Below are 138,748 nucleotides of genomic sequence, written 5' to 3'. Positions count from 1 at the left end.
CTAGAACCCATCACTGCTGGCTCATTGTTGGGATCTATAGAATACATTACAGTGGTGCTATGCAGGAATAGGACAAAAAAGGAGAGGATACCACTGCAGTATTATTGTTTACCCACTTTAAGAGTAAATTACTGGAAATCCAAACTTACTAGACTCCTACAAGTGTAATAGTACCAGTGCACCATATTAGCTTTACCAAGCATATTTACACCTGCAGCTTTAGAAGGTTATAAAGAAGGTTGTGGCCAGAAAGCCTGAGAATTATAAATTCGAAAGTAAGACTGAAACTTTGAGATGAGACAAGATGAGAGAGTGAAAAACACACACAGCTCTTAATATTTTAGATAAAAAATAAAATTGAAGGTAAAGAGGGCATTTTCATTTGCAGACACATGATTTTTTTGCCTATTACAGGAGAACTAAACCCTTAAAGGGGATTTATCGCGAAAATCAAATTCTCCTAATGGGTAGTTGGGGTAGAAATAATAAAATCTTCAAATATATTTCTTTAGCAGAAATGCTTACTTATGAAGCTTTAAAATGTAAATGGGCTGCTCACCTAAAAAATGCAAATTAGTTATCTCTAGGTTCATCTGTGAATGCCGAAACATGTACATGTGCACATTGGCAGTAATCCTGCATTTTGTACTCCATGTTGATACTTATTGGAATAGATGGTGTGAGGATGGAGCACCAGTGGGACAAACATGGGACATAATATACTGACTTTGAGTGTATAACCAGAGTGTGAAGGATACTATATAAAAAAAAACTATAAGAATAACATATAATAATACCTGTCTAAAAAATATATTACCATTCCACTGTAGTTAAGAGCATGTTTTATAATAGAGACAGTTCCCCTTTAAGAGCTTGAGAGACTTAATAATGCTATGTTGTACACCTTGAGATCATCTTGTTTGGAAAGTCACCAAATGTGCAGATCTCTACCTGATTTGGTGCCCAGTGCATATACAGTTCTAGAGAACAGCATCAGATTGGGAACCACCTGCAGAAAAGTGAGTAACCTGTTTGTTGTGGGTGGGGATTGCGCTTATGGGTACAGGTGGGTGGGTCAGAGTCCAGGTCTCAATATAAGCAGGTTTTACTACTTTAAAGCTTTTTTTGTTTTTCAACTCTGACCACTTCTGATGATGTCACTTCTGGTCTGTAGCAACAGTCATACTTGCTTAATGGTGTTCTGCTGGTTGTATTTTTTGTAATTTTTCAGGATTCATTGAGATCTGGCATAGTGCCGAGAGACTGGCGAATTGCTAATATGGTGCCTCTATTCAAAAAAGGATCCCGTTCTCAGCCTCAAAACTATAGACCAGTTAGTCTGACGTCTGAGTGGTAGGAAAGCTTTTCGAAGGGTTAATAAAGGATAAGATACTGGACTTCATAGCAAATCATAATACTATGAGTTTGTGCCAGCATTGTTTTATGCGTAATAGATCTTGCCAGACTAACTTAATTTCTTTTCATGAGAAGGTAAGTAGAGACCTCGATTGTGGGATGGCAGTGGATGTGATTTACTTAGACTTTGCTAAAGCATTTGATACAGTGCCACACAAAAGGTTACTGCTTAAATTAAGGAATGTTGACCTGGAACATAGTATTTGTACCTGGATTGAGAACTGGCTAAAAGATAGACTACAAAGAGTGGTGGTAAATGGAACATTTTCTAATTGGACCAGTGTTGTTAGTGGAGTACCACAGGGCTCTGTACTAGGTCCCTTGCTTTTCAACTTGTTTATTAATGACCTGGAGGTGGGCATTGAAAGTACTGTTTCTATTTTTGCAGATGATACTAAATTGTGCAGAACTATAGGTTCCATGCAGGATGCTGCCACTTTGCAGAGTGATTTGTCTAAATTGGAAAACTGGGCAGTAAACTGGAAAATGAGGTTCAATGTTGATAAATGCAAGGTTATGCACTAAATGGCAGTGTTTTGGGAGTTTCCTTAAATGAGAAGGATCTAGGGGTCTTTGTAGATAACACGTTGTCTAATTCTGGGCAAAGTCATTCTGTGGCTACTAAAGCATATAAAGTTCTGTCTTGCATAAAAAAGGGCATTAACTCAAGGGATGAAAACATAACTATGCCTCTTTATAGGTCCCTGGTAAGGCCTCATCTGGAGTATGCAGTGCAATTTTGGACTCCAGTCCTTAAGAATGATATAAATGAGCTGGAGAGAGTGCAGAGACGTGCAACTAAATTGGTTAGAGGGATGGAAGACTTAAATTATGAGGGTAGACTGTGAAGGTTGGGTTTGTTTTCTCTGGAAAAAAGTTGCTTGCGAGGGGACATGATTACACTTTACAAGTACATTAGAGGACATTATAGACAAATAGCAGGGGACCTTTTTACCTTTTTAGAAAAGAACTTATATTTGAAGCAACGTAGGAGGTTCTTTACAGTCAGGACAGTGAGGTTGTGGAATGCACTGCCGGGTGATGTTTTGATGGCTGATTCAGTAAATGTCTTTAAGAATGGCTTGGATGATTTTTTGGACAGACATAATATCAAAGGCTATTGTGATACTAAGCTCTATAGTTAGTATAGGTATGGGTATATAGAATTTAATTAAAAGTAGGGAAGGGTGTGTGTATGGATGCTGGGTTTTCATTTGGAGGGGTTGAACTTGATGGACTTTGTCTTTTTTCAACCCAATTTAATTTAATGTAACTATTGCTGGTAAGGCTGTTGTAGGTAGGGTCGGGTTCAAAAGGATAAAAATGGTGGGTCAGGGTGCAGGTCATGGGCCTGGGCATGGGCAGGATTTTAAAAGCTTCCCAATAGATACCTAAATTATACATAGGCCAGCCAATAAGCTGCCAGCTCTGTCATGAAGGACCAAGTAGGCAGCTTATTTTTACTGTGTTGTTGAACTGGAGCCAAGGAGCACACACATTCCAGCTAGAATCCCCACTATAGGATTCTTCTTCCTTGGCAGGGTATTTTCCTTTCTAGGAAGCTGAGCTTGAGATCCCTTCCTAAAGCTAAATGAATGCAAGAAGGATCAAATGCAATGTGGCTTCCACATAGGTACAAGGAGGTACAGAGGTATATGCCTTTCTGCCTTGCAGTGCTGGGGTCACAATCCAATAACAGAAAAAGAAAACATTATTTGTATATTGTAGTTCACAATTATAATTGCTATGTTTGTACTATTTAAACAATAATAATTATTAATGAATATATCAAAAGCTTATCCGTTACCATATTCTACATTACATTTCTGAAACTTTCTAACCTTTAAGAAACTTTTTATGTCTTCTCAGTGTTTTCATATAAAGGTCATTTCTATTTTTAGAGCATCATATGACTCCCTTTAAAGATATTATCACGTAACTGCATGGTAAGTGGGTGTAGGAAAAATTAAAAATAATTACTCTAAGTTACCAATTTTACTTACAGTAAATGTTCACAAGCACATTCTCTTTAAAGGTCTCAATAACAGTAACCGGTGAATAGGGTCATTTGTGTATAACTGTTACAGACAGGACAAGACTACATGTATGTTATTCGAATCGATGTTCTTTTGATGAGGAAAAACATTAGAAACCTCAGATAACTTGTATCACATCTCTCCTAACCAGAAGAACATCACAACAGCCCTTTTCCTTACTCCTGACAACTTTCTTGACTATTTCATTGTGGGAAACTGACCAGAAGGTGGTGGATGCAAAATTCATTAATATTAATGTTACAAATATCCCTTAATATCTTGTACTTAAAAATAAATAAATGTAATTTGCAAAAGTGCTTAGAATAGTAATCTCATCAATTTTACATTCTCTTATTTTAAAGGTTTACTTATCTTTTTAAAGCAAAGCCATTTAGCTTTTTCCATGCGATTCAAACTCAGTCCAACAACAATCAACAGGTCACATTAATACCAACCTGGAAACTGTTTTATGATAAGGAATGGTGTTATTTTTATATAGTAATTATTATACAGTAACATAGTAATTTAGGTTGAAAAAAGACACATGTCCATCAAGGTCAACCTTTAAAGTCTATATAAAAGCTGCCTAACTGCTAGTTGATCCAAAGGAAGGCAAAAAACAATTTGAAGCCTCTCCAATTTGCCTCAGAGGGGGAAAAATGACTTCCTGACTCCAAGATGGCAATCGGACCAGCTCCTGAATCAACTTGTACTATGAGCTATCTTTCATAACCCTATATTTCCTCATTTGCTAAAAAGCCATCCAACCTCTTCTAAAAGCTAGCTAATCTATCAGCCTGTATCACTGATTCAGGGAGAGAATTCCAAATCTTCACAACTCTCACTGTAAAAAAACATTTCTGAATATTTAGCAGGAAATGGGTGCCCGTGTGTCAGCTGGAAGGATCTACTGGTAAATGAAGCATTACAGAGATTATTATATGATTATATATTTATACAAATACAAAGTTATCATGTCACCCCTCAAGCACCTCTTCTCCAACGTAAACAAATCCAACTTGGCCAGTCTTTCCTCATAGCTAAGATTTTCAATACCTTTTACCAGCTTAGTTGCCCTTCTCTGTACCCTCTCTAATTTAATAATATCCTGTTTGAGCGCTGGAAACTAAAACTGTATGGCATATTCTAGATGGGGTCTTTACAGTGATCTGTACAGTGAAAGAATATCCCCCCCCTCTGAATCTATTCCCTTTTTAATATAGTTCAAGACCTTTGCCCTTGCGGTTGCTGACTGCCATTGCTTGCTACAGGCAAGTTTATTATCTACATGAACTCCAAGGTCTTTTAAAATTTTGGATTTGCCTAGTGCCGTCCCATTAAGGTTATAAGTGGCTTGCATATTTTTACATCCCAGGTGCATGACTTTACATTTATCAGCATTGAATCCCATCTGCCACTTGCCAGATTGCAAGTTTGCCAAGACCTTTCTGCAAGGATGCCGCATCCTGGATGGAATTAATTGGGCTTCATAGTTTTGTGTCATCTGCAAACACTGATACATTACTTACAAGACCATCCCCTAAATCAGTGCTGTCCAACTTCTATGGTACCGAGGGCCAGAATTTTTCTAATCTACATGGTGGAGGGCCAATAATGGAAGCCAGTGTTAGCCACTCCCTGTTTTTAGACAAAACCCACTTTAAGACACTCCCATGTTACCACAAGACCATGTCCACATTAATAGCACACCAAAAAACCAAATGGTTGGTGCTCACTGCAGGGATCAGGGCCGGAACTAGGGGTAGTCAGAGTAGGCGGCTCTCTAGGGAGCCATCATTGAGGGGTGCACTTTTAAGGGAATTTTTTTTCGTTTTTTAATTTTTTAGTTTTTTTCAAGCGTTTATTTAATAATTTGTTTCAGTTATCATGGTCACCCAGTTGGGTGGAATCTATCTCCTTCACCTTATCCCTCTTGCCGGCAAGTAATAGCTCCTTTGTGCGGTGCAGCGCGATGTGCGTATATGTGTCAATTATGTCCCTGATGCTGTTGGGTGACAGAGAGAGGCAGAGAGCTGGCGGCCTGCTTGGTGTGGCTCGCTCTCACTGCTCTCAGCCTTGCACAGTTGCACTGAACTGAAGACTTTCTTTCTGTTACTGTAAAGTGTGAAGCTTCCTGCTGGCACAGCCAGGTACAGATTTGGGGGCCATATGTTTGTTGTTGCTGCTGGGCTGGGTGCTGGCACAGGTACATAAGTACTTGGGGGCAATATGATGTGATCAGATTTATTTTTGGCTGCTGCTTACACAGGTAAAGATTGGGAGCAATATGGTGGCTGCAGGAGGGCTGTATGATGAATGGCTGCTGAGCTTGCTTGCACAGGTATGGGCAGGGTGTATTGTTGATGGCTGCTGGGCTTGCTGGTACAGGGGACAGTAATGTAAATGAAAAAATGTTGTACACTTTCTTGCTCTCATTATTTAAAAACCATCATGGTAAGGTGGGAAATGGTAAAGCAGGACAGGGAGGCACTGATTGAAGCTCTTGTCTAGGGAGCCGAACTACCTTGTGCCTGCCCTGGCAAACATGTCACTCATATGTGAAAAAAGCTAAGTCATATAAGACATACCCAAAAATCCATATGCCTCTTCTTCCCCTGTGTATAATACAGTACCCCAGCATATGATTAAACACCTTAGGGGCCACTAACAATAATTTTCAAATGCTAACAAACCCCCAGAACAAATACCAAAGTATGACACACACAGGGAGCATAGGGAAGGCAGAACAGGGCAGGAGACAGGAATCAGGACCAGTCTAATATGTACTACATACAGTGACACAGTGCTGGTGCTATATTAGCATTTTGAATAAGGTGTGAACAGGTGAACAATGTGGGCAATTTCAGTCTGGGTCTCAGGAGTGAACAGTACAGGGCTGTAGAAAATAAACAATATCACAGGTGTGAACAATACAGGGGGATCACAGGTGTGACCAATACAGAGGATTACTTTGTGAATTTGAGGTTCAAACAATGCAGGGGCCAGTCAATATCTGTAGTGATACCTTTTAAATCTTACATATGGTAAACATAGTTACATAGTTAGTTACATAGTTAAATTGGGTTGAAAAAAGACAAAGTCCATCAAGTTCAACCCCTCCAAATGAAAACCCAGCATCCATACACACACCCCTCCCTACTTTTAATTAAAATTCTGTATACCCATACCTATACTAACTATAGAGTTTAGTATCACAATAGCCTTTGATATTATGTCTGTCCAAAAAATCATCCAAGCCATTCTTAAAGGCATTAACTGAATCAGCCATCACAACATCACCCAGCAGTGCATTCCACAACCTCACTGTCCTGACTGTGAATAACCCTCTACGTTGCTTCAAATGAAAGTTCTTTTCTTCTAGTCTAAAGGGGTGGCCTCTGGTACGGTGATCCACTTTATGGGTAAAAAGGTCCCCTGCCATTTGTCTATAATGTCCTCTAATGTACTTGTAAAGTGTAATCATGTCCCCTCGCAAGCGCCTTTTTTCCAGAGAAAACAACCCCAACCTTGACAGTCTACCCTCATAATTTAAGTCTTCCGTCCCTCTAACCAAACAGACACAACAGGCAGACTTTGATGTGGAGGGCCATATGTGGAGGGCCATATAAGGGGGGGTCGCAGGCCGCCAGTTGGACAGCCCTGCCCTAAATCATTAATGAACAAGTTAAATAAAAGTGGACCCAATACAGAGCCCCGAGGGACCCCCACTAAAAACCTTACTTCAAGTATAGAATGTACCATTAACAACCACCCTCTGTACCCAAACCTGTAGCCAGTTTCCTATGCATGTGCAAACATCAGTCGTTATTGGGGCACTGTATCAAACGCTTTGTCAAAATCCAAATAGATAACATCTACTGCTCTTCCTCTGTCCAGCATCTTACTTACCTCATCATAAAAAGCAATCAAATTGTCTGATATGTCCTTCATAAAGCCATGCTGATTACTGCTCATAATGCCATTCACCAGGACAAAATTTTGAATGTTATCCCTTAACAAGTCTTCAAATAATTTGCCTACTATGGATTGCCAGGCTGAGATCGTAATCCCTTTTAAATATAGGAATGACAACAGCTTTCCTCCAATCCATAGGTACCATATTGTGATGAAAGATAAGGAAATTAGAAATAGAGGCCAGTGTATTCTATCTGGCCCTGACACCTTGTTCATAGACTAGTTTGAGGTGAGCTAACAGTGCAGCTATGAGGTGGGAATTCTGATTCCTCTATTGTATACACTGAAGAAAAGAACTAATTTAGCACAGTTAGTCTTAGTCTCTGCCACTTTGTGCTCCTCATTTTCTATATTTGCCTTCCAGATTGCTATTTTACAACACTTATTATAGTGTTTACTGTATATTCACTAAATGCAGATTCTGCCCTCACAGACTTAGTTTTTAAATGCCTTTCTTTTCATTGCTATTAACTTCTTTACTTTTACTATTAAGCCACTTATGGTGGTTCTTAGTGCTTCTACATTTACTTCTTAAGGAACTAAATTAATTAATTAATATCACTCTAAATGACAACCATTGCTGTTCTATGTTTTTAGCAGAAAACACAATGTCCCAATCTATACTCTGAAGTGCAGCCCTTAAAGGAACAGTTCAGTGTGACAAAACAAACTGGGCAAATAGATAGGCTGCGCAAAATAAAAAATGTTTCTAATATAGTTAGTTAGCCAAAAATGTAATGTATAAAGTCTGGAGTGACTGGATATGTAACATAATAGCCAGAACACTACTTCCTGCTTTTCAGCTCTATAACTCTGAGCTAGTCAGCGACTTGAAGGGGAGCCACATGGGACATATCTGTTCAGTGAGTTTGCAATTGATCCTTAGCATGTAGCTTAGGTTCAAAAGCAACAGATATGACCCATTCCCCCCCCCCACCCCTCAAGTCTCTGATTGGTTACTACCTGGTAACCAGGTTAACCAGTCAGTGTAAACTAAGAGAGCTGAAAAGCAGGAAGTTGGGTCCTGTTCTATTATGTGAGACATCCAGTCACTCCAGTCTTTATACATTACATATTTGGCTAACTAACTATATTAGAAACATTTTTTATTTTGCACAGCCTATCTATTTACCCAGTTTTTATTTTTACACTGAACAATTCCTTTAACGGATAAGTAAAACTTTAAATTAAGTGGATGTAAGTTGATGAGATTGCTATTCGAAGCTTGTAATGTACATTCATTATGTTTTTTTTATTCCAAGATATTAAAGGATATATGTACTGTTAATATGAATATATTTTGTTGAAAGAGTGCGCCTGCTGGTCATTTTCCCACCATTCTGACCACCAAAACAGAAAGAGACAGAAAGAGGGCTGCTCTGATGTTCTTCTGGATAGGTTTCAATTTTTTTCCAAACCAGAATAACATCAGAGAAAATCAGATCACTATTACCCAGAGGTTCAACTACTAGCACATTTGCTATACATTCTGGTTCATTAGAGATCACTAGATCCAGTAGAGCATGGTTTCCAGTTGGCTCCTCAACAACCTGTGCCATAAAATTGTTGTGCAAAAAATTTATATAAACTTTTTCCCATAAACTGTCCGAGCAGTACTGTTGCTCCAGTCAATAGGTGGGTAATAAAATGTACCATTATCATTACTTTCCCCAAACTAGCAGCCTTTTCTGTTTACATCAGGAGCATAACCTCCTCCTTTTCACTTACATTAAGGGGTCTATGGCATACTGCTACAATTATTTCCTGGATTTGTAACAATCAGTGAAAAGCTCCACCCACAAGGCTTCAGTCCCCTCATTTTCTAACATCACCTTCTCCTTTATATTAGCTTTTAAATCCTGCCTAACAAACAAACAGGATTTAAAAGCTAATATAAAGGAGAAGGTGATATTAGAAAATGAGGGGGCAGAAGCCTTATGGGTGGAGCGCTTGACTGATACATAGGTAGGGACCCATAGTGTTAATGCGTCCCTATGACTTTTCTCCCTAGTTGCTGAACAGATGCCCATGTAGCTAGTTGTAATTTGCATATCCCATTTGTTGGTCAAGAGGTGTTGTGAGCACATCCTGTCACATAGTATAGTGAGTGAAGGGATATAGCTTCCTCTTTGGCTTCTGGTTGCTGATACAGCTGGGTGTTTCAAGGGAGCCTGAGTACACCAAGGCCCAGTAAAGCCAAGTTTGCCCTGGAGGGACCAGTACCTCTTGAGAGAGATAAGTCGGGGTGAAGGGACCTGTGAATGAGGCCAGCTAGGGTTAGGACACTGCCTGTAATAGTACTCTCTAGGAGAGTAAGATAGGTAGGTGAAGTGGCAAGAGCAGCTTGGCTCCAACTAGGAGGGATAGCAAGGAGGTAGCTCCCCTCAGGCAAGACTGTAATATTGGGACACAGCCTAATAGGGAATTAGGGCTAGTGAGTTCCCTGATCCAACGTGTGAGGATCCAGGTCATGGTGCTGAGAGGGTGTATCTATCCAGGTGTATCGCCTCAGGGAGCTCCACTGTGCTGTCTCTGAGGGACATGTTGTAGCCATGTCATGATTGTATGCTGAGGCTTCTGTTGCATGTAAGTACAAAACCTGTGAATTATTTGTCTCTGACAAATAAAAGTTTGTTCTGTTTGACTGCAATAACCTTCTGGCACCCATTTCTTTATTGATTAAAGCACAGTAGCTAATGGGAGTTGTAGTTGCACTACACCGCACCTTCATTTCTTCCATTTTGCGAAGGCCCTGCCTTAAGTGTTAGAGTCCAGTGTAACCCATGCTCTAGGTCTAGAATACTAGCTGGTTGTTAACCCCGTTGGCCTGGATAGTCCAAAAAGTTTTACACATACATCCCTGTTTGGTATAAATGTGACATATTGGTTGCTGGTGGACTGTGTTTGATTTGCTAATTCAGCAACACCACTGCTATTTGTACCTCAAATACTGGTTTATTATGCTAGTAGTCCCTGTAGAAAATTAACAATCAGTGTTAACCCCAGAAATGCTAGTAACCACAGTGGAAAATGGATGTCAATGAACCCAGAAATGCCAATAATCACTTTAGAAAATGGATAATCAGCATTAATCCCAGACATGCCTGAAATCACTCCATTAAATGGATATAGTCATTAACCCCAGACATGAAAACAGTCACAAAACAGTAAGAGGCAGTAGATAACCCGAAATATACAACCAAATAATCACAGCATAACATGGCATAGCAGCCACCCCACCCCCAAGGAGCAACATACATAATCTCAACATACCTTCTGAGCACAGCAGCCCACCCCCAGTCACAGCACCCATGACCTTACCACAGCAGCCTCCCACTTCCCTGTCGCAGCACAGCCACACACATCACTGATTGCCTGATAAATATCTGCAAAACAAATAACTGACACGTGTTAGTCACAGTGCCACTATGTCTGTGTATAGTAGAATATCTTTTTAAATTCAGCCTCAGATCAGGTGCACTGCCAGACTTTCTGTACCTTGATAGAAAAAAGTCTGGCTGCCCCATTCCTGATTGATTTATGTACTTTTGCAGGCTTTAAAGGGGTTGTTCATCTTTAAATGATGTAGTATGAGTGATATTCTGAGACAATTTGCAGTAACGTAACTAGAGGGGGGCAGGCCCTGGTGCGGAACGTGCAGCCGCCCCCGTACGCAAGTATCTACCAGGAAATCGCCAGGGCGCGAGCTGCCAGGGGGCCCTGAGGGGGTGTGGGCCCTGGCCCAATTGCACCCCCTGCCCCCCGGTAGTTCCGCCACTGACAATTTGCAATTGGTTTTTAATTTGTATTATTTGTGGGTTTCAAGTCATTTGCTTTTTATTCAGCAGCTCTCCAGATTGCAATTTCAGCTGGTTGCAACCATGCATTGATTTGAATAAGACACTGGAACATGAATAGGAGAGGCCTGAATAGAAAAAGTAATAAAAAGTAGCAATAAAAATACATTTGTAGCTTTACAGAGCATTTGTTTTTTAGATGGGGTCAGTGACTCCCATTTGAAAGCTGGAAAGAGCTAGAAGAAGAAGGCAAATAATTAAAAAACTATAAAAAGAAAAAATGAAGGCCAATTAAAAAGTTGCTTAGAATTAGCCATTTTATAACATACTAAAAGTTAACTTAAAGGTGGACCATGCGCAACTAGATATGGGCACTATTCCGGAGGACAATGTCGGGACACAGTCTTTGTATATAAAAAAATAAGTGGCTTTATTGAAGCACATACAATGTGGATTCTATGCGATCGGTATGCTGTGCATTTCTTGCCGTTAACCCGGCACTTCCTCAGAGTCCAACACAGCACAGCATACCCACCGCATAGAATCCACATTGTATGTGCTTCAATAAAGCCGCTTATTTTTTTCAAAACTGTGTCCCGACATTGTCCTCTGGAATAGCGCCCAGGATGCGAGAGATCTAGTTGCGCATGGATTAAACCGGCATGGAGTAGCCGGCGTCTCGCAAGGGCAGCAGCGGGGAAGACACAGCCTGTCGGGTGAGCTCTGATGCAATCCGCATCATCCTTTCCTTATTTGTTAAAGGTGGACCACCCTTTTAATACCTGTTTTGCTGTGCCAGTAGGCAACCACAGAAAATTAGCCTGAAAACGTTGTTTTCGATGTGAGCCACACCATCACACCCACTCTCTGCTGCTTCTCCTGCCGCCAGCCATTTGAATAATGTCAGAACGCAGGGCACTCCCTGGCAGCTCATACTCTTGCCAGGCAGTGTCTGAACCAATGTATAGACCAGAAGTGGCCGTGAGAAGCAGCGGACAAACAAAACTAAGATATTGATCAGACGCTCCAAATGAGGTTGCAGAATGTGGATGGTAGCCCTCCCTTAACAAACTTTGTTTGTTATTAAAAAACAAGTGAACTCAATGATGCAACTTTGTGAAAAAATACCATCCTGCCACACCCTGCCCCAATTCCAGCACTGGCATTGGGACAGGGTTGACTTGCCAAAGTGCTTTTTAAATGAGCAGTGACTTTTGCACCCTTTGCTGCTCTAGCTCTTGTGTTCTGGGTCATAGTAAATGACCCATCCCGTCCTAAATATATAAACCACATTCTTTTTTTGTTCTTTCAAACAAGATGGATGAATTTGAGATTTGTTCGCTGCAAGAAATGTGCAGCTGTCATCTAAAATGTACAATATATAATATATTTGATCTATTATCTGGAAACCCATTATTCAGAAAGATCTAAACTACAGCAATGCCATTTCCCATAGGGTCCAATTTAAACAAGTAGAGTGTAACCCTGATTTTTGATAATAGTAAATGCAACATCCAGTTACACCAGCAGATGGCAGCAACCCCTAAATTTGGCCCTTCTAGAGAAAAATATTTCTAGAGTGGGGGGGGGGAGGGTAAGGGGCCAGATCCTGTATAAGGGTTGCACTGCAGGGGTCCCCAACCTTTTGAACCCATGAGCAACATTCAGAAGTAAAACGAGTTGGGGAGCAACACTAGCATGAAAAATGTTCTTGGGGTGCCAAATAAGTGCTGTGATTGGCAATTTGGTAGCCCCTATGTGGATCGTCAACCTACACTGAAGCTCTGTATTGCAGTGTGGCTGGTTTTTATACAACCAAAACTTGGATTTCAAAAAATAAACTCCTGCTTTGAGGCCACTGGGAGCAACATCCAAGGGGTTGGAGAGCAACATGTTGCTCACGAGCTACTGGTTGGGGATCACTGCCACTATAGTAAAATCTGGTGATGTACAGACCTGTAGTAAGAGGTTATTTTGGCAGAGGGAAGCCATTCTTGGTTAGGGTTATATAAGAGCAGATGAGATCCTTTAATAGCTCACATGAGAAATGAAGAGAGAAAGGACAGCTTTGGCTCCAATACAGTAGGGACCCTAAGGTAATTCTGCTCCATTTAGGGATATTAGCAACTAGGGTAGTTTAGTGGGGACCTAAAGGGCCGACAGAGAGGGCAGATAGTTATGTACTGTGGTGCTGAGTAAAAACAGGATTGATACTTGTCATGTAGCCCTCTAAAAAGCCCAAACAGGTCTGCCATGTAGTATTCAGACCACAGCAGAGTTCTGTTGGCCCCTGCCCTAGTCGTGAGGTCCTCCACACATCAACGCCGCAATCCCACTCCTTTCCCCTCGCCCATACTTTGTACTTCTACCTTGTGGCTGCAATTTGGAGAAGGTCAGGATGGGGCACCTATAGAGCAAGTCAGAGGGTGGATCTGGGTCTGGATTTTAAGTCCACACATACTTGGTTCTGACAGCCTCAAGGGACGATTGGGAACTGGGATGGTGGCAATGTAACACCTGGGGTCAAAGGTTAGCAATCATAATCATTGGGGGGTGCCTAATAGATTGCTACCACTCATTCTAGTGATTTAACCTTGACTTTTTCCAGTGTAATTTAGGTCTGTAATGGAAAATAATAAAGTTGCAAGGATTTAGACAGTCGATGGAGCTCAGCATCACTTCTGCAACCCCACAAATTAGAATAGTGTTTGACTGACTGCTTTAAAACACATTCTGACAACTGACATGAAATAATGCAGCTCTATCTGGCTAGCATGTACATGTGCTCTTGGTTTGTGTGTGAGCACGGTGTCTTAAGGTGGCCATACACGGGCCGATAAAAGCTGCCGACAGACCGTGTCGGCAGCTTATTGGCCCGTGTATGGGGGCCCCCGACGGGCTTCCCCGATCGAGATCTGGCCGAAAGTCGGCCAGATCTCGATCGGATGGGATTAAAAATCCCGTCGGATCGCGGCCGCATCTGTTCGTTGATGCGGTCCCGCGATCCGACCGCCCGTTTGGCGAACGCTAGGATCCGATCGTTGGGCCCTAGGGCCCACGATCGGATCAGCCCGATATTGCCCACCTCAAGGTGGGCATATCGGAGGGAGATCCGCTCGTTTGGCGACATCGCCAAACGAGCGGATCTATCCGTGTATGGCCACCTTTATATCAACCAGAGGGTGGACTTTAGCATTTTTACCATTTATTCAGCTGAGGTGAAATTCTAGACTTATCAATAGGTATGCCTCTATTGAACTGGATATCAACCAGTGGAAGCCTGGGTCATTTTTCACCTGGATCTTAACACTAAAGGTGGCCATACACGGGCAGATAAAGCTACCGATATCGGTCGTTTAGACCAATTTGACAGCTTATCTGCCCGTGTATCAGGGGCCTCAGACGGGTCTTCCTGATCGATATCTGGCCACGATATAGATCGAGAAGGTTTTATTTTTACCCAACCCATCGGAGCCCCTTGGCGTATCGTAATCCGATCATTCGACCATGTGGCCGAACGTTGGGATTACCCCCGATATAGCCATACCATTAGTGGCGATGTCGCCAAACCAGCGCATCTTTGAGTCTATGGCCATCTTAAGATGTTCCTGATGGTTGCATTAAACACTGCACATTTTAACTGAAAAAATAACCTTATTAATATTAGCTTGATCTTGACTTTTAATTTTTCTGTTTTTTATTTTCACAAAATCAAAGCTAATTTTCCATTAAAAACGTTAAACACCTAAAGGAGTTATTGAAAACGTTTGCATTTTTGTAATCCTGTTTTTTCACTAATGTCTTTTTTTATTTTGCCTTTTGTCTGTTATCACTTCAGGTCAAGGCCATTCTATTTCTTGTCTTTCTGAATGCAGACTGTTTCATTATAATGTACCACCTCTGCTCCTGAGTAGTGATGTGAGGGCATGCCCAATACCGGGCAAGTTCGGTCAGACCTCAGCAGTCATTTTGTTCCTGCTTTTGTTTTTATAGGCATGCTTGCCCCACCCCTTTTGTGATGTGATTAGTGGCGCAGGCCTATAAATAGAGGGAGGAGGCAGGTGTGTGTGGGCGGGCTTGGGATGGATCGGGTGTTGGTCAAAAAAAAATAAAATAAAATAAAAAAAAGATCGTGACCCACACATCACTACTCCTGGAGTAGTACCTAACAAAAAAAGCTGCCCACACTGCCTTTGTCTTAAGCTATTGAAAGTGAAATGCTGCTAACTTATATACCTAAAGGGATTATTCAACTTTGAGTTAATTTTTAGTATGATGTAGAGAGTGATATTCTGATGCAATTAGCAATTTTACAACATATTAAAAGTTATTTTAAATGAGAACTACCCCCGAGGCCATACCCTGTTTGCACTACTATGGAGCATAGCTATAGTGATTATTCTGTTTTTAACTGTATACAGTGTACACTTCTGGAACTTGAGAGAATTAAGAATCACATTAGCAATATCAGACACTGCAAATATTAATTAATTAATAAAGACCAGCTTGACGTTTGAGTAGGGGGCAGGGTTTTCACAATCATGACTAATGTGATGTACTTCCTCTCTTATTAGGGTAATGTCACACAGTAGGGCTCATATATAAACACTATTCAAATCTGCACCTGGGTAGTATCCCAAGCAACCAGTGATTAACTTTCTTAGCCAACTGCAGGTAGAACAATGAAAACATGCATCTGATTGGTTGCCATGGGTTACTGCCCAGTTGCCCAGTGTTCATGAATAACCCCCCAGTGTGTTTTCATAACAATAACCGCATTACAGTGGAGAAAAGAACAATAGATACTGCATTTGCCCTCTATGCAGAGAAATAGGAATAGGGCATAATTTAAGCATAATCTGCATATGTATGGTTTTTCAGCCCAAAATTCGCAAATCCCATTCATTCCTGTCACTTCATATACAGAACAGATGCTGGATGGATCAGCCGGTTTCATCAGACAGAATGCACTGTGCAGCACTGCCTTTATAGTTTATATACCCTTATTTTGAATACAAATGCATGAACGATATCTTCAGCTTTGAGAACCTTATTGGTGCTTATAAATATATTAATTAGGTCATCATTTTAGCTCACTGGTTGATATCTAAAAGGGTAATGTAAATTAGAATGGGGTTGTTCACAGTTTCCACCACTTGAGGACAGTGAAGCACTTACAAATGCACAAGTGTGCAACGTCACCTGGTAACCATATTACAGCTGTAAAGCAAAAGGCAAAGTCAGCCATTAGAAAATCCTGTGAGCTGTAACACAAGGGTTTCTGTAAGCCTCAGTGAAACTGTCACGCATAGTTTGGTGCTAAAAAAATTGAGCCTAGGCAGTGACTTAGTAGTTGCCACTTTCACACACAGTGCCTAAATTAACAGTGCACTTCTGATAAAAAGAAATAGCATATGTAAAAGCCCGTGGGAAGTTCAGCAACAAAATGAATACTTTTACTTGCCCCATTTTACTAGTCTAGGTGCTATTGAACAGGATCTTGTTAAAGTGTGCTTTGTCACTGTTCTTAAACATGCTTCCCCCCCCCCAACAAGTTATTTAATGTTGGCGCATATACATTATGATTTCCAAATATTTGGCTCTGTTCCTAGCAATTCCCTCTTAACCCTGTAATGGCAAAGTTACATATTGCATTGCTCTATAGAAAGGGTTAAACTGTATGCCAGGACAGCTGCTGCTTTAACAGAGGTACCACTGGGGGTGTAGCCACCTTAAGCCACACCTACCTTGTTAGCATCAGTCATGCCCACTGCCCCTGTGGCAACTTAACCCCTTTGCTGCCAGAGGCAAGATGAATGCAATGTAAAGCAATTTGTTGCAGGCCCATCTGGAAACATATAGGTTACTATCTCCCTCCTCCTCTGTTTCTTTTTTTTTTAAATGACACGTAAAAAAAAATAAAACAAGAGCATACAGGCTACTGTAGGGGAGTGCCCCTTTATAAACAGCCCCCTTTAATTATGTGAGGTCAACTTTTTTTTTTTTTTTTTACTTTTACCAAGAAGCAGCCAAAAAAAGAATATGAACCCATACAGATTCCCTTTTTCTAAATAATCCTTCCAGAGAACAGATCCTCTAAAACTTCAGGATCAGCAGGCTACCAACGGAAAGACATCTTTTTAATTCATCCACAAAAAAACACCCTTCCCAGGTGTCAGGTGCATTGAAATGCCAGAGGACTAGCAAAAGAGCAGGTACGTCAGAAGCCAAATAAGCACTATTTATTTTAAAGAACATGTGAGAACTGTGCCCAATTTTGAATGTTTTGTTCTGAATCACTTTTATTTTATTAATATGAATTCTGCTTCCCTGTTGCCCAGTTCATCTTTCTATGAACTCATGCAAATGCTCTTTTCCTATTAATTTAAGTGCAGGCTCTTCTTATAAATCTGTCTGCAATCTCTCCCTAGAAAACCTCCCCAATGCTTTATATTTCCTTCTGCTATTCCTCACTCCCAATCATTCCAAATACTTGTTACAATACATTTTCACTCTCTGTTTCTTCATTAAAGCTTATACATCGTATTACTATTCACTATTTATATAGAGCTGGCATAGTCCATAGCACTTTACGGAGATTATAAATCATTCACATCAGTCCCTGCCCCAGCAGAGTTTACAATTACATTTAATTTATGAATGTATCATTGTCCAGTCATTAATATGTATACTTGTATAACATGCTATTAGAAACATCTTTCAGCTCTTTTAATCCTTTATAATGCTTTTGGCGCAATGAACATATTCAGAAAGTCATCTGCTAACACTATATAGCTGTACCTTTTGCTGCAAAACATTTGTTAAATATAACACCTCCCATCCCCCAGCTTGCATCTCTCACTTCTCAAGTCTAATTTTACAGATCCTGCTGTTTCTTTGAAGTTTGACCTCTGTTCTTAATTAGACCTGAAAGGACCTTGCCGGATATAGACAGGAAAGTGGTAACTGAAGGGCTGTGTGGCTCTTTGGGATAATAATTATGCAGGGTAGTAGCAGACTTTACAGTTCTGTCTCCTCCATGCAGAAGAGAGCAGGGACTGATCAGCACAGACTGGGGATTGTAAAATCTTGAGATCTAGAATTTGCCAAGCATGTAAGCCCCCACATATGCATTAGATACAATCATAATACAATAATGAGAAAAATATATTTAAATTAGCATTTCAACAACAGTAACATGCAATCAGCAGTTAGCTTTGATTGATCTGCTACAAATATTAACATTCAGGGCAATAGCACATGGGGAGATTTTGTTGATCCTCGGTAAAACAGCACTATCACAGGCGACAAATCTCCTGAAAATGGTGTCCCACTGACAATAATGTATACCACCAATGGGAACTTTGTTTCTCTAAAGCTGGCCATAGACGCAAAGATCTGATCGTATGAATCAAGGATTCGTACGGTTTTCGAACCGTGTGTGGAGAGTCCCGACATTATACGTCCGGCGGAGATCGGCCGTTTGGTCGATCGGACAGGTTAGAAAATTTCTGTCTGCTGCCGATAATATCTCTGCGTTTATTGCCGATCGTACGATTTTCAGTGGGAGACTGTCACTAGCTTTGGTTGGACATAGATATCGTACGATTGCTGTCAGGGGCAGAACATTGCTGATGTGTTCTTTAACTTATCTGACTGGTAAGACTTTGATCTGAATGGTTAGTGGCGGGTCGGGAGATGGTAAAGTCCGATCGTACAATGATTCGTACGATCGGATCTTTGCATCTATGGCCAGCTTATGTCTAAGGAGACTTCAGAAAACCAGTGAATTGTCACTCGCGGTAGTGAATGAGACAAACCTCTTTGTGAACTGTGGGGAGACAGGTGCGACTCATGTATATAATACATCTTATATGAAAGAACTGGTATACAGTAACTATAAAGAAGACACTGAGACAGAATTTTCTTTTGAATGAGTGGAGGTCATCCACCGCTTTATTGATATATATTTATTAATGAACAAAGAAAGCCTTTCAACCAGCTTTGTAGTATGCTATATATGAGACCTTCCTGTCTCAGATCACTGGGTTAATTTTTAGGAATACCATTTTAGTCTGTGTTCTATTTTCTCCTTCTCAGTCATGGACGCCATTTTACTGAAAGTGACATCACTAAGATGGGCACTTTCATGAATTTGTGCATGCAGATTTTAGGCGGGTCTTCAGGGGGTCACTGTGCACGTGCGCTTGGAGTGAAGCTCCTTCACAATTCCTTTTACTGTTCGTGGGCAGCTTCTAGGTAGGGTTGCCACCTTTTCAGTTTGGAGAAAACAGGCAGGGGGGGCGGGGCGAATGACAGGCAGGCACTTTTCACCCAGACAGCCCTTTCAAAAACTGGACAGATGGCAACCCTACTTCTAGGTCAATGCTACTGCACATGAGCACAGTCTTGGTCTGTGTGAAGGAGCAATGGATTGTGGGAAAACGCTGCCACAGCTAAACGTGATTTTCTGAGCACTGATCTCATTGCAGGTATGCTTATCTCCTGAATCCTAATGTTAAGCAAACTTCCCCTGTCTTTTAAACCAGATAACTTCTCCTTGACATGCCACAACAAACTTTTACATATTTCAATGCCAGCTACCGCAGTCACTGTGGGCATGTAGAATGCAACCATGGTAACCTGTAACTGGCAAGGACATAATTAAATAACTACCAACTGCTGTGACAATATGTTAACAAATTGCAAAATTACAAATAATCAAAGCTGAAATCAGAAAAGTGATTTAAAGCAAGAAGTAACTCAACAGCTGTGGTAAGTGCAATAAACAGTACCCACAACCAAAGGGGTGGGTAGGCCAGAAGTTCCAGTTCTCTGATGGTGGAAAAATGCATTTAGGTAAGCTCTCCCTACTCTTAAATATTAACCCCATCCCTGTTCTAGGTTGCCAATCCCCAGCTAGGATCCTGACTACCCTATGGGTAGGACTACACGGCCGATTTTGGAGCGATCCAACACGCTGCGAAAAACCGCAGGCGTCAAATTGGATGTGACGGACATAAGGTAAGTGAATGCATTGTCGGATGAAGTCGTAGCATTGATCGACACGACTGTCGGATGAAGATGCTGCATGACGAATCAACGCTGCGACTTCATCCGACAATGCATTCGCTTACCTTATTTCCGTCGCATACGATTTGACGCCTGCGTTTTTGTGCAGTGCGTCGGATCGCTCCAAAATCGTCCATGTAGTCCTACCCTTGGTCACATTTCCCACAAGAATACCCCTCCCCACAGTCCCAGACACCTTTGGTGCTGGGCAGTCCATTTCCCTAAATGCAGTTTTGCTAATATAATTTCCTATTGTTATAGCATCTTGTTATTCTCAGTCAGGTGTTTTCTACATGTGCACAATCACATCCAAAGGCCCTCTTGCTTCTTGTGAATTTCCTTCGAAATAGATTTCAGATTCCACCTTTAGTCAACAATATTTTATTCAGCTGTATGAGAACGAAATTCCTGTCTATACTGAAGAATTTGTCTGAACATTAAGGATATGAAAATTGATCCAAAGACATTCCTTCTTCATAGCTGTTGTGGAACTATACATTCCAATATAATACTGGAGCCAGGAGTTGGTATAAAGACATAGGTACAGGAAAATGATTAGTATGTGTCCCAGCTAACATATTGTATATTTTACTTTACTGTAAAACTGGTCACCCTAGGACTTAGAATGGTGGATGTGCCTATTAGGGTGGTTTGAAAAGAATGCTTGCCCAGCATGAAGGTTAAGTAGTGTGAAATCTGGAGTGAACACCTATTTATTGAATATATATGTATTGAATATATATATTCTTAGACATAGACATGTATGTGTGTAACCTTGTTATAAGTGAAAATAAGGTGCGTGAACAAAAAATCACATCTCAGTAAAACATTAAGCATACAATTTGTATTTTTCTGCTGAAATTCAATGTAGTAAATTCCCACTCAGACTATACACTGTACACATACTGTTCCAATGCATAATCACCTATGCTTATACAGACTGATAATGCAGCTCCATAAATTAGGAGGAGCAGGGTAACTGCAGAACGTTACATAGTGTTGAACATCAGAAGGAAAACAGGAATTAGTTCTGCATGCCAACAGTTATACAACTCTCTAATTAAACTCCTCCTTTCATTACAAAACAAGATACACATGCACATTATAAAAACAGAAGTTTCAAATCTGTGTAGTTGTACCATAATAGGGGGAATGCACAGATTAGGGGATTGGGGCCTCATGAAAATAATTTTTCAGGTGACTTTTGGGATAAATTCTTCCTTTCTGCCCCAGACAGAGCTTGAACTATATCAGGATAGCAGTTGCTGTGGGTTTTTGTCTAACTCTCTTTAACTTTTAATTAGCTTAAGAGTGTCAAAACAAATTAAATTATGTCATACTTTTTCCACAATGGAACCAAATGTAGTAAATATTGTGGTCTTCCAGTTCCTTCATAGAGCAGCCTGTGTCCTAATGAGCTCATATCTTACTTCAACTTTCCATGAATCTAAAAGAAACTAAAAGATGACTGACAATTAAGAGATTGTCCTCCAGCTGCGATAATGCATTTGCTCTTCTGCTTCAGAAACTTGTCAATCCACTGAACATTTGTCAAGTATGAGTACCTAAAGGGGTTGTTTGCCTTTAAATAATCTTTTAGTATGATGTACAGAGTGATATTCTGAGATATGTTGCAACTGGTTTTCATTTTTTAATTGTGGTTATTTAGCTTATTATTCAGCAGCTCTCCTTTAAGGGGTGGTCCACCTTTAAGTTAACTTTTAGTATGTTATAGAATGGACAATTCTAAGAAACTTTTCAAATGGTCTTCATTTTTTTTTTTTATAGTTTTTGAATTATTTGCCTTCTTCTGACTCTTTCCAGCTCTTGGGTCACTAACCACAGCTAAAAACACATGCTCTGTAAGGCTACACATGTATTGTTACTTTTTATTATTCATCTTTCTATTCAGGCCCTCTCCTATTCATATCCCAGTGTCTTATTTGAACCCTAGCAACCAGATTTCTGAAATATCAAACTGGAGAGATGCTGAATAAGAAGTAAATAGCACAGAAAACACAGATAATAAAATTAAAACCTATTGCAAATTGTCTCAGAATATCATACTCTACATCATACTAACATACTAACTCAAAGGTGAACAACCCCTTTAACAACTCTAAAGCTATTCTGTGTAGCTCTAGCTGTATTTATTATACACATTTACCATTTTATTAACCATTAATACATTACTACTCAACCCCTAAAGTTGAACAACTGTGTAGGTGTGTACTGTTACATGATTATCAATACAATATATAATCCAGTGGAATGAAGAAGACCCTTGAGTGAAGAATTGTACAAGGGAGTATAAGCATATGTTCTTTGAGCCAGCAATTTACACCTTTCAACCTTGTTGGTTTTTCTTTTATTTTGAAATACTGGTTCCATGTTTTGGTGCATGTCATCAGGGTTGCCATTGTATGCTCTCATGGTGCTAATATGAAACAGGAACTATGGCAAAATAAAGCTGGGATTTAACAATGTGTTTGAAATTACTATCCCCCATATGTAATAATTATTAAAGGTGTTAACGGTCTAGTCTAGCAACCAATCAGATGTTTTGTTTTAAACAGCTGACACTTAAATTCTTTGTTATCTATTGTTTTCAGACATGGTATATCTACAGGGAATAAAATAACGAGAAAAGTTAAAGAGTTGAACAAACCTCATCAGTTGTTTGCTCTCTAACAAGAATTGTTGTGGGTCCACTGAACCAGCAACACAAAGCTACTGTTTCATTTTTGAAAGACAGTTTGCTTACCCTGATTGATTTGCTATGACTTCCAGTTATGTCCTCTTTATACCTGTTTCCCCCTTTAGCTTCAAAACAAAATTGCCTCCATGTTCAAGGTATAGCACTACAGTCCCTGCATTAATAGGTAAGATGTTAAGCAAATGAAGAATAAAACCACAATGATGGTTTCAAATCTAAAGATTTATTGGTTGGCCAAAATGGAGGCAGCATTTATTTTGAAATCTTTTCCTAAAATCTGTATCCCCGGCACATATTACAGATACCCTTTGGTTTACAGCTTCAAATGTTTCTTACCACCAAAGCTTAAATCCTAAGACAGGCAAAACTTTTAATGCCACTTGTATTTAAGAAGATCTAAACACAAACCACAAGGAGTTTGTATGACCCCATGTCTGTGGGTTTCCTTCAGCATTCAAAACAGAGAAGTAGGTTAATTGACTCCCACTACATGAATGAAAAACTGGAAAGCCCCTCTCTAGATAACACCACTAGATAGCAAATAAATCTACCAGATCACTCATCCTGGAAGTGGTAAGAAGTTAAATTGATACCATTTATTGCCATTTTGCAAGAGGCAAAGGAGGAGGGCAGGTAGGAAATAAGAAAGGGGAACAGATAGTTTCTCAGGCAAGTTTTAGTTCTAAAATCTAAATTGCATAAACTGATCTAAAATTAAGATTGTTGTCTCCATTTTTTATGATTCAACTTTAGGGCCTTTTTTAAAAGAACAGCGGTTATCAATAGTGACGAGCAAACCTGGTGCTTTTCACTTTGCCAAGAAATTTGGGCAAAGGGCCAAACTGCATTGGAGTCAATGGAGATGGTGCTCAGACAGTTTTTTAGATATACCAGTTAAGAGCATGGGGAATGTTCCAATCACATAGGTTCATGTTGAATGCAAGGGACTGGTAATAATGACATCTGATTGACTGACCATTTTTTTGTTTGGGGTATAACTGATCACATGGTGAAAGTATTTGATGCTAGCGAAACCACAAAACAGCACCGGCTGAAAATTTCTCCTATCAATGGTTAACACAGTACAACAGTTATGCAATATGCAATTGTACATCTATTGTCCCAACAGGTTAGAGAAGCTGCTTTCCACTATGCTACAACTTTACTTAAAGGAACAGTAACACCAAAAAATTAAAGTGTTTTAATGGAATGACAATATAATGTACTGTTGTCCTGCACTGGTAAAACAGATGTGTTTGTTCAGAAAGACTTCTATAGTTTATATAAACAAGCTGTTGTGTAGCCATGGGGGCAGCCATTCAAGCACAGGATACACAGTAGATAACCGATACAGTCAATACAGATTCTCATTACTTCAAAACACTTTCATTTGTCGGTATTACTGTTCCTTTAATAGAAAAAGGATCCCATGTTGCTAATTTCTTCTAAACACGGTACTCCGACAGCTTCTTAGATAGACATGTTGCATTCTGGGGAGGGCTCAATCCCATTGGTTCATGTGGAAGGCAAGAGACTGGTAATGATATCTGCAGTGTTTTTCCTGGTGCAATGGGCAGGGCTGGATTTGATAAAGCAGCGCCCCAAGGCCGCATGGTCCCAGCTGGCCGCTTCGGCTCGCACTGCCCCCGTGGCCGCAGGGTCCTAGCGCTGGCTACAGCGCTCTCAGGCACAGAAGCACTGGGGAGCTTCTAGTCACGGTTGGGAATCAGCTGGGCGTAGGGTTGCCACCTTTTCTGGAAAAAAATACCGGCCTTCCTATATATTTATCCTTTTTCACTATTAATAACTTTGGGATCAACTATCATTTTTACCGGCCAGGTGGCAACAATAGCTGAGCGGCATGCCACCCAGAAATGCATGTTTGCCAATGTCCTAGCACTAATTGTCCAAGCACAAATTTGTGACATTTTTCTTGCTGGCAAAGCCGCACGTTTCGGCACAAAACTGTACCTGCCGAAAAATGTTTGCTTATGCCTAGGTACCGCGTTCATACAGTTTCGTACTGCTTCTGTCCATGTTAAACAAGGTGTACAACATTTTCTACAGGATCCTTGACATACACCAACACATGATGAACAGAGGTACAGTATAGGGTTAAATATATTTATTGATATGCACATCAATGACTGACATTCTAATATAATGATAAAATACCATACCTTGTTAAATTAAAATATGTGATACAGATACTCGGGCAAACAAATATTTAAGCGCAGATTATAGTCACACAGCCATACTAATAACTGCAAAAGAACCCCCAGGAAAAAGCAGTCTTAAACACACCTACACACTGATACACGTACACACAGTGTTGACTCAGGAACCCCTAATAAGACGGTTTGGTGCCGTGTTCAGGAAGTCACTGCCCAAACAGACAGACAGCCTTTCAGAGGGAAGTGTGGTAAGAGAACAGCAAGAGTTTTGTATTAAATTAACAGACCCTTCTATGTGCAGCCCCCAAAAAAATAACAGAGACCCACTTTGTAACACAATGGCACATTCACTGCTTACACACACAACCCCAGTCACTGCAGTAACTCTGTAAAGTCAGTGACAGTAATGAGACGAGACAGAACCATGAATTAGGAAGAATAAAGTCTGAGCAGTCATCTCATTTACTGAGGTTAAAAATGTAGTTGCAGTAGCAGAAGGGAACAGTCATCCAGGAAATGGACAATAGAGGAAATCATACACAAACACATGAACATCAATGTTTTTGCAATATTTTGTTAGTTTTTGCTGTTAATAAATTGTTATTATAAACTCCTTTCCTTAATGTAAAAACGTTTATATACATTTATACATACATTAACGTTTATATACACAAATTGGGACTTATGTACCACAGAAAGCACTCATGGCTAATGCCTGACGATCCCCTGGTGGATCGAAACGCATTGATGTAAACATGGTCAATAAAGACTGGTACATTTTATATATTAGTCGTTGGACCTTTCTACGGTGCGAATATACACACACACACATATATATATATATATATATATATATATATATATATATATATATATATATATATATATATATATATATATATATATATATGTGTCAACTACAAGAGGTCCTCTGCACTCAACCCATTATCAATATATTTAAGACAGAGACATTTTGTGCATACTGCTACTAAAAAATGCCTTACCCTTTAAGCAACACAGGGATTGTTTGTCCATATATTGCAATATATTTAAGCTGGCCAACTACGTCAAAGTCATCCCATATCTGGCCAGTCCTACGCTTAATTTTCATCTGATTCATTAAGAATTCAATTGCTTAATTATACATTTTACAAAGGGACTAAGTTTTACCTGCAATTTACTTGCTGCTTTCAAATTAAAACTCCCAAACTTGGCTGCCCTTTTATTAGACACCAGTGGGATCACCTGACTATAGCTGGGAAGGTATATATATAATTCATCAGAGGGACCCTCACTCCATACTTAGTGAATAAATAGTTTTATTCTTAATGCATATCCAACATTTCGGCCCAGATTAGGACCTTTCTCACATATATGGTAGTATGACACCCCTTGAAATGTATTTAGAAAACAAAAATTACAGCATGTTCGCTTAACTTGTGGCACATGTATGAATGTGGATGAAAGCTACTGCTACATTGAGCTTTTTAGGTGTGTTCATTTTAGTCAGGTATGCTCTTTAAACCATAACCCATTATGGCCCTCCAACCTATCGGTCCATGGGTCAAACAGACAGATACCGTATAAATGCACATTACTTGTATGGCCACATTTATTCAGTCCCATAAGGCTAAAAATCATATCTTGTGGGAAATCAACATTATTTTTTTTTAGTGTGGACAGATAATCTGTGATCCAACAGGATTGCAGAATAACCACTCAAAAACAAAAAAATTACATTAGATGACATCCTTTATTAAATGGCATGTTTAGGTACTGCAAACTACACCCCTTAAAAAAAATTTGAGTGTGTTGATAAAGTTGTTCACATGCTTGGAAAGGTGGTAACTAACTGTTCCAAAAGTTTCCTGCGGCAGATCCAAGCTGGCCTTGTACACAAGGCGTGAGGCCAAAACAAAACTCGAAGCACCTAACAAAAGCAAATGGTTATCAAGGGGTGTTGAAAGTTATAGTTTAAAAACAGAATGGCCATACTTAAGACAGTCTTTTTGCGCTGTCCCATGACAGCTTAGCAGTAAGGAGCAGAACTTAAACAAAGGTAACTACGAGAAGAGAAAGACAGAAGAGAGGGCAGCGTCAGTAGAAGGGTGGAACTATGTAAGACTGAATCAAAAAACAAGAAAATATGTGGTGCTGGTGCCAACATGAACTTCTAAAAGTCTGGCTGTACTGATGGCATTCCAATCCAATGTGATGTAGTTGCACAACTGCCTGCTGTTGTTAGATGTGGTGAGACTAATGCAGAGAAAATCTGCTGTGTTTTAAAATGTTTTTGAACGCAGCACTGTAATTAAAGAAACTGCTTTTTGTTTGGAAATGTCAGTTCTGCTCCAGGTAACATGCAATTCACATGTACAAATTAAGTATTTGGGGTTGTAAACTGACATTAGGGAATTGATTTAGAAAACTAGTAGTAACTATCTCTATGTGGGTTGCATTTAACTTGTGATATCCCCTAGACAGCTGCTATCTTTGTGTGTGTGTAAAGGCAGGCAGAATAATTAAGCCACTTTTGCATGTCTATTTCCTGTCAAAGACCTTGTACTTCCAAGTGGTAATGAAATCACTGTGGCCCTGTGTATTAATTCACTTGGACTGTAATACCTCTCCCTGGGAACTTCCCTAATCCGCAATCACACAGGGGAAAGGTTGATGGGTTTATTCGCGGGACACTATGGGGGGAAGTAATAAAAGTCGGTAACGGAAAAAATATTCGCAATGCGAAAAGTTATGCCTCTTAGCGAACAAATTTGCCTTTGTGCAAATTTAATATAGCTTTCGCGAACCCGGAAACTGTTTAGCGTCCACTTCCGACAGTGGACGAAGGTTTGCGAATTCTATAGTTAGCACTAAATAAAACTTCTTACTGAAAAAGTTGTTACGTTTGCTCCGAAAGATTACGACATCTTGAAGAACTTCTTAAAAGTGGGCAATGCACAATTAAAATTTGCAATGTAATAACAGTTTATGGAAGAGTTTAGAGATATCTGGGATTTAAGCGGAGTGAAGTAATTAGTGAAATAACCAGGGGTTAGAAGAGTTGGGGTTACCTCAATCAAATATGTAAAGGAAGAGTATTACATTGCAAAATGGGCCTTTTTGTCTTATTTGTGCTAATTGTTTTGTTCTTTGTGACTTTTATTACATTCCCCCATTTACCTTTAAATAACCATTATACATACAGCCAGCCAGAAGCAAATTTTCATAATATTTCAGATTATTTTATCTCTGAACTGTTGAGGGGGGTCCCCACTTATGTGGCAGAGGCTCCTTTTGGCTTTCCACAAGGATCGCCTTTCCTTCCGCACCCTAATAGGGTGTGCTTTTTTGTGCCACTGGGTTTCCCTACTGACTTTGCAGACCCAGTTCTTTCTGGGATCTTGCAGCATCTCTCTTTCACTCTGCTGCTTCTCTCTCCCAGCACTTCCTCTGCAGGCCTTCCTTCCTGTCAGCTCACAGGGATGGGACTATTCCCCCCTCCTTGCATAAAAACAACACAGAAGAGAGTATGCATAGTTCCCCTACATAAATAAAAAAGATCAAGATCTATTTTATCCTGTATACAGCTTTGGTTGGACTGTTGACTGACACACCAACATGAGGCTGCACTACCAGAGAAATATCAAATGGCCTGTAGGGTTAGTGCATTTTGGCCACAAAAAAGTATTTCTGAATTATTTCAGAAACAGAAAGTGGGTTTGAGAGGAAACTTTAGAATAATGTGCAACACACATTTGAGGGACTGACAGGTAACAGACAAATACAGAGTAAGAGACTGTAGGGAACAATGTGCAATAAAGCAGAATGGATTCAGGGTAATGTGAAGAGTGAGCAAGTTAAGTGTAAGGGGACTGTTAACAAAAATGTGCAGCCGACAAGAACAGTAGGATACAATAGGCAACAGACATAGAACAGTGGAAGGGATCTCTGGGGGATGTGAGCAAACAATGTATGAAACTATGTATAACAGACAATATTGTGTGGGTGCTGTGTGCAACAGACAGTGTTAAAATTCTACAATGGCAGTGTAGGTAACAGGCAGAAAGTACAGTATAGGAATTAGAAGCTAGTGTAAAAGTGAAGCATGTATTCTTTTTGCCATAAGTCTTCATTTGAGTACACAAATCATTGTAATTTTCCCTCTTTGTTCTTTCTGCTTTAAATCTAGTTCTTTCCCACGCCTAGCTATTCCTCTGTACCATTCACATCTGTTACTAATCTGCTTTCCCATGTTCTCCTCTCCCTGTCCCTTTGCTCTCTCCTCCATGCTATTTTCATCCTACATAGCAGTGCAAAACTGACTGTGCATTTACAGCAGAAGCTTTAATAACCCCTGCTCTGCCAAACTAACCTCATTCTCATCCCTAGTTTTATTAGTTCAGGGCAGAGCAAATCTTACTCTACGCAAAGAAGTATACTAAACACAAAGTCAGGTTGTACAATTTAATATATTAAATACCACATGCACATCAGTTCCCTTTCCCCTTCCATCATGTGTGCTCTTCATAACTGGTGCAGTATCAGCAAAGTACTAAACATCCATGCCATTTCATCAGCTATTGCACTGATCATTATCGTTTGTCTTTCATATTTTCTCTTCTGTGTCATTGCCTTTTATTCTCCAACGCCCCCTGTCTTCGTAAAGGGCCAGCAGCACTAAACCGTGAAAAATACCTTGTCCAACAGTATCATTCAAATATGTGTTCACTGCACAATAAGAAACAGCACAACATGTATAAGGTATATGTAATACTTTGTATGTCTCTAGGTGTTTCTAACTCTTTTTCAGCTGCCTCTTTATATTCTCTCTAATGTTTTTTTCTCCAACTATAAGTTTGCCAAAATATGCAAATGTATTGTTAGTGCGTCACTTTGTAATCATTTTGCCAAAAGCGCTTTGAAACATTTTCACAATAAAATTATTGAAATACTTACAGCCAGTTTATATCAACTAAATTATATTTATGTAATGGAAGGGTCTCTGTGGGCCTAATGAAAGCCCAGAACTCTCTGATACATGCCTGACCTCAAAAGCACTTAAAATAGCAGTATCATCAAAAACATTTATATTTGTCACTGCAAAAAAAATTTGATAATACTTAATAAGGTACAGTAGATTTTTGGAAAATTATTTGCTTAAGCTGGAAAAAGTCAAAGCTACATTTGTGTTGTTGAACTTGTTAGGAAGTGTAAGCCTTCTTCGTTTTTCCATGTAGCAGCAGGTCTGTTGTGCTTTATGGCTTACATTCTAGCTATCAGATTATTCAGAACACAATGGAGAAAGATCATAATGGCAACCCGCTGTCACTGCAGAATTTCAATACCTTTATTAATCAGAGTTATATAAAAAGCTTAGCAACTCCACGATGTAATGTTTACGCACTGATTTGAAGTGCATACAAATAAAATAGTAATGTTTAAAAGGGAAAATTTGGGAATCTAGTATCACTGTAACGGGTTTTTGTATTATTGTTTATATACATTTCCATATCCCATCTCTGGCAAGCAAAGGATTAAAAGCAGAGCATGTCCCAGGCTGAGCCGCCTCCGGACAGATATAATGATCATTTAGACATCTGGAGAGCAGACCTGCCAATTTTCTAAGAAGAGAGATAAGAGAGTGTAACTTAGAAACATAAGAAGGATTTCCTATGGTGCACTGGAGTATAGAATATAACAGGGAGTAATGGCTAGAAGGTAAAATTACTGTATATGGTCAAAATAGCATAGTGAACCATTTTATGGAAGATTAAGAACAAATTTTGTGATCTAGGAGTCATTATGTAAGACTAATACCTGTTTGTTTTTTGCAGGTAGTTGTTTTCTGTCGTGTTTGTGACTATACAGATAAAGGGTCATAAAGATTTCACTCATCACTGACTCCTACAATAGGAACTGAGCTGAAAAAAATAAGGAATCAAAGAGAAGCTCACAAGAGTCAAGGACATGCCTTCACAGGCTTTGGGTTAGAAATCCCACGAGGAAGGCCACTGGGACAGCGTCATGGTGACACTAGGAGCTGAGACAAAGAGGACTGAAAACCATGGCAATAATATGGAGCCTTCTGGCTTGGGCCTTCACCCTTACTGCAGCTAGGACTGTGAAAGTCAGGGTTCCCAAGCAGCCTTCTAAAGGTGAGTGCAATATTTAATGCTTCTTAATTTACTTGGGCTTCAAGATCTTCAAGTGTTTCACATTTTCAAGAGGAAATGTGTCCGTTCATTAACAGGTTTACTAGGGTAAGAAAGAGAAAATATCAACGTTAAATTTTCATTACCTGCAATAGGGATGTTTAACCTGTAATGAAAGCTGTTACTGAACTACAAATTGTAGCATCCTACTAAAAGTCTTCTTGTAGTACCTTAAGAAGCCTATTGTATATATCATAGCAACAAGCATAATATTTCTGGCTCGTGTGAACAAAAGAATGCAGATAAATATGACTCCAGGGGCAGAATAATTTTCGCCCAGAAGGAAAAAAAACGATTTTAAGAAATTTAGAAATATTTCCTGGAAATCCAGGCAATATATTTGGGAGGTAGGGTAATTAAGCCTTCTGTCTCCTCATGCACAATGCTGTGCTTTTTGCGAATAAGATGCTAAAATAATGAGATGCACAAGGAACATACTAGGAAGCAGAAACATTATGCATAGGCAGTGCCAGAACCTCTAGTGCTACCCTTTGCTTCAGTACAGGTGGAATATACAGGGACCTCTGCTAAAAAGGCAAATTAATAAACTTTATTAATTTGCCCACAAACAAGCCAATAAACACAGGCATGCAATGACTTCTCATGCTTCTGTCCCTTTCCCAGCCCCTTCCAACTACACACAATAACTGATTTTATCTTTGTCATTTAATGGTGTCTGTGTGCATATCTTTGTTTATACAGAGATACTTGTATTCATTTTTACAACACATTTCCAATAATGACAGGATAGCAGACAATATAATCCGTAAATATAAATTAACACAATTATAAAAATTAGGATCCATGTGTTAAAAGACACAGGAGGTAGGAGACCTCTTCTCAACAGAGCAGAATAGTACAAATTCCAATACCTCTCTACTAACAAAGCAGTATTAACATTGGTCCCTTGTAAAACCAAAACCAAATAATGAAGTTGCTTTGCATGTGAACAACAAGTCATTAGCATGGCTACAGCATTATGTCAGTGCAGGGCTTATAGCACATTCTACACTGGGTAATTACATTCTTTGTGCTGTGTGCTCTTGTGTCTATTTCACTACCTTGCACAGTTCTCACTGAGCTTTCACAACAGTTTACAATACCTTATTGATGTTGCGTGGCAACTGTACAGACGAAGGAAGTGATAAAATGAGACGTAATAAACTTAAATACAAGGGGACCACGGGTAAGATTATATACAATGAAAAAGGTTTCCAGACATGATAAAATAATCCCATAAATTTCTCTGTAGAGTTCTCATGCTCAGAAGTTTCAGAGCACAAAGAATGTAACTCAGTTTCATAAAATCTTAAATATATTATTTCATACTGAACAAACTATTCAGAACTATGGCCAAAATACTATATAAAACACACACACACACCTATATATGGAAACCTGTTATCCAGAAAGCTCTGAATTATGGGAAGGCCATCTCTATTATCATCATGAAATTTTTAAAAATGATTTTCATTTGTAATAATACAACAGCACTTGTACTTCCCAACTAAGATACACATCATCCTTATTGGAGGCAAAACACTGGATTTATTTAAAATGTAAAATATTTTTAAATAGACTTATATGGAGAGCCAAATAACGGAAAGATCCCCTGGATGTGAAGTTGTTTTATGTAATTTGGATACCATTACTTAAAGGGATACTGTCATGGGGAAAAAAATTTTTCAAAATGAATCAGTTAATAGTGCTGCTCCAGCAGAATTCTGCACTGAAATTAATTTCTCAAAAGAGCAAACAGATTTTTTTATATTCAATTTTGAAATCTGACATGGGGCTAGACATTTTGTCAATTTCCCAGCTGCCCCATGTCATGTGACTTGTGCCTGCACTTTAGGAGAGAAATGCTTTCTGGCAGGCTGCTGTTTTTCCTTCTCAATGTAACTGAATGTGTCTCAGTGGGACATGGGTTTTTACTATTGAGTGCTGTTCTTAGATCTACCAGGCAGCTGTTATCTTGTGTTAGGGAGCTGTTATCTGGTTACCTTCCCATTGTTCTTTTGTTTGGCTGCTGGGGGGAAAAAGGGAGGGGGTGATATCACTCCAACTTGCAGTACAGCAGTAAAGAGTGATTGAAGTTTATCAGAGCACAAGTCACATGACTTGGGGCAGCTGGGAAATTGACAATATGTCTAGCCCCATGTCAGATTTCAAAATTGAATATAAAAAAACCTGCTTGCTCTTTTGAGAAATGGATTTCAGTGCAGAATTCTGCTGGATCAACACTATTAACTGATTCATTTTGAATAAAAAAATTTTCCCATGACAGTATCCCTTTAAGTCTGCTAAACATAATTTAAACACCCAATAGTATTGTTTTGCCACCAATGTGGATTTATATGTGTGTATGGAACCTGTTATCCAGAATGCTTGAGACCTGGGGTTTTCCACATCAGGAGTATTTCTATAAATGTCCATACTTTTTATACCAAAAAAATCGTTTCAACATTTATTAAATCAAATAGGATTGTTTTGCCCCCAATAAGGATTAATTATATCTTAACTGGGATCAAATACAGGGCACAATACTCTTTTATTAATACAGAGAGAAAAAGAAATAAAGGAAAAACAACTTTTCAAGATAACCGGTATCTGGATAACAGATCCCATACCTGTACACTATGGGGCTGATTCACTAAGCTCGAGTGAAGGATTCGAATGAAAAATACTTCGAATTTCGAAGTATTTTTTGGGTACTTCGACCATCGAATTGGTTAAATTCGTTCGAATTCGAACGAAATTGAACGAATCGAACGAAAAATCGTTCGACTATTCGACCATTCGATAGTCTAAGTACTTCCCCTTTAAAAAAAACTTTGACCCCCTACTTCGGCAGCTAAAAGCTACCGAAGTCAATGTTAGCCTATGGGGAAGGTCCCCATAGGCTTGCCTGTGATTTTTTGATCGAAGGATTTTCCTTCGATCGTTGGATTAAAATCCTTCGAATCGTTCGATTCGAAGGATTTAATCGATCGATCGAACAGAAAATCCTTCGATCGATCGCAGGATTAGCGCTAAATCCTTCGACTTCGATATTCGAAGTCGAAGGATTTCAATCCGAGGGTCGAATTTCGAAGTATTTTTAACTTCGAAATTCGACCCTTAGTGAATCGGCCCCTATGTGTGTGTGTGTGTGTATATATATAGATATAGATATAGATATATATACACACTGTATATATCTGTATGTAACATAAAGTTATGAACTCTTAGCCAAGTTCCACTTGGTCAAGTATAGGATATCTGATATCAATACTAAGAAATATTGCCCTAGATAATGCTGAATACATTAGAAATGTCTTAACTCGTTTATAGATTTATGTGATTGACTGTGCACGTACACTTTTCTGTTTTATCGTCAATTGGCTAGTGTCCTGGTGGTACAGCTAGTATGAGTGGCAAGTATAAAGTTAAATGAGAACACTGACCACAAAGTTGTCATACATTTATCAGATATGACCCTCTCTGCTTTAGCTTGTTCTAGTACACATCAAGCTGTATTCAGAAGAGAACAGGCAGCTGTGATGAGCCAGTAGAAGACATTCTGGATTTTGGATATATGCTAATATAGTCACATTCAGTCATTCACTTGCCTGGTAAATTTGACACAATGCGGATTCGAGAGACAGATGTAATAAGAACCGACACAAGTATCTCAGTATCCCTGCACCCCTTGCTAGTTGTCCTCTTCATTGACTGTGACTTAACTTGTCCAGAAGGGTTAATTCTCCACTAGGTCCGGATTTGTGGAAATTCACTGGCCTAGGGCGGCAGGATTTTAGGGGGCGGCATGCTGTCCAACCACACCCACATTGGTTCAAAAACACTGGAGATGCGCAGGAGATACGATCGTTTTTTAAATTTCCAGTGCACCAAACCCCATTTCTCCAGTCCCTATGAATTTTGTGCGAATAAAAGGGAAGGGATGGGGGCGGCAAACAGCAGTGGGCCTAGGCAGGGGTGCTTCGCCAATGAGGCGAGTTGAGGCTGTCGCCTCAGGCGGCAGCGCCCCACTAGGTACCAGGGGCAGCAAAAATGATGCTCCTGGTATTTTAAGAGCGAATTTCCGAGGGAGGGGGGCAGCAGCAACTGCTGCTGCCTCAGGCGGCAGAGGGGCCAGGATCGCCCCTGGGCCTAGGGGCTCCCGCTATGTAAATCCAGCCTTGGTCTCCACACTTAAGGGTGGTGGCACATGTGAAGATTTGGGGGAGATTAGTCGCCCAGCAACAAATCTCCTCTTCTTCAGTTGACTAATCTTCCCAAAATGACTTCCTGCCGGCAAAAATGTGAATTGCCGGTGGGATGGCATTCGGATTGCGAGGAAACTTCAGGTGATTTCGGAAAACCGAAGCAATCCGTATGCCATCATGCCAGCAATTCACATTCTTGCTGGCAGGAAGGCATTTTGGGGAGAAGAAGAGATTTGTCGCTGGGAGACTAATCACCCTGAATCTGCATGTGGTTTCTCCATTCTGAAGTGATGCAAAGAGCAGGGTCTTGTTTTGAATTGTACACCTGATAAAGTTAATGATGTTTTTTTTGTACCAAGAAATAGGTTTCCCAATTCATACATTAAAAAAAAAAAAAAGGACAAAAAAAGTCCTAAAACTAAATAGGGTCTGAGGCATGTAGCCATAGTGGGGTCTGAATATAAGCAAACATTTGATTGAGTTACTGCCCAGGAAATGTGCCCAGTGTTTATAAATGAGCCCCACTATGTCAGTGTAAAGGTTCAGTATCTTTGTACAAGTAATGATTTAGGCCTTCAAAGATTTCACAAACCTTACAACCGTGGATTTTGTCAGGAGTGTCAGTGACTGCACATGCTCAGTATGCCCCATGCAGCTGTCCAGAAGCTAAGCTTAGGAGTTTTCTTAAAGGATTACTTGTGGTAGGTGACGATCTTGATGGCAGCAAACCGTGAGCAGGAAGATTTCACTTCTGCTGTATTATACTTGCGTCACTGGCACAGAGCATGTGCACTGGGGGCCTCTTCAGAGGAACAGATCTTTACTGCTAAACGGCTATGTTTACCTTGAGCACGTACAAAAGCCTAGAATCTTATTCTTCATCCATTAGACTATTTTCCATAAAATAACACCCTATTTGGCAGACTTGCAAGAATTTTCCAAATTACATTAAACTGTTGTGGGGAAGTTGATGGCAGCTATAATTAAAAGAAACAGAGGCCACACACACAGTTGCTTATGTATGAATGTGTAAATAAGGAAGAGAATAATTTAGGATGCACAATTACTACTGCACAACCATCATGTCTAATTAATGTGACATTAGCTAGTAGCTACCTTTATACACAACATTTATGTGTGGCCTCATTTAAGTATTTCTGAGCCCAAAAAAAAGAGGAATGGCAACCTGAAAGAAGCAAGGTCACATGGCTAGTTATTTTTAAATGTGTTATTTAATATATATATAAAACCCCACAGTCACTTGCATGAAAAATCTTTGTTTTTGCATGACCATGCACTCCTTGCACAGCTGCCTCCTGTTTCGTATGAAGTGCTTACCTTGAGGCAAGGATACCAGTGCCAGGCCAAGAAGAGAAAGCGCCCCAGGCCAATTCCATCCTTTACTACCACCACACGCAACCCCACCACCCATCACTTCTCTCCCTTTTCCCAGTTTGTCAACTTAACCCCACTTGCATATCACCTCCTTTATGACGAAAACCTCTTCAGCCGAGTTGCAGAAGGGCTCCAAACCAAGGGTAGATAGACAATAGAAGAGTTATGTACCTGGCACCTCTCCCCAGCACCACCATTGAGTTCTAGACATATGTGCCTCTTCTGCTTCCCTTAGTTCTATCCCTGAAGGGTACCCTGGAGCACCATCAAACTAGGTGGTAGCTCCAAGGTTCCAACAGCAACCTGTCTCAATAAGCTCAGTGTTTATGCACCAAAAGAACTGGACGCACATGTTACTCACATGTTGTACTCTGGAAATGAAGTCTACCAAACTTCTATTAAATTTGTGTTAAAGTGAAAGTGCAAAGGCACAGCCACAATGCTCGTAAGTACCCATGTGTTTTATCGCACAAAATCTGTTTTTGCCTTTCTATCCGATACATATATACTTTATAACCCAAACACATTCCAAACAGCACTTTGTATACTACTTTGGCTAGTGGGATGCAGGCAGTGATTTTGTAAATAAAGTGGTCATTTATTATTCTCTGTGTTGCAAGTGCTAAAGAGCTATTAGACACAAGAGCACCCCTTAGTGCTAACTTACCTTGCAGTTGTGACCTATGGATGCTGTTGTCTGCTCCCATATGTGAAGAACAGGGCATTGATGCAGGCTGTGTCTCCTGACGCTCCCAAATTATGCGTTAAAGGAACATCAAAAAATTAAATTGTTTTAAACTAATAAAAATATAATACAGTGTTGCCCTGCACTGGTGAAACTGCTGTGTAACACTACTTTTGTTTATATAAATAAGCTGCTGTGTAGAAATGGGGGCACCATTCAAAGGAGAAAAGGCTGTGGTTACACAGCAGATAGCAGATAAGCTCTGTAGAACATAATGATCTGTTATCCACACAATTTAACCTATGCCATATAGCATTTTCTCAATTTCTGCCATTGCTACACAGCAGCTTGTTTATATGAACAATAGTAGTGTTTCTGAAGCAAACAGATCAGTTTTACCAGTGCAGGGTAACAATACATGATATTTTCATTACTTTAAAGCGCTTTAATTTTTTGGTGTTACTGTGCCTTTAAGAGACAGGCAGTGGGCCATCCCTCTTGGCTAGAGCACTGCCTAACACAGGCAATGCTATATTTAAGAGGCAAGCACAGGTCTTTGAATTTTGAAAAGAATAAAAGGGGAGACCTGCAAAAATACAGAAAATGAGCAAGTGGGCAAAGTGCAACAAAAAAACAATTGTGGCCTTTTATTTGTACTTTGCACACTGTGTTGTTCATAGTAAATTGCCTCATATCTACATTGGACTAGGTGGAGGATTGTTATACAGTACAAGGAAATGGATTCTTTGATGAAAATATAATTTTCAGAAAAAAATAGACCAGTTTTTGATAATACTACAGTATCTTTTCCACAAAATTGCTAATTATTTTTAGGCAAAAGTAAACCCTTTTTATTTTGACAACAGTGTCCTTTAATCAGTATAATAACCAAAGTTGAATATGTCATATAAATACAATACTATAAATACATACTTGAATTGTCCACTAAGTTCTTCTACCAAGGTGAACCCAGGGCAAGGTTTCTTCTTACCCCACTCTTGCATACAAAATAACAAAAATCATCATTGATGATGTCCTGATGAAGATATCCTGCACAACATTTAACAATTTAAGCAATGATATTAATCAAAAATATTGTTCTCTGTTTAAAATTTCAAGAATTTTAACTTTTTGCACTTCCATGTGTTAGAAATTAAACTGCACTAAGCAAAACTAAATCTGAAAACTATAAGTAAGTAATACGGATTTTCTTGCTGAGAAAAAACATTGCCATTTTTGATAAATGCTGCTGTCAGAAGGTATGGTTCTGTAATTAATTGCAAACATCCTATCATTAATAATGTGGTCGCTTTCACTCTTCTCTGTGGTCTCCAGAGTGTCAGGGAATGGATCCTATATTTTAAATGTGAGCACAGTATACAGGTGGTGTACAAATGTAAGTACCACAAACTACAACCCTAGAGGGATATATACAGTATATGTTGAGCAATTTGTTATTGCACAAATTAGTGTTAGTTTGTAAGAAATGTAACACAATTCTTGGCTTAGAGAGGCAGTCCCAACTGGTATTACACTACAATTTCATACAATAGAGTATGTGTGTTAATAAGCAACACATGCACTATTAAGCACCAGATGTCTTATCAGGCTATGTCACCACTAAATTCCTTATCTTTTAGTCTCGGGAGTGGTTGCATACAAATGAAATTATAGTGCTATAAGCAATCTGCGGCCATATATATCAATAACACGTAACACATTTTGTCGATACAGATTGGTCCTATTAGATTTAGCCCCGTACACATTTTACTACATTTTGGTCCTATATTTTCCAAGTTCAGTTTAATAGTGTGCTTGACATGGTGCCTTGTAATTCAGCCCAAGTCACTGCATCGTTGGGATGACAGCAGCCAGTGAAGTCCTCTCCTCTGACCCAGCAGATTTCCTCTCCAGTCTGAGCCATTATGAGATCGCATTCCCGGCACAGGTGGACCAGAATGGGAACTTCCTGACCTACGACCTCCGTCAAGCCCCACCAAGTTTTCGACGCCCCAGGAGGAGTCTTTCCGAAGAGACAGAGCGCCAACTCTTCTATCGGCTACAAGCACAGAGTTCTACATTTCTTCTTAATCTAACCCTGCAGACAGAGCTTCTGGGCCAGCACTTTACTGTAGAGTATTGGAAGAGTGGAGGTGTGGACTGGAAGCATGAACTCTATGAGGATTGTCACTATGTGGGTCACATTCAAGACCAGCAGCTAAGCTCCAGGGTGGCCATCAGCAACTGCAATGGCCTGGTGAGAAAGGGGTTAAATTGAGATTATACAATAATGCCAATGCTGGGACACTCTAGTACGGTATAGTTTTAAAGTATAAATGTGCTTCCAATATTTGTATATAATTTTAACTGGGACTTATATACTTGTTTTCCACTTCAGCTTGGAGTTATAGTATCAGGGGATGATGAATATCTCATTGAACCACTTCCCGTGGGGAGCAACTTCACCCACAATGGCGAGGGGACGCCACATGTGGTATACAAAAGGTCATCTTTGCAACGCCAACACTTGGAGGCTGCCTGTGGGGTAATAGGTAATGCAATTACTAAAAACACCAAGTATTTCCAAGTACTTAACCCTGTACTCGTTTATTTCTAGCTTATATTTAAATATTTGTAGGGTGGGCAGGTGTACCTGTTTATACAGTATGTTGGAGCAGCTCATAAGTCATGAACATTAAATGATACATTACAATTTATACCGGTTTGATATAAACCTTAGCATCCACTATACAAAACCATAAAACCACATAATATAAAATCATTATATTATAGTATAAAAACCATTATAATTTGATGGATTGTGGGGTAGCTAATTAACTATCTTAAAATTATGGATTTACAGTTATTCATTTTGACTATGCCAAGAATGTTTGTGTTCCATCTAGATGACAAGCCTTGGAAAGATCGCCATTGGTGGATGCGGAACCCAAGGCCCCCGCCTCTTCGGCCAGGATCCAACCAGACACAGCAAGGACCATTTCCCCTTAAGCGGTCTGTTAGTGCAGAAAGATATGTAGAGACCTTGGTTGTAGCAGATAAAATGATGATTGGCTACCATGGGAGGAGAGACATTGAACAGTATATTCTTGCTATTATGAACATTGTAAGTATTTCAACTTACTCATTGCTTGCCTGTGCTTAAAGAACAATAACACCAAAAAATTAAAGTGGTTTAAAGAAATGACAATAAAATATATTTCTGCCTTGCTCTGGTACAACTGGTGTGTTTGCTTCAGAAAGACTACTATAGTTTATATAAACAAGCTGCTGTGTAGCCATGGGGGCAACCATTCAAAGCTGAAAAGGAGAAAAGGCATGGGATACACAGCAGATAACAGATAAGTTCTGTAGTATACAATGGGATTCTTTAGAACTTATCTGGTATCTACTGTGTATGCTGTGCATGAATGGCTGCCCCGTGGCTACACAGCAGTTTGTTTATGTAAACTGTAGTTGTGTTTTTAAAGCAAACTCGCTAGTTTTACCAGTGCAGTGTAACAGTACATTACATTGTCTTTCCTTTAAAATACTTAGATTTTTTTTGGTGTTACTGTTCCTTTAAATTATTTAGTTGAAAAAGGGCAATTTGGTAACTTAAATCTGTGGTCCTTTCAATGTACAGAGTTTATTTAGACATTTTTGCAGTGTTTTAAGACTGGTCTTTTCTTGTTTCATGGAGGTCAGGTTGCCAAACTTTTCCAGGACTCAAGTCTGGGGAACATTGTGAACATCATGGTCACACGTTTAATTCTCTTGACAGAGGACCAGGTAGGGACCTTCACTCACAGTAATACTATCCACATTCAATACCTTAGATATGTTAAAGCTTTACCAGTTTCAGAATACTTTCTATTGAATACTTTCTATTTACATACCATGAACTGGTTCCAATCAGTCTAAGATTCACCACATTTTCATGATTAAATAGTTTCTCCATACATGCAATGCAGCATACTGCTTATCAAAGGCAATGTAATCTTCTGTTTCTGTATGTTTACCAATATCATAAACTACACGAATTGTAACTTATATTGTGATTTCACAGCCAACACTAGAGCTTAATCATCATGCTGGAAAGTCCCTTGACAGCTTCTGCCGGTGGCAAAAATCCATTGTAAGCCGTAATGGTAATGCAATTTCAGAGAGTGGCATTGCTGATCATGACACAGCAGTACTTATAACCAGGTATATTGTGACTTTATTACATATAATAGGAAAAGCACACAGATTTTTCTAAGCAAAATGAAGGATTTTTCCTATGAATGCTATAGATCCCATGACAGTGCTGTCCAACTTCTGTGGTACCAAGGGCCGAAATTTTTCGGGCCTACATGGTGGAGGGCTGATAATGTAAGTCATTGTTGACCACTCCCCCCTTTTAAACCACACCTAATGTAAACCACACCCATGTTACCACAAGAACTTTTAGGATCATATCTACATTAACGGTGGCAGCACAAATGGTTGGTGCTCACTGCAGGGATATCACTCATCACTCATATGTAAAAAATGTCATGTTAAAACATACCCTTAAATCTATATGCCTCCACCTCCGATGTTGTTAATACAGCACCCCCAACATATGATTAAACACCTTAGGGGCCCCTAACAACCATTTCCAAATGTTAACAACCCCCAGAACAAACCCCTACCAGGCTTACATCCCACAGGTAGTGTAGCAAAAACAGAGAATGGCACACAGAAGTAGCACTGGGCAAGCAGAGTATGGCACACACCAGCAGCACTGGGCAAGGAGTATGGCACACAGAAGCAGCCCTGGGCAAGCAGAGTATGGCACACACAAGCAGCACTGGGCAAGAAGGGTATGGCACACACAAGCAGAACTGGGCAAGCAAAGTATGGCACACACAAGCAGCACTGGACAAGCAGAGTAGGGCACACACGGGGAGCATAGGGCAGGCAGAGTATGGCGCACTCAGTGGCGTGTAAGATGAGCATAGTATGACACACACAAGCAGCACTGGACAAGCAGAGAATGGCACACACAAGCAGCACTGGGAAAGCAGAGAATGGAACACACAAGCAGAACTGGGCAAGCTGAGTATGGCATATACAAGCAGCACTGGGCAAGCAGAGTATGGCACACACAGGAAGCATAGGGAAGGCAGAACAGAGCAGGAGACAGGGAAACCTATCAGGACCACTCTAAGATGTACTACATACAGTGACACAGTGCTGGTGTCCTTTCAGCAGTTTGTATGAGTGTGAATAATGTGGGCAGTTTCAGTCTGGGTCCTAGGTGTGAACAGTGCAGGGCTCTAGGGGTGTGAACAATAGAGGTGTAAGTGTGAACAATACAGGGGATTAGTGTCTGAATTTGAGGTTTAAACAATGCAGGGGGCAGTTAATTTCTGTAGTGATACCTTTTTAATCTTACAAATGTTGAGCAGACACAGCAGGCAGATATTCATATGGGGGGCCATACAAGGGGAGTCGTGGGCCACCAGTTGGACAGCCCTGATTTAATACATTAAACATTTTCAAGTGGGATATGTGTAATCATTTTTCATTTGTCTGGTATATATCACTACTTCATAAATCATACAAATTAAACTCACTATCAATATAATCTTTCTTTTATAATGTTCCTCGTCTCTATTCTGACATCTTGCCATTGGAATGTTTAGTGTTCATGGAATCCTTGTTCTAGATAAAGTATCCAATAACTCTCCCACCAATGTGATATATGCGGAGAAAAGAAAATAATGACTACTTCTCACTAATAGTATCTATCGCTTTCAGATACGACATTTGCATTTACAAAAACAAGCCATGTGGAACACTAGGTGAGAGGTTATAGCATGTCTCTGTCTCATGGTAATATGTATATTAACAGTTTGCTTTGTTTATTTATTTTCTTGTAAGTTATCCTTCATTTTATGTTAACATTTGTTAAGCAAACATAATCACTATCATTTTGTCTAAAATGCTATCTTTTTCTATTTCATTTTACTATGAACAACAATTGGCTTTTTCTGTTGCTACGAATTTCCAGGCCTGGATTTGGGGAAAGGCCACCTAGGCCCAGGTCTAGGGTGGCAGGATTTCGGGGGGGGGGGCGGCACGCTGCCCAACCACACCCACATTGGTTCAAAAACACTGGGGATGCGCTGGAGATAATTTTTTAATTTCCCATGTGTCAATCCCCATTGCTCCGGTCCAGATGATGAAAATTTGCACGAATAAAGGGGAGGGGACAGGGGCAACGGACGGCAGTGGGCCTAGGGGCACCCACTATGTAAATCAGACCCTGTGAATTTACCCTAAACGGTTTTTGATTTTTTTGTTCCCCTCCCTTACATTTAGGTTTGGCACCTGTGGGTGGGATGTGTGAGCGAGAGAGAAGCTGCAGTATAAACGAAGACATTGGCCTAGCTACCGCTTTCACTATTGCACACGAGGTGGGACACACGTGAGTGGGTTTCAGTTGTTGTATGCTCTAGCAGAATAATCTGTGTTTCCTATCCCAGAATAGACCACTTAGATCATAAGAATTAAGTGAGATAAACCTTAAAACTTTCTGGTGCCAAAAATCTTTTCTTTTCCTAGATTTGGTATGAATCATGATGGAATTGGTAATGGATGTGGTTCCCGAGGCCAGGAGACAGCCAAGCTCATGGCAGCCCATATAACTATGAAGACCAACCCATTTGTGTGGTCTGCTTGCAGCCGGGATTACATAACTAGCTTCTTAGAGTAAGACACAGACATGTATACTATTTGTGTATTACTGTGAATTTACATGTAGTGGTATTGTTTTTTGTTGCTGCAAGAATTATTTAAGGTTATCATTTTTAAATTTTTACCTAACAACCAGATTTCATAATAATTAATGCTGCCAAGCACCTATATGCTAAAAGTTACTGGGTTAATTTGCTAACACTGTGCAAATTTGCTTCTAGGATGTAAACTGTACCAGTCAATCAGTTATTGGCTTTATTAAGACAGTTGCATGAAGAACAATTAAAGCAAAAAAACTGACTGGTTAAAGTGGGTTCATTAGGCCAAATGTGCCCAGTATCTAACACACTAGATGATTAACAATTAATGGGGCTTATAGGCTAACACAAGGCAAGAGCACACCAGAAGAAAACAATATACGTAGCGCTTGTGCGTGGAATTGGTGCAGAGAATTCCACAGACGCAAGGGATTCATGTGATTTGTTTTTGGTATAGAGACTACATACAGAACCAGGCCAAATCTTTGTGCTCCATTTCATGAGCACAAATAGCAGATATGCAAGCGGTTGCTCGCGGCTTTGACGTAGAGAGTGCTATTCTGAGCCAATCTGCAGTTGGTCTCCATTTTTTATAATTTGTGTTTTATTAATTATTTAACAATTTGGAATTCTAGCAGAATTCTGTTTGCAGAAACCGATGGGTCTGCTTCCTCTACAACGGCACACCATTGTTACGCTGCTGTCTCAGAGCAATAGTTTTTTGACTCCCAGGTCAGTGACTCCTCTCTGACTGCTGGCAAAAGACAGAAAAAAAACAGTTAATTCAAAAAAAGAAGACCAGATGACAGCTAAGAATAGGCCATTTTATAACATACTAAAAGTCAACTTAATTATATTGGGGTTTTTTTTTTGTTTTAATGCTTTTATATGCAACATTTAAACTACTATTAAAATGGTTTAATAACAACAACAATTCTTGCTTTAATATTTGGTTGTTTACATACAATTAACTCACTACAGATAAATAAAAGAGAGTGTTTTAATATGTAGCACAACAGCACAAACTAGATAACATAATTGGATACTTGTAAATGTTTCCCCCGTTTCTACAAGATAGCTACAACAGATAAAATCCTGCCTTTCCTATTTTCTCCACAGTTCAGGCCTGGGTGTGTGTTTAAACAATGCTCCACCACGTCAGGACTTTGTATATCCCACCCAAGCTCCAGGACAAGCGTATGATGCAGATGATCAATGCCGCTTCCAACATGGAGTTAAATCTCGCCAGTGTAAATATGGGGTAGAGTCCCTTCCTACTTTGTCTTGGTACAGTCTTTATGAAAAGATGACATATTAGAAAGTTATGGTGAAAGCAGATTTAATGTTGCAGTATTAGTGCTTGCACTATGGGGTTTGTCCCAAGTGCATTCTGTATTACAAACTCCATTCTGTACATTTTAACAAGCAATCTGTCTCACAAATGTATACTATTCATGTAACAGACTCAGTTATGTGTAATGTTACTTACAGAATGAATTCTGTAAAAAAAATCCTGGACAGAATATATAATGGTGTAACTAACTGGTGCATGCAAAGCTAGATTTTAATGCCAAAATAGATGCTTGTGACAAAAAGCAAGATTTAGGGCAATACGCTTTGTTCTTATTGGTTTAGTAATGTGACATAATATTGCTTCACAGAATGGCTGTTTTATCTGTTTTGTGAAACTGAGTTTTCATTTTGTTGATAGAATGAATCCTATATTTTTAAATCTTTCTTTCTGTCACAAGCATCTATATTGTCATAAAGTAGCATGCACTAGTTAGTTACATTATATACATTATATTCTGGCCAAATTATTTTTATACAATTCATTCTGTAAGTAACTTTACACATAACTGTGTCTGTTACATGGCGGTTATACATTTGTGAGACAGATTGCTTGTTAAAATGTACAGTAGTTTTGCTTAAACTACCATAAGGGGGGAGTTAATGTTTGGGAGATGTACAGAAGAAGAATCCAAAACAAATGAAAGTTACTTTTCTGCATGTGTTTTTGAAAAGTATTTTCTGCATGTGTTTTTGAAAAGCAGAATAGATTTATAATTGATTTGAATGTATTCTGCAAAAGCAGTGGACACTTGTGCCACTTACAGTAGGTGTGCCATACTTGTCTTTTTTACTCCACTGGCTATGATCCTAATACTTTTTTATACCACTGCAAGATGTTGAACTAAGATGGACAGAATCCACTAGTTTAAATTAGTAAAGCACACAGTGGAACTCCTATATACACCAATGCATGACGACTGCCTGACAAATCATTCTGAGAACTTGAACAATGTTATACAGCAGCTCTTCTGCTTAGGTAAAATCCACCCACAAGTGGTATAGTTTTTTGGTGTCTGGAAAAAATTACATTTGTGGCACATTTATTTATTTGTATGTGGCCCTAGCCTCAAACATGTTTTCTTCACTTGATCAACAGCAACAGAAGAGTTTATTTTGAGATTTAAGGGCTCACGCAGATCTCTACAGCATAAATGACTATTTAGGATGTCCAAGTCCCTTTTGTTTGTCTCATGTCCCTTTTTATGTTCCACTTTGTCTATATTATGTTTATTCATATTTGCACTCCTGACATGTGCTTTCACTAGTCTGCAATCCATGTCGGCAGTTTATGGAAAGACATAAATAGTCAGTGTAAATCATGAAGCCAGAACATTTGCACAGATCTGTTTCCCATTTGGCAAAGGAAATAGACATTTTCCTTTGCATACGATGGTAAATTGCAGCATTCAGTCAGTATATAAATATCATAAAATAAATTTTCCATTACAGCTTAAACTTTGTCTGTTTGTGTGAGCATGTTTGTCATGCCTTCATGTTGTTTTCTCAAGGATTTACACAGACGTATGGAGTATACAATTTACTGATCAATGCTACATGGACTTTTTTCCGCATTCACTTAAAATTCATAATTCAGGAATGCACAAATTATTTCCAATAGTTCATAAATGTTAAAGTCATGATCATTTCTAGAGTTGCATGCCATATACTGATAATGGTAATAACTTTCGAGTCCGTCGGCTCAATCATCTTCAATTTAATTTGCAGACCAACTTACTGTGTGTAGGGTTTTTGTGAAAACGTATCTTTTTGAGAGATTTTAATTATTTTATATTATAGAGTAGATGAATCAAAACAGAAAATCCTTGCATTAGCCAGCCTGCATCCCTCTAAACTGTTGTGATACCTGTACTTATTACACATGCCCAGTGATCTGATTTTATGACCATGCCCTATTTTATTTTAATTTCTCTTGAGATCTGATGCACAAGCCATGTTTAATGCTCATTTTTGTTATCCAATAAATGCTTCTGTTTGGTATATTGTCTTGAATGTTTAGAAATAACCTATCCAGCTCTACTGGTCATTTTATGGCTTGAAGGTTTTTGAGGTTTTTTTACGCCATTTCCACCCTAGTAAATCCCCATTCCCTATTCATTATACCACTACCAAAATAATTAAGTTAGGTAAAAAATGTTATATATATATGCAACAAAAATCAATCATGGATTGTGGAATCTTATGTATGAAAATACACTAAAACCTAATAAATATTAAATTCATCATGTTAGCAAAGAAGTAGGAAAATGCTTTTTTCAGTATTGAAATATTATATATTTATTAGAACAGATTTCCATAGCTGATGAAATACTTTTATGTGCATCTTATTCAACTTACATACACTGATATACCGTAATGAATTGTTATTTAGGATTAGGGACCGTTTCTCCAGTACACAAAGCAAATGAATCTCTCATTTTTATTTTGTAGGAAGTTTGTAGTGAGTTGTGGTGTCTTAGCAAATCTGGCCGTTGCATCACTAACAGCATCCCTGCAGCTGAGGGGACCATTTGCCAGACAAACACAATTGAAAAGGGGGTAAGACAAAAAGCTCATGTTGTTTTTCTGGGTCAGCCAGTGACCAGACTACCATAATATATTATAGACATCACCGTCTTGGACGTGTTATAATCATTTTTCCAAATAGTTTTTCATGACATATGGAAGGGGTTAGATTTAAACAATAATATAAAGATTGTATCATAATAAAATCAAGTTAATATATGTCAATTCATTTTTAGTGGTGTTATAAGAGGGAATGTGTTCCCTTTGGAACACGTCCAGAGGGAGTGGATGGAGCATGGGGATCCTGGTCTTTGTGGGGAGAGTGCAGCAGGACCTGTGGAGGAGGTGTATCTTCATCTGTCCGTCACTGTGACAGCCCAAGGTTAGCTTGAACTCCTTGTTACAATGAAGTCAAATTAAATTCAGTGTGGCTGATGTTTGCTGCTTCTTTAGACTCTTCATTCTATCTTGCCTCAGTCTTTCTCTTATCTACACTTCCCTTTCAATAACATCCTATTCCAATCAATTTTTATTGCTGCCTTCACTGCTCTCACTATCTTTTACATCTTGGTGCTACCTTGGCTTCCCATTTTTTCTAGAATTCAGTCTTGAAAATCATTTAGTTATCTAGAAATTCTTCTACACTTTATCTTTATTTATTGAAATATTACCTAAATCATGTCTAATCCACATACAATCTAGTGCCTTTCCCTCTTACATAAAATCAATTTACTGCTATCTTCCTCCCTACATATACAAATCTATAAACAAATTTACATCTATAACCCCGTTTCCAGATAAAGGTGCTCACTTTCTTTGCCTAGTCACCAAATCGTTGTTCGTTCCAATTTATGAGGTCTAATGAATAGAGCCCTTCTTGCCACTTTACTATTAGTGATGGGCGAATTTATTCGCCGGCGAATAAATTCTTGAAAATTCAGAGTTTCACAAATTTTTCGCCATTTCGCAAATTTTTCTGGAAATTCGCTAATTTTTCAGCGAAACCCCTCATTCGCCCATCACTATTTACTATGTCACTGATTTGCCTACTGATTTGATTGCAGTGGAATAACTTAAGATAATCTTCTATTTCTGTATTTCAGGCCTACTATTGGAGGAAAGTATTGTCTGGGCGAGAGAAAGAGATATCGATCATGCAATATTGATGTGAGTAAGAAATACATATAAAGTAGATTTTCAAAAGACAACTGACCCATAGATATTTGACTCTAGTATAATAGAAAAGTAATATTTTATATAATTGTACCCATCACGGATTAACCATTTTTTTTTTTTCCAATTTGTGCTCTGTTGTAGTCCTATGATGCAGTTACACTGTGAATTATTTCTGTCCTACTTATTTTCAAACAAGATCAATGCAACAGCTGTTACGTTTACTATTTAATATTTATATTTCAATATTCATAAAAGAATTGAAAGACTTTTTAAAACAATACATTTACTTGCCTTATCTCTCACTTCAGAAGTTATGGGCAAAGACATGCAAATAATTTTTTCTGTTGCCAACAATGCTATTTTCAAGATCCCACTCATGATTTAAACAATTTTGCTTATACATATACAAACCAATGGGCCAAAATCTATATTCTCTGCAAACATTTGGGCATTTTGGTGTACTTTTCATCCATTCAACCTAAGTATTGTTGAACATGTACATTTGGCAGTAGATGGGCTGATAATATTTTCCTAGATTTTGCAGGGTATAATTTGCATATTTTCCTTAAAGCCTGTCAGCAGAACATAGCAAAACAAGGACAAATATCTGCCCATGACAAACACAGGTAGTATCGAGCAGAAACAGCCAGCGATGCTGGCACAAGTTAAAGCATTTCCCAGTATTAATATAAGATTTATGCAAAATGAAACCGTTGTATATATAAAAATCTGAAAATTTGGAATCATAGTATCTTTTTAATATTTTGAGGATGGGGTGGGTAAAATTGGTTAAGCTTTATTTAAAGAAAAAATGTTTACAATAAAGAGTACTGGAAATCTAGTTCGGTCAAGTCACAGCATCACAACTGGCCATAGCTATGGGATGTGCTGTTAAACAACATACAGTTCTTCTGCCTTGACATCCAGGCGTAAAACATATACTAACTAGTATCTATTTAAACCAGAATTGAACACATTTTAATTCACGTTTTAAGTATTGTTTTAACTTTTTTTTTTTTTAAATGGTAGATGTTGCAGGTTTAAGAGATTTCTTAACTTTGCAGGACTGCCCCTCTGGCTCGCAGGATTTCCGGGAAATGCAGTGTGCAGAGTTTGATAATGTGCCTTTTCGGGGAAAATATTACTCATGGAAGAGCTACAGAGGAGGTAAATAGCGATGAACGAAAAATTCACAAAACTCATTGAAATCAATGGGCATCAAAAAATTTTTTTAATTCTCGCTCCAAATGCATTACAGTAAGTGGGAGTTTTTTCTTGTGGCAACTTTTTTTTCTGCGACATTTTTGTCTCTGCAACTTTTTTTGTCGTGGCAAATATTTCCACTGGGATTTTTTGCGGCAGTTTCGTGAAAAAATTAGCAGATGGCGAAATGCGGAATTTCACAGCAAATCGATGGCTCATCACTAGAGGTAAATGTCTTCATCATTCACTCATTGGCACTATGTGCATATACAGTATATTTTATAGTTTCTAGGTACAAACAGACAACGACTAGTTATAGTTTTAAACATTTTAACGGATGGTTGGTAAGTTTGATTACATATATGGGAACCTCTAAAATACACACATATCGTTGAAATGGACACGCCACACAACTGCAGAGCATGTTATAGGCATGGGAATTAACAAACTAATGTACACTTGGGCCAATAGCTATGGGAAGTCCTTAAAGGCCCGGATGTAAGACAGCACATAATTAGGGGCGGCTCTTTGATTGCCTGTGCATGCAAGTCCACAGTGGCAGGTAGCACAAACATTCGCACTCACACTAGCAGGCAGGGATCATAATGTGACCATTTCAGGCTGCTTGAGGTGCAAACGGCCCTATTTATTCTGCTATAGGATTTTCAAGACACGGGGGGCATTTACGATGTGCTATGTGCAAACTGCAATTTTTAAAACATTTTACCCACAATGCAACATTTTCTCTCAGGATTTCACATTTCATAGTTGCATCCAAGCAAGAATTTGCCGCGTTTGTGCCCAAACCGAATGCAATAGCAAATACATTATTTGTGAGTTGCAGTTAGTGTTTGCAGTAGGGATTATGTCATCTCTGGTGCGCAATGTTAAAACACCATTAAAATGTTATTCTTTTCGTCCAAGTCTGGCTTGCCTATGGATGCAGCCCACTGTGAAAATTCACTGTGGAACCCCCGAAAGACTGGCCCATCAGGATACTAGGATACTCCTAATGGGCTCAGGTGACAATGGGCAGTTCTGCTTCTAATCATTTGGCCTATTTCTCAGTCATTCCCTATTGCTGTAGAAGAACAAAGAAGAGACATAGATCGAAGGATAGATTATAGTATGTTAAAAAAAGAGACTAGAAGAGTGACTAAAGGAATAAAAATCGTTTAGGGAGTGAACATCTGGTCTGAGGCTTCTGGTGGGATCTTGGCATCCCAGTTCAACACAGCTAATGCCAGGATTCCCCAGCATCAACCGGTGCTCTCACTCATCTATAACACTAAATTTTTTTTTCACTACTATCTCACTACATTTTGTTAATCATCCACATATACCATGGGTTGCTGCCTGCATTGCATCCCAGTATCAGTTCTAACTCTGGTTTTACCTAGTTTGGTGAATGTACAGTCTTCCTTCTGGTAGTTCATCCTCAGGGATCAGGAACCTTGGCTCTCCAGCTGTTAAAGAACTACAAGTCCCACAATGCATTTGCCTTTAGACTCCTTCAAAAGGCTCCTTCATTGCATTGTGGGACTTGTAGTTCCTTAACAGCTGGAGAGCCAAGGTTCCTGATCCCTGAATTCTAACTTATTTGCCTTACATTTTCCCAGCAATCTATTTTGTATTTTTAAATACAAAGAATACCAATATATTTTTGTACCATACAGCTTACCATTATCCCTTAACACAAATACTGCAGATGCAATGCTCTGTTTTCTAATTCATATCAATGTGTTTTCTAACGTACATCACCCATCCAGGGATCCAAATTCTGTCCAGTTCTGATCCTTCGACCCATAGCCTAACATTCCCTTTATCTCTCCCTCAGTGCCTTGCCAGGCAATTTCTCTCATGGGAGTATATTGCTCAGCAATCCTAAGTGGAAGATTTAAGTGTAGCGCTCAGCACATTCCTGAATTGAAAAGGGCAGAGGTGCAGAGGGGAAATGAGGCCGGGAACAAGGCTAATACACTCCAGATGCAACTGAATTCCTGAAATGATCATAGCAAAGGATCTGGGTAAAAAGGGTCCAGTAAAAGCACATAAAACTGCAAGGTCTTAACTCTAACGGATGCTTGAAGTTCTAAATATGCACATAAAATGAATGTGTACATTTACATCTTTACTGGGATCAAAAGCATCATCACATTAGTGAAAGATAAAACATTTTTCAGACCTTAGTCTTATGAGGTTTGCACCCCAAGGGCTTTATCATGAAAAGAAAAAATCTGGACCTTTTATGAAATCATCAGGTTACCCTTATCAATCCCACAAATTTCTTTCTACATTATTCTAAAATAGCAGAACCATTTACATTTATCAAAAACCAAGAGTAAGGGTAAGTAATACCACCACAACTGAACCCTGTGGCCCCAAGACAAAAAATAAGTAATACTACAGTGGCATATCCAATAACGTATCATGCAATCCTATTTAAAAAAAAAAATCACAGTTTAGAAACCTGTCTCAAATATGCTAAAGAGACAGTGTAATAAACAATTCAAAGTTTGTCCAGATCCAGCAAGCAAATATATGCACTCAAATGGCTGCCTTATATATCCTACCTGCTGATTTATTGCTATGGGTTACTAGACCCGATGCAAACGTTGCAAATTGTCTATTAAAACAATGTTACGAGAAAACAGAAACATGTAACACAAAGATAGTATTTGTTGTTCAAAGTCATTCCTTTAATATGTTCTTTGTTTTGTGTATTTTGTTTTCATATTATTAGAAAAATATTTTGAAAAGTTTTAGAGTTTATCTTCACCCTGCACTCTGTCCTTACTATAATCTCTTACCAGGTGGTGTAAAGTCTTGCTCACTTAACTGCCTGGCCGAGGGATTCAACTTCTATACTGAGCGGGCAGCTGCCGTGATTGATGGGACCCTCTGTAGACAGGACTCCTATGATATCTGTGTCAATGGGGAGTGCAAGGTATAAAACAATTATTTGTTATACATTAGTGTATTACCACAATATGTTATAAAAAAATTTAATTTTTTAATCCAAATATGAGCAAGAATATATCAGTGGGTGTATTAAGCTTTATTCACAAACTACAAAGAAAACAGTCAGTTATTATGTGTTAGAGGAATGAAGCAGTTTTACATTTGAAGATTCTGTACATCTATTTGTATATATGTACAGTATGTGCACACAAAGAAAACACAACAGTTTATCTGTACCAATGCCAATTTTAAGAGGAGTGCCACATATTTCAACTGTTCACATCGCTGGCTTATAAGGAAGTAGTTCAGCATTTAAGAAAACATACTATCACAAACTTTCAACAATTATAGATGGCCTTCTCATGTATTTTGGTGAACACAGTGCCAAGACTTTACAGGGGTGAAATATTTCTCTGAGGTTAAATATTTACAGTAGCCACTCTTGAATATCCCAGTCAAATAAATGTATCCTGTACCAGGAAAATTGTACATTTATATAAACTGGAGAGCTCTCTCATGTATCCTGAGTTGCAGTACAGGTAAATAAACACTCACTTTTTTTTGCTTAGTCTGATTTTTGCTGCCTCTCTACATCTTTCTTATATACTCTCCCAGGTCACTTTCCTGTTAGACCCTCTTGGTTGCCTCTTCCTCCTTCTCTCACTTTCCTATCTTTATTTATTCATTATTCTCCTCTTCTTCGCTAACATCCTTTCTTTGCTCTATTTTATCTTTTATCTAGTCTTGCTCTGTTTGCTCTTTTAACCTTTTTTGTTTATTGTTACTACTTTTTTCCTTACTTCTACTATTTTTCCTGGCCCCTTCACCAGCTCATTCAAGCTTCCTTTTCTCAGGAGCCAATGTGATGATCTTTCTTTCCTGTGCAAGCTCCAGCACATCTCTACCATGTTCAGGCCTATCTCTGCTCTGGGTGCTGCAATCCGATTTTGGCCTGAGCTATAGCAAACAAATTCATTATTTTATAGTTCTATGTCAGATAAGTGCAAAAAACAGCATAATCCTAACATAATACATTTTAATATATGCCTGAAAACAAACTAGTGTTAAATTATTAATAGTTACTGATATAGATGAGTTTAAGAACACTAGCACTAGACTTCTTCAGTATAATGCTATACCAGACAAATGTATATCATAGTATTATGGGGACTTGCAATCAGTTCAATTGTAAAAGATGGAGTTAATTTGCTGCAGTGTTGTAACCCATAACGACCAACCCAACATTTGATTTCATTAGTGTGACTTCAATAGTAATATTTCTTGGTAGGCAGCTGAGTTATAATGGTGAAGAATTGCACCTATGGTTTTTAGTGACTCTTGAATCAAACTATGCCTGTAAATAACATGCAGGCAATACTATATAAGACATTATAATGTTTCCATTTTTAATTAACTTTTAGCATGTAGGCTGTGATCGGATCTTGGGTTCTGATACCAAAGAAGACAAATGTCGTGTTTGTGGAGGAGATGGCAGCACTTGCGAGACTATTGAGGGTATCTTTAACCAGTCCCTGTCAGAGGGAGGTGAGACAGAATGCTTACAGAAATATTACATGTAAATTGTTGTACTGTATTATGCAAATTACAAAAAATGTCATATACAACTGCCCCTGCTGTAAGTCCAGTGCTAGATAAAAAAAAAAAGCATGCCCTTACGCTGCAGTTTAGCACAAGTTGCAATAAAACTTTATGACAGTAGCAGGTTTTTATTGATTTACAAATATGACCCAGTAGCAGGAAAGCGTTCTCTTTTCAGAGTAAAGAAGAAGAGGGTGCACCGTGCACTTGTTAGGCCTTTAAAGAGCAAAGAGTGCTCTTTTCAGGGCATGGAAACCCAAGGGGAGTTAATATTAGGGATGCCACCTTTCTGAGTAGGGAAGTCCAGACAGGGGGCAGGATGGATGACTTGGGGATAGTGTGGGGCCATTTAGTGGGTGGAATTGTGATGTTGGGGGCAGGGCTATAAAATTGTGATTGCCTGATTGTGACGTCATTCCCATCTGGAAATCCAGACAATCAGTTTTGAACGAGACAGCCTGTACAATAACCGGGCTGTCCGGGTCAAAAGAGGACAGGTGGCAACCAAAGGCGCAGGGTAGAACAAACAGATAGGGCAATATTGTTTGATAACTGTAACCCCTTGTGATTAGGAGTTTTTTATTATGTATTCACCACACAGCCCCCCTTTTTTTTCCCACCACATTCGGTCATTGTAACAAAGATACTAAGGAACTCCCCTCATATTATGCTTTCGGATGGGTACTCCAAACAAATTCTGTTCAAATGCATGGAAAAATCTCTCTTTGGTGTCGGAACGCACGTCCCCACCAGTACAAAGTCCGCACAGAGTATTTTACACCAGAGGGCTCACTTGGCTTTTAGAACTCCTGGCAGCGTTTTCTCTCCTCGTGTTTACCGATGGGGCGCCTTCCAGTGACGTCACCAGCCTTACGCGTTTCGTCTGCGACTTCGGCAGTTATAGGTAAAGCGATTTGGACTTGAGGGGATACAAGTAAAGGCCGGCAAGGGGACCGTGGACTAAATTTGAACCTTGGGACACTGTGTATATATATATTTATATATATTTTATATATTTTTTATATATATTTTTTATACACTTTTGGATTTACATAGGTGGCAACCAAAGCTAATATCAGGACTCTGAAGAAATTGCTACTTTAATAGGAAACCCCTGGCAGCACAGACATCAAACACTTTCACTTTCCTGTATTAAAGTCACTCTGGCAGGCAGAAAAAATGGGGTTGCTCACTTTTAAACTAACTCTACTAACTGTTTGGGGAATCTGAAGGTGCAGTAACAGTCAAGATTCTTATCAATCAGTATAATGCTGTAAGCATGATTGATACTTTATCAGAAAAAGGATATAGCATCACATGTTGGAGATTCTTCCCAAAATGCACAGGTTTCATGAAAACTTTATGAGCACATAACATTTATGAGCACATAACAACATTCATGCTGATACCTATTTGTATGGTCTCAAATTTTAAACCCCTCTGTGCCACTTACCATCATGCGCAAGTGACAGAGATAAGCGTGCTGCCTGGCACCAAATGGTTATAGGGAAAGACTAAAATGAAGATGACTGGAGCAAAGGACAGACTTACAGAAAGAGAAAGATCACCATACAGGTCTCTGCTACATCTGAAACTAACTTCCAAAACATACAAACATTCAATCAGAATCCTGCAAGACTTCTGTTTTCCATTGAAGTTTCAAAAGAGACTAAGGTTAGCAAATGTTTTATTAAAATCAACTACTACTGCTGCGAGGCTCCGGGCAACAATCAATTGCTAGTGGATGATTTGGGATGTCAACAATATATATTTTCACTACTGCTACTAGTGAACTGAAGTTCCTAACTAGAAACATCATTTTAGGAACCTGGCCCACTAGCAATAAAAAGTTGGCCAAATGAGCCCTTATCTCTGAATTACATCAACCATATTTATTTTCTAGACCTAAATATTTCTAATATTTACTTTGAATGTTGCTATAGCACCAGGCATTCCTTGGCTGCTAAAACAATACTTGGATCATAGTGTGTCCAAAGGTATTGTTATGCTGTTTTACGTTCTTTTAAAATAACTGATATGAGTAATAATACTGCAATTATGTTGTATCATAAGGGTGATGGAAGACCGGGGGATCTCTCAGCCACAGTTAAATCTGCACTACCGTAGGCAGCAAGTCTCTGGATAATGCTTCCCGCTGGCGACAAAATAAATCACTGGTGGGAAAACCTACAAGTCACTTTGTTTGCCAAGCCAACTGAAGTTCCTTCACGAGGTGTGATGACAAATCTCAATTTCTGTCATCACCCTAAAGATTAAAGTTCAGTCTGTCCTGTTGTTGGAATATGGGGCAATAACCTCTGGATGTGGGGTTTCTACACAGAATCGTAGAAGTAAAATCTGTAAATGTTATTCTCTTCTTAATCTCCTAAGGATATGAGGAAGTCATTTGGATCCCTAAAGGCTCAGTACATATTGATATTCGCCAGCTTAACATATCACTCAGTTACCTAGGTGAGTAATGTTGCAAAAAACTATAAATTCATTGAAAATAAGAACTGCTACAATTTATAAAGTAGCATAACATGAAATGATTGATTCTTTCAAATAATGCTATATTACAATAGGGTCATCTATTATTATTATGTAGGGCCTATATTGTGCTTAGCAAGATCTGTTCCTAAACATCTTTATGTCACATAAATCCATACCTAAAGCTATAGCTTTTAATTGCACTCAGAAAAATGGCATTTCCCGCGTTATGTTTTTGATGGTTTTCAGACTTGCCGTTAAAACAATTTGAAGGGGACTATGGTTGTTATCTAAAATAATCCACTATCAGGGGCAGATTTATCAAGGGTCAACTTTCAAATTTGAAAAACTTCAAAATTTCAATTCAAAAAGACCAACCGAAATTAAATCAAAGGTTTTTTTTTTTGGCCGAATAGGTCAGTATTTAATCGAATTTGAATCGTAATTTTTTTTATTAGAATTTTCACTTCGACCTTTGATAAATCTGCCCCTAAGTGTCAAGTCTGCTACTGTACCAGTAGTGGATGGGTCACATGTACAAGATTTAGGGGGTTATTTATATTTTCATTAGAAAACTTGAATTTTTAGAGAGGAAAAAAACTTGACTTTTTCGAGATCTATTGTACTTCTATGCTGCAAAAGCCCAATCTGAAAATCTGCCATCTCAGACCTGTCTGTTGAGGTCCTGTATAAGTCAATGGGAGAGGCACCTATATCAGTTTGAAGTTTTTGTGGTCTCCACTGGTTTTAGCCTGAAAATCTGAGTTTTTAGGGGTTTACGGGCAAAAACAGAATGTTTCCCTGATGCCTTCAGAGTGCTCCTTTGGTTGCAAACAGATTTTTTTGATTCCATTTTCTCATTTTCCCTATGCAACATCAATTACACGGACACATAAAACATATGCTTATAAACTATATCATATATGACATGGAGCAATGCACACAGAAATAAATTATTCAATGTAGCTGTTTAAAATGCTTCATCTGATGATTATTTAGAAGTTGTTTTACTCATACAAATGCACTTTAATTTATCTGTGTCTGGACTATCCATTTTTAACCTATCCAGGTATGCAGTTGTTGGGGCACATTGAATGTTTTCATATTATGCTGTATAGACTCTCAGTCTGAAAAAAAACACATTGCTTGCCAGTTTAAGGGCCCCTTTAAAGGTAGATAATGCAACCTGTGTGTATATATATATATATATATATATATATATATATATATATATATATATATATATATATATATATATCTATATCTATATATTTGTTTAACATTATATTATTTTTTTTAAATTATATTTTTAAAATGATGCAAGAATGCTATGATCCAACAGCTTTCCTGCCATCTAGTTTGCTCTGCATATATACAGTTGTGCTCATAAGTTTACATACCCTGGCAGAATGGTACGGTATTTCTTAACCATTTTTCAGAGAATATGAATGATAACACAAAAATGTTTCTTTCACTCATGGTTAGTGGTTGGCTGAAGCCATTTATTGCCAAACAACTGTGTTTACTCTTTTTAAATCATAATCACTATACAAACTACCCAAATGAACCTGATCAAAAGTTTACATACCCTGGTGATTTGTCCTGATAACATGCACACAGCTTGACACAAAAGGGCTAGAATGGCTATTAAAGGTAACCATCTTCACCTGGGATCTGTTTGCTTGTAATTAGTGGGTGTGTATGAAAGGTCGATGACTTTCTGACAGACCCTTGCATCTTTCATCCAGTGCTGCACTGATGTTTTTTGATTCTTATGTTCTTATGTTCTTATGTTATGGGGAAAGCACAAGAATTGTCAAAGGATCTGCGGGAAAAGGTAGTTGAACTCTATAAAACAGGAAAGGGATATAAGAAAATATCAAAGGAAATGAGAATGCCAATCAGCAATGTTCAAACTCTAATTAAGAAGTGGGAAATTAGGGGTTCTGTTGAAACCAAACCACGGTCAGGTAGACCAACTAAGATTTCAGCCACAACTGCCAAAAAAAATTGTTCGGGATGAAAGAAAAAAGCCACAAATAACTTCAGATGAAATACAAAAAATACTGGAGGAAAATTTGCACTCATCAGCCCGGAAGCTGCGCATGGGATGTACTTGGACATTCCAACATGACAATGATCCAAAACACCAGGCCAAGTCGACCTGTCATTGGCTACAGCAAAATAAAGTGAAGGTTCTGGAGTGGCCGTCTCAGTCTCCTTACCTCAATATCATTGAGCCACTCTGAGGAGACCTCAAACGTGCAGTTAATGTAAGACAGCCCAAGAATTTACAGAAACTGGAGGCTATTTGCCAGGAAGAATAGGCAGCTTTACCGTCTGAGAAGATAAAGAGCCTCATCCACAACTACCACAAAAAACTTCAAGCTGTCATTGATGTTAAAGGGGGCAATACACGGCATTAAGAACTGGGGTATGTAAACTTTTGATCAGGGTCATTTGGGTAGTTTGTGTAGTGATTATGATTTAAAAAGAGTAAACACAGTTGTTTGACAATATACGGCTTCAGCCAACCACTAATCATGAGTGAAAGAAAAGTTTTTGTGTTATTGTTCATATTCTCTGAAAAATGGTTAAGAAATCATAAATTCTGCCAGGGTATGTAAAATGTATCTATAGCTATATTTATTGTCTACCGGCACTCACTCATGTGCTGTCTTTTGCACAAGTACCAATGGCAGATTTTGTCAGGCCTGGGATTTTCCAGTTAAGGAGGCTTTCCATTATTTGGATATCCATATCATATAAACATGAATTAAACCTGTTAGGATTGTTTTACCGTCAATAAGGATTAATTATATCTTAGTTGGGATCAGGTACAAGGTACTGTTTAATTAATTCAGAGACAATGAAAATTATTTTTAAAAGTAAAAATTATTTGATTCAAATTGAGTCTATGGGTCATGGCCTTCCCATAATTTAGAGCTTTCTGGATAACGGGTTTTCGACCAACAACTCCCATACCTTTACTACCTAATAAAGTATATGATCCTGTGGTAATTTTAAGTACTAATGTGCTCTCTTTGAGCCTTCTTTGCCTTTGTGATATCACTGATACTGTGCTGTTGGCAACTGGTTAGCACCTATAGTATGTTTGTAAATCAGCCCATGACCTTTGGTTTTCTCTTGTATGTTCTGTGAAAAAATGTGATCCTCCAGCAGTATGGTTAAACTATATTTCCTCCAACAGCCTTGAAAGCAAAGGAAGGCAGTGAATATTATATCAACGGAAGGTTTCCTCCAGATACCCCTCGAAGATTTGATGTAGCTGGCACCATCTTTCATTACAGGAGGCCTCAGGAAGAGCCAGAGTCATTGGAGGCTTTAGGGCCTACTAATACCACATTGATTGTTATGGTAACATGTTTTATCTTCTACTTAACAATCTTAAGAAAATCATTATTCCTTATCTTTACACGTACTGTAACCACAAGTCCTTTTTTCTAGTTGGTGTTTTCGATTCAAAGCTCTGCCACAGTTGTATATGTGGTAGCTAATGTACCATCTCCTTTCCAACGTAGGTGGCAGTAAGAGAGGAACTGCTGCCTGGAATCCGGTACAAGTTTAATGCCCCAATCAATCGAGTCACACAGAACAGTTACGCATGGTTTCTCAGCTCATGGGCCAAGTGCTCAGCCATTTGTGCTGGAGGTGAGAATATAAGGAATTTTTTTATCTGTCTTTTTAGCTCTGACTGCCAATTGTAATATAAAAACAGTTTGGCGGAGTGCAAGTAACCTATAGCAACCAATACGATTTTTAATTTTAAAAATCCCATTTTTGGTTTTAAAAATTTTAAAGGATGTTACGAATGACTCCTCTTTATTATTTTCTCAGGTGTGCAACTTCAGCGGGTGCTCTGTAAAAAGGTTTCTGACGGATCCACTGTCTCTGAGGACTTGTGTGATCAAAGCACCAGGATTCAGGAGAAGCAGCGTTCATGCAACACTGAACCCTGTCCCCCTGAGTGAGTGTAACCACTTTATCTATCTGATATAGACAATTATTGTATAAAAATGCCCATGGTGTATCTGGGGAAGTATAATGTTGTGTATAATGAATGGATAATATTTAGTCGTGTGGTAAAAACAGTTGTGGGGTATAACATGAATAACAATAATAAGGAGAAAATAAGTCAATTATAAACTGCATTTAACATTTTTTTTAACTTGCAATATGGTAGATAAATTCACAGTTAGAATGATATGAATAATAGAGTAGATTCACTTATATTCAAGCAATATAGTTTTAGGTTCAAAAATCCTTCACCATTTCAATTCAATTCTTCTTTGTGTGTGTGTAAAAATGCATGCAGGAAAATATAGATAAAAATGGGACTCCTTCTGTCCCAGTAGGTTGAGTAAATAGGACAACCTCCCAGATACTGTTTTTCCAAAACACATCAGTTAATAGTGCTGCTCCAGCAGAATTCTGCACTGAAATACACTTCTCAAAAGAGCAAACTGATTTTTTTATATTCAATTTTGAAATCTGACATGGGGCTAGACATATTGTCAGTTTCCCAGCTGCCCCAGTCATGTGACTTGTGCCTGCACTTTAGGATGGAACTACTTTCTGGCAGGCTGTTTTCTCCTACTTGATGCAACTGAATCAGTCTCAGAAAGACTTAGCTTTTACTATTAAGTGCTGTTCTTAGATCTTCCAGAGAGCTGTTATCTTGTGTTAGGAAACTGCTATCTCATTACCTTCCCATTGTTCTGTTGTTAGGCTGCTGGGGGGGGTAAAGGGAGGTGGTGATATCACTCCAATTTGCAGTACAGCAGTAAAGAGTGATTGAAGTTAATTAGAGCACAAGTCACATGACTGGGGCAGCTGGGAATTTGACAATATATCTAGCCCCATGTCAGATTTCAAAATTAAATATAACAGAATCTGTTTGCTCTTTTGAAAAATGAATTTCAATGCAGAATTCTGCAGGAGCAGCACTATTAACTAATGCGTTTTGAAAAAAACATGTTTTTCCATGACAGTATCCCTTAAAGGGATACTGTCATGGGAAAAAAAGATTTTTCAAAATGAATCAGTTAATAGTGCTGCTCCAGCAGAATTCTGCACTGAAATCCATTTCTCAAAGGAGCAAACAGATTTTTTTATATTCAATTTGGAAATCTGACATGGGGCTAGACATATTGTCAATTTCCCAGCTGCCCCAAGTCATGTGACTTGTGCTCTGATAAACTTCAATCACTCTTTACTGCTGTACTGCAAGTTGGACTGATATCACCCCCCTCCCTTTTTCCCCCAGCAGCTAAACAAAAGAACAATGGGAAGGTAACCAACACAAGATAACAGCAGCCTGGTAGATCTAAGAACAACACTCAATAGTAAAAACCCATGTCCCACTGAGACACATTCAGTTACATTGAGAAGGAAAAACAGCAGCCTGCCAGAAAGTATTTCTCTCCTAAAGTGCAGGCACAAGTCACATGACCTGGGGCAGCAGGGAAATTGACAAAATGTCTAGCCCCATGTCAGATTTCAAAATTGAATATAACAAAATCGGTTTGCTCTTTTGAGAAATGGATTTCAGTGCAGAATTCTGCTGGAATAGCACTATTAACTGATGCGTTTTAAAAAAAACATGTTTTCCGATGACAGGATCCCTTTAAGTTAGGACGACTTAAGGTGGCCATACACGGGCCGATAAAAGCTGCCGACAGACCGTGTCGGCAGCTTATTGGCCCGTGTATGGGGGCCCCCGACGGGCTTCCCCGATCGAGATCTGGCCGAAAGTCGGCCAGATCTCGATCGGATGGGATTAAAAATCCCGTCGGATCGCGGCCGCATCTGTTCGTTGATGCGGTCCCGCGATCCGACCGCCCGTTTGGTGAACGCTAGGATCCGATCGTTGGGCCCTAGGGCCCACGATCGGATCAGCCCGATATTGCCCACCTCAAGGTGGGCATATCGGAGGGAGATCCGCTCGTTTGGCGACATTGCCAAACGAGCGGATCTATCCGTGTATGGCCACCTTTACACTCCGATACTAAAATGATGATGATGATCATAAACAGCAGAAAAAGAGTCATAGCTGAGGTGTTTATCCCCATGAGCTGTATAATAAAATAGGCTGGGATTGATTAGTCATGTCCTCCTTAGGAATACAGTCCAAGAGCTGTTGCCTTGCACTGCACCTTGCTTATGAGTGTATGGATGACATAGAAAGGTTATAGGTCAGTCAAGGTCTTCTCTTCAACTGATTTATGGATGTGATGTGAAACTGGTGTTATTAAAGCTTTGTCCACATGCTGAACTTTTAAGGGCCAGCTCAGAGTCACAACTTCTCTAAAACTGTTTTATCTTTAATGTTGTATTTTCTACTACTGTTTTTGACTTTCAAAAATAGTGGAGAATGGAAGCCAACAGCACTTGCTCTACAATCAATGGCAGTTGCTGGGTGTGTGTAACCTGTGGATATAGGCTTGTGTAGTATATAAACCTAATGATAATGACAAAGTACTTAGAAGCATTCTTAGACTGCTAATTAATATGTCCACGTAGCCTTATTTGCAATGATTGTCCATGAAAACTTCTCTGCAACATTTTTAGTAAATCAATCCTCACCTGCCACCTAGTATGTTGTTTTGCATTCCAACATTGACAGAATGTCTTTGTTTATGTTGTGTGCTACCTACAGATAACACAACTACTGTATATCTGTATATACTGTATATCTTGTGTATAGGAACTATGCACAAAATACTCACTCTGTTGTTTTTCAGGTGGGCATTAGGTTCTTGGTCTGAGTGCAGTCGTAGCTGCAATTCTGGAGTACGCACTCGCAGTGTAATATGTCAGCGTCGGGTTTCGGCAAGTGACAAGAAGTCTCTGGATGATGCCTCCTGCCCTCAACCTCGCCCATCCATGCTTGAACCCTGCAACACAGACACATGTCCACCTGAATGGGTGCCTTTGGACTGGTCTGAGGTTAATAAGTTTTGGTTTTACTCTTTGGTAAAGTGTATGGAAAATGATATCCACAAACAAAAGTTTCTTTAAATCAGTAGTTCATCCAGGTATATATCCTTACAACAGTCAACATCCTGGCCTCTCTTATTAAATAGATCACCTAAGAAATTACTATAATGTCTGCATACATTACTGTTATATACATTTTTGCAAATTTGTATACACACAATTGCAAATTTGAGACTTAAAGGAGAACTAAAACCTAAAAATAAATGGCTACAAATGCCACATTTTATATACTGAACTTATTGCACCAGCCTAAAGTTTCAGCTTGTCAATAGCAGCAATGATCCAGGACTTCAAACTTGTCACAGGGGGTCACCATCTTGGAAAGTGTCTGCAACACTCACATGCTCAGTGAGCTCTGAGCAGCTGTTGAGAAGCTAAGCTTAGGGGTTGTTGCAAATTGTCAAGCAGAAAATGAGATTGGCCTGTAATCGGGGGCACCATCAGGCGCTGTCTGTGTGGCCTTTTTACTATGGTGTGGGAGGGATCTGGGTAGGGCTTAGGGGCTGGGGTGGGCGGGCCCAGAAATTTTGTTGTATTGGCCACCATGATCTCTAATGGCAGCCCTGCCTGCAATATAAGCCGATGCTACAGGGATGATTATTAAATTCTGATGCTAATTGTACTGGTTTCTGTGCTGCCAATATATGTATTAATCACTAATCAGCCTTATATGGTGACATTTATATTACATAGGTACTGCATATTTTGAGTTGGCCGTAAGCTCTGTAAGTGACAGCAGCACAGAGCAGTAAATCAGCAGAAAAGAAGATGGAGAACTACTGGGGCATCTTTGGAGACACATATCTTTACTGCTAAATGGCTGTGGTTGCCTTGGGCTGGTACAAAAGCCCAAACCATAATGTATAACATTTCTAGTCTACTTTTCTCTACTCCTTTAAGATAGCATGTGTGATGAAGAAGCAGAAGCTACTAGAATTTTAAGGTGCAAAGTGTCTGATAAAAGCCTGACCAGAATTGCACCCAGGCTTTACGTGAAGCTGCATTTACAAAATGCACTTTTTTTTATTAGCTCCAAAAAGAAACATACAATACAGATTGAGACATGCCATACAGTCATGAAAATTGCACTTTTTGATAATGTAACAGGGCATAACTGTAACAACATCACTATTGTGCATACAAACTTGTTTTTACAATGTCATATATAAACATTTACAGTTTAATGTGTTTCAGAACAGATAACAATCAGCTAAGTTCTGGCACATAGCCATAACTTTATAATAAACATGCCTTTGTGGCCCCAGCTAAAGCTAAAGTACTTTAATGAGCTCTATACCGAATATGCAAAAGTAGCTGGTGATGTGGCACTACAGTGGCAGATGCACAATGGAAAGTCTTTAGTGGCAGATATTATATTTATATAATTATATAAATTGCATTTGAAAGCCAGTTAGATAATCATTATATTACATAGACTGTAGTGCCATCTAATTCATCATTGTTGTCTTTGAGATAATCTGTTTTCCTAACTCTCCCTGAAGTGCACCCCAAGCTGTGGGCCTGGGTACAGACACCGAGTTGTTCTGTGTAGGATTGGTGACCAAGATACCACCTTACCCCATTCCCACTGCCAAGCTATGGATAAACCTGCAACAAGTATGCGCTGCACCTTACAGAGATGCCCACCATCCCGCTGGATCACAGGTGAATGGGGAGAGGTGAGTATCATATTGTACGCAATTAATTAATTTTTATTAAAGATGATTTTATAACATGGCTTCCTTTCAGTGTTCAGCTAATTGTGGCCTTGGGCAACAGAGACGATCTGTGCAATGCCTGAGTCACATAAGACAGCCTTCGATAGAATGCACAGAGTCTCTCCGTCCATCTGCAATGCAGCAGTGTGAAAACAAATGCCTGGCCGACCCCTCTGACAGTCCAGATGGTAAGACTTTTATCATTTACTCAAAGCAGAAGTCACATAGCAAATGTTCTATCTGTCTATCGTATCTTTATTTTACACAGTCCTGCTACCATCTGCTGCTTGCTTCTAAATCTCCTTTTTTACATCTTACCCTTTTTGTGCCTCTGTCATTTCTCCCTCCCCTAGAGAGCACAACGCTTTTTTCCCCAGCCTATAACACACACACTTTAGGAACCTCCTCTCTCTTCCAGACTCAGACAGGACCCTTTCTCTAAATTCCACCTACTTTTATCTGACTCTCTCTCTGCAGAATGTAAGGATGTGAACAAGGTGGCGTACTGCCCTCTGGTGCTGAAGTTTAAATTCTGCAGCCGACCTTACTTCAGACAGATGTGTTGCAGAACCTGCCAAGGCCATTGATCTTCTCTCACAACAGCCATCTCTCTGGATATATTTTCTCTATCTTGAAGTTGGCATATAATGTCAGCTCTCTGTTTTATACCATGTTTTCTTTCACATCTACAGACTCTAGTCTTCATCTCATCACACATGCCAAGGCTTCCTTATTCGGTATCTATTCAATGTGTCATCTGCTTAAAACCTATAAGTGGGTGCAGCCTGGTGGTCTGTAGATATGTTTGGCACACGAAGCGAAAGCACTGAGATGTCAGTACTAATTGAACAAATCCAGTCTTGCCATTTTGCAAACATTATAGCTGCAGGCTGTAATGTTTCTGTGCCAATGCAAATTAACGTACTGTATGTACTGACATTTTGTACTTCAGAAAGGGAAACTAAAAAGCAGTATTTCATACCTACATGAAAATCTGACAAAAGATTTCAGTATCTTCTTATTTAACTTTTTTTTTTTACCCACTGTATTTTATTTACTCAGTTTCACTGCTTCAGTTTGTAAATCCCTCATCAGCTTAGTATGGCCATATGCACTCAAGAACCAGTGAATCAGCAGGGGATGTGAAACTAGTGTAGTAAAGAGGATGCAAGTGTGGAGTGCTTTCAGGGAAACATTATAAAACACTTCTCAATATGAAAAACGTTTCATACATTCAACTTTTGTTTACTCCTCATTTTCCTACACTACAATTCTCCCAAAGTCTTTCATTCCGAATTTTCCAATTTCCTCAACCCCAAAATCTTTGAGTCATTCTAAATTCTAATAAGATCTGTAAGAGTTTTTCCTTTTTATTGCTTAGGTGCTATTTAAGCCATATACAGATGCATTGAGGGTTCTTTTAAGCCATTTCCCCTTGTGGCCTGTGGATATTCAAAGCACTGCTGGAAGACAAGGGGGTGATTCCCTAGTTACTAATATCTTTATTAAAGAAAGAAATATATTTTATAATCTGTATAAATGAATTGCCCTTCCAATACTTTTTCCATTATTTACAAACAGAGCAGCTTTAAATTGGGTATGAGTTGATCAAAATATACATATGGGATCTGTTATCTGGAGAAAACTGTTAACCAGAATGTTCTAAAAACTGGCAATATCTTTATATTACTTAAATAATCAGTTCTTTATTTTAGCCCATTTTACTGCAATTACTATATAAACCAGTGCCTTCCAGATAGCAGGTCCCATACCTGTAAGGCTTTGGGCAATGTTATCTATAGGTAATATGTAATCTAATTTTTTTCTGCCTTTAATTGCTGTTAAACTAAAAGAATTTCAACAACAGTATTCAGGTAGAACTTATGTCCATGTGGCAACTCTGTGTCTGTACATCATTTAAGTGTAGGGATAAGCAACGTTCCACACTCCTTTTGCTGGGAGGACTCTAATAAACAGTCTCCAAGTTTAATTTTGTTGCTGATGGAAGTTGAGAAGTTGAATAAAAATGGCTGAATATTAGATGTCCCCAAGCTGTTCATATCTCTCCTACAGTTCTGCCCTCTGAATAGCAAGAGCAAAATCAAGCTGAACTTGCACACAGTACGAGAACCCACAAGTGCCAATCCTATTGCTTTCAGTATTTGATTCCCAGATGTGAGTATGCAGTTAAGCATAGTAAAACACAACATTTCCAGCAAGTTTCCATTGTCATTGAGAGCAGGCACTAATAACTAATTTTTGTCAGAAAGATCACTTAATTAAATTTAGTTTCAAGGGCCAAACACTCAAAACCATGGGAATTTCCAGGGACAGAGTATGAAGCCTTGTGTATGTGAATGTCACTGATATAAGAGACTTGCTTCTATTATATTGTAAATCATAGGTGCAACAAAATTTGCATGGTTTGTCTGCAACTGGAGACTTCTTTACACTCGAGCACTCAGGGCGAGAATAATGTGTGTGTGCAAAGAAGCAGAGTGGGGAACATTTTGCTAAAAGGATAAAGCATGTGCAGTCCCAGTAGAATGATGTAACATGGCACTGAAAGATTTGCATGCATGTGGAATATTTAACATTTTTGTAGGCATAAATTGTATTTTACCTGCAGTTCATTAAGCATATATGTATTTATCTTAGTATGTTCTTCTTAAATTGAAGGGAGATGAGTATGGCTTACAGTAGCCATAAAGGAGCAGGCTGAATAATACAAAATGCTAGAATACTGCTCTCCAACGTCTTCCATGATATGCACATATTTGAGGGCCAAAATAGGTTAAAACCGTAAAATAGGCAGACTGAGGGCCTTGGAGGATTGTATCTGGATCTACAATCCAGTTCGACAGCCTGCTCTAGAAAGGAAAAACCAATGCTTGTTTTGATTTAATTTACTTTTTACTGAAAATGTTTACGATTATGGTGCTATTATGTTTATGCAATTTTTACTTTCATTATCTGGAGCTAGGGGAGCAAAGACGTTCAGTTTATCAACACTAGTCATTGCAGCAGCGCCAGCAGATCACAATTAAACAAATAGAATATGGAATTTCAGGGCAGTGCAATGGCCTCAGCAGAAAACACATGCCAAGATGTATGCCCCTGATCTGTAAATAGATTATAAACTTACCAACTTTGTAAATTATAAAGATATTAGAACAATATGTTAATACAGTTCAATGACAAGGTCATACATGAAGTACAGATTACAGTGCTCCAATTTGACTTCTAATAAGCTTGTGGGGTACACAATCAATTTTACACTTTACACTATACAACAGTCATTGCCAAAATGTGGAACAGGCATCCCTGGCTAACTGAGAAGTTGTTGGAGATCTAGCTAGGATAAGTTTGGCTAGATTTCCTATATGCTTTCTGAGATACTCCTTTATTCCCCTCATAAAAGTCATCTAGAGTATTGGTTATTTGCTGTCCTAGCTATTAGCAGAACTTTGGCTAAAGATACCCACCCCTTCTACTCTTATATAGCACAAGAATGTATTCAATACAGTTCAATAGCACTACCAGTTAAGTCTAGCTAATTCACTTTATGTTTCACATATAACAGGGAGGGACACTAGAGGGACCACCGGGAATAAACCACAGGGATGGTCTGCAAAGGCACACTTTTCCTTTACCACATCCTTATATGCTCCCTGTACCCTCTGTACATATAGATACCATCTCATCCAAAAACTCTTACATTAGCATTACAATACATACATGTTCTTCACTTGTTGAATGCACTGTTAGAATGCCTGCCTACAGTAAACATCATCGTAATATTCCTAACAGTTATCCTCAACCTAGGCATAATGATATTCTGTACTTGTTATTTATACTTGGTACACAGTCCAATCATGCTTCAAGACTGCAGCTACTAGAAAAGTCACCACCTATTCATTCCACAGCAACGGATGAAATAAAAATTGATATAAAGCGCTACCAATGTCCAACTCCTCTTCCTTGTAAGGCTTTATAACTTGCAGTGGAAGTTAGGCACCTCCTAGAAGACCTTTTCTCAAATTTTACAGATATCTGTGCTCTAAGGGAAAGGGATATGGGCCAAACCACTGGGGGACATTCTTCAGTATTTTCAAGCTTCTACAAAAAATATACAAAAGCTCAGACTCATATATTAGAGATTGTGTACCTTTCATTACATTTATTGCAACTCACTGCTGACTTCATGCCTGTTATGATCATGAAACACCTTGATAACTTCCAATGTCCATATAATTTACAACAGAGAGACACTTATATTAAATATATTACGATTTCCCATGTTTCAATTTAATCATGCAGAGGAGATATAGCACAGTTATTTATAGGACAATATTATTAGAGCCTTTTTTTACTTTTGTGAAAGCATGTTTTTTTTATTCTTGAAATGTATATTTTCCATGAATCGTAGAATCTACTGGGCACGCACAAAAAAAAAAAACCAATGTGCCAGCATGTAAATTCAGCATTTTGTGGGTTTCACAACTTGTTGTCTGGTAACAGAAAGATCAAAAGACACATGGAAAGGGTTATTGTCAGAAAATCTGAGATCGCAACTCAATTTAAGATCTGCAACCTGTGGTTCTGCTGCTGCTCTACCAAAAGCCAGCAATAAAAAAACATTATTGTTTTATTGTATCTTCGTGTTTATACTGTATTTGTTTGTTGTCGGCCCAAATTTGGTAAAAGAATATTTCTTACACAAGAATGAGAATCCTCAAACGTATAAGGCATTTTGTTATTAAAGAACCCCTTTAAAGGTTTGTTGGCATGTTTTTATTTCATATACATTTATTAATATTTATTTAAGTTTTTACTTGCTATCCTTGATGACTGAGTGGAGCCTTCTCATTGGAAAAATCTCCGTCCATGCTGATCTTAAATGAACATGTGTATTCCATTGCTGTCCTGCACTGAAACACTCTGTATTCCTCAGCATCCCAAAGCTGTTTTGGAATGGTGCATGTTCCTAAAAAAATCTCCAATTTAACATTCCAAAATTAGATCATCTTCATGTGCATAACATACTCAATAAAAGAGGATCAATAAAAATGTTCTGTTTTACAGAAAAGACTAATGTGGTTGAAATAAAACTACAGGGGCATATTTATAAAGCATGTATTTCATATTAGGAAGCATTTTTCATAAAATCAAATACATGTTTATAAAGCTGTGAGTTTCCACTAGCATACATTTCTATACAGTTTATAAAAATTGTAGGCATACTATTTATAAAAATAATTCATTTAAAAGGACTTGGCAAACATATGCAAGCCTAGTAAACTTGCATATAAACTGCTATAGTAAGTAAGTAAAAGTACTGAAGTAATTTTAATATAGTACTAGTGTAGTGTAGTAATATAATATCTACAATAATGCTAATAACTATATAGGTTACTACATACATTTATTAGACTTCCATTGCTTTTTATGGAATTTAAGACTCCCAGCTTTGCAGCCATTTCAATTTTAATAGAGTATACGTTGTTTTACATGCAGAGTAATGTGCAGCACAGAGAACTTTGTTTCTTTTATAGTATATATATATATATATATATATATATATATATATATATATATATATATATATATATATATATATATATACACACACTCTGTCGGTACAGTGAACGCACTCCTCCCGGATTCAGTTTTACCGATGGTGGTGCGTTGGTCAAGGTTTTATGTTATATTCCAGTAAATGGACCCGCACTCATTCATTCTGGTGAAATAAATGTGCTTTATTCACAAGGTCATCTCCAACGTTTCGGTCCTCTCTGGGACCTTGAAAACATTGACATTCAGCTATTAATAGATAAAATGAGAACATAAAGAAGAAACCTCTTGACATTTTGCAAAATACCTGCTCAGAAGATAAGGAAGTGAACTGCTTCTTCTCACATCACATTTGCATTCGAGCCAGATATAGGCAGAAAATCCACAAAACCATATCCACATTAATAACACACTAAATAACCAAATGGTTGGTGCTCATTGCAGGGATATCACTCATATGTGAAAAAAGTTGTCATATTGAGATACCCTTAAATCCATATACCTCCTCCTCCCCTGTGGATAACACAGTATCCCCCAGCATATGATTAAACACCTTAGGGGCCCCTAAGGCTAAGGCCACACTAGGCGATAGCGCCGCGATTTGACTCGCGGCGACTTTTCGCCGCGACTTTTAAGCCGCAATCGCTGGGGAAACTTTTGCGCTGGCGTCTATGGGGAATCGCGAAAAATCGCCAGCGTAAAAACACACGCGGCGATCTTTTCTCTACTGTCGCTCGAAATTGCCTCGCTAGGCGATTTTCGAGCGACAATAGAAAAAAGATCGCCGCGTGTGTTTTTACGCTGGCGATTCCCCATAGACGCCAGCGCAAAAGTTTCCCCAGCGATTGCGGCTTAAAAGTCGCGGTGAAAAGTCGCCGCGAGTCAAATCGCGGCGCTATCGCCTAGTGTGGCCTTAGCCTAACAATAATTTTCAAATGCCAACAACCCCCCAGAACAAATACCAGGCTCATGGAACCCCGAGGTGACTTCTAATATCCTCATATTTTTACTTATTATAATACACAAGTTTCAGTTAGTCATGTGACAGAAATGACATCACTAAGCTCCGATTATAACTGATGACATCATTTACAGGATATTCATGGCTCTTGTATATTATATATGACTATGTCTACAAGTATTTGTTCTGTATATGCAGTCTTTGAAAGGGTTAAATAAGTTACAAACCACGCGGTTTCTGTGACTTCTAAGTTCCTCCTTTCACTATTAAAGATCTCAGTAGGTGGGGGATATCCTAATTTCTTTACTATCAGGGCACAAAACAGATGCAGGTCATCTTCTGATAACAATAACAGTGTTTCTAAATGTAATTTAATGTTATTATATATGTAGTCCTTTTCTGCTGCTGAACTGATTTTCCCTTTATGGTACATATGTAATGAAATGAACTGATGAGATCACCTGACCAGAAAAACTGCAGCTCTAACTGTGATAGGAAGAAGTGTGGGAGTAAAAAACAGAACTTTCTTGTAATTGGCCCATGTGACCTGGCATGTATGTGTGCCCTTGGTTTGTTTGTATGCACTGTGAATCGTAGGATCCCAGGGGGCAGCCATTAGTACTTAAAATGGCAATTTTCTATTTAGGATTACCCAGTGGCTCATATTACTAAAAAAGTATATTATTATGAAAGAAGCATGGTTTTACATATGAGCTGTTTATGCAATATATTTTTAATAGAGACCTAGGTATTGTTTTCATTTAAAAGAGTGTACCTAGCACTGTTCATGATCATTTCTGCTTGCAAACTCCCCATGCAACTGTATTTCTTCACAATTTCGAGGCATTCACATGTGACTGTTTATAATAATACTAAGCAAATTTGTAGGAAATCAAACCTTTATATGAGATAAAAAGAATAAAAACATAACTTGGCTATGCCCCCTCAACAACTTTGATCTCTGCTATCCATCCTCTACAAACACACCCAACCCCAAGCATAGAAACTCAGAAAGAAGGAAGTGAGCAGCTTTGACAGAGAGGAACTGCTGCAATAATCAACTTGTCACTAACTGAAGACTGGGGAGAAATAAAATGACCCCACGTCAAACACTCTCTGGATTATGATGGATTATTGAAGAGGGTCCAGATTTTGGCAGCATAAGGAGGGTCTAAACTACAGTGAAAATGGTAAGATTCTTGAAGGGTGACACCCTATCATTTCACATCACTTACAGATAATGGGAGGGTGCAAACGGTTGCTGTTTGCAGATGGTGTCTTACAGTCAGGATTGATACTCTTTGGCTTGTACCAAGAACTGCATTATCTGTTGCTGAATTTCCCTTTGAATGTGGCAGACTTTCTGACAAATCTGTGTTGAACTTTTGCAGTATCTGTCATATCACCTATTATTACTACCACCACTATGCAGCACTGAGAAATGATTGTGCCTGCCTGCAACAATAAAATAGCACAAAATCAATGTTAGGTTTGAGGGCATAGACTTTTTTTTTATCTTCTGAAGCAGTGTTTTTTATTTTTTGTTTTAAGTGAACCATCTTCTTGCAAGCAAGTAGTGTTTCATGATGAACTGTAGACTGCAGACAAAATGAAAATGTCTCCTTTAACTCTCTTTCAATACTTTATACTTTAACACTTGCACAAATTACAAGAAAGTTGTTGTTTATTTTTTGTCATTAAATTGTCCTTTTTTGGAATATACCCCCTTTATATTCACCCCCTGAATAAAGCATATCAATAGATAGTTCATAGATAGATAGAGAGAGGCATGAATAGAGACAGAGATAGCTAGATGAATGGACACTTTGACATATACATTTTTACTTTTGCTGATTTAATCTGTGACTAAATTCATAACAGGAAACAGTTCATCTCTGCCTTAAATTCAAAGCCTCAGTGTTGACTATCAGGGTATATATCACCACCCTTTTGAGATATTTTGCAATAAATCCGTTACTTTTATCAGTATGCAGTATACTCTTACACAGTCCACTCGTTAATAATGGTTGCCTTTCATACACTGCCTCTTAATACAATTTCAGATTACAGTGCTAATAGAGTGCTAATGATCTACTTGCTGTAAAGCTCAATTAGTATGGGGACCACAGTTTTGTAATCTGCCTGCACAGCTCTGCAAGGAACTCTATAAGCACCACTTGCATTGTAACAGAGTCCTTAGTAGACCACTGAATTAAATGAGAAAATCATTTAAAGATTTTATTTCCATTTAAATTAACTTCTAGCATGATGTAGAGAGTGATATTCTGAGACAATTTGTAATTGATTTTCATTTTTTTTTATTGTTGGCTTTTGAGTTATTTAGCTTTTTATTCAGCAGCTCTCCAATCGGATTGCTAGGGTCCAAATTACCATAGCAACCAAGCATTGATTGAATAAGAGACTGGAATAAGAGCAGGGTCAGACTAGGCCAGCGGGACACTGGGAAAAAACCCAGTGGGCCCCAGCCCTTGTGCTCCCAGGCCGCTGATCTCACTCCCCAGAGGTGCTAAAGGTGGGTTTAATTTATACAATTGTGGGGAGGGCAGGTGGTGGTGGCCCTTGTAGGGGGTGTGGGGGCACAGCGTGGGGCCCCTGTACCCACCAGTCCGACCCTGAATAAGAGAGGCCTGAATAGAAAGATGAGTAATAAAAATTAGCAATAACAATACATTTGTGGCCTTACAGTGCATTTGTTTTTAAGAGGGGTTCAGTGACCCCCATTTGAAAGCTGGGAAGATTCAAGTGGACTTGTGAACCACCACTTTAATGGTTGCCTTTCATACACTGCCTTTTATGATGATTCGCTCCTTGTAAAGCTCAATTATTATGGGGTGCATCTGAGAGACCATAGTTTTGTAATTTGCTTGTATCACATTGCTAGAAACTCTACAAGCACCACTTGCATTGTATCAGAAATTAACTGCAGAGTCCTTAGTAGATCATTGAACTATCGGAGGAATCAGATACAGTAGATTTCTGCATTTTAAAGGGTTGTTCACCTTTAACTTTTAGCATTATGTAGAAAGACAATTTGCAATTGGTTTTCATTTTTAATTATTTGCGTTTTTGCATTATTTTGCTTTTTATTAAGCAGCTCTCCAGTTTGCATTTAAAGCAATCTGGTTGCTGGGGTCCAAATTACCCTAGAGACTGGAATAGGAGAGGGTCTGAATAGAAAGATGAGTAATAAAAAGTAGCAATAACAATAAATGTGTAGACGTACAGAGCATTTGTTTTTAGTTTACTATGTTTTTATTTGGGTTTTCATGTCAACAGTTCAATTGGCAATTTTACAGAGCATTGGTATAAAGGAAAAATGAAAGGAAAAGAGAAGAACGATGTGTCCAGATATAAAAAGTAACAGTAAAAGACGAGAAGAAGAAATAAAGAAAATTTAATAGTTACAGACTCTATGAATGTTTCAGTCATTTCTCTCTGGGTTGTCATACACTGTATTCAATAGACATTCATTCGTACTCTCTTAATAGATCGCCCTGTTGAGGACCGATTATTATGCAAAACTTGTTTTGTTTTTAGATGGGGTCAGTGAATTCAAAAACTAAAAAGAAAAAATGAATCCCAATTGAAAAGTTGCTTAGAATTGTCCATTCTATAACATACTAAAAGTAAGCTTAAAGGTGAACCACGCCTTTAAGGTTCTGCACAGTGGAAGATAGTTTTAGAGAAAGACACAGTGAGAAGAACTTAGGCGACAGAATCCAAATTTTATAATTGAACACTATATCAGCATTGAGTTTGCATGCATGGGTTTCCTCATACACTCCAAAAACATCCAGGCAAGTTAACTGGCTCCTGATGAAACTGACCATAGTGTGTGTTACAACATGTATTACACTGTAAACTCATAACACTCTCTGTAGAGCAGCGCTCCCCTGCCACACGGACTGGTTTAAAGGCCAAATTTTTTTCAAGGACTGGGGGGGTGGGTCAACTGTGAATGGCACTTAAATTTTGCAAGCGCCACGTTAAATTCGGATGCACACCGGCAAATTTTGTGTGCACCGTGTCAAATTTAGACTCGGCTCATCGGTCCAGTTCAAGTATGTCCGTGGTCTGGTAGTGGCCATGGCCGTCGGTTGGGGGCCCCTGCTGTAAAGCACTGCATAACCATATCAGTACTCAATAAATTAAGGGTAATTACTTGCAATAATTTTACAAACTACTAAATGGAGACTTAGCCTCATCTTTGTGGTGTAATTAGGCCCTCGCAAGCCCCACAGTGCAGGGGGCTCAAGGTGGCCGGTCCCTATAGCCCCAGCACTTGAAGGGACCTTAGCCAGAGGCATTTGCCTGATCAATGGCATCTGCCATCTGCCACCATCCAAAACCAAAACATCATGCTGTAGTCTGGACATGTACTGCCTGGAGTTGGACATGAGGTGAAGTGAAAAGGGGGTTAGATTGGGGAGGGGCCTCCAAAAATTCCTCTGCTGGATGGAAGTGCAAGAAAGTTTCTCTGCTGGTGGTCCCTGAAAGTTCCTCAGTGGGGGGGAGCAAAACATTGCATCAGCTACAACATTTACATTTACAGACTGGTAGTAGAACTATACAGTCCTCTATGTGACTGCGATGAGTTTGTTCTATTGTAAATTAAAAAATGTTAAGATTGCGTTGATTGCTGCTAGTTAGATGCTGCTAGCACCTCAAAGGTGAATCTTTATGCATAAACTGTTGTTTTTTAGTGCAGGATGCACACTCCTTGCACTTGCACATATTTGCGCCTGTTGCAATTGCAGCCGCCAAGTCTGTTCTAATGAATTCCACGCAAGTGCACCTATTGATGCAGGAGAACAATGAAGCTACTGACATGTCAAATTTGGGAGTAATCACAGGATTCCCACTGTTGGCTGCGTCAATAGATGCAGCAGACTTACTTCTAAAGATCAAGCACAGAAGTCATTTTTGTGTCTTGTTGTAAGATTTTCCTTCCAGTGCAAGACACAGAGCATAACCTGCATAACATATGCACGTGATTCTTAGGGCACAAGTCTACTCCTCCCTCAGGGAGAACACTTGTATTATCAGGGTTCCCCTATGTCAGTAGGCACACTTGATTCATTCAATCCCGCACTAGCAACTAGGATCTTAAAGGGGAGCTATCGCAAAAATGAAAATTTAATATAAGCTTCCTCATACTGAAGTACAATCAATCAATTAAAAATTCTGCATTGTTTCTGAAACAATCAAGTTTATATTCACTATTCTTCTCTCAGCATCAATTTCTCTTCATTCTGTCTTCATGCAGCAGTTGGGTGTCAGATGAATGGTCCAATATATCTTATAGGGGGGCTCCCTTTCCTGGCAGATGAATTAGAGGTCACTCAAATAACTGATTCCAGTACAAACAAAATCTAACAAAATAACTTTTGCACAAATCCTGCATGTAGAGAGACAGGATTTCTGGTGAGTTTTTCTGGGAGTTCCCCTTTAAATAAATCCTAATGTCCTCAAAACTTTTCCTGGTTTTTCTAATATGCAAACATATTACCTACTGAAGCATCACCTAAGCATCCTCATTTTGTTATTTCAGCCATGTAATAAGTGTCCAACAACACATGTCATTTTTACAGCTTGTTTATTTCTGAATACGCACTATAAGGCTGACACAATGGAACAGCTGAAGACTCTATTCAGCACATATATGGGATGCTCTGAACACGTAAAACAGTAAGGCACCATACTTCTGCATAATAACCTGACCAGTCACATTGCAGCCGTCAAATCAGCATTTGTGATTCACCAGTGTGAAACAGCTGTGAAAAAACAGTGCAGGATTGCAGTTGACAGTGAATTTTAAAGGACAGCTCGCCTTGTAAAAACATAGAAGTTATAGAACTTGCAAATGTGCATCATAAACCCTTGTGTAGAAACACAAGGGGAGGACTTTGATGTAGTTGGCCAGATTAAATATATTGCAATATATGGACAAACAAGTCCTGTTTTGTTAAAAGGGGAAGGCATTTTTAGTAGCTTAAAGCACAAAATGTTTCAATGTCCTTAATATATTGATAATCGGTTGAGTGCAGAGGAACTCTCGTATTCGTCCTTGTGTAGAAACTGCATTGGTGAAAAAAGTGTACAACTCATGCGACTTTTTACAGTCGCTGGTTTTCTGTAACATTGGTCACATTGATTCCAATGGATTTAAGCTAGAGTTTGTATATAGTAATTTCTTAAAAGCATGCATAATTTTAATAAGAAATAGAGAAATGTGAGCTTTTACAGACTCTATGTGCTAGTGGAGCTTAGTGCTAGGTTGCACATTTTTTTTAAATATTCTATGCTTTATAAATAAGTTAGCTATGTTACACCTAATTTAACTGAATTTTTTAGTTGGTACGAATATTATAGACTTATATCATAGACAATATATACAGTATATTTCAGTTTCAACATTTCCAAATCTATATGTACATAAAACACTATAATATAACGAAAGCAAATAAAACACAGAGAATAATATTTATTTCAGGGAAATGGTGCATTTTCAGAAGAAGGGATACTTCCCCTTTAACAAATTAGTTATCAAAATATAAAATGTAGGTTACCATACTAGGGCATTTAAAGAAGCATCTCACAGTTCAGGAAATACACAAATACTAAGTTTAATGACAGAAGCTATATTATGCCTATATAAAAAGTTGGCCACAAATCATTTAGACAATTTTTGTCCATCATACTAAATTCCTCAAAAATGTGAAATATTTACACCTTTACTGCTCATAGTAAAATAATTTCCACAAAGTTCCCAGCCAATCCAGTTTCTTCATTTGTAGTGCAGGACTGCAGTATAGGGTATAAGTATAGGGTTTGTGAGAGGCATGGAAGGAGCACAGAGATGGTCCATAGGGGGTGGTGGATGGATATAGTTTTAAGAGATTATTTATCAAAGGTTGAATGTTTTTTATAGATAGAATGAACTCACAACTCAAATGGTTTCTTATACTTGAATGGAAAAAAATAGATTCTTCAAGTTTGAGTTGTGAAACCTTAAAACTCTAGTGAATCAAGTTTTCAATAAAAAAACTTGAAACTCTCAAATTGATCGAGTTTTTGGCTCAAAACCATGAAAAAACCTCAAACATCATAAAGGCTATTAACATCTTAATATGGTTCAAGGGACCCCTGCCATTGTGGTGTATTTTCAGAGCTAATTCCATAATAATAATAATAATAATAATAATAAATCTTGAAAAATTCAAGTATATTTTAACCGGAAAATGTGAGTTTTGACCAAAAAAATAACCTCAAAAACTTGAATTCTTGAGGGGGGCTCCTTTTGCCTAGAAGAAGTATTAGAGCTCACTCTATTAAAATCACCAGACATCATGTCTCTCTACATGCAGGATTTGTGTAAAAGGCAGTTATTTTGTTAGATTTTGTTTGAACTGGAATCTGTTATTTGAATGAGCTCTAATATATCTGCTAGGAAAGGAAGGCCCTCCCATAAGATATATTGGATCATTTATCTGACACCCAACTGCTGCATGAAGACAGAATGGAGAGAAAAAGATGATGAGAGAGGACTAGTGAAGACAAACTTGATTATTTCAGAATATTTAATTGATTGTATTTAGAAAGTTTCTTACTTCAGTATGGGGAAGCTTATATTAAATTTTCATTTTGCAATAGTTTTCCTTTAATAACCAACCCCCTTAGTGTTCACAAACAGCACTGTCTGCATTCAACTGCACCAGTTTTAATTAATGAAGTGTTTTAGTTCTGCAATACTTTATACAATGCCCTACTTTGTTAGAGAAGCTCCTTTCTTCCAATCCCTTTGTTCTGTACTCTGAGATGGTTTGAATCCTAATTCTGTTCTTTCCAGGTAAGGAATAACTTCTCATGATAAACAGGGACATGTGTCAATCCATGTTGTTGCCACACTCATTCTCTGTCCAGACACAAGCACCAGTAACATGTTTAGCCATGCCCCTGCAGTCATCTGCAGATAGGGAAGTTGTGGGGGTGGGGAGAATGTATTTGTTAATTTGCAAGAATAAGCATGATTTAGAAAGGAACAGTTACTCTTTTCCAGACAGGCAGCCCACACAGTTGACAACTGGGCAGCAAATTGGCAAATGAGGTTTAATGTACCCTTAAATAAATACAAGGTTATGCACTTTCTAGTTATACATTGGTGTTGGGGACTCTGAGAAGGATTTGTAGGTTACTGTCAGGCCCGGACTGGCAATCTGTGGGTTCTGGCAAATGCCAGAGGGGCTGCTATAATGTGCAATAGAAAGTCAGTATTTAGTGGGCTGGTGGGGGCTGTTTGGGCCTCTATGTGGGCTGATTGGGCCTCTGTGTACCTGAAATGCCAGGGCCTACTTTAATTCTCAGTCCGGTCCTGGTTACTGTAGACGTTGCAACTTGATGCAATGTCTACTACTCAATGTCTACAATGTCTACATTTTGTCTTAACAAAAGGACATGGACTGAGGGATAAAACCATAGTTTTCCTACTTTATACTTGGGCATTTTAAAGACCTGCATCCCAGGTACACACAATCACAGGCTATGACAAGTAATCCTGGAACATAGTTATCTATTCATAGCCAGGTAAAAGAACACAATAAACATTTAACTTACCCACAAACACGCTGCATCATGGGATATGACGTTGATCTTCAGAGGTGGGTAAATATCTTGGATTTTGCAATCTACCTGAATGGACGTATTTCATTGCTATGGTGAATTGGTTTACAGGCCTATCAATCAGGAAAGGTGCATGCTTTTCTGTAATTTGGAGCTTTCTGTATAATGGATCCCATACCTGTATATGATAACCCGATATGCCTCCATAATGATCTGACATGTTGGCCAGTGAGTTAGCCTGGTGTGGTGTTCCATTTTTACTGGTTAGCTGTCATGTGATTGAACAAAATGCTAAGTTCACAGGTTTCCGAGGAGGCCCAACCAATCTCACCCAAGGGTCACGTATTTCAGTTAGAAGTTTATGTACTGAATGCGAAATATTGGTAAGCCCACTAATTGGCATGTGACAAGGTCTAAAGCACTGTAGTAAAACACAGTGAGGCTTACTGTATATACTAACACTGGATAAATATGCCCTATGGGATTTTGGGATTCTGTTGAATCCAACCTGGCCAAATTCGAACCCTATATAATTATTAGTATTTCCGCCCAGGGTGAGGGTTCGGATTCAGTTCAGTATTTGGTGAATCCATTCCCTGGGATTCAGGGATTCAACTGAATCCAGCTTTTCAGGGTTAAGCTGAATCCCTAAATCCCAGGGTATGGATAAACCTTCTTCTTTATAACATCAAAATGTATACATCTCATATACTGTACATAAAATAATTTAACACCAAATTATCCATCCTAATTTTACAAAAATCCTATATTCTTTTTTTTTGTAGGGAAGCAAGGAAAGGTACCACTGGCAAAGCCAGAATGTCAAGCAAAGTGGAGTAGATGATATGGTCCTGTTATCCAAAATCACCGAGGATGCCATTGTGGAGAACCTCAAGAAGAGATATTCAGATGATTACATATTTGTATCCTTTTGTGTTGTTATTTAGCATAGTCATAGAAGCACCAAACCTAGGCAATATTCTGGCAACTGTATATTATTCTTCATATCAAGTTATATACACTAAAATGTAAATACTAAGGGGCTTATTTATCATGATGTGGAAAAAACAGCAAAAACGGAAACCTTGCATGCATCATGCCAATTAGTTCAATTAAAGGAACTCATTGAATTGAAAAATTGTTGCTGGGCTGGTCCTTTACTTATATTACTTTTCTTGGCTGAAGTTATCAATACTTGTTTGGAACCTTTCAAGACTTAAAAGAATAAAAGAATAATGTAAAGCATTTAAAGGAATAAAAAAAAGAATCTCTAGGTAGTGGTATAAAGATATTTGTCATTACTGTTAGATGAAGCATACCAGCAAGGGGCCATAAATGAGAAAGAAAAACAGGTTATGAACTGAAAATATTGAATTGTCTCGAAAACCTATTGGTAACGCTAAATATTGAGAGCTTACACAATGAACAATCCCAAATTAAGTTGGTTGCTAATTTTTCATTATGGCATGAATATATATATAGTAAGAGAATGCAATATTGCCTTTAACTTTGAGATTAAGTTTGTCTCAATATAGCATCTGATAGCATATTCTGATTAATTGACAACATTTTTATAATTAATTTGAGTAATTAAATGTTTATTGATGAATTTGATGGGTTCCCTTATCATTATATCTGAGAGAGCCCCTCGCTTATTAAAATTATTAAATGTGACATTATTTTGACTGTTTAACACTACTGTTCCTTATAATTTTATAATGTTGTACATTTATTTCTAAAACATCTATTGTAGCTGCTCCAATCCCTAGGTTCAACATTTAACTGAATATTGCAATTTTACAATTTTATATTAAGACATTCCAGGTATTATTGGACTGTGTCGGTACAGGTATGGGACCTGTTATCCAGAATGCTTGGGACCTGGGGTTTTCCAAATAACAGATCTTTCCGTAATTTGGATCTTCATACCTTGTCTCCTGGAAAATTATGTAGTTACGTAGTTACAGTTACATAGTTAAAGCGGGTTAAAAAAAGACCAACGTCCATCAAGTTCTACCGTTCCAAATATATCCCTGCATCCATACATACACACACTGACCCCCTCCTTGTCCAAGAAAGCATCCAAGTCACTCTAAAAGGCATTAAAAGAATCAGTCATCACAACATCACCCGGCAGTGCAGTCCACAACCTCACTGACCTCACTGTGGAGAACTATAAGAAACAAGGGAAAGTTGTGCTCACCACCAATTTTTAAAACCCTTAGGCTGGTGTGCAATGAGGCTGTGACCACAAAATACATATAGATACAAGAGTCTTTTGCACTCAACCCATTATCAATATATTTAAGACAGAGACATTTTGTGCATACAGCTACTAAAAAATGCCTTACCCTTTAAACAAAACAGGGATTGTTTGTCCATATATTGCAATATATTTAAGCTGGCCAACTACGTCAAAGTCATCCCATATCTGGCCAGTCCTGCGCTCAATTTTCATCTGATTCATTAAGAACTCAATTGCTTCATTATACATTTTACAAAGGGACTAAGTTTTACCTGCAACTTACTTGCTGCTTTCAAAAGTAAAACTCTGAAACTTTGCTGCCTTTTTAATAGACAACAGTGGGATCACCTGACTATAGCTGGGAAGGGTGGGAGCTACAACATAGAGCTGGTCACTGCTTCTGTATAAACTATAATAAACAAGGGAAAGTTGAGCTCACCACCAATTTTTAAAACCATTAGGCAGGGGTGCAATGAGGCTGTGACCACAAAACACATATAGACAAATACAAGAGTCCTCTGCACTCAACCCATTATCAATATATTTAAGACATCTTGTGCATACAGCTACTAAAAGCAGCAATCGTACAAAAGTTATGGCCAACAAATAGTAGTCACAATCTCCAAATCTCAGAGATCTTATCAGTAGGCAATATAAATCTTTTAACCTGTCCAATCCACTGAATGGCCGATTGCCATGGTATGAAAATCTTTGTTACGTACAATGGCATCTTTGCGTGTATGGCCCGCTTAAGTGCATAATTGTAAGTAAGAGGAAAAGGATGATACACCGCTTCTTGAAGTAAAAGTAACTTTATTCAACCATAAAAAGTAAATTAAGGTTGCTAGAGTGCATAAGACACCTAAGATGGGAACACCCCTTAATTATAGGCTATGATTAATGCCATAACCTGTACTTTAAAAACTGTTTGAGGGAGTTAATTCTCAACTAGTATGTGGAGAATTTAAAAAAGGAAGTAAAGGATTAAGCAATTTTTCTGTATGTTGTGTAAACTGAAACACAAAATTCTACATTTTATTCAGATAGGAAAAGAACTGCAATTCTATTGGAGGAGTTGGCCTTCAGTTTGAATACTGCCTGAAACGTGGAGGCTAATTTACTAACATAAGTGCTAAATTGCATCAAAAATATCAATAGCTCTTTGCGCACATTCTATTTGATTAAATCTAATTGGTTATAGACTGCAGATTTAGTGCATACAGGGTTGGACGGGCCCGGTGGGCCTTGACCCTTAATGGGCCCCCACCGGGCCAGACCCCTCTCCCGATTGCATTCTACAAAAAAAAGTTATTTTAGGCATCGCGCTGCGCCATCTGCACATGCGCGTGGTGCCATTCACACAGACGCATGTTTTAGGGTCCATTTGCAGGTTTAAAAAAGCTGCAAGACCATCATTACCCATTTACTTGTATCACTTTGACTGGGAATGGATCAGTATGAGATATTGCTGTAAAGTGCTCTGACTTGTGGGTGTCTAAGTGAAACAGAAGCTGTGGTTTGTGTCTCTTAAACAGTGTCCTTAAATGGACAAGAGCAGTAGAGAGGAAGGAAGATGTGGCCTGCTTAGGGACTGTTACTTATAACTTTGTCACCTGAAATGGAAGAAATTACATATATATACACATATGAACAGATATAATCTATATATTCATATATATATACTGTATATATATATATATATATATATGTATATATATATATATATATATATATATATATATATATATATATATATATATATAAATATATATATATATATATATATATATATATATATATATATATATATATATATAGATATATATACTGTATATAAATGCCAAGAAATAATTGGCAAGCTTATTCATAAATAGTACAGTGGTGCAAGATGCAGAACACAATGTTTCAGGTGCAAAAGAGCCCTGTACTTAACACCTGCCATAAGAAAGCATTAAGTCCATGGCTTTTTAGAGCATATTGTCTACTCCACTCGATAACTTTGCATTCTGACTGGCACACAAGCTGGGGCATTCTAAGTCCTTTCTTTCTTTATGTATCCAGTCCATATGTATTTATTAAATGCTTTGCATTTTTCTATTGTAAAATTCAGACTTGTAAGTGGAAATGTAATGTGATTAGGGGTAGGCTGAATAGATAAGTTTGCTTCTAGTTGATACACAATTTGAAAAACTTTGAAGGTGTCTCCTAATTGCCACAATAGCAGCATGCAATTTATTGCTTTGAAATGTATAAATCCTTCTAATAGGTTTGTATATATCACCCTGCATATTGTTGCAGCATTCTCTTTGTTTTAGTGTACTAAGCCATATATTTCTGTTGCAGCACATACTTTATGGTCCATTTGCAGGTTATTTTTCCTATAGTATCATTGAGTTAAGCATTGCTCAGCTGCAATTCCCTATTTTGTGAATTTTTACTGCTATGCAACCATTTCAATAGTGATTTAAAAATGAGTGCACAATTTCCTTCCTCGAAGATGCAGGATGTGTGAGTGAGCACACTTTGTGCTGAGTGGTAAGTCACACACACAAACACAAGCATTCTATTGACGGTTTCAATTTGTCTAAAGAAGATTTAACCATCTTGATACACAGAGCTGGCATTCCCCATGCGTGGTGTCTGATACCACATAGTGTCTAGCGGTTAGACAAGATCTCTTCTCATGATAGCCAATATACCCTGTGTAATGTAATGAATTTGTTTTAAAGCCATTTTTAATCAGTAGGTAATATGACAGACCAGCTTTCTGTTGCTCTACATAGCTGTGTATCATTGAATCAAAATTGACCCCAGTACAGAAGCCTGTGGAACTCCATCAATAATTAATCACTGACAAATTCTTTGGATTGACATATAACTAAGAGTGGGAGCCTGTCTTCAGACACTTGCTAGAACTCAGTAACCATCTCTAAATTCTTAAATAAATATTTCTGCAGCTACCCTAGAGCAAACCCTGAGCACTGCTAATGATTCAAAAGCCATACAATACAATAATGAATAAGTGACTTAAAAATTGTCCCTAAAGGTTACCCATTTGCCCTAGACCTACAAGAGAGATGAGCAGTCTAAATAAAGATGACCATACACGGAACAATATATATTTTGGGTTATTTGTTCTCATTTTTATTTTGATATTTTCCTTAAAAAAAAAAAAAAAATCAGACATATATAGGTTCTGTCTTAATCTCAGTCAATCCATTCAAGCAGATGCCCTACTTTACTGAACGGGAGATTGAACTATATCAAGGAGCAGTAAGTATTTCCTCTACCTTTACTGTATTTTATTATTAAATAACATATTGTAGCAAATATAGAACTATAAGAGCAGTAATATAACTAGGGGGTGCGGTTGCAGGCCATTCAGCCAGGCCCCCCACCCCCCTCCAGAAGAGATTTTTTTGGCGGATTCATATTTGCGTGAACTGCCGGCGGGCCTGAGGGGGTGCGGACCCTGGTGCAGTCATACCGCCTGCACCCCCGATAGTTCCGCCACTGTTTATCAGCAGAAGTATGATACAGTATAAGGATTCTGTTTGTCTAAACAAAAGGGTTGGGATTGAGGCAAATCTAAACTAAATTGTGTATTAGGGGCATCCTGAATAGCTGCACTTAATAGGGCTCATTTTTAACTGCACTTCTTCCTGTGTAAAATAATTTCCATTAAAGGTACTTTTGTCAAAAAGGCTCCTCACACTTCCCTATAGTTTTGCTCTGCACTGCTCAGTTCTTCCTGCCTTCCTTTCTGAATCAAGCGCTGCTGCACCTTTTGATACCGACAAACCTAGAGCTACCACCACCTCCAGAACAGGTGGTAGCTCCAGGGTTCCCTCAGTGTCCTGTGCTGAAAGAATGGGGTGCACACATTACTCGCACAGCAAATACAAGAAATATATTAGACAGACTTCAAAAATATTCCATTTGTGACAAAGCGCAAATGCAATTGTGCTAATTTTGAAAAATTCCTGCAATTGTGGTAGGCACAGTTGCGCCAAGAGAATCACCCCATTGCACCTGCAATGGCACTGGAATTCTTGGAAAAAAATACTTTGCTCGCTATGCGTCAGTAAGTGAATGTGACCTGATATCTTCATATATTGATTATACTCTCTCTTTATATTGTACTGCATGAGACTGAAGCAGCTTTTATGTGTTTCTTAGGCTCAGTATGAGAATCCTCCACATATCTATGCTCTGACGGATAACATGTACAGAAACATGTTGATAGATGGTGAGAATCAGTGTGTCATTATCAGGTGGGTCGTTTTTCTAGAAATATAATTTGAAGAGTGTATTCAATCAAAGGTTAATCAAAATAATAAATATACACATTACACAGAGCTCATATAAGGACACAAAGCAGTGCTATGCAGTGCTATGTGGTAAGAGCCACAGTAGGAAGTAGAGATTACAGTCTAAGTGGGTGGCTGGCTAACATACAGGCACAAATTTGAGGGGGGAAGTGCACAAGGTAAAGGCATTGTCCAATAGGTACCAAGACTAGACACATGTTCTAGTGCCCTAAAAAGTAGACTTTTTTCTTGAAGAGATTGAGAGAGCACTCCTTCTATGTAGGAAATTCATGAGATTTCTTTGTATAAACACATTTATTTTACAGCGCTGTGCACTATGTCTAAAAATACATGTTAATAATAATAATAATTTTGGTTTTTAGTAAAGACCAGATCTAGGAAGTGACCATCCTTATGGGTTGCTGTATTTGTCCACTGCAGGAGACCAAAGGAGGTTGTTAGATGGAGTAATCGTGATAGCTGCAACTGGGAAGCGGCATCGATGTGACAATTGAAGTCACCAAGAATAATTGCAGGGCTGTCAAAGCATAGGGAAAAAAAAGAGAGCCAGCACTCAAAGTCAGAGAGAAATATAGCAGGAGATTTGGTAGAAGGAGGTCTGTAAATAACAGCTACCTGTGCAGTGAGAGAGTAGAACGGTTGACTTGCGTGCACCTCAAAAGAAGGAAACAAAAAGGAAGGAAGTGCACAGATTATCTTAAAGTGACAACGACGGTAGAGCAGAATGCCTGGATCCCAGTTTACTAAACAGGAAGGCTGTGGGATCTTCTGCTGTGGTTCCTTTTATTCACCCTTGCACTGCTACCCGTGCACTGAAACTTTGGGCAACTTTGAAAATCGAAGTGCCGCGAGTGCATTGGCGCTGGCGTTTTCACATTATAGCAGGAGGAAGGCAGGGGGAAGGCAGTTTGGGGATTGTCACCCAGCAGAAGCGGTGATTAGTCACCAGGCGATTAATCTCCCCGAATCTGCCCGTGTGCTAGCTCCCTTAGGGTATGGAGAGATCAGACTGGACCACTCCTGGACACAGGACTGCAGAATTAGAGCTGATTGCAGCTAGTTAACTAACAAATTAAATTACTCAGTGTTTCACAGGACCAGAACAGGGCAAGAGTGAAGATTTCTTCACAAAGATATCTTCACAGAACTACAAAGTTTGAGTGGGGTCATAAAATCAACTACCGTATATACCCGAGTATAAGCCGAGTTTTTCAGCATCCAAAATGTGCTTAAAAAGTCTACGGTACCCGACCCGAGTAGCTGAGATTTCAGTCACTTTTAATCATTCCTATACCAACAGTACATTTGGGGAGAGACTGCAATATCCCACAATGCCCTCTGTTGGTTATATGAAAGAATAACAGTGACTGCAATATCACACAGCGCCATCTGTTGGTTATATGAAAGAATAACAGTGACTGCAATATCACACAGCGCCATCTGTTGGTTGTATGAAAGAATAACAGTGCGCCCTCTGTTGGTTATATGAAAGATTAACAGTGCCTGCAATATCACACAGCGCCATCTGTTGGTTGTATGAAAGAACAACAGTGCGCCATCTGTTGGTTATATGGAAGAATAACAGTGACTGCAATATCACACAGTGCCCTCTGTTGGTTATATGAAAGATTAACAGTGACTGCAATATCACACAGCGCCCTCTGTTGGTTATACGAAAGATTAACAGTGATGGCAATATCAAACAGCACCCTCTGCACATGGTAGTGGGACAGTGGGACAATGCACACAGTAATCCGTTTGGCAATTCTCTGTCACCATCAACTTTGCAAAGAAGTCCGGTTGATCTCTGGGGGGGTCGCTTTGGCAGAATGTGCGCTGCTGGGAGACAGGGCTGTAGTTGTGTCTAGGCTTATACTAGAGTCAATAAGTTTTCCCAGTTTTCGTAGGTAAAATTAGGTACCTCGGCTTATACTCGGGTCGGCTTATACTGGAGTATATACAGTAATTTAGTGAACAAGAGAACATAGACATGAGCTATTGGAAATGAAAAGTACAAGGAAAAAATCTAGTGCAACAATTACCAAAAATAAATGCAAATATGCAGTATTCAGGGCGACAGTACAGATGGATTTGGAATAAATAGTGCAACAACTACCTGTAAATGCATTCTATGTGCCTGTTTCCATATGAGTATTGCTTCATACATGTTCATCATCAGTTCACATACCTTAATCAAAACAACATGCAAGATAAATATGTTTTTTTTTCTTGCCATTTCAGCGGAGAAAGTGGAGCAGGGAAAACTGTAGCAGCAAAATATATAATGGGATATATATCCAAAGTGTCTGGGGGAGGAAACAAAGTTCAGGTATGCAGTTTACTACAACTCCACGGATAGGTCACTTAGGGAGATAACACTAATAGGATTTGCAAAAGCCTGTTGCTATATGACACCTATATAAAGTGTAAATATGATTGCAGCTGGGTTATTTCTGCTGAGTAATGGGCATCCACATAATGACACAATGAAAAATAAAGTCCTAAAAGATGTGTAATATCTAAACTGATGCACAGAGTGTGCAACAATTTGCAAATTGAATTTAAAAGAAAAAACGTCATATGCTTCATATATTCATATTCTGGAAAGCAAATCAACCTATTCTACAGCAAATTTGATTAAGCAGGTCTGGAGCCTTTTATTACAACTGCATCCAATTAATATTTTTACTACTCATGGTCACTTGAACTAAGGCTCGGAGACCTCTAACCAATCCTTAAGATGTAGCAGGTCATATTATTTCATATTCTCTGTTTGCAGTCTAAATATATAGTCTCACATTCTCATACTAAGAGCCCAAGACCCACCATTTTGAGACATCCTTAGGTTTCTGGCATTTCAATAATAAACTGTAACCACACTACAGCAGCACTGGTCTCGGCTAGTCTATTTGGTTTATTGTTGTAACTGTTTGCCATAAAGCCAAGCAATATTATGTCTAGTATAGCAATGAAGAATACAAAGAGATCAAAGAGATATTCTGGATAGCAGGACATACTAACCAGGAAGTAAGCAGCTCTCAAGACAGAGGGCTATCCTTGTACCACTGACCGTATTCCTATGTCTTTCAGCATGTTAAAGACATAATTCTCCAGTCTAACCCTCTACTTGAAGCATTTGGTAATGCCAAGACTGTCAGAAACAACAATTCTAGCCGATTTGTAAGTCTTTTAATCATTTTTGGTTGAGACATATTAACATGTATAGATTAGCAGAATTATAGAGAAAAGCTATAGTAGTGGAAATCATTGAACAATCTCATACTTCTCTTTTATTTTATCTCAGGGTAAGTATTTTGAGATCCAGTTCAGTCGTGGCGGAGAACCAGATGGAGGCAAAATCTCCAACTTCCTCCTAGAAAAATCCAGAGTGGTCAGCCAGAATGAGAATGAGCGCAACTTTCATGTCTTCTACCAGGTGAGGATCCGGTGGTGTAAAAACTAGGCAACCTAGAGATGCTGTCATGAGATAACATTTTGTTTTTGAAATAATTCGTTTTTTTCTCAAGCAGAATTCTGTGAACAAGTACATCATTGGTATGCCAAAAATTTTAATTGCCTTTCTAGATGATTGAAGGGGCTTCTGATGAGCAACGACAAAACCTGGGAATCATGACAGCAGACTACTTTTTCTACCTCAACCAATCAGAAACATATAAAGTTGAAGGAACAGATGATAAGAAAGATTTCTATGAAATGTTGGTGTGTAGTCTATAAACATTCTATTACCACACAATCACATTGTAGTTATGCAAACTCTTTCCTCATCAGTAACATATTTTCTTTTCACTCCATGGGACCTTAATGCCTGTTCTGGACTCAGGAAGCCATGAAAGTTATTGGAGTTTCTGCAGAAGAGCAGCAAATGGTACTCCAGATAGCAGCTGGCATATTGCATTTGGGCAATATCAGTTTCCAGGAGCAGGGAAACTACGCAAAAGTGGAATGTCATGACAGTGAGTGTGGCCTATATTTTCCTTAGCATTGGAAATTCATGAAATGCAGACCACGAAGCATCATTGCATGTCAAAGAAAGTGGACTGAGCCAGTTCAGCTATCACATAACAATGTGGTCCATTAATAGGAGGCACATGTAACTTGTCTTGTCTTTGCATGGTTATTTGTGAAATAGTTGACACCATGGGGCAAATTTACTAAAGGCAAAGTGTCCGTCGCTAGCCAAAATGCGCCAGAAATCCAATCCGCAGGCACATTGCCAATTTACTAACAGGAGTAGAGAATTCAATTCATTAGCAAAAGAGGCTGTCACTAGTGCAGTTTCACGCCCTTTTACCAGGCGTATTTTTGCTCAGACAAGCGATCATTACTCCACAAATTCACTAAAGTGCGAACTTTACAAAACATCACCTCTTTCGCCAGCGTTTCCTTCACCAGCTTAGACATGGCGAACTGATAAGATGAAGCTACATCCTCCTAAATCTTATGTCAGTGACATCATATCCTGTATGCAGAAAAGTCATAAAAATTATTAAAAAACACTTTGTATTTAAAAGTTGTAACTATTAAAAAATTTAGTTTTTGTTTACCATTTGGCGGCATGCCACATTTGTTTTAGGGTGGGCTCATGTCTCTTTTGCCTTTATTTTGCTTCCTTGAACATTTATAATAATAAGTGGCCACTTCAAATATTTGTACCAACATTTCTAATAAAGACGTATATATGACATATATGGACCCACCCTATTCAAATTGACTAAAGTGCAAGCGTACTAACGAAGTTTCACTAGGTAGAAATGACCGTTAGTGAACGTTCACTATTAAATGCTCGCGCTGACGAATTAATTCTAGGCTAGTGAAACGTTACCAACGTTCAGCTGCAGAGATACAACTTGTATTTCAGGGAATTAGCATAGCGGTAGCGAATTTGCACCAGGCGAAGTGGCGCAAAGTGTGGCGAAGCCATCACAGAAGATAATTTGTCCTTTAGTAAATTTGCCCCCATGTTCCTTTGTCCCTGTATTTCAGTACTGGATTTTCCAGCCTACTTGCTGGGTATACAAAAGGAACGTCTTAATGACAAGCTCACCAGTCGGAAAATGGACAGTAAATGGGGTGGACGCTCTGAATCAATCACTGTCACGCTGAATGTGGAGCAGGCATCCTACACCCGGGATGCTCTATCTAAAGCTCTTTACTCGAGGGTCTTTGACTTCCTGGTGGAGGTGAGACAAAAGCAACTTTGAATGTTCTGGTGCTGTTGTACTAAGAGGGATAAAAAGTGTTTGAAGTAACTTAAGTGAAAAGAACAAAACTAAACTAATACATAAATAACCTTTAAAGTAGCACCTTATATTAAAGGGGTAGTTCACCTTTTAATCAGCTTTTGTTATAATTAATAAAGTTGGTAAAAGATCTATATTTTTTAACATTTTCAGTTTTTTAATTATTTAACTTTTGGTTCAGCAGCTCTCCATTTTTGATTTTCAGCAAATATCTGGTTGCTATGGTCCAATTTACCCTACCAACAAAGCCATAGTTTTAGCAATACATATGCCATATTTAATATATATCATTTAATTTAAACATTCATTGTCAAATATATGTGAAACAATGTTTAATGCAAAATACATTCATCCTAGAAAGTTTATAACTTGTGAATAAGTAAAGGAGATAGATATATATGTATAATTTGTCAGTTTGCAACCTTTTTTGTTTTTTTTTATTATTTTGCTTAATTTCTGCTTTTTTTTTTTGCCTAGTCAATTAATAAGGCCATGCAAAAACCCTATGAGGAGTACAGCATTGGGGTCCTGGACATCTATGGATTTGAAATATTCCAGGTATATGTCTTTCTTCTAATGTTTCATAGAGTTCATGGTGGCAACACTTTAGGAGTCATTTACAGTGCTGGTGGTGCAAGTGGAACAGGCACAGACCACACTATCCTTCAGCCCATGTCTTGAATGAACACCAAGGGACCTACAGCACTTGGAGCCCTGAACACCAGTTCAAACAATTCATTAAGTACTCCCATGCTCCTCTGTGGTGCACATTGCAATCTGACATATTGCATAGTGTACTTGTTGCATAGTAGGTAGGGGAAGAAGTTGGAAAATGAGGTGTAAGGACCCTTACCCATAGGAAATGATCCCTGTTAAGTGGCTCAAGACAAGAGAAGACGTAGGAATCCATAGAGGGCAACCAAAATAAGTAATCTGGCCAATACAGCAGATACTATTAAAAAGCTAATGCAGTCTATATGCACAAATCAATATTTCAGTGAACATTCTCATAAAAATGTTTGATATGTTGTTAATTTCTTAGGATCCATGATTTGATATTTCATATTTTAAAATATACTGTCTTCTACATCTAGAAAAATGGCTTTGAGCAGTTCTGTATCAACTTTGTGAATGAAAAGCTGCAGCAGATCTTTATTGAGTTGACTTTAAAGGCTGAGCAGGTATGTAAAACATGCTCGGTAAAGGTAACATATATTTGGCCCCAGAAATCACACACTAATTCTGCCATAGTGTACTATAAGGGACCCTTTACAATGGCAATTTGCTTGCAATTTCCAAAGTGGGCACTAATTTGTACCTACATTAACACAATAATGGGTTAAAATGTTGCATTTTGATTAAAAACATAACCTAAATGTAATTTAAGTAGTAATGTCCCAAGAAGGTGATTTAATTGATGATAATAAGCAGGGCTAGAACTAGGGGTAGGCAGCGTAGGTATGTGCCTATGGTGCAAAGATGGGGGGCGCCAGGCATGTACTTTTCCTGGCTGCTACCCCTAGTCTGGTCCCATCTCTGCTCTGTGCCCGAACCGTCCATTTGCATGTCGTTTCGGCAATGCGCTTTGATTCACACATGCACACGAGCGTCTACTCGCGCATGTGTGAGAGCACATTCTGCACATTCTTGCACATCCGCACACCCATTGGGCGACGCGACTGGCCATGTTGCCTAGGGTGTTTGGTAGGCCTGGCCCAGCTCTGATAATACGTTTGGGAGAATTTCTGCTATGGACTAAAGTGCGTTGCTTGATATTTATCTTGGGATAGCTTTGCAGCAAAATGAGCATTTTCCTGAATCAGTATATGAAAAAAAAATGTGTTGGCTATCCTAAACTGATCATGTTATTTGTCACTAGGAAGAATATGTGGCTGAAGGTATAAGGTGGACACCCATTGAGTATTTTAACAACAAAATAGTGTGTGACCTCATCGAGAACAAGCTGGTAAGAACTAAGAAGTAATGTTAAACTAGAACATCAGCTTGGATCCACATGAATCATGTGAAGAAGGAACATATAACAAATTGTATGGCTGTTTGTCTAATGCTCACAACCATACAAAAATATTTTTGAGAATGTGATATATGTGCTGTATAATAGTTTGTCCAGATTTGCTTTCCATTGAAAAGTAACTCCCAGAAAATAAAGTCCACTACCACTGCTTCCAATTCTTCCCAATCTATTTACAGAGAGTTGTAAGATCTAGATCAAATATGCTTTATAATGTTGAGGAATAAGCCAACTTTTGCACAGTCCTCTCTTGCCTTCAGTAACAGGGCCCTAAAAAATATTTAATTTTCAGCCATTAGTGTTATGCTTTCGTTTAAAGTGTTAAGCATCTGTTTCTTTTAGACCAACATTTTATATTTGTTTTGTATTTACAGTTGAATAGATAAGGAGAAATTATGCAATCTGTTCCAAGTTCAGGTCTTTGTTGGTCTGCATGCAGATAACTCAGGAGGCAAATAAGATTTTGAAAGGCTAGCCACAGCAGATTATGGTAGACACACTCAAAGGCTTTAAAGTAAGATTACCAAAATCAACAGGCTCATAGCACACCACAAAAAAAAATTGTATATGCCATACCCACTTTTCACCATTTCACATTGAAGACACACCCACTTAGGGTCACAGCTACATTTTTTCCCCCTGAGACTGTAAGAAATTGACTGCAGTAAGTAACACCCTCAGCAGTAGAATGAAGCTCAGTCCTAACCAAGTATGTTTGTTGCTAGATTTCTACCTTAACACCACATACTTCAAATACAAGGACCTTTTTATAGACAGAAACATGGCTGTGCAATGGGTTCTCCAGTATCTCCCATTGCTAACTTGTACATGGAGGAAGTGGAAAGGAGGGCCTTACTTACATTCCAGGGAACTACACAGAGTCACTAGTTCAGATATGTGGATGACACTTGTGTTAAAATCAGATCCAATGAAGTGGCGGCTTTTACAGAAAATTAATTTTGTGGACAATAACATCAAGTTCACAGGGGAAGATGTCCATGGGAACAAACTTGCCTTTTTGGACTGTTTGATAATCATCCAAGAGGGGGGGGGGTAACTTGAAAACAGAAGTAAACAGGAAATTTACTCATAAGGGTCAATATCTGTTGTTCATTTCCCACCATCTGCTGGAACACAAAGGGTGCCACAGGGACAAATGTGTGGCAACTGATACAGAGTCCAAGAACATGGAGCATAAAGATCTCAGAGCAGCTGTGCTGGCCCAGACTGGGCCTTTGTCAAAACAGCAGCAACCAAGCCCAACAGGAACAGCAAAATAAATAACTGCCCAGAGAAACATTTATCAAAGAGTGAAGTTCCACCACTGAAAGAGGCGTGAAAGAGGCGATTCATGTCAAGGTGGAGAAACTATCCCTGAACAGAGGCGGGGGGCTGTCTGCTACATACAATGCTGTTCTAACATCTGTACCCCGGTGGTTTCAGAACACTTCACACATCCATTCATGCAACTCTCACAAGTAACACTTGTTTCTAGATGTTGCATGATACCTTGGTAATCCTATCACAGTAACTACACAGAATCAACACCTCTGTGAATTCCTTATGCCACCTCTCTAAAGAGTTACAATGTGCAATTGTGAATGGATTAGTGGAACAATTTATATGCAAAGGACTTCCCACACCAGTCAGTTGAACTGAAGAAGCTGCTTGGATGAGTAGTGAAACGTCATCAATGATTACTCAGCAAGTCCAGTTGTTTTAGAATTACTTATATTAGATACGCATATAGTCTGGTTATTAGCAATGCCTTCTAATACTCATTTTAGCTTCAGTAGCCAAGAAGGGCCAGAACTAGAGGTACACAGAAGAGGCACGAGCCTAGGGCTCAGTGGCAGAGGGGCACCAGGCATGTACCGCTTCTGACGCCTTCCCCTAGTTTGGACCATTGTGTCCAGACTCCAGAAGCTGTGGCAGCAGTTCAAGCGATTGTGCTCTCTTCAGCACACTATTGCGGGCTTGACGCTGTTCCAGACATGCGCACTTCCTCCTTAACACAAGTGGTGGGGATGACATAGTCGGCTGGGTTGCCCAGGGCGCCCGGCTGACTTGCCCGGCACTGTAGCCAAGAAGTCTGGTTCAGAAACTGTACCATCATACTGTATGTGACAGATTTTAGGGTTTCTCATATATAATCTTTCATGTATTCCTGTCATCTCTTTTTTATCTCTTCTGCTTCTGATAAGTCCCTATTATCCTTGTTTTTGGTAAAACTACTGAAATGTGATATGATTTTCTTTTCTGGTGGGCTGTGTTTGGCCGAAACTTCATTGAGATACGAAAGGCCCTTCCCCATGTCAAGGTTACTTGATACTATGCATTACAGTAACTCTTAGCAATTTAGAGTGTACAAAATGATGGTGCTTTTGGATAAAAATACGAGCCATTAATTTCAATATCCTCTTTTTCTCAGAACCCACCTGGCATCATGAGTGTTCTTGATGATGTTTGTGCCACTATGCATGCCACAAGTGGTGGGGCAGACCAAACACTTTTACAGAAGCTCCAAGCAGCTGTAGGAACCCACGAACACTTCAGCAACTGGAATTTGGGTTTTGTCATTCACCACTATGCAGGGAAAGTATGCATCTATGTTATCTATATTATAAAATATCAGCACAGGAATATGTCATAATGTACAAGTCTTTTGACACAAACAGGCCACATTGACCATTTCCTATATCAATTTTGCACTATAGATATTTATATATATATTTTATATATATTTTTTTTTTTTTTTTTAAATAATAATAGTAATACTATTATAATGTGATAAATAGGCATCCCTGTTTTAGGGAGTGAATTTAAAGGCAAACCTCTCCATAGAAAAATAGTAATTGGAAGCTAAAGTCTAAGAGGCCTGCCGAAAGGGGCTATAGCTCCTGGGATAAAGCCCTCAGTTCAAAGGGAACATATATCAAAAACCAAGAAAATATCCCATAATACTATAATATCTTACAGACCACAAGGTATTCCGCCTTACGCGTTTCATACCCTCTGGTACTTAATCATAGGCAAATACCTCTCCACACCTAAAAGTTCTTATTTCTATTTAAAGGATGCCTTTATGTTTAGTTATGAATTAGTATGAATATGTACGACTTGCTGTTTTCTCAGGTATCTTATTATGTGGAAGGATTCTGTGAGCGGAATCGAGATGTTCTATTCATTGATCTTATTGAGCTAATGCAAAGCAGTGAATCGTAAGAGATGCACAACCCTATTTTCTACTTTTACAAAACAAGCACCTTCTTTTCTTTCTTATTTGTTGTACTTTAATACTTTTTACTAACTCTATTTCTTCGTGGATCACAACTGGTGACAAATTTGGATCATAATTGGTGGGAAAAAAAATTGGTGTAGAGTTTTTTACTCTAGTATCACTATGTATATCAGAATTACTTTTCTGTCCTTTCTTGGGAAAGGTGGGTGAATTTCAACATTTCATAAGGGGAAAAACCCAAGTGCATCAGTAGTGGTCCATTTTTGTGAGTGATTGCACTCATGGCGTAGACAGGGATGGTGTATTATATTGTAGTACCATACAATATTACTTTGGCATTTCAGAATTTGATTGTAGATGTTGTAGAAGTGGGAGCAATTGGTTGATCCTGGAGCAGGAGCATATTCAGATTTTGGCTGAAAGAGAATGTCTGTAAAATGACCTGTTTTTTTTTGGTTTTTGCTCAGCCAGTTTATTGCTCAGAGTCTATTCCCAGAAAGACTGGATTCTGACAAGAAAAGTCGACCAACCACAGCAGGATCAAAAATCAAGGTATTTCTCTCAATTTTGTACAAGAAATTATTTCAGCAGCACTCCGATTATGGTGAAACATTTTAGCTTTATTCGTGCCTCAAGCTACTTTGTGTTTGTTGGATGATACTCTCTCAGTTTTGTAAAAATGTAAAAATTTAATGCTAAGTAAATATAGATGAAATCTATTAATATTTTGCTTTACTTGCTGGGTATAATAAGGTTATTCTCATGTCTTAGAGATAGATTATTATTTAATTTAATTGCTTGGTAGACCCAACCAAACCTATTTGATTTGATAAGGATAATATAAAAGGACATTTAGTTTATCGTTTATTTTATCGTTATATTACTATGTACCAAGTTGGACATTTAATCTGTTAATAGGCAGATACCAAATCCAACAATTTGGCCAAGTGTGAAATCCAATGGGAACCTTACTTGGCATATTTATAAAATTAATTCTCCAAAAACAGTTGTCACCTTCAGTTGTCTAGTACATTAAAGCTGGATCAAGTTTAAAGGTTTGAATTTAATTTGGCTGGCCACTAAAGACTATGGTATACAAGTAGTATTTTCCATTGACAGAGAAGGTACTTGCTGCTCAAATTGCTTTCAATGAAAGAACCTGACATTCAACCTGAAAACATTTTAATATGCATTTTAAGGAAGTTGTAACCTGAAACAAAAATTTTAACAATTAAAGAATTCAATTCTAAGTCACTTTCCTTTATAGGTTAATGTTTTAAATTATTTTAAACTTTTGATCTACCACATAAACATGACACATATCGTTGAGGGCATTGTGGGAAGTGGACTTTTGCCTGGAGGTCTACATTGTATTCAGGGATACATGTAGTCAGCATAGCTGTAGTAGTAGTTCCCATTTAAGTCAATTGGGAGTAGGAAAATAGACTTCATCAGTCAGACAGGGTCCCTCAACCTTTTTTTCCTGTGAGTTACATTAAAATGTAAAAAGAGTTGAGGAGCAACACAAGCATGAAAGAGTTCCTTGGGGATGCCAAGTAAGTGCTGTGATTGGCTCGTCCCTATGCAGATAGCACCTGCTTTTAATGCAGCTAAAATTTGCCTCCAAACCAACAATTTAAAAATAAGCACCTGCTTTGAGGCTACTGGAAGCAACATCCAATAGGTTGGTGAGTAACATGTTGCTCATGGTCACTTGTTGGGGATCACTGCTCTAAGAAATAGGAAAATGGCAGAAGAGGGTGATTATAAGGGTTAAGAGGCTTTTTTTAATTTGAGTTTGAATCTGAACTAAACAGGGGAAGAAGGTGAGCAATAAAATGAAAGTGAAATGATAAAGGAGAAGGGCAAGGCAAAATAAAAAATAGAAAGGAAAGAGAAAAGGGGAGAACTCAGTTTGGGCATGGAGTAGGAAGAGGAAATAAAAAGAGGTTATTGGGAAGGAAAAACTGAGTGGGATGAAAATGATGCAGGAGAGATGGAGGAAAGAATGCCACAACAGCCATATAAGTCAGCTATGGGGGGCTTTTGGCACCAATTTTTCAGGGGGGTGCACAACTTCCCAAGTTTATTACTGCTATTAGTAATAATTCAGAAGAGCAACACATTGGCTTTCTATATAAAAAGGTTTACAACACTATCACCATAAGGTGGAAAACCAGCACACCAACATCCAACATTCTGTATCTAATTCTGACTGCAGAAACAAGCCAATGATCTAGTAAATACACTGATGAAGTGCACACCTCATTACATTCGATGTATCAAGCCCAATGAAACTAAAAGACCTAAAGACTGGGAAGAGAGCAGGTAAGGAGTGGAAACGGCTTGTAAGTTGCTGTATCTTATCATCATTATTTCTGATATAATTTGTATAACACATTTGTGTAACATTGTAGAGTGAAACATCAAGTGGAGTATCTAGGCCTGAAGGAGAACATCAGAGTGCGTAGAGCTGGTTTTGCCTATCGCAGGGTCTTTAATAAATTTTTGCAGAGGTAAGAAACTCATCATTTTGGTCCTAGGACATTATAAAGATACTACAGGGCTAATCTCACTGATGGCAAAAAATGGCATTTTACCATTTGCCATTTACACATGACCAAGTCATTCTTTTGCACCTTTCCCCAGTGAATTTTACCCACCAACCATGTATGCATGTATGAGGCAGAAGGCCATGGGACATAAGGAGTAAGGAAACCTTGATGTGCAGTATTTCTCCCTTGTTCAACATGAGTTGAATTAATAAGGCTTGTGCTGAGCATTCATTTCGACTACTGACTATAATTATTATACATTTTGTTTGATATCTTGCCTAGATACGCTATCCTCACGCAGGAAACATGGCCTAGGTGGAGAGGGGATGAACGTCAGGGAGTACAACATCTTCTGAGATCTGTGAACATGGATTCAGATCAGTACCAGATGGGCAAATCTAAAGTCTTTGTAAAGAATCCAGAATCCGTAAGTTGTTATACTATGTAAGAGTTATGTTATCTATGAATTAGTGTCAAACATTCTCTAATGGTTTTGTTTTAATCTATTCAGTAGAAATAAACTGCTGATGATGTTATACTTCTATAATTTGGGGTATAGCGAATAAACATGTTAAAAACAAACAATTCAATACAATTGTTGTCATTAAAACAGAGTTATACCAGGTTAGGCCCAATATTTGATACTTCTACAGTCCGTTGCGGTTAACAATAAATCTGCCACTCTTTTTGACAGCTTTTCTTACTCGAGGAAATGAGGGAGAGAAAATTTGACACATTTGCCAGAACTATACAGAAAGCCTGGAGAAGATACATAGCTCGAAGGAAGTATGAGCAGATGAGAGAAGAAGGTAGAGTTAAAAGTTCCAGTTCCTGGTCTGCCAATTCCAAATTGATTTATTCTCTACAGGAATATGGCAAAAAAAAAGAGAGTGTCAGAGTTTACAATGGGTCATTTACTTCTGCAATAGCAGGGTGCAAATTGCAATGTTGAGTGCAATCCATCAATTTTATACAAAAATGACAATGTTTTTCCAGTAATTCCAGAGTAATTGTGGGCACAAGCGGAAGTTGCATCTGACACTATTGTGACTGATGTGTTCAATTGTTTATGCACAATTTTGCTGATGCATTTGCACTGAAAATTTCCGGTCATTTCCGGTGCTCACCATCAGTGATGTCTGTATGCTGTGCCTATTGACGCAGCTCCTCCCCAGTGTGAACCCTGGAATTACCTTCAAGGTGCTAGTAACCCAAAGTTCTGTCAATGTTTTGCCAATATTAGGAACAGGAGGCAGGCTGGCTGCCAATTGGAAATATAGGGAATTGCAAGGAGTGTCTTTGCATGTAAGAGATGACGACTGCTTCCATTTTTGCGCATCTGAAACTTGCAATCATAAATGAGTCCTTAGGTTTCCAAAATGTTTGGCAAGCACATGGTAAAGTGTACGATAGACCTGAGAAGACTGGTTGCCAATTCCTGATTAAATTGCAGCCATGGTAATAGTTTAACTGGTTTTGGTTAGCTTAATAGGATATGGTAGCTCTTATTTAGTTTTTTTACTTTCAACATGTTATTGCTTTGGTAACATAAATGCATTTCTAAGGTCTTTTTATATTTGCTTTGCTTACACAGATGTTTTAGTTATAGTTTACAACTGCATTGATAATGAACTTCATTAAAGCTCTTGTCTTGATGGTTGGTTGAATGTATATTTTTAAGGTAAAATGACACAAAACACTGAATAAATATACAGTAGAGCCGAATGAAAAGATGTTAAAAAAAGTTGACATACACTGTAAAAAAGGCCAATATATTTGGGGTTCCCAATGGAGGAAAAACTGCTGCTCATTTTTAGAATCCATGTGCCCAGTCGCAAGTTCAGTTTGTGAGTCATTTACAAAAACCCCAGACAGAAGTGAAAGAATGCTAGGGCTCAAAAGCAACTAAAGTGCATCTCCCCACCTGCTCCCCGTGAATTCAGTGCTATGAATGCAGGCATTGCTATATTAATGGGGTAATCACAGGTCTCTGTGCTCCAAAACATAGTACATAGACCTGTGGCAATTCTAATAATGTGTATTTATTTTTGGTCACTTCCAAAACATTGTGAAAGGGAGAGTTTAGTTACAAACAAGTCCATTTTTGATTTTCTTTACTTGCATTTTTGTCCTTTGCCCCTAATCCCAGATTCATTTCATGCTGTTTAGGGATATCCAGAGGCATAACTACAGAAGAAGTAGGCCCTGCCGCTGCAGGGGGGCCCAGGAGGTACAGGAGTCCCATGGGGCCCTAATTCATATACAATTTCCAAAAATATTGGTAAAACAGGTTCATCGCTAGACATTTTTGGGGCTTGAAAAATAATTTGCTACGGGCCCAATGATATCTAGTTATGCCACTGGGGATAGCCAATATGTTGATTGTTGGATGCACTCATTGCTAGGTAATGTGGGTGCATTGCCTGGTAGTGAAAGTGCTAGTAAAGTAAAGGTTTACAGTGCTGGAAACCCGAAAGACCTATTTTATATATTTGTATTGGGCCTTTTATTGAATTATAGTATTCAACTTTGTCTACATATCATTAATTTGGTGCGTCCCTAAAGAAAAAACAGATATCTTACTGAAAACGATTTGATTATACCAGGTGTTTTTAAGCAATGTGTCGCTATTAGTAGACAGTTGTAATTAAAATTATATATAAATTGTAAGTATTCATTTGTAAATATTGAGCTCCAAACCTAACACTTGTTTATGCTGAGGAATGCGATGGTATGAAGATGCTAGTTACAGTATCATGAATACAGTCCTAAATTCACTCACGGACTAATCTTTGCAATTAACAAGGTTTATAGCTAAATGTGTTTTTTAAGAAGCATTGTGTTCCTTTTTTAATGCAAATGGAAGGAGATAGTGAAGTTTTTTTTTTATAAAACCAAATAGAAAGATTAAAGGACTGAATTTGAAGGACTAATTTATATCTTTGCATCCCTAATAAAGTCATCATTTGATTTTATCTACAGCCTCCAACATTTTATATGGATTCAAGGAACGCAGGAGAAATAGCATTAATCGTAATTTTGTGGGAGATTACCTCGGCATGGAGGACAGACCTGAGCTGCGTCAGTTTATGACTAAAAGGGAAAGAATAGACTTTGCTGATTCTGTGAGCAAATATGACAGGAGATTCAAGGTAATTGGTAATACAATGTACATTGGCAAAAACAGCAGCAGACGCGTTAATGTGTTTCTCTTGGAAACAGAAAAAAACACATTGGGTATCAGTATGGGCCTACTGATGATGCCCAAGTTATACGACCTCCCCCAATCTCATCTCTTCCTTTTGTCTCTTCACTAGCTGTCTTGCAGTGATGCCCTTACTTGCTTCTACATGCTTCTGTATCCCCTTGTTCAACACAACAAGGGGATGCGATGAATAGGGATTGTGTGGAGTATACGTTTTGCTTATTTATCATGGAAAATGAATGTGAAGCTACTTCAAATGTGTCCTTACAAAACAGATTACCACTGCACAGATAATCCCCATGCACAAAGGACTCCTGAATTCAAAACAGTCCCAACAAAAAATAATCAAAATTAATCTAATTGTTTACCTTGCAAGGGCAAAGCATGGAGTATCTTTAATTTCCACATTTGACCTGTTTAGCTCAATATCACTACCCCTATAACACTGTCTTTAATTATTATAATCATAAGTTTGCTTTGTAGATATTATCATTAACTCTATATAGCAACAACACTAAAAGCCAACCTCCTCCCAGATTGTCTCCCACTCATCACCACTTTCACACACACCACAGCTCGTCACCCTCCTTGACTACACCTCTGCTCATCACATTGCTTCCTCTGTCCTATTCACGTATAAAATTCAAGCTCCTTCAGCTGGATGGTGGCTGCTGAGAAGGGCCAGAATCTAACTAGGGATGTGGTCCCCAACCAGTGGTTCATGAGCAGCATGTTGCTTAACAACTTTGGATGCTGCTCCTAGTGGCCTCATTTTTTAATTACTGGTCTGCATAAAACCAGATGTACTGCCAAACAGAGCCTCTTGTCATGGCCAGATTTACTCATCGGGTGCCCCTAGTCCCGCCACTGCTCGTTGGCCTCACCACTCACCCCTTGGCACATGCACAAATTGCCTTCTTCAGGTCTTGAACCCTGAAGATTGGTGTTTGAGATTTAAAAAAATTTCCTGCATTTCCCCAGTGCTTCAAAACAAATGTGGATGCAGCTGGGTGGTATGTCGTCCCTGAAATCCTGCCGCCCTAGGCCCAGGCCTTTGTGGCCTTCCCACAAATTCAGGCCTGGCTCTTGTAGTTGCTACATAGAGGCTACCAAATGGCCAATCACAGAACCTATTTTGCATCACCCAGGAATATTTGCTCCCCAACTCTTTTTACATCTAAATGTTGATCACGGGTAATAAAGGTTGGGAAACCCTGAACTAGGGGTAGGCAGGCAAAAGAGGTTTGTGTCTAGCTCCCCCATCCCCAACATGCACCCTAGTCACATATTTCTTCTTCCTAGTTCTGGCCTTAGCTTCTCACCTTCTACCCATGTTGTACTCCTTTTACTCCATATACAAAATCTATAGAATTATACGTTTAAACATTTTACTGATCTACGATTATTACATCTGTCTGGTTTTCTGTTTTCCTACTTGTCCTTAAAAGTATCCCCCAAATATATGTATAACACTGTTGACAATAAACAGAAACAATAGTAATGGCCATGTTGCATGAGAATAAATATCTATACAAATTATATAGAAGAGCATAATGAAAATGTACAGATTTGGATAGTTGAGGAGTAAACAGAAATCTCTAATAATGCACAACCCTGGACTTCCCAGTTAGCTGTTCTTATGAGGGCAAATAAGGAATTTGAATGTACTTGTAAAAAGTCTATGTTTGCCTTCTAGGCAGCAGCTGATTTTTTTACTCTTTTCCCTTAGTCTATAAAGAGAGACCTTATCCTTAGTCCAAAATACCTTTATTTGATTGGACGTGAAAAAGTAAAGAAGGGACCAGAGAAGGGACAAATCAAGGAAGTACTTAAGAAGAAAGTGGAGACAATGAATATTCAAAGTATTTCACTCAGGTAAGCCAGGATGTAGCATGCTTTTGAGTATTCTGCATCCTATGTTTAAACATTCTACTTGCAGGACAAATTAAAAACACTGCCTCATATGTTACGCCTCATATGTTACAAAACAATTGAAGTAAAAGTGTGCTAGAACCCTACAATTGTTCTAGCTTCAGTGTGCCAGATATACTGTGCCTGCTAGGACTCAATATGATTAACAAACTGAACTGTTGCCTCACAAAGCTGAACAATATTAAATATAAAAAATTAATTATGGTGATCGGATACATTTTTTAGATTAACCTTGCTTTTTCCTAAATTAAACATAATGGAAAATGTGTGAGCAAGTAGGACTTGGCCATACTTCTGTATTTGAGGGTGAACATTAATAATAACATGAATATAAATCATACTTCATAAAAACAGTACATACAACTCGGGGGATTGGTAATAAAAGACACAACGTTTGCCCAGGAGTAGTAACCCACAGCAACCAATTAGCAAGTAGCATTTACTGGTCACCTATTTAAAAGCACACATCTTATTGGTTGCTAGGCATTACTGCTCCTGGGCAAACTTAGTGCCTTTTATTACATATGAGGGCAAAGCTTTAAATTGCTAAGCAAATAGTACATTTGCAATTCACAATATTCTCATTCTTTACTTCCTTGGGCCTAAATTACCTTTCTCTCTCCACTACTTATTCCATTTTTACTCAAATGGTAAAGACATTTTCCTACTAAACTGAGTTTTTGTTTCTGTTTTTTTTCTGTTTTTTACTGTTCATTTCTACATGATACTCACCCAGAATGGCGCTGTACTCTTCTCACAAAGCACTAGAACCTAGAACTAGTTATAAAATGGGAACAAAAGTAATTATTATGCATTCACAAGCTTTATTTGAATATTTGGCTAATTTTGTACATATTCTTATTTTAATTTGCACCACAATCTAAATTTTAAATTCAATTTACATATATATGCATAAAGGATTTATTTTTTAAAACCCGTTTTTAAAAAGATATAATTTCGGTGTGGAATGAATCATTTCTGTGCAGAAAAAAAGTATAAAAAAAAAGGTAGAAACAGAAAATCTTTTGCTTAGAGAAACAACTTGCCATTTTTGATGAGCAAACTTGGGGTGTTTTGTTTCACATAACAGTTCACAAAATCACAACATTTCACCTTAAAACAATGTAGCCAATGAGAAGGCAATATTACATTGTAGTTAAAGCATTTTTAGCTCTGTAATAACATATACATTGTCCTACATTGTTAGAGAAGCTCCTTTATACTATGTTACATTCTTCATAGAAAACTATCATATAATCTAGATATCCTTCCTCCCAGTTGCTGAAACCAGATATTCTCATATTGAGATTGTTAGGTTAACCAAAACCTCCTTTTCTTTAGATTTATTATGAACTGTAGTGAATGCTGCTGTCTCTCCAGAGTGAAAAGAAAGCAGCATATATATGGAAAGCAAATAGTGGAATCATGATGTCCTCTGGGAGTGTTTTTTTCAGTTTTTTTCTGGCAAAACAGACCACATTGGGTACTTTTAGTGATTTGTGGATCTCCTTCATAAAGGTCTCCAATGATAAAGCATATTGTTATACAAAGGGTGTCGAAGTCTTAAGTCTAAGCGTATGATGCATGTTAAACCAATGCATTCTCAGCCACATTTCTCTGTCGCCAGCACCCGACAAGATGACTTCTTTATCCTGCATGAAGTGGATCATGATACTCTCATGGAGTCAGTGTTCAAGACAGAGCTAATTAGTCTGATGTGCAAGAGATATGAAGAGATCACCAGCAGAAAACTGAGACTTAACTTCACTGACACGTAAGAGGCAAAAGGAATGGTGTATACTGTTGCTGTGGTGTGTAGTTCTAGCTTGAGGCAATCGCCATGAATCCAATTAAAGTCAAAAATTGTTACTCAATTAGGTCAAAATTGTATACAGTGGTGGTCATATCCCAGAAAACACCCAGGGTTATACATCATTTGGTGAGGCAAATCAAAAAATAAAGTGGGGAGAGACCTACTGTTTGATGAAAAAGTAGCCCAAGTATTCTTTAAAAGTATAAAATCTTTATTAGGACATGCATTAGCTTAACGCGTTTCATGCCAAGGTGGGCACTTACTCATAGTCATATTTCGGATTTTCGCTAAATGTTTTCGTGTTTGTCCCGAATTAAATTGCACTTTTTTTTTTTTTATAAATTCTTTATTTACGTGTTTTGCAAAGTATCAAAAGTACAATGGCATGAGTATCCTGCAATAAAGAATTCAAGTATAAGATAAGATACAGTGTTTGAACATATGGTATCCCAAGACAAAAATTATCAAAAGACACCAGCAGGTTACATATCTCGTAGGCGTACTTTGTGAAATTGCACTTTTTTTAATAATAAATAAGGTACAATCATGGATTCTAGTTTGGTCGGACTTTTTTAATTAAAATAATCAGATTTTAATAAATAAGGCCCCCAGTCTTCTTTTTACATATGGGCATGCACAATTCTCCACATATTCACCTGCACAGGTGCACCCCAAGTAGTTATGCTACTGGCTCTTTCCCACAGTGAAATGTGTCTAAAACCACTTTTATCACTTGGTACTTGCAGATTCGCACTTCTGTATAAATGTGCTCAGCACTGTTCAGCCTTGCTGACTTCCTTTTCATATTGAGGTGAAGGTAGGGAAACAGATGGCTCAACTCAGTCTATTAAGTGGTTGATGCAGGATATGGTACATAAAGGTTTACTCAAAATTAATGTGAACAAGTCACCAGTGCCACCGTTGGGTAATGAGAGAGCTTAGTTCAGTTCTAGACTGGCCTCTATTTCTGATTTTCTCAGACTCGCTTTCATTTATTATGGTACCTATGGATTGGAGGAAAGCTGATGTAATTACAGTATTCTATTTAATACAGAATACTGTACATAATATTTATACCTTAACTTCTCACAATCTACTTTCCCAGACTACAGATGCGGGTGAAGAAAGAAGGTTGGGGAGGAGGTGGAACAAGAAACCTTCAATTTACTAGGGGACAAGGGGAGATTGCTATGCAGAAAGCAGGAGGCAAGACACTGGTTGTCAGCATTGGGGATGGTCTGCCAAAAAATTCTAGTAAGTACTTGACAAGGCAATTGACAACTGCACCAGAGGAGGTTTACTAAAGTACGAATACATATTCTTGAGCACATAGCAGTATACCTAAATGAGCACCAAAAACTTGACAACAAAAACTTGATAGAAATAGCATTAGAATCAACTGTGTAAATAATGTCAGTTATCACACGTAAAAATGAGAGCAGGGCAGGGTTGGACCTGGACCTTAAGTAAAGGAGATTATCGAAGCATGATAAGACTCGAGGTGGCGCAGCAGTTTGCGCTCATGCACACGTGTGTGCAGGTGCGGGGGGGAATGGCTGCAAGGAGGGCCCTTGGTGTCGCAGCCCTGGTGGGCCCCCAGTCCTCCAGTCTGACACTAGAGCAGCATAAATGTATTCGCAAGAATGTTCGCAGTGTTAATGAGTGATGAGTTATAGACAAAGACAAGCTTGTGAAGTCAATTGTTATGTATGAGGAAAAAACAGAGGAAAGAGATCATGGAGGGATTTAGGAATTTATATAATGGAATACTATAGGGATAGTTGACTGGTAGGTCCACCTTTTTTCTTTTTTATCAGAGCCTACCAGAAAAGGTGCCCCAGAATCTCGAGGACACAGAGCCCCTCCAAGTCGCTCTGCCCCTGCGCCTCCTTCATCAGGTTAGTCCTTGATTTCACTACTAGTTTATATCTTACTCGTGTGTCCATGCCCTTACTCTGTGAATGCTTTCATTAATTCCAGGCACATTCAGAAATGGGGCTCCTCAATTCCCCAAGGGAACAGCAAGGAACCCTTCTTCGGCTCAGTCCTCTAGGCAGCCCAGAGCTCCACCATCTGCTGCTCTCCCAAAACAAGCTGCCCCCCGGAGAAGCCGAGTACCTTCAGACCAAAATATGGATTTCCTCAATGTGCCAGATCAGGGTGTAGCAGGGTAAGATGAAGAAACACTGTGTAATCATGCTCTTGCATGTGTCACATAAACCCCCATATGTAATAAAAGGCACTAAGTTTGGTCAGGAGCAGTAACCCATAGCAACAGGTGACCAGTAAATTCTACCTGGTGATTGGTTGTTATGGGTTTCTGCTCCTGGGCAAACTTAGTGCCTTTTATTACATAACCCTCTAAGATGTGCAATATTGTGCTCCTTAAAGAGTCATACATAACGCACTTGAGCTGTACCCATAGAGCATTCTAAGCTGTACTGTGCAGTTTCAGCTAGATTAAGATCTTGCTCACTTAAGGGAGCCCAGTACTTGACACCTGATATGAACAAGCATTAATTAGGGGTCTTAGAATGTCTTCTTTCATCTGCATGCCTTTCTACTTGAACACCTTGATGAGTGCAGAAGTAGGGAGTATAAATATGGATGACCATGCCCCACATCACATTCATCCCTATTACATTTGAGATATAAACTGTGCAACTAGTGCAATTCAGATACAACACTTCTTCATTCAACAGAAAGTTGCACGTGACAGAGATGCTGCTCGGGAGCCAAAGTTTATTATGCACCTGCCCCCCCATAAGAAAATGAGTCCTACGCTACTGAACACACATGCAACCACATGATATTTAACTAAAAAGCCATACAGATATATTTTAAAGGTTTAGAAAAGGATGGTCTGATGCCCTTATATCATCAAAAATGGTGGTCATTACCTATTCTTTATGCCTCAATCCTTCAAACAGTTATTCAATTTTAAGTCAAGCAAGTGATTTAGTAGAAGTACTGTATGTTACCGTGCCAGAAGAGTAGATTTCAGTAGCCTTACAATTTATACCTCTGGTTAGAACAATGCTATTTGAGCTATTGTTGCCCTGGCATTTTTATTAGTATTAGTATCCTTTATTTATATATCCCTGACATATTCAGCAGCACTTTATTGAGATTTTACATTATTCACACCAGTGCCCAGATTACAGTCTAAGGTCCTTATAACATTCACACACATTATGGTCATTTTTATCAGTAGCCAGTTCCCATTCATGTATGTTTTTAGAGTGTGGAGTGTGGGCTAGTGCCCAAAGTGGAACAAAATCTAGAACCCACAGCTGCAAGGCAGAAATACTACCCCCTGCACCAACATGCTGCCCATACAAGTTGGAGTATTTTGTTGGTCCTGGCATTTTATAACTCTTTTTGGGGGGGGGACAAAATGCTTCAAATCACCCCTCCATTAACTATGAACTGAAATCGCCTAGAAGAGGAGGGAGGGATATACAAAGCTGATCGTTTCAGTCTTCTGCAGTGCTCAGCTGCATTTAACAGTTTGACAATTGGTGACTACACCATTCCACCCCTGAGTGGCCAGTACACATTGAGATCACAGACATTTTATGTCAAATTCACGACAGAGTTAAAGAGGTGCTGGAAATATTACGATCTTTCACTGTATTCATGAAACTATTACGTGGTTGATAGGATCGGGGGTTTCTAGCAAGTAGAAAATTAGGAACTGCAAAACTTACATAGCCAAATGGCAAAATAGTGCTTGTGGGTGAATTTTTATCCTTTGAGACAATATCAAATGTTGTTTTCCAGGGTACAGAGAAAAAAGAGTGTTAGTCATCGACCCCCACCTGCAGTTGGACGCCCCAAACCTCAATCAAAGCCAGCAGGTCCACGTTGCAAGGCCATCTACCAGTACTTGGGGCAGGATGTGGATGAGCTCAGCTTTAATGTTAATGATGTTATTGATATAATACTAGAAGGTAAAGTAACATGTCTGTGTGGCATATCATATTTAGTTATATCTTAAAAGCTAGTTATTTTCAGATTTTTTAAGGGTTAGTCTCTATTAGGGATGCACCAAATCCACTTTTTTGGATTCGGCCGAACCCCTGAATCCTTGGCGAAGGATTCGGCCGAATACCGAACTGAATCCGAACCCTAATTTGCATATGTAAATTAGGGGTGGGAAGGGGAAAACATTTTTAACTTCCTTGTTTTGTGACAAAAAGTCACTCAATTTCCCTCTCCGCCACTAATTTGCATATGTAAATTAGGGTTCTGATTCGGTTCGGCCGGGCAGAAGGATTCCTGCTGAAAAAGGCCGAATCCTGGCCGAATCCCAAACCGAATCCTGGATTCGGTGCATCCCTAGTCTCTATCATCTAGTATTTAGTCATAGCCCTTACCACTTGTAACCTAACAGATATCTTTGATTACAGGGTATAGCAGGACCTTGGTTGCATGACCTCTCCTTTATACGTCTACCGTGGTCTTCCTCTACTCTCTTTCCATTAATATCTTATTATATATATGTATATATATGATTTACTACAATTACTACATTCTTTACATGACAGTACAATAACATACTATGCAGGAACACCAGGGCATGGCAATATCAAGTGAGACCTATACTCCTGCATATTTGGTGATGCCACATTATTTGTCGAATGTTTTTTATATACAAATGTGTCTCTACAGTGGGAGGTTGAATTACCAGTTTTATTACATTTTCACTATTTCTCCTTTTACTGCTGAATACTGCAGTGCCCCTGTCTGAAACCATACATTAGACTTGCTATTGTTTCATAAATATAGTTTATGGAGAGGCAAAACACTCTTATTGTTATATGTGCCCTGTGGGTGGATCACAAAACCTCTTAGCTGAGTCTTTAAGCCATGTCATTCAGTTTGCCTATGGGCAGCATAGGGTGCTTTGCAATGCTGCAATGCTGCATATACAGGAATGTACAGTTTAGCACAACTGGAGCCACAATGTTGATGACTGCATATTGCCAAATTGGACTGTTATGCTGCAGCACTATATGTAAGTTTGTTTGAGATTTATTCTGAGATCTTTATAAATTGTGCATAATTATTCTGCCATATTTCAGATCCTTCAGGCTGGTGGAAAGGAAGGCTGCACGGAAAGGAAGGATTATTTCCAGGCAATTACGTACAGAAGATATGATTTAACATGGCAATATTAAAAGATGTCTTAGGAACATGTAATCACATGTATAAAACCAATGATTTTTCTTCAAAACTGCTTTTCATACTTGAACACATTAAAGGTTGGTTAACCTCTGTAAAACCAAGATCTCAGACAATTTGTATTTTATCTGCTTATTCTTTTGTTACTTTATAGTAAATGGTAAATAATATGATGTTCTATTTACTTGTATAGTATATCTACTTACTCTACAGTGGTTCCCAATTTTAAAGTTAGTCCAAACTAGTATGTGTGGAAAGGGAAGTTTGGAACTCAATTGCCATGAGAACCATCCCTTTAGCTCATAAAAAGGTAGATAAAATAGCAAATATAAACATAAAAAATAACCTTCTGAAAATGACCAATTGGAACCTTATAACTGTAAATTTAGTATAGGTAAAGCTAAAAGCAAATGGACTTGCTGAGTAATAAGTGAAGACGTTTGTGATTGGATTAGTGGAAGAGTTTTTATGCCGAAAACTTCCCACGCCAGTCAGTTGAACTGAAGAAGCTACTCGGATGAGTAGTGAAACGTCTTCATTGATTACTCAGCAAGTCCAGTTGTTTTTAGATTTACCTATACTAGATATACCATGACCTGGATGAATGAAAATCTTCATAGTCTTCATAACTTTAATAAGATTTCTGGTTGTTTCAAAACTGCACCAGCCTGGGGTACTTTCTTTCAGAGCTGTGCCACCATCCTCTACTGTTGGTCCAACATCCTCTAAACTTCTCTGGGCGAGTTCATGTGTAGCACCAAAATTCTTTGCCAATTTCAGCACTGTGCATAGGACACTGGTACTGGTTATGGAAGAAGAGGAACACCAGCGTGAATCGACTAATATCCCTTGGGGTTGCCTAACAACATATAAACCCCCCCACCAGTGATTTTACCTTTCCTTGCCTATAAAGGTATAACATGCAACTCTTGTTTTTCCAGTGACGTGACTACCATATGGGGTGGAACAGGGGGGGGTCTCAGGCTGGGGGTCTGCTGTATGAAAAGAACTGAATGCGGGCAGCAAAGATTGTTCGTTAATAGAATTCTACCTGTATCTGACAATTCCGCACTAATAATGGCCGATGTTGGGGTGCCTTCAAAGTCGATCAAAAGTCAAATCAAAATTTTCTGGCCAGCCCGATCAACGAGCCGACCGATATTCAAATGTTCGTCTCCCACCATACATGCGCCAAATATTGTAAGAAAGTTTGTTTCACACAATATTATCTCGTCTTTGGCCACCTTAAGCCCAGGGGACCAAAGGACCTAAATGTTAGTAAAGCCTTTACCCTCCTACATATATATTATACCTTTTGGTTCTTGGCACCCAGCCAAGAACCAGTTTCAGATTATTTTTCTATATGGGTTAAAGGTTTTAACAATCCTGATTGTCCTGTCAGGTTCAGAATGACAAGACATGATTGAGTTTCGAGATCTACATATCTTTCGTGAGGTCAGTTGGGTACCACTTTATTCAATAAAAATACTGATAGGAATACACTATTGCACTATAAGAGCTGCTATCCTAATGGTACAAAGAGAGTGGTTCCCTACTCACAGTTCCTCAGGGTAATAGGTAATGATTCTGAACCCCTCAAGAAAGAAACTCTATTCCAAGAGATGTATGCAAGATCCATTTAGCAGAGTATGATCCTTTTATGTTGAATGTTATTGTTCCATGCTAAACAGCTTACACAAGATGATCTCTATAAGAACCAATGTTAGACTGTGAAATGCAAACTTCTAATTTTCTCTATAACTGTTGTTCTGGATGTTGAAGCCAGGGTTGGATTGGGGGGCCCCCACGCTTACATTTTTCCTGTCCACGGCTGCAACAGGGGGCCGGAAGAGAGGTTAGAGGGGCAGCCCAAATAGTGGGACTGGGACGGCGGGGCCCCCCGGGTTTTTTCCCGGTGTCCCACTGGCCAAGTCCTATCCTGGTTGAAGCAGTCATACAGATTGTCGAGGACAGTTGGAGTATTGTGGGAACTGTTAAAGCCTTGTCTTTTCAGGACTATCAGGCACCATTTTTGGATGCAGCAGGACAAAACTTTAGAGACATGCCAGTTTGTTCAGTTCTACCCCCACTGGTCCCTCTGGAACCAGGGGCACTGCGCCAATGAGGCATGTTGAGAAACTCATCTCAGGTGGCCCCACTGGTTACCGGTTGAGGCAAAAATGGCACTCCTGGCAGCTTTCCAATTTTCAAACCAGAAATTTGGCTCTTCTAGCGCAGAGAGCACTAGCAAGTGGACCCAAACCCCTCCGGCTCCAAAAAAGGTGAGCACAGAGGGGGAGGGGCGGCAGCAGGGAGCCACCTCAGATGGCAGCGGGCCAGGATAGCTCCTATCTGGAACAAGAGAGAACTGGTTGTCATAAATGTCCTGGATGCGCCGCTTGCCACAGTATGCTCATGGATACCTCATACCCTCAGTGAACAGAGAAACCTCATCTGCCATCATGTGCGTGTGGTCTATACTAGCAAAGCACTAGAAAATGGCAAATCTGACAAACCAGTTATTTATAAGTTGTTCACCTTTAAATAATCTAAGACAATTTGTTTGTCTTCTTTTTTATTTGTTATGGTTAAGATATTTAGATTTTTGTTCAGCAGCTATCTGGTTGCTAGGATCTTATTTACCCTAGCAAGCAGGCAATAGTTTGGACAAGAGTCAGGAATATGAATATGAGAGGGATTGCATAGAAAGATAAGTAATAAAACATAACAAAAGCACAATGTAACTGTAGACTCACAGAGCAATAGTCTTTGGCTGCTTGGGTCAGTGACCCCCATTTGAAAGCTAGAAAGAGTCAGAAGAGGAAGGCAAATAATTTAAAATATGGTAAAAAAAATAAATAATGAAAACCAATTCCAAAGTTGCTAGGAATAGGCCATTCTATTACATGCAAAAAGTTAACTTCTAGATGAACCAGCCCTTTAAGACAAATGTGTCTGATCCATGATTTGGATTGTTGCAATGCTGATTTGTGGTCATTAGGTGGCACGGTTAGCACCCTAGTGCTAAACTACAAGGAAAGTTGAGATTATGTAACATTTAGCAGGCATAAGAGACTTTTTTTTAAATGCTAGGGTATACTCCTAGCATTTAAAGAAGAGTTGCTATTTTGTGCCCTTCACATCTCTTTGATGAAAGAATTGAACAGCAAGATATTAGTATTGAAAAGCCAGAACTAATTCCCAGATAGTATGGATTACCAGAAGATGAATGGTATTATAAAGAATTATTTGCTTTGTATTTACAGAGAAATGTATTAATTTAAAATGTTCAATTGTTTGGGGTTACTTTTGTAGTTGCTGTTGAAAAACAATATCTGTCTAGCTGTTTATATTTCATGCACTACTGGTTTTGCCTCTTCAATTCAATTTCAAGTCAATTTAACAAAATTTAAAAGAACTGCATTGTTTCAGGGGTCAGAGCACAGAAAGCGATGCACAAATACTTCATTCTGCTCTTTGTTTTCTTCAGTCTCAATGAAGGTTGTTCTGAATGAGCAAGCCATTTAAATCTTATATTGGACACCATTGTTCTAAGGCTTATGGCGACAGCCTTCCTCAGGGGTGATGGCCAGAGAATCCTTGTTAGTAGTAGCAAACTCCAGCACTCTGGGTTTGGCGTTTCTACATCTGGCACAGGTAAGGAATTTGGCATATAGTCTACCAAACCTGGGTTGCAGAGATAACTTGTGCAACAACCACCGAAAAAATAAATATGATACTACTAATCACGTCCTGCCAGGGTCGAATTAGACCAGCTCCCCACGTCTCTTCCTGACCTCCCCTCCTGGCCCCAATTGCTTTTTTCTTTTAGGAAATAAGGTACACACAGGGTGGTAGCCTTTAGGGGTGGTGGACCCTTGGTGTGGGGTTGCGCCTGGGGTGTGGGGATGTGGGGGCCCCAGACACAGCATCATGGTGGGCCCCCAGACCACCAGTCTGATGCTGCCTTCTGCCCAGTATTTTGTTGGAGCTTTGGCAGATATCATTCTGCAGCCAACTTGATTGATATCAGGTCATAGTTGCAACCATCTCTTAGGTTTGCATAGTTCAATTTGGCCCACCTGTAGTATATTTATCTATGTCTTTACCATTGATAGAAATATAGAGGGCACTGTGCTATGCCTGCAGTAGTTCTTAATATCAATTACAGTGAAAGGCTGAACTCAACACGCCCACCTCGGAGGTCAAACAGGGCAAAGATCTTCTTCTTTTTTTTTTTAAAGGTATGTCTTATCGATTTTATAAACAATAATACAAACTAAAATAGCGTTGTTTGGTGTTTTTTTATAGTGCACATAGATCTAGACAGCAGAATAACATGTTAGAGTAGCATTGTTTGGAGTTTATGACTCTATGGAATTTTGATCACACCAGGCCCCCCAAATCCTCTCCAAATTATCAGTTGCCACTCTGGTCTCATTAGTGAGTTTGATCAGTGGGAGGGCCGCATTCCAAAATGATGTATTTGGGAGGGTTTGGCCCATCCAGTGCATGATAATAGTTTTTTGGCGTAAAACATGAGGGTATGGAAACAAATTCTGGTTGGGTTGGTAGGAATTAGATCCTTAAATACCCCTAGCAGACAGACCTCCAGGCTTATCACTTGTGATGTCCCCAAATCAGAAGTTATGGTACCCATCAGGTCTCTCCAGAACTTTTGTATTGGAGGACAGTTCCACACCATGTGTATAAAATTTGCTCCCAGGGCTTTGCAGCGGGAATCATCTTGACTCTTGGTCATCCTTCTCAGTTTAACTGGGGTCACATAGGTTTGGTGGAGGAACTTATCATTTATAAGCCTATCTGATTGATATCAGAAAATCATATGCCGTGGCAGTGGTTTTTCCCATTGCTCCTGATTGAGACCATGGATAGTGTCTAACCAGAAATGATGGGCTTGATCAAAAGGAGATTTAACAGTACCCTGTAATTCAGGCAAATATCTTTTTATTTGGTAATCTTGCTTTATGGCCAACTTCAGGCCCTTATTTCTATTCTAACAGTCAGTGACATAATTAGATGATACTGGGTCCACAGCATACTAATTTTAGGAACCCCAACATATCCAGAGGTTGAACTGTTTTACCAAAATATGTTGAAATAATTAGGGCCTCATGGGCCCCCTGTACCTTCTGGGCCCCCTGCAGCCCCAGATTCTGCTTCCTCTGTATTTACACCCCTGCTAACAGTCCCAAAATCACATTATGCCATGCAAATGGAATACTTGTGTAAATGACAGAAAAAATATATTGTAAGTGCTCCTCTGTAACAGCACTATTTATAGAATCAGCTACTGATGCAATTAAAGGTGGCATGTAGGTGATACCAAAAGTTGAAAATTTCCCTGGATAATCATTGACGTACAAGGCACAGTTTACTGATAAACATGCTGAAAACTGTATTTTAACTCATACAACAGGAAAAATTATAAGACATGAAGCAGAACAGGGGAATATTATATTCACATTAATCCAACCTTTGGCCATCCAGCTGTTGCTGATCCACCACAGCTGGTGGATCAGCTGGAAGCTGTAGCTTAACAGTGGGTTACATTAAACATAAATTGTTGCCTTCATATTAAATATTTTCCATTTATGCACTTTCTGCTCTACACTAAAGGGGCATCAGCAGCTTGCTCTGCTTTGTTTTTTTAATTTTGTTTTCTATTTCAGGGAAAGAGGGAAAAAAATGTGCCAACCTTTCATAAAACTCCTAGACAGCTATTGAGACCAGGGCACAATGTAGAGACAATTGCTTTTGCAATTGCAAATTTCTTATTTTAGTATGATGAAGCTAATATTACATTTTCTTTTTCGTTATAGTTTACCTTTAAATTTATTGTGAGCAATCACTGCACCCCCACTCAAGAACCTGGCCACCTCCCTGGTTTACTAATGAGTCAATTTTGCTGTGACCCCTGTGAAAGGAACCCCAGGAGGGGGAGGTAGACAGTTGCTCCGCATGGCTTCTCCATTTTCCTGCTGACTGCAAACAAGAACAGTGCCTACAAGCCCCCAGTTTGGCCCAGGTGGCCCAAAATTCTCTTGCATTGATGCCATACCCACCATGACTCTCTTTTCCTACAGCCTTTACACTTTCCCATATATATAATTCACACATACTGGAACTAATCCTGTAAGATACACTGGATGCAACTGTCATTTAAAATCAAACTCCCAACTCCTGCATGTAGAATGAAGAGAGACAGAAGCTGAGAGGGGGGATAGTGAAAAGTAACTTAAAGGGATCCTGTCATCGGAAAACATGTTTTTTTCAAAACGCATCAGTTAATAGTGCTACTCCAGCAGAATTCTGCACTGAAATCCATTTCTCAAAAGAGTAAACAGATTTTTTGATATTCAATTTTGAAATCTGACATGGGGCTAGACATTTTGTCAATTTCCCAGCTGCCCCTGGTCATGTGACTTGTGCCTGCACTTTAGGAGAGAAATGCTTTCTGGCAGGCTGCTGTTTTTCCTTCTCAATGTAACTGAATGTGTCTCAGTGAGACATGGGTTTTTACTATTGAGTGTTGTTCTTAGATCTACCAGGCAGCTGTTATCTTGTGTTAGGGAGCTGTTATCTGGTTACCTTCCCTTTGTTCTTTTGTTTGGCTGCTGGGGGGAAAAGGGAGGGGTGATATCACTCCAACTTGCAGTACAGCAGTAAAGAGTGATTGAAGTTTAGCAGAGCACAAGTCACATGACTTGGGGCAGCTGGGAAATTGACACAATGTCTAGCCCCATGTCAGATTTCAAAATTGAATATAAAAAAATCTGTTTGCTATTTTGAGAAATGGATGTAGGTGCAGAATTCTGCTGGAGTAGCACTATTAACTGATTCATTTTGGAAAAAATGTTTTTTCCCATGACAGTATCCCTTTAACTAGAAACTTTAACTTCTTTTTACATTGATATGATTCTGGTGGGCCAGGCCAGGACACTACTCTAGTCATTAACATAGAATTTACATTTCTTTAGATTAAAGTTATCCAGCTGCAGTGACAACAACTGGAAGGCCAATTTGTTATTCAGTTTTGTCATGCAAGCTTCTGGCCATGCTTGTTTAACTAGTTTGAGAGCTAATCTGAATGTTGGATAAAGCTGGCCATAGATGTTGAGATTTTTAAAAGATCAGATCCTCATCGTGAACCACGATTTTCTCGGAACGATTGTACGATTGTACGAATTTGCCATCAACTAAACAGACCAATTTGCCAGGAAAACAAAGGGGAGCTGCCTGCTTGGCCCTGCAAACATAGATAGATTGCACTGGGACCAACAAAGATTTTTTGACCTGGCCGATCAATTTCCTGACAGATATCGACCGAAAAATCATAAGCTGTACGATCGTTCGAATCCCACTAACCGCACAATAATTTCAAATGATTGGTCGGACTTCCCTAAAATCGTCATGTCTATGGGGAGCTTAAGACATTGAAAACACAGTTTCCTCCACTACATCATTTACTGAGATCCCTGGTGGATGGAATAGGTGTTGAATTGGAGGTCACTGAAAATGGGACTTCTAATCTTCCTAATGCTACTTCTCTATTTGTTTTTTCTTTAAACAACAAGAAAAGCATTATTCATTGGGGGTGCCAATAAATGAGGTACCCCCACCTATTTTAATCGCTGGCACTCCTTCTAGGAAGAAAAAAGCACAAAAGCAAATCTGTCCCTAACAGACATGGAGGCCTATTTATCAAAGGTTGTATTTTAGTGGTTTAATTTAGAGGTTTTTGAAACAATGACTATACTCCCTTTCTCTAAAACTACGAATGTCATGACAGTTATTAAAAGATCCAAATAAAAAAGTACAAACAGAAAATAATGTTCCAAAAAATACAAATACCTCTAAAACCTCTAAAAATTTTAGTTTTTCAGACAATTCTGAGCAAAAAAAATCAGAAAACCTCTAAGGGTTGGGGCACACTGGCAAGAAAAAAGTATGGAGAAGGTGTGGAACAGCTCATGATCCAAAGCATACCACATCATCTGTAAAACGGCGTAGGCAGTGTGATGGCTTGGGCGTGCATGGCTGCCAGTGGCACTGGGACACTAGTGTTTATCCATGATGTGACACAGGACAGAAGTAGCAGAATGAATTCTGAGGTGTTCAGAGACAAACTGTCTGCTCAAATCCAGCTAAATACAGTCAAATTGATTGGGAGGTGTTTCATAATGACCCAAAACATACAGCCAAAGCAACCCAGGAGTTTATTAAAGCAAAGAAGTGGAATATTCTTGAATGGCCAAGTCAGTCAACTGATCTGAACCCAATTGAGCATGTATTTCATTTGTTGAAGACTAAACTTCAGAAACGCCCACAAACAAATAGCAACTGAAAGCCGCTGCAGTAAAGGCCTGGCAGCGCATTAAAAAGGAAGAAATCCAGAATATGGTGATGTCAATGAGTTCAAGACTTCAGGCTGTCATTGCCAGCAAAGTATTAGAAATGAACATTTTATTTTCAGTTTTTTAATTTGTCCAATTACTGTTGCGCCCCTGAAATTAAGTGATTGTGTTAAAGAAAAAAGGCTTTAGTTCCTCACATTTTTATGCAATCTTTTTGTTCAACCCATTGAATTGTACAATAGAGACATCATTGGTCTTGATTCTTGGTACGTCCATGGAAGCTTGTTGTTGCTTGGCCAGTAAGGTGAGTATTACACTATTTTCATCTCCTTGATAAAAGATTCATTCTAGAGTAAGGGTTTTTTGATAGTAGAAGTCGATTCACTGGCTAAGGCTGCATCCGTTCATTTTTTGAGTTGATGCCCTTTAATTCAATCCTCTTTGTTGCTTTGATTGCACTGCCATTGCTACCACTATTGCCTTTGGTCTCCTGTAACAATTGTTACTTTTCTTAACAATTCCTTTCTTCTGTTGTATCTGCCTCTACCAGTTCATATCAGACGGCTATCTCCTTCTGCTGCTGATGCTTTAAAGGGGATCTAAACTAAAATAATTGACATTGACTTACTGAGAGCACTTTTGCAACTGACATCAGTTTTCTATTTTTCTCAGTCATAAAAAATAAAAGTAGTACATTGACAAACTCAACAATCCTTTGAGCTGCAACCTGCCTATAAGTATAAAATTGTCTAAAATGATTAATATCTCAGAATCTCCTTATAATCTAAAATTACAATGTAAATTGTGAAAGTACTCAGAGGATTAAGCAGGAGCAAGAAGGGCTGGAACTAAGGGTAGGCAGAGTAGGCACGGGCCTAAGGCACATAGATGGGAGGGTGCAGGCACGTACTTTCTCTGGCTCCTGCCCTTGGTCCGATCCCCTCTCTACTCTCTGGACTGTCAGGTTTTATTTATGCTTCCACATCTATTTGTGCATGTGCGCCGACGATTTAAATTTTTATTTAAGTTTTATTGATTTTAACAAAACAAAGACAGACAAAACAACAATTGAGTAGAACAATAGACAGTCACAGGTACAGTAATACAGTCTTGTTCAAACAACAGGATATTGTTGATGGTGGTTGCAGGTAAGTATATATAGTATATAGGATTTTATAAACATGAGGTGCAAGTCACATACACCCGAAAGATTACTACCACTATTGCCTTTGGCCTCTTGTAACAATTGTGGCTTTTTTAACAATTCCATTCTAGTGACATTTTAATAACAGTTAAATCATGATACACTGTGAATGAATGCAATGAATATTACTACTTAGTGAAATGCAATTTTATAGTGTTATTTTTGATAATACTAAAGATAATGTATTATAATAACAACAATAATACAGATATAGGATACATCATGCGGAAAGCCATTATCCAGAAAGATCTGAATTGCAGTTAGGCCATCTCCCATAGACTCCATTATAAATTATTTCCTTTTTCTCTATAATAATAAAACAGTTCCTTGTACCTGATCCAAATATATAATTCTTATTGGAGGCAATAACAATCCTACTGGGTTTATTCATATCTTCTCCCAACTGTTTTTGACAGCTCAGCAGCAGTCCCGGGATTCTCACTGAAATATCCTGACTTTCTCTTTGATCTACTGCACTGTCTTGAGAAAAAGGTACAAAGTTTTGTAACAATTGTTGCTTTTTTTAACAATTTCATTCTTCTGTTGTATCTGCCTCTACCAGTTCCCTTATCAGACAGCTGTGGAGAGACCAGTTCTGCCAATTATGTGTTAGAATGTTGTACAGAAAAAGTAACTGTATTTTTTCATTAAAAACCAGAGGTTGCACTTTCTGTCACCCAGTGGTCAGTGCAAAACCAAACAAACAAATCAGTAAACTTATTAAGGTAGAGCCCTACATCGAGTCGGTACCCGCTAAAACCTGCGGTACCATGCGGGTTGCAGATAGACGTTCCAGGTGCGGGTATAGACGTGGGTTGGTGGTTCTGCGGGTTTGCGGGTCGCGGCGCGGGTCTTCTTAATAGCGATATTTACTCCTTTTTTCTGGCCATGTCAACTTCCGATGACGTCACTTCCGGTTTACAATGACAGCACTTCCTGTTTTACTCCTTTTTTTCTGATCAAGGCTACTTCAGATGATGTCACTTCTGGTTTACAATGACAGCACTTCCTGTTTTACTCCTTTTTTTCTGATCACGGCTACTTCAGATGATGTCACTTCTGGTTTACAATTACAGCACGTCCTTGATGGTCAGCGGGTTGTGGGTCCAGGTTGCAGATAAGGTACTTGCGGGTCGGGTCGTGTAGCGGGTCCAAGCGGGTAAGAATGCAGGTTGTGGGACCGGGTTGCGGATTGCAGGTTGCGGGTACGGGTCCCAAAAAATGGACCCGCGCAGGACTCTAGGGAAAGGCATCAAAATCATTCCCAAATCATCAGGCCAAAAGTCTCCGGAAAGATTTAGAGCTCCTTTGTCAAGGCTAGGGAGAGTTTTTTCTCCAGTAACGACCAAAGCTTACCCATAGAATCATCAGAGCAACATCATTAAGGAACCTAATGTCTGAACATTTCATCCCCCCCCCCCCGGGTCCCACTGGGAGACTCAATGTCTTTTGGGACTTTTAAGCTACCACGCCTTTTTGCCAGAGGATTAAGGTAAATCTGCCTCATCAGTGGGGGCTGGCATCTTACTACCAACTGATAAGGACAGATACTCCACTTGCTCTGTGGGTATACAGTAACTGACACTGCTGTAGTTGCTTGTTGCTCTTGGCACTGATGGCTGCAATGCACAGTAGACCTTGTTAAATATGTATTGGGATTTTGCCATATATAAGGGTGGCATTTGCTGTGGAATAGAATTTTACTATATATGTATTTATTTATATACATAGAGGGACATTATTTTAATTGATGTACCTATTACTGGCTCCAAAGTGTTATCATTTGTGGGCACTACAGGGCTACATAATTTTGTAGCTTGCCAACAAATTTAATATTTTGTTCATTATAGGCTTTGGAGCTCTGTAGTTTAATTAAGGTTGCACTTTTAACTGTTCTTTATTTAATATGCTGTTTGCCTTAGAAATAATGCAGCCTGACAAAGTGGAGGGTAATCCTCAATTGTCTATATTATTTGGGTATATGTCAAATGTGTATATCATTTCCTTGGAAGGAAGGAGAGGGTCTGACAGCTCAAGCTAAAGAGTTCCAGAGAATAGCAGAAGCCTGAGAGAAGAGAATGAGTAAGTAATGTAATCATTCACAAATATACTGAATAAAACATCATGGGGTATATTTATCAAAAAGTGAAGTTAGAGATCACCAAAGTCCTCTAGAGTGAAATTCTGCCACTCTCCATTCATTTCTATGGGATTTTGAAAGGAGTATTTATCAAAGGATGAACTTTCACTTTCACCTAGGGTTGCCATCCGGCTGGTATTATGCTGGCCTAGCCGGTAAAACACCTGCCAAGGCCGGGCCCGGTATTACAAATTTACCGGCAATGTAGCTGCCGGTAAATTTGTAATACCCTTAACAAAACCTCTTTTCCCGCCCCCAATCCACTGTAAACGTAACTTTTGTCCTCCTTCTGGCCTTCGGCCGACATGGCCACGCACATGCCGCCTTTTACATAATGACCCGTCCCCTTTTACATCACAGCCCACCTCCTTTTGTTCCCACCCCCACCAGCAGGTAAAAATTTTAGGAAAAGGTGGCAACCCAACTTTCACCCATTGATAAATACTCTTTTAAAAAGCCCATAGAAATGAATGGAGAGTGGCGGAATTTCACTCTAGACGACTGTGGCGATCTCTAAGCTCACTTTTTGATAAATTTACCCCCATGTTTGTAAGTGTGTGTATACCAGTATGAAGTATGTATAGTACAACACCATATCTTTCCTTCAACATGTGAAACACGCTAACTGGTGCAGTGAATTGTAGTTGTTCACTTCCCAATATAAAGCAACGGAATAAAAAGGGCTTGAACATTCTGACTATGCATATGGCTTAAAAAAACCAATATGCTGTATTAAGTGTGTATAAGTGTTGTAATCTTCCATGTAATAGAAAGCGACTCCATACAGCTTAAAACAACAATGTTATTACTGAATTCACTTGTGTGTTTGACTTCAGCCCTGTTTTACCACCCACCCCTCCCTCCCTGGCTGGCTGGCTGGCTGCCTGCCTGCAGTGTCCTCCTCTCTTCTCCCAGCCCCCTTTTCTGTTTTTTTTATGCTGGCTTTACAAACAAAAGCCCCTATGGGGCCTGTCGGGCCTGATTTTTTTCCAGCTCATTTCCCTGCAACTCACTCATCCTCCCCCAACAAGCACACACTTCCTACTCTCTCTCCTCCTGTCATTAACAGCACATAAAATCTCGCGTGGCCAGCACACCCAAAATGGCTACAATGTAGAAGCTTAGGGATCCGACTTCCCTGCAAGACACCTTTAAATTGTGCAGATCCTCAGCTATTTAAATGGTAGGTGTGGGAGTGGATGGGATGTCATTGTGAGATCTGCCTCTGCCCTACAGGGAATCCCCATTGCCTGCTGTGTGATTTCATGCTTGCAACTATTGATCACAGCTTCCCCTTCCATCATAAGTGTTCTGCATGTATGTAATCATAGGACTTATCATTTGCATTCCTGTGCATTTCCTTCAATTCATTGTTGGGAGTGAGTTGCAGTGACATGCCCATGAGAGGGAACAAAAGCTGTGGCTTGTCACTTAGATGGATTTCTACAAAAGGAGCAAATCAGGCTCCCTTAATCAAAACCTCTGTGCAGCACTCCTACCAGTGGCATTACTAGATGTTACTGGGCCCCACAGCAAAATAATTTTATATCCAAAGGTTGTCCTATTTTACCAATACATTTTGAAATTTCTAATTAACCTGGGCCCCCTGCAGTCACAGGGTCTGCTTCCTCTGTAGTTATGCGCCTTGCCTCCTGCTCTGTATTTTACAGTTCGAATCAAAAGGGTTTTTCTTACATATAACTCGGATTCATTTACGAGACTTCTATTCTAGGTAGAGGAGCCGATAATAAGGAAGTTCAGTGTGTTAAGGCTGAGCAGTGTTAAAATATAATACATTGTCTTGAAAGAAATCACAGGCTACACTGTTCAACTGTTTTATTTTTGTAAAAAACTATTACCTTTTTAACAGGTCATAACCCAGTAACTAGTGACATTTTAATAACAGTGAAATCATGATACACTGTGAATGAATGCAATGAATATTACTACTTAGTGAAATGCAATTTTTTATTGTTATTTTTGATAATAGTAATGATAATATATAATAATAATAATAACAACAATAATAATACAGATATAGGATCCATTATGAGGAAACCCATTATCCAGGAAGAACTGAATTGCAGTTAGGCCATCTCCCATAGACTCCATTATAATTCATTATAATGAAAATTATTTCCTTTTTCTCTATAATAAAACAGTTCCTTGTACCTGATCCAAATATATAATAATTCTTATTGGAGGCAATAACAATCCTATTGGGTTAATTCATTCCTCCCAACTGTCCTGTTTTCTGCGGGACAGTTCCGATTTTGATAGCTCAGCCGTAGTCCCTGGTTTCTTACTGAAATGTCCTGACTTTCTATTTGATTTACTGCAGTGACTTGAGAAAAAGATTGTACCATGTGCAATAGGCCCAATATATTGCATGAACTAGTTTAGCCATAGTATAGCTTTGTTGTATGTATTCTTTTGCCTATCATTTCTATCTATGAAAGAACTAAATGGGGAAAATTGCGAATTTTAATTGTTACAGTCAAACTGCTTAACTGTTTCCATCTGGGCAAAACTAAATGTATCACCTGTATTATGACAATGTCCTGAATGAATGCTTGTTAAGAAGGTAGCGGAGATTTATGGCAGGTGACAATCATCCCGTGTGCCATTACCCTAACCTATATGCTTTGTAACCTCTATGCTATCTGACCAATGAGAAGAATATCTCACAAGGGGTCATACTTAAATGACTTCTCTTGTTCAGTTTGTCCAGGCACACAGCCTAAACGGTCTAAACAGTGAGGGAGTAAAGAAAAACAGCAGTATCATGCACTGGTCATAAGCAGAGTACATTTTTGAACCCCAACTTGACCAATATCCATAAAACATTTGTTAAGATATTTAGAAATGTTGTTAAAAATCATATATTAATATGCATTAACAGAGGCTATAAAATCATCATATAGCATTTATCTTTAGTGCCAATTTGCTCATTACCTTGATAATTTCTTATATTAATTAGACTATGCACACAATATCGTTACAGTACGATGCCCTTGAGTATATGAAATTATATGCGGCCGAATGACCGACATAATGGGTCTGCAGATGATGTTTTCAAACCTACCTAATCAATGAACCAGCTGATACCAACCGATTTTTGGTCCAGCCTATGTGTTCCAAAATCATATCAAACTTAATTTTGTAAAATTTTATCTGTATGTATATGGCCAGTTTAAGAGTGGCGTTTACCCACACATACTCAACTTTGTGTATACAGTAAATAAAAATCGAAATCCCTCTGTTCATTTGTGAATGGAGAAAGGTAGAACTTACACATCCATGGAGCTACATGACCATACCATAAAACTTGAGTCCTAATCTGTTGAAGTATCTCAGAATAACAGAGATAAAATGACCCATGTCATCTGATGCGGTAGTGTGTGACTATTATTTTTTCTTGGTGTAGAGATTGCTGTTGTGAAGCTCCCATTTTTTATGATGATTACTCTCTATATTTTCAGAATCAGGAGGAAAGTCAAGGGGCCGAGGCACAACCTACAGATGTTGTTCCTTGTGCTAAGCAGGCCTCCAGAGGTGGCAGAACAGCCACAAAAAGGGAGAGGGAAGGGGGGAGAAAACGACTGCTCCAGTCAGGAAGTAAGTAATTTAGTATTTCATTTGTGTGTGTCTTATAATTAACAGTTTTGGATGATGCGATCACAGTTGAAAAATAAAAATATGGACCAACCATAGATCCATTTGGAGCATGTATGGGGACATATGGTTGGGCCAGAGTTGCACAGATTCAGTCTTCCTCCTAGTAATTCAAATAATCCATCATTCTTTCAGATCAGTCATGTGTCCACTAAATATGACATGTATTCACCCAATCATCAAGTGAAAACATTTGTCAACATGTCTAAAATTCATCCCGTGTTCCCAGCTTACCTATTGTCTTTGCTCTAATTTACTTCCCTTTCATTGATTTTCTACCTTGCAGGGCGAGGTCATCGGTGCTCAAGCTATGGCTGTAACCGCTCATTCTTCAACATGCAGGACCTGATATCCCATGTCTCAGTCCACTACAAACCTACACAGTCATTGGATGGTAATCAACTAGGATTTTTTCTCCTATAAAAGAAAAAAATGGTGTCCTTACCACGTATCGCTATAAGAATCCCAAGGGTATAGGCTTCTTGCACAGGTCCATTTTCCTGGAGCTCCACATCCCTTCACAATGCTAATGGGGAGTGCACAATGCTCAGATACGGTGGAGTATTTTTTACATTTCCACGTTAGATATTTGTTGAAGCACTCTTCAGTGCAATCTAGTTTAATGGAAAGCATAGCTCTGGGAAATGGACAGAGAGGTATGTAGGAGAAGTAAAACTGAGGGTTCATCAAATAAATACATTTTTCTGGATTTGTTCTAAGCGATGCTGATCGGATTAAAAGCTCTGAAATTAATGAACCAACTGATTTGCTTCAGTCTGAACACTACATCACTACCATTTCTACAAGATGCAACTGCTCTGTAACAGCCACTTGATTCAGCTTTCTTAAAAGTCATTATCGCTGGGGGAAAGTTAGTATCACTTACCCTGGGCTGGTGCTCCAGTTATCAGAAAACTGCTCTGGCCGAGGTACTTCTGAGTGAGCACCATGCTGAGATGTTCTTCCAGCTTTTTGGCTGTTGCATATGCAGAGTAGAATAAAGGGCCAAACTTTAAGTGAAAAGCCACCTTTTCTACTCCACTGTGCATGTGCTGGCTCAGGGCAACAGAAGAAAGAAGATTGCAATGTGGTGCTCGGTAGCCTGGGCTGGTGCAGATTTCTGCTAACAGAAGCAACAGTCCAGGGTATCAGGTAAGCTAATTATAATTATAGTGATTTTAACTTTCTCTCTTCTGCTCAAACCCATCTCGGTTTAATAAACAACATTATCTATTGAATACACGTGCAGGGCTAGACTGGGTCTGCGAAGCCAGCACTGCAACCCCAGGGGGCCCACAGCCCTCCCACTCATACACTCCCAGGCCCTCCCGCCTCCTCCACTCCTGTGCAACATTGTTACTAACTTGTTATGTGCTTGGGGAGGGTGGGCAGCAGGGGAGCTACTGGGGAGGCCACAGTCAGGTCTGGACCGAGGAAGGGCAGTAGGGAGACCACAACTGAGGGTAGCAGGGGAGTGACGAGGGAGGCCAGATCGGGTCTGGATCGAGGGAGGGTCAGTGGGGAGGCCAGGATCATAGGGGGAAGGGCAGCAGGGCAGGGATGGGGGAGAGCAGGATTAGGTCTGGGTTGCCAGGGCCACCTGCTTTTTTACCCTGTATAAAAGCTACTGTTGTAGTTTTTTTTTCCAGCCCATGTTTTTCAATATCAATGTTTTATTATTCAGATAAACGTTTTATGTGCTCCATGTCTGGCTGTAAAGAGGAACTGGCAAGTATGCAAGATCTTATGAACCATCTCAAGGTCCACTACAAGCCTAACCGCTACTTCAAGTAAGTCGCATATTTCAACAGAATGTGAGTTTATGGTACAAATCCCAAGTTGTGCTATCATGTCTAACAACTGTGAGGGAGTTCCCAAAACAAGTGTACTTTCTGGGAATTCATCCTGTGTGATAACTATGACCTTGCAAACCAATAATGGTTTCAGTCTAGCTTCATAAAAACTGTATCCAGTACTGTGTGATCATTTGGGCAGAGGGCTAAATTAATAATGTCCCGTTGGGTGATGTACTTTGTAATAATAATCATAATTTCCAGGCCTGCAACCACTTATAGCTAGGTTACAAAAATATGAAAACAGTGCTGTATCAACTATTCCACCATACTTCAATATAGCACAGTAAATTAGTGTTCACTGCAAATTGTCCCCCTAACAGTAGCTAAGAGTGCAAATAGGCATGTCAAGGCCCCTCGTTTAATGTGAGTCCTATACTGCCTACTGTGTACTAAAGTGTATTTAAAGACATTTAAAACCATTAAACCCTTAGCAGCAATGTGTATTATGTGTAACTGAGTGGTAGAACTGTGTTCACTTACCCTTTGTACTCGGATATAGGAGCATTATCATTCACTGAGTTACCAAGACATTGCTTTATGTGCAACTGAGTATAGAACCATTTTCTCTTACCATTTGCTCAGGAACTCTAGTAAAGCTGGCCACAGACACAAAGATCCGATCGTACGAATCAACGTACGATCGGACTTCCCCATCTCCCAACCTGCCACTAACCATTCAGATCAAAAAAAGTACAAAAGAACAGATCAGCCGATGTTCTGCCCTGACAGCAATTGTACGAAAGTTATGTCCGACCAAAGCTAGTGACAGTCTCCCTCTGAAAATCGTACAATCGGCAATACACGCAGAGATATTACCTGCAGCCGACAGAAATCTTTTAACTTGTCCGATCGACGAAATGATCGATCTGTGGCGGACGAAAAATGTAGGGACTCTCCACACACGGTCGGGAAATCGTACGAATCCTCGATTCGTACAATCAAATCTTTGCGTCTATGCCCAGCTTTAGACCAGCAAGTCCCAACTCTTCCCAAATCTCCTCTTAACTTGGCATCAGTCTGGGTCGCACCATCTATTGCTTCAAATCATTCTGTAAAACAAAACTTTTTTGTTGTCTTCTATAAAATTATCCCCAACCACACTACATTTATCCACACACGGCCAGACAAGGGAAAGGGTTATAAGTGATCTTTTGTTGTATAGCAACCAGACAGTTCTTTTGAGAAAGGTTAAGAGGAACAGCAAAGGATATAAACAGGATACCTAATAAAAGAACAAAGTAAGATTCCAGTCTCTTAGGAGTCCTTGGGTTGCTGTCTTAACAGGACAACATTCTAAAATCCTAGTTGTGAAGAGCTAAAATATAAAAGCAACAATTTCCAAAAATAAGTTGTGCAGTTTCTCATTATTTTTCAATTTTTTTTGTCTTTTTTTCTATAACCACTATCCCTCTGGTGTGCCCCAACCCAGCAGATCAGCTGTCATATTCCGCTTGTTTTAATTATTGTATAATCCTTGAAGCTTTGCTTATTAAATGCAATGTTATCTTCTGAGTTATTTTCTTATTTCTCTACAGGTGTGAAAATTGTATGCAGCACTTTCGTACTCACAGGTCCCTTTTCAAGCACCTTCATGTCTGTTCTAACACTGCAGCACAAGCCATACAAAATCCTCAGCCCCAATGCTCTTCAACTGTTTCCAAGCCTGCAACACAACCACAGCCAACACAAAACCAAACCAGTGTAATTCAGTGTGTCAAAAAGAAGGCTCCTATCCCAGCATCCAATGTTCCTACTACATCCTCCTTTGTACCGTCTACCTCTACCCTTCCTGCAGATCTTCATGAATCAATGAGCTCTTTGGTCACTCAGACTTCAAGTCCTTTTCCTCTTCTTGACCCCTCCCTGTTTGCAGGGAGACTACATGGCCCATCCACATCCTCTGTTGCTAGCTCCTATCTTCCTTACCTCCACCCTTCTGCATACACCTTATCTCAGGTCTCCAGGCTCAGGCCCTTGCTCGGGAACCAAGGCCTACCTGTCTCCAACGCTGTGTGGAAAAAGAACCAAGGTCAGACATATAACCCCTGGTGCTTAACTAACTGTTATGTTTTACCTAGCAATGTTTAAGAAGACTTAAAAAAAAACACTTAGTTGCTTAAGCTGTCTTAAAGGAGAACTAAACCCTAATAATTAATATGGCTAAAACTGCTATGTTTTATATACTGAACTTATTGCACCAGCCTAAAGTTTCAGCTTGTCAATAGCAGCAATGATGCAGGACTTCAAACTTGTCACAGGGGGTCACCATCTTGGAAAGTGTCACTCACATGCTCAGTGGGCTCTGAGCAGCAGTTGAGAAGCTAAGCTTAGGGTCATCGTAAATTATCATGCAGAAAAAGAGGTTTGTCTGTAATATAAGCTGATGCTACATCATCTAGTTGCACTAGTTTCTGTGTTGCCATGTAGAAATTTTCTGTATTAATTACTATCAGCCTTATACTGTGGCATTTATATTTTATGTGTCTGTATATTTTGAGTCGGTCCCTAAAAATGTCTGTTCCCCCCCTCAAATATAAATATAACCATTGTTAATAGATTAGGCCCCTTTCCTTTTTCAGCTTTAATTACAAAATTTCAGACTGTCTATAATTTAGTTATAGTGACCTATTTTTTTACTGTGTTTAAACCCTGTTTCCAGTTATATTTCTATCTTACAACTGGAAGACATTTTAACTACAATCAGGATATGCTTTTAGAACGTGATTGCTGCATACTTCCTTTCTTGCAGTTTTCTTACAGAATTATTTATCAGTGAGTCATTCCCTGATCTAGAGCTGCTCTTCATATGCTTTCTCGTCATGTGTTTTGAATACATTTTTGTATTATACATTTTTATATTGGATCAGCTTACATTTTTAATTTAGTATGCATTTAAATTGTATGGCATACTGTACCTATATTGTAGGCAGGTATTTACTTTTCTTGCATGATCACCTGCACACAAGGTAAAACTGCAAGAAGGCGCATAATCATATCAGGTCAATAGTGCTTACTCATAGCTAGGAACTGCTGATCCAGAACCTTTTAACTTATGTGTGTTAGTGAAGGCTTGGCAAACATGGGCAGTGCTGACAGCCCAGCAAGATATCTGTGACCATTCAATGTACAGGACCAGCAGTTTCCAAATTACCGAATGGTCACAAATACAAATATAAGCTAAATATAAAATATTCAATAATACAATTTATGCAGAATGTCTTCTATTACATTTATTTTTAATTGGATAAATAACTCTTTGTTGTCTTGCAATGGCTTAACTAGGTTGCGCCCCACAGCAAATTAATTTTAGGGCCCTAAAGATAACCAGAGGTTGTTCATTTTTTACCAATATAAATGTTGAAATTGCTCATTATTTAGGGCCTCATGGGTGCCCTATATCTCCTGGGCCCACTGCAGCCGCAGGGCCTGCTTCCTCTGTAGTTATGCCCCTGTTGACTTGTTTCTCCAGGACACTCAACTAATAGTCGCATACTTTGGGAGCACACACGGGATAGTTACAACTGTATGCAGTGTACGTTCTCAACTGCCTCTCGGGAACAGATAACCAAACATATTGAGGAGCTTCACAAGACAACCTTATCTGCCAAACTGCAGGATGAGATTGGTATGTTCACTGGAGATGTGTCACTCTATTTAAATAAAACATATTCAGTAAGATCTGACATGCTATAAAAGGACAAGGAAAGTAAAATTGACTGAGGGGTCTGCTTCCTCTATAGTAATGCCACTGCCTTCAAGGAACACTATTAAACAAAACACACATTGGCTCTGTTCATAAAAAAAAAAAAAACACTAAAAGGAAGACAGTGGCTGCAAGTGCAACTATATAGATAAGCATTTTGATTCAAATACTTAGGAAACTAGTTCTCTCCTACTACAGATGTGCCATGTTTCCACCAACACACTCATGTGCCAATTACTCCCCTATATAACATGTTATTCTCACCAATGTTGCCCAACCCCCCCCCCCTTTTTGCACGCTCAGCTCCATCTAACTTCTCTTTGTCATTCTCCCTTAAGGGTAAGGTCACACTGGGCAACTCGGGGGGGGGGGATTTATTCGCCTGGCGACTAATCGCCTCGTCTTTGTGGCGACCAATCTCCCCGAATGCCTTACCTCTGTCTTGCGCCGGCTAAAATGAAAAATTGCCTGCGGCATGGCACACGCGTCTCTTGGTATTCCGAAGTCGCCTCGCGAGGAAACTTCGGAATACCAAGCGGCGCGTGTGCCATGCTGCAGGCAGACTTTTCATTTTAGCCGGAGCAAGACAGAGGTAAGGCATTCGAGGAGCTTGGTCACCGCAAAGACGAGGCGATCAATCGACTAAATCTCCCCAAATTGCCCTTACCCTTAAGCCTATGTCTCATATTTTATATTTAGTGTGCCTCATTCCCCATTCCGCACTCCTTACTTGTGTTTTTACACTGACATAAGTCCCTCTATCTCATTTGCCCTACATAGTTTTCTATATGGCTTGTTTTCTTATAAAAGTGTAAGTCCTGGTATAGCCACACAGGGATTGGATAGGCTGGAGGATAAAGTTTGAAATTTGACTTCAGCCTACCCAATCTACCTGTTTTTAGGCTTTTATAACAACATGAGCATTATAGAATCCTGTGTGGGGCAGAGAAGATGCATATACTTCAGCTCTGCCCTCCCTACCCAAATCTGCATCTCACTGATAGCAATGGCAACAGATAGTGAGTACAGTACAGCCTGGTCCCCCTTAAGACCGGATACTAAAAGTTAATTTAAAGCTGAACTGAATGTATACATAAATTTTCCCTAGTTGGCAAAAAAAATAAATTAGATTTACTCTGGTGACCATTTTAATATCAATGTATGAATCTTTATTAAATGTTGATGTTGCTTTTTTTTTTATTTTTTTTTACAGATTATAACCTTGATCTCCTTCCCTTCCACTCAAAGCTACCTCCAGAAATGGAACCCAGCCTTCTCCCCCAGCTGTGAAAGACCTAAACTTATTCTGTGGAATAATAAACAATACAGCTCTAATATCGATAAAAGGCCTGCATATGGAGCAGCTTGGGGTTAGATGCAAATTCATGGGTAATATGGTTTATTATGGACATGGCAAAAGTGAATGGACTTCTATATCTGGCTACCATGTGACACAAAAGTATCATCATACTGAGGCACTTAATAATTAAGAGACAATTGCCATTCTGCACTTCAGCCTTTTTTTTATTACTCTGCATGGAGCCCAAACATTTTTATTCTTAGATGTATTTCCTAGGATAAATAGCAGTTATAACAATTGCTTCAATTATCTCAGGTGGTGATCTCAATGGACTAATAATGTTAACTCAATTTAAGACCATTAGGAAAACCAGGTTCTAAAGCTGAGAGACAGGACAGATTGGTGGGAATTGATATAAGTGCATGAACTATGTTGGTTTTTTAATACTACAGAGATATTTTAGGTTTTGGGGATGGCACAATGTCAAAAATCAAAATAACTTGAGCAATCAGATTCTGATCTTCAAAATCACAACTATGAATTATCAAAACCGCAAGTATTTAGAAATCTTCAGTTTCCTCTGAACAAAAAAAATGTATTTAACACCTTTAAATGGTATTAAAAATGAGATACTATGTTCCTACTTTAATAAGGAGGTATTTACAGTAAGCTTCAGTTGGTAGTCTCAATGAATTACATTTTTAATGATTTTGTATCACTATGCTCTTTTAGTAAATATAGTTTAGTGTTCTGTGGTTGTAAAATTAAATGATAAATATTCTATAATAATGGTTTAACTGTTTTTTCATCAATGCATCATATGAATGTTATGCAGAGTGAATTGTTGTAATGGATGAATGTCCTTACATACACTCAAAGGATTTTTTCTTAAGGGAACTATCTCCAAAAATGAGCTCTAATTCATCTGCTAGGAAAAGAAGCCCCCCCATAAGATATATTGGTTCTAACTTTCAATGATTATCTAACACGCAACTGCTGCATGAAGAGAGAATGAAGAGTAACAGGTACTGAGAGAGGCATAGTATAAGATAAACATCATTATTTCAGAAACAGTACAGAATATTTAATTGATTGTATTTAGAAAGTTTCTTATTTCAGTATGATGAAGCCTAGATTGAATGTTCGTGATAGTTCCCCTTTATGCTAACTTTTAGTATGTTATAGGGTGGCCTATTCTTGGCAACTTTTCAATTGGTCTTTTTTTTCTTTACAGTTTTTTAATTATTTGCTGCCTTCTTCTGTCTGTTTTGAGCTCTCAAGTAAAAGCCACTGACCCCGGATGCCAAAAAAAAATTGCTATTTCTTTTTACAGTTTTTATGTAAAAAGTAGAACCATAAGCAAACACAGTTTTCGAAAGGTTTAGACTTCTACAAGCATTTACAGACAGATGACATGCAGGGCAATTAAATCTGTGATCCTTTTACCACCATACCAGTTGGCCATCATACCAACAGACACCGCTAATTAGTCAAAACTGAATATAAGTCCTTTCTATAGCCCGAGTTTAGGGATCACTGGCTGAACCGGAACTGCACGTCAACTGGACATCCCAAAAGTTAGCTTGTGTGTGCTGTGAACGGTTTGTGCAGTGGGAATATACCCATTGAAAACAGTATTCGTCTGCCCCTTTCTATTCTTTGCCCTGGTCACTGTGGCTTTGAAAACAAAGTAGCAGAAGCAAGCTGATTAACAGACTTATAAAGAAGCATGCAAGGCTGACTTTTGCTACATTAGTCCAAGACACAGAACAATAGTTAAACCTTTAACTTTAAAATCATGGAAAATGTTTAATTAATGTATATTGGAAAAGTAGCTTAGAATTACATTTTCTTTCATTATACCATACTTCTAAAATTCTAACTACCCACAATTCTATGTTCTCTATTTAAGCATTTTTTTTTGGAGAAGTTGTAAATAGACCTCCTAGGGGCATATTTATCAAGGATCGAATTTCGAAGTAAAAAAACTTTGAAATTCAAATTTGAGTACTTTTTACAGCGAAAACGGCCGTATTCGATCGAAGTACGATTGAAGTAAAATCTTACAATCCAACGATTTAACCCTTCGAATCGAAGGATTCGAAGGATTTTTCAAAAAAAAACCTTTGACTTCTCAAAACTAGCCCCATAGGCTATTTGGGAGGATTAAGGTGGCAAAGTGTCGAAGTCGAAGTTTTTTAAAGTGACAGTACATTGATTTTCGAGTGGTCGAATTTTCGAAGGTTTTTCAATTTGAATTGAAGTCGAATTTAGCTTATTAGATGGTCGAAGTACCCAAAAATTACTTTGAAATTCGAAGTTTTTTAATTTGAATATTCACTTTGACCTTTGATAAATCTGCCCCCTAGTGTTTCAGTAGCCTACATGCAAGACAATCATATGTACAGATTTGGAGCGTATTGAACATTATTGCATTGACTTTCAGGGGCTGGAGCACTGAACTTTAAAAAATGGCTTCTGTTTTTAGTTGTTTTTTTTTTGAGGCTTGGAGTTTCAACCGTCTATATTTATCCTAGCAACTAGGCAGCAGTTTGAAAGCCAGCATGCAAGTACAGGTATGGGATCCATTATTCAGAAAGGCCATCTACCTTAGACTCCATTTTATCCAAATAATTCAAATTCTCAAAAATGATTTCCATTTTCTCTGTAATAATAAAACAGTACCTTGCACTTGTATACCTGGTCCAAACAAAGATATACTTAATCCTTATTGGAAGCAAAATCAGCCTATTGGGTTTATTTAATAGTTTCTAGTAGTAAAGTATGAAGATCCAAATTGGGGAAAGATCCGTTATCTGAAAAATCTGGATAACAGGTCCCATACCTCTACAGAAAGAAACTAAGCAATGATATATATAAATAACAATATAATGGAACCCTCACAGTCAGTCTGCTTTTTGGGGGTTTTGACTGAATCAATGACCTACAGTGATAACAACCAGATATTTTCAGTAACAGGTTGGAAATATAATTTAAAACTTGCATAACATTGGTCAGTATGAGG

The 138,748-nt window shown here is 38.8% G+C and overlaps 3 protein-coding genes across 7 annotated transcripts; all 3 read left to right on the top strand.

Annotated features, from left to right (window-relative positions):
- Window positions 1–17,054: 17,054 nt before the first annotated feature.
- adamts10.L (ADAM metallopeptidase with thrombospondin type 1 motif 10 L homeolog) lies at window positions 17,055–71,271 on the top strand. Of its 4 annotated transcripts, none has more exons than XM_018255224.2 (25): window positions 17,059–17,439; window positions 31,021–31,341; window positions 39,588–39,943; window positions 40,085–40,238; window positions 40,593–40,810; window positions 41,392–41,475; window positions 41,753–41,892; window positions 43,471–43,514; window positions 44,035–44,140; window positions 44,278–44,424; window positions 45,567–45,708; window positions 48,249–48,356; window positions 48,560–48,705; window positions 49,427–49,490; window positions 50,564–50,666; window positions 53,516–53,649; window positions 55,085–55,208; window positions 57,654–57,734; window positions 60,964–61,130; window positions 61,295–61,424; window positions 61,611–61,740; window positions 64,517–64,721; window positions 66,275–66,451; window positions 66,522–66,678; window positions 66,968–71,271. In XM_018255224.2, the coding sequence occupies exons 2-25, from the start codon at window positions 31,251–31,253 to the stop codon at window positions 67,075–67,077; spliced, it is 3,318 nt and encodes a 1,105-aa protein (XP_018110713.1). In that variant the 5' UTR covers window positions 17,059–17,439; window positions 31,021–31,250; the 3' UTR covers window positions 67,078–71,271. The 4 variants fall into 4 exon arrangements, with proteins under 4 accessions (XP_041417997.1, XP_018110713.1, XP_041417992.1 ...); XM_041562058.1 differs by having other exon boundaries at window positions 39,526–39,943; XM_041562063.1 differs by lacking the exons at window positions 66,522–66,678; window positions 66,968–71,271 and having other exon boundaries at window positions 17,055–17,439; window positions 65,466–66,418.
- A 2,858-nt stretch (window positions 71,272–74,129) lies between these two features.
- On the top strand, window positions 74,130–113,567 carry myo1f.L (myosin IF L homeolog). 2 transcript variants are annotated; one of them, NM_001092572.1, is given in 28 exon segments: window positions 74,130–74,215; window positions 82,451–82,588; window positions 87,094–87,183; window positions 88,090–88,184; window positions 90,483–90,570; window positions 91,332–91,421; window positions 91,546–91,677; window positions 91,827–91,961; window positions 92,083–92,215; window positions 93,246–93,442; window positions 93,980–94,060; window positions 94,597–94,683; window positions 95,382–95,468; window positions 97,966–98,133; window positions 98,670–98,755; window positions 99,243–99,327; window positions 100,997–101,103; window positions 101,193–101,291; window positions 101,613–101,757; window positions 102,025–102,139; window positions 104,313–104,482; window positions 106,265–106,410; window positions 108,095–108,241; window positions 109,386–109,534; window positions 110,098–110,178; window positions 110,261–110,450; window positions 112,064–112,233; window positions 113,368–113,567. In NM_001092572.1, coding segments are annotated over 28 exon segments (3,291 nt in total). In that variant the 5' UTR covers window positions 74,130–74,212; the 3' UTR covers window positions 113,445–113,567.
- Window positions 113,568–126,133: 12,566 nt separating this feature from the next.
- Window positions 126,134–136,509, top strand: znf414.L (zinc finger protein 414 L homeolog). The gene is made up of 7 exons (XM_018255211.2): window positions 126,134–126,372; window positions 128,672–128,807; window positions 129,151–129,258; window positions 130,549–130,654; window positions 132,256–132,749; window positions 134,190–134,345; window positions 135,637–136,509. The coding sequence occupies exons 1-7, from the start codon at window positions 126,370–126,372 to the stop codon at window positions 135,711–135,713; spliced, it is 1,080 nt and encodes a 359-aa protein (XP_018110700.1). The 5' UTR covers window positions 126,134–126,369; the 3' UTR covers window positions 135,714–136,509.
- The last annotated feature ends 2,239 nt before the right edge of the window (window positions 136,510–138,748 follow it).

The sequence above is a fragment of the Xenopus laevis genome, chromosome 1L (genome assembly GCF_017654675.1).
Source record: "Xenopus laevis strain J_2021 chromosome 1L, Xenopus_laevis_v10.1, whole genome shotgun sequence".
NCBI classification, from domain to species: domain Eukaryota; kingdom Metazoa; phylum Chordata; class Amphibia; order Anura; family Pipidae; genus Xenopus; species Xenopus laevis.
This window is presented reverse-complemented; position numbering and strand designations above follow the sequence as displayed.

Coding starts and splice junctions, on each gene's coding strand:
- adamts10.L (XM_018255224.2), top strand. CDS start 31,251: ATGGCAATAATATGGAGCCTTCTGGCTTGGGCCTTCACCCTTACTGCA. Junction 61,425..61,610: donor CTCAGCCATTTGTGCTGGAG/GTGAGAATATAA, acceptor TTATTTTCTCAG/GTGTGCAACTTCAGCGGGTG. Junction 64,722..66,274: donor TGCCTTTGGACTGGTCTGAG/GTTAATAAGTTT, acceptor CTCTCCCTGAAG/TGCACCCCAAGCTGTGGGCC.
- myo1f.L (XM_041580479.1), top strand. CDS start 91,827: ATGATTGAAGGGGCTTCTGATGAGCAACGACAAAACCTGGGAATCATG. Junction 101,758..102,024: donor TTGTAAAGAATCCAGAATCC/GTAAGTTGTTAT, acceptor TCTTTTTGACAG/CTTTTCTTACTCGAGGAAAT. Junction 110,179..110,260: donor CCCTGCGCCTCCTTCATCAG/GTTAGTCCTTGA, acceptor CATTAATTCCAG/GCACATTCAGAAATGGGGCT.
- znf414.L (XM_018255211.2), top strand. Junction 129,259..130,548: donor ACCTACACAGTCATTGGATG/GTAATCAACTAG, acceptor TTTATTATTCAG/ATAAACGTTTTATGTGCTCC. Junction 132,750..134,189: donor TGTGTGGAAAAAGAACCAAG/GTCAGACATATA, acceptor TTGTTTCTCCAG/GACACTCAACTAATAGTCGC.